This window comes from Nasonia vitripennis, unplaced genomic scaffold, assembly GCF_009193385.2.
Source record: "Nasonia vitripennis strain AsymCx unplaced genomic scaffold, Nvit_psr_1.1 unplaced0237, whole genome shotgun sequence".
In the NCBI taxonomy this organism is placed as follows: domain Eukaryota; kingdom Metazoa; phylum Arthropoda; class Insecta; order Hymenoptera; family Pteromalidae; genus Nasonia; species Nasonia vitripennis.
In genome coordinates, this window is record NW_022280016.1 from 9902 (window position 1) to 154080 (window position 144179).

At 37.6% G+C, this 144179-nt stretch overlaps 5 protein-coding genes, 1 long non-coding RNA gene and 1 pseudogene across 12 annotated transcripts; 3 read left to right on the top strand and 4 right to left on the bottom strand.

Moving 5' to 3' along the window:
- Positions 1-15077: 15077 nt before the first annotated feature.
- LOC116418330 lies at positions 15078-16708 on the top strand (annotated as a pseudogene).
- Positions 16709-18925: 2217 nt separating this feature from the next.
- Positions 18926-19756, bottom strand: LOC116418329. Its single transcript, XR_004228353.2, has 3 exons — positions 19646-19756; positions 19471-19551; positions 18926-19134 (listed from the first exon to the last, which is right to left on the bottom strand). It is a non-coding gene; the product is annotated as an uncharacterized LOC116418329 (long non-coding RNA).
- A 3670-nt stretch (positions 19757-23426) lies between these two features.
- Positions 23427-31837, bottom strand: LOC116418326. Its single transcript, XM_031933397.2, has 3 exons — positions 31144-31837; positions 30783-30939; positions 23427-25860 (listed from the first exon to the last, which is right to left on the bottom strand). Exon 3 carries the CDS (start codon positions 25856-25858, stop codon positions 24704-24706), a length of 1155 nt encoding a protein of 384 aa, XP_031789257.1. The 5' UTR covers positions 25859-25860; positions 30783-30939; positions 31144-31837; the 3' UTR covers positions 23427-24703.
- Positions 31838-34163: 2326 nt separating this feature from the next.
- LOC116418328 lies at positions 34164-36016 on the bottom strand. 2 transcript variants are annotated; one of them, XM_031933403.1, is made up of 6 exons: positions 35420-36016; positions 35282-35338; positions 35041-35205; positions 34826-34955; positions 34522-34754; positions 34164-34451 (listed from the first exon to the last, which is right to left on the bottom strand). In XM_031933403.1, exons 3-6 carry the CDS (start codon positions 35070-35072, stop codon positions 34397-34399), a joined length of 450 nt encoding a protein of 149 aa, XP_031789263.1. In that variant the 5' UTR covers positions 35073-35205; positions 35282-35338; positions 35420-36016; the 3' UTR covers positions 34164-34396. The 2 variants fall into 2 exon arrangements, 1 of the variants encoding a protein (XP_031789263.1); XR_004345328.1 differs by lacking the exons at positions 34164-34451; positions 34522-34754 and having other exon boundaries at positions 34773-34971.
- A 22-nt stretch (positions 36017-36038) lies between these two features.
- Positions 36039-111177, top strand: LOC100114640 (syntaxin-18). 6 transcript variants are annotated; one of them, XM_031933401.2, is made up of 3 exons: positions 36043-36391; positions 75863-76098; positions 110025-111177. In XM_031933401.2, exon 3 carries the CDS (start codon positions 110070-110072, stop codon positions 111018-111020), a length of 951 nt encoding a protein of 316 aa, XP_031789261.1. In that variant the 5' UTR covers positions 36043-36391; positions 75863-76098; positions 110025-110069; the 3' UTR covers positions 111021-111177. The 6 variants fall into 6 exon arrangements, with proteins under 6 accessions (XP_031789262.1, XP_031789261.1, XP_032458137.1 ...); XM_032602246.1 differs by having other exon boundaries at positions 36064-36539; XM_031933399.2 differs by lacking the exon at positions 36043-36391 and adding an exon at positions 36519-36773.
- Positions 69852-75346, top strand: LOC103316041. The gene is made up of 4 exons (XM_008207546.4): positions 69852-74154; positions 74286-74693; positions 74862-74915; positions 75026-75346. The coding sequence occupies exons 2-4, from the start codon at positions 74531-74533 to the stop codon at positions 75253-75255; spliced, it is 447 nt and encodes a 148-aa protein (XP_008205768.1). The 5' UTR covers positions 69852-74154; positions 74286-74530; the 3' UTR covers positions 75256-75346.
- A 15499-nt stretch (positions 111178-126676) lies between the features above and the next one.
- LOC116418332 lies at positions 126677-127605 on the bottom strand. The gene is made up of 3 exons (XM_031933405.1): positions 127423-127605; positions 127049-127340; positions 126677-126824 (listed from the first exon to the last, which is right to left on the bottom strand). Exons 1-3 carry the CDS (start codon positions 127436-127438, stop codon positions 126677-126679), a joined length of 456 nt encoding a protein of 151 aa, XP_031789265.1. The 5' UTR covers positions 127439-127605.
- Positions 127606-144179: the final 16574 nt, after the last annotated feature.

Sequence of the window (144179 nt, forward strand, 5' to 3'; positions counted from 1 at the left end):
TTATCAAAATTCAAGTATTGGAGCAGCAAAAATCACTCTTTCTCGCCTCCCTTCGCTTTGCCGACGTAAAAGCTACTACCTGACACGCTTCTCTAAAAATCTTGGCGCGCGGGGTATTTGGTTATTAAAATTCAAGTACAAGAGCGTCAATATTCACTCTTTCTCGCCTCCCTTCGCTTGGCTGACGTATAAGCTTGTAGCTGACACACTTCTCTGAAATTCGTGGTGCGTTGGGTAACTGGTTTGAAAAATTAACATGTTGGAAAGGGAAAAATCGCTCTCTCTCTCTCCCTCTCTCTCTCTCTCTCTCTCTCTCTCTCTCTCTCTCTCACTCTCTCTCCCTCTCTTGCTTCCCTCTGCTTTGCCGACCTAAAAGCTACTAGCTGACACGCTTCTATAAAAATCTCGACGCGGGGGGAATTTACTTATCAAAATTCAAGTACAAGAGCGTCAAAAATCACTCTTTCTCGCCTCCTTTCGCTTTGGCGACGTAAGAACTTGTAGCTGACACACTTCACTAAAAATCTCTGATCGCGGGGTATTTGGTTATCAAAATTCAAGTACAAGAGCGTCAAAAATCACTCATTCTCGCCTCCCTTCGCTTTGCTGACGTATAAGCTTGTAGCTGACACGCTTCTCTGAAATTCGTGATGCGTTGGGTAGCTGGTTTGAAAAATTGACCTGTTGGAAAGGCAAAAATCGCTCTCTCTCTCTCTCTCTTTCTCTCTCTCTCTCTCTCTCTCTCTCTCTCTCTCTCTCTCTCTCTTGCTTCCCTCTGCTTTGCCGACCTAAAAGCTACGAGCTGACGCGCTTCTCTAAAAATATCGACGCGTGGGGTATTTGGTTGTCAAAATTCAAGTATTGGAGCAGTAAAAATCACTCCCTCTCTCTTGCTTCCCACTGATTTGCCGACCTAAAAGCTACTAGCTGACACGCTTCGCTAAAAATCTCGGCGCGCGGGGTATTTGGTTATCAAAATTCAAGTACAAGAGCGTCAAAAATCACTCTTCCTCGCCTCTCCTCGCTTTGCCGACGTATGAACTTGTAGCTGACACACATCTCTAAAAATCTCGGCTCGCGGGGTATTTGGTTATCAAAATTCAAGTATTGGAGCAGGAAAAATCACTCATTCTCGCCTCCCTTCGCTTTGCTGACGTATACGCTTGTAGCTGACACGGTTCTCTAAAAATTCGCGGCGCGTATAGTATCTGGTTATAAAAATTCAAGTATTGGAGCAGTAAAAATCCCTCTTTCTCTTGCTTCCCTCTGCTTTGCCGACCTAAAAGCTACTAGCTGACACGCTTCTCTAAAAATCTCGACGCGGGGGTATTTGCTTATCAAAATTCAGGTACACGAGCGTCAAAATTCACTCTTTCTCGCCTCCTTTCGCTTTGGCGACGTATGAACTTGTAGCTGAAACACTTCTCTAAAAATCTCCGATCGCGGGGTATTTGGTTATCAAAATTCAAGTATTGGAGCAGGAAAAATCACTCACTCTCACCTCCCTTCGCTTTGCTGACGTATATGCTTGTAGCTGACACACTTCTCTGAAATTCGTGGTGCGTTGGGTAGCTGGTTTGAAAAATTGACATGTTGGAAAGGCAAAAATCGCTCTCTCTCTCTCTCTCTCTCTCTCTCTCTCTCTCTCTCTCTCTCTCTCTCTCGCTCTCTATCTCGTGTTTCCCTCTGCTTTGCCGAGCTAAAAGCTACTAGCTGACACACTTCTCTAAAAATCTCGGCTCGCGGGGTATTTGGTTATCAAAATTCAAGTATTGGAGCAGGAAAAATCACTCATTCTCGCCTCCCTTCGCTTTGCTGACATATAAGCTTGTAGCTGACACGCTTCTCTGAAATTCGTGGTGCGTTGGGTAGCTGGTTTGAAAAATTGACACGTTGGAGAGGCAAAAATCGCTCTCTCTCTCGCTCTCTCTCTCTCTCTCTCTCTCTCTCTCTCTCTCTCTCTCTCTCTCTCTCTCACTCTCACTCTCTGTCTCTTGCTTCCCTCTGCTTTGCCGACCTAAAAGCTACTAGCTGACACGCTTCTCTAAAAATATCGGGGCGTGGGGTATTTGTTTGTCAAAATTCAAGTATTGGAGCTTTAAAAATCACTCTCTCTCTTGCTTCCCTCTGCTTTGCCGACCTAAAAGCTACTAGCTGACACACTTCTCTAAAAATCTCGGCTCGCGGGATATTTGGTTATCAAAATTCAAGTATTGGAGCAGGAAAAATCACTCACTCTCGCCTCCCTTTGCTTTGCTGACGTATACGCTTGTAGCTGACACGGTTCTCTAAAAATTCGCGGCGCGTATAGTATCTGGTTATAAAAATTCAAGTATTGGAGCAGGAAAAATCACTCATTCTCGCCTCCCTTCGCTTTGCTGACATATAAGCTTGTAGCTGACACGCTTCTCTGAAATTCGTGGTGCGTTGGGTAGCTGGTTTGAAAAATTGACACGTTGGAGAGGCAAAAATCGCTCTCTCTCTCTCGCTCTCTCTCTCTCTCTCTCTCTCTCTCTCTCTCTCTCTCTCTCTCACTCTCTGTCTCTTGCTTCCCTCTGCTTTGCCGACCTAAAAGCTACTAGCTGACACGCTTCTCTAAAAATCTCGACGAGCGGGGTATTTGGTTATCAAAATTCAAGTACAAGAGCGTCAAAAATCACTCTTCCGCGCCTCCATTCGCTTTGCCGACGTAAAAGCTACTAGCTGACACTCTTCTCTAAAAATATCGGGGCGTGGGGTATTTGTTTGTCAAAATTCAAGTATTGGAGCTTTAAAAATCACTCTCTCTCTTGCTTCCCTCTGCTTTGCCGACCTAAAAGCTACTAGCTGACACGCTTCTCTAAAAATCTCGGCGCGCGGGTTATTGGGTTATTAAAATTTAAGTACAAGAGCGTCAAAAATCACTCATTCTCGCCTCCCTTCGCTTTGCTGACGTATAAGCTTGTAGCTGACACGCTTCTCTGAAATTCGTGATGCGTTGGGTAGCTGGTTTGAAAAATTGACATGTTGGAAAGGCAAAAATCGCTCTCTCTCTCTCTCTCTCTCTCTCTCTCTCTCTCTCTCTCTCGCTCTCTATCTCGTGTTTCCCTCTGCTTTGCCGACCTAAAAGCTACTAGCTGACACACTTCTCTAAAAATCTCGGCTCGCGGGGTATTTGGTTATCAAAATTCAAGTATTGGAGCAGGAAAAATCACTCACTCTCGCCTCCCTTTGCTTTGCTGACGTATACGCTTGTAGCTGACACGGTTCTCTAAAAATTCGCGGCGCGTATAGTATCTGGTTATAAAAATTCAAGTATTGGAGCAGGAAAAATCACTCATTCTCGCCTCCCTTCGCTTTGCTGACATATAAGCTTGTAGCTGACACGCTTCTCTGAAATTCATGGTGCGTTGGGTAGCTGGTTTGAAAAATTGACACGTTGGAGAGGCAAAAATCGCTCTCTCTCTCTCGCTCTCTCTCTCTCTCTCTCTCTCTCTCTCTCTCTCACTCTCTCTCTCTCTCTCACTCTCTGTCTCTTGCTTCCCTCTGCTTTGCCGACCTAAAAGCTACTAGCTGACACGCTTCTCTAAAAATCTCGACGAGCGGGGTATTTGGTTATCAAAATTCAAGTATTGGAGCAGGAAAAATCACTCACTCTCGCCTCCCTTCGCTTTGCTGACGTGTATGCTTGTAGCTGACACGCTTCTCTGAAAATTCGCGGCGCGTATAGTATCTGGTTATATAAATTCAAGTATTGGAGCAGGAAAAATCACTCATTCTCGCCTCCCTTCGCTTTGCTGACGTATAAGCTTGTAGCTGACACGCTTCTCTGAAATTCGTGGTGCGTTGGGTAGCTGGTTTGAAAAATTGACATGTTGGAAAGGCAAAAATCGCTCTCTCTCTCTCGCTCTCTCTCTCTCTCTCTCTCTCTCTCTCTCTCTCTCTCGCTCCCTCTCTTGCTTCCCTCGGCTTTGCCGACCTAAAAGCTACTAGCTGACACGCTTCTCTAAAAATCTCGACGCGGGGGGTATTTGCTTATCAAAATTCAGGTACACGAGCGTCAAAATTCACTCTTTCTCGCCTCCTTTCGCTTTGGCGACGTATGAACTTGTAGCTGAAACACTTCTCTAAAAATCGCCGATCGCGGGGTATTTGGTTATCAAAATTCAAGTATTGGAGCAGGAAAAATCACTCACTCTCGCCTCCCTTCGCTTTGCTGACGTATATGCTTGTAGCTGACACACTTCTCTGAAATTCGTTTGTGCGTTGGGTAGCTGGTTTGAAAAATTGACATGTTGGAAAGGCAAAAATCGCTCTCTCTCTCTCTCTCTCTCTCTCTCTCTCTCTCTCTCTCTCTCTCTCTCTCTCTCTCTCTCTCTCTCGCTCTCTATCTCGTGTTTCCCTCTGCTTTGCCGAGCTAAAAGCTACTAGCTGACACACTTCTCTAAAAATCTCGGCTCGCGGTGTATTTGGTTATCAAAATTCAAGTATTGGAGCAGGAAAAATCACTCACTCTCGCCTCCCTTTGCTTTGCTGACGTATATGCTCGTAGCTGACACGCTTCTCTGAAAATTCGCGGCGCGTATAGTATCTGGTTATATAAATTCAAGTATTGGAGCAGGAATAATCACTCATTCTCGCCTCCCTTCGCTTTGCTGACGTATAAGCTTGTAGCTGACACGCTTCTCTGAAATTCGTGGTGCGTTGGGTAGCTGGTTTGAAAAATTGACATGTTGGAAAGGCAAAAATCGCTCTCTCTCTCTCTCTCTCTCTCTCTCTCTCTCTCTCTCTCTCTCTCTCTCTCGCTCCCTCTCTTGCTTCCCTCTGCATTGCCGACCTAAAAGCTACTAGCTGACACGCTTCTCTAAAAATCTCGACGCGGGGGGTATTTGCTTATCAAAATTCAGGTACACGAGCGTCAAAATTCACTCTTTCTCGCCTCCTTTCGCTTTGGCGACGTATGAACTTGTAGCTGACACACTTCTCTAAAAATCTCCGATCGCGGGGTATTTGGTTATTAAAATTCAAGTACAAGAGCGTCAATATTCACTCTTTCTCGCCTCCCTTCGCTTGGCTGACGTATAAGCTTGTAGCTGACACGCTTCTCTGAAATTCGTGGTGCGTTGGGTAGCTGGTTTGAAAAATTGACATGTTGGAAAGGCAAAAATCGCTCTCACTCTCTCTTACTCTCTCTCTCTCTCTCTCTCTCTCTCTCTCTCTCTCTCTCTCTCTCTTGCTTCCCTCTGCTTTGCCGACCTAAAAGCTACAAGCTGACGCGCTTCTCTAAAAATCTCGGCTCGCGGGGTATTAGGTTATCAAAATTCAAGTTTTGGAGCAGGAAAAATCACTCATTCTCGCCTCCCTTCGCTTTGGCGACGTATGAACTTGTAGCTGACACACTTCTCTAAAAATCTCCGATCGCGGGGTATTTGGTTATCAAAATTCAAGTATTGGAGCAGCAAAAATCACTCTTTCTCGCCTCCCTTCGCTTTGCCGACGTAAAAGCTACTACCTGACACGCTTCTCTAAAAATCTTGGCGCGCGGGGTATTTGTTTATTAAAATTCAAGTACAAGAGCGTCAATATTCACTCTTTCTCGCCTCCCTTCGCTTGGCTGACGTATAAGCTTGTAGCTGACACACTTCTCTGAAATTCGTGGTGCGTTGGGTAGCTGGTTTGAAAAATTGACATGTTGGAAAGGCAAAAATCGCTCTCTCTCTCTCTCTCTCTCTCTCTCTCTCTCTCTCTCTCTCTCTCTCTCTCTCCCTCTCTTGCTTCCCTCTGCTTTGCCGACCTAAAAGCTACTAGCTGACACGCTTCTATAAAAATCTCGACGCGGGGGGAATTTGCTTATCAAAATTCAAGTACAAGAGCGTCAAAAATCACTCTTTCTCGCCTCCTTTCGTTTTGGCGACGTAAGAACTTGTAGCTGACACACTTCACTAAAAATCTCTGATCGCGGGGTATTTGGTTATCAAAATTCAAGTACAAGAGCGTCAAAAATCATTCTTCCGCGCCTCCCTTCGCTTTCCCGACGTATGAACTTGTAGCTGACACACATCTCTAAAAATCTCGGCTCGCGGGGTATTTGGTTATCAAAATTCAAGTATTGGAGCAGGAAAAATCACTCATTCTCGCCTCCCTTCGCTTTGCCGACGTAAAAGCTACTAGCTGACACGCTTCTCTAAAAATATCGGGGCGTGGGGTATTTGTTTGTCAAAATTCAAGTATTGGAGCAGTAAAAATCACTCTCTCTCTTGCTTCCCTCTGCTTTGCCGACCTAAAAGCTACAAGCTGACGCGCTTCTCTAAAAATATCGACGCGTGGGGTATTTGGTTGTCAAAATTCAAGTATTGGAGCAGTAAAAATCACTCTCTCTCTCTTGCTTCCCACTGCTTTGCCGACCTAAAAGCTACTAGCTGACACGCTTCTCTAAAAATCTCGGCGCGTGGGGTATTTGGTTATCAAAATTCAAGTACAAGAGCGTCAAAAATCACTCTTCCTCGCCTCCCTTCGCTTTGCCGACGTATGAACTTGTAGCTGACACACATCTCTAAAAATCTCGGCTCGCGGGGTATTTGGTTATCAAAATTCAAGTATTGGAGCAGGAAAAATCACTCATTCTCGCCTCCCTTCGCTTTGCTGACGTATACGCTTGTAGCTGACACGGTTCTCTAAAAATTCGCGGCGCGTATAGTATCTGGTTATAAAAATTCAAGTATTGGAGCAGTAAAAATCCCTCTTTCTCTTGCTTCCCTCTGCTTTGCCGTCCTAAAAGCTACTAGCTGACACGCTTCTCTAAAAACTCGACGCGCGGGGTATTTGGTTATCAAAATTCAAGTACAAGAGCGTCAAAAATCACTCTTACTCGCCTCCCTTCGCTTTGCCGACGTATGAACTTGTAGTTGACACACATCTCTAAAAATCTCGGCTCGCGGGGTATTTTTTTATCAAAATTCAAGTATTGGAGCAGGAAAAATCACTCATTCTCGCCTACCTTCGCTTTGCTGACGTATAAGCTTGCAGCTGACACGCTTCTCTGAAATTCATGGTGCGTATAGTATCTGGTTATAAAAATTCAAGTATTGGAGCAGGAAAATTCACTCATTCTCGCCTCCCTTCGCTTTGCTGACGTATAAGCTTGTAGCTGACACGCTTCTCTGAAATTCGTGGTGCGTTGGGTAGCTGGTTTGAAAAATTGACATGTTGGAAAGGCAAAAATCGCTCTCTCTCACTCTCTCTCTCTCTCTCTCTCTCTCTCTATCTCTCTTGCATCCCTCTGCTTTGCCGGCGTAAAAGCTACTCGCTGACACGTTTCTCTAAAAATCTCGGCGCGTGGGGTATTTGGTTATCAAAATTCAAGTATTGGAGCAGCATAAATCACTCTTTCTCGCCTCCCTTCGCTTTGCCGACGTATCAGCTTGTAGCTGACACACTTCTCTAAAATTCGTGGCGTGTTGGGTATTTGGTTATAAAAACTGACGTCTTGGAATGGCAAAAATCGCTCTCTCTCTCTCTCTCTCTCTCTCTCTCTCTCTCTCTCTCTCTCTCTCTCTCTCTCTCTCTCTCTCTCTCTCTCTCTCTCTCTCTTGCCTCCCTCTGCTTTGCCGACGTAAAAGCTGCTAGCTGATACGCATCTTTCAAATTTGCAGCGCGTAAAGTATCTGGTTAGAAAATTTCAATTATAGGAGCAGGAAAAATCACTCATTCTCGCCTCCCTTCGCTTTGCTGACGTATACACTTGTAGCTGACACGTTTCTCTAAAAATTCGCGGCGCGTATAGTATCTGGTTATAAAAATTCAAGTATTGGAGCGTCAAAAATCACTCTTTCACGACTCCCTTCGCTTTGTTGACGTATAAGCTTGTAGCTGACGCACTTCTCTAAAATTCGTGGCGTGTTGGGTATTTGGTTATCAAAATTTAAGTATTGGAGCAGAAAAAATCACTCTCTCTCTCTCTCTTGCTTCCCTCTGCTTTGCCGACCTAAAAGCTATTAGCTGACACGCTTCTCTAAAAATCTCGGCGCGCGGGGTATTTGGTTATCAAAATTCAAGTATTGGAGCAGGAAAAATCACTCATTCTCGCCTCCCTTCGCTTTGCTGACGTATACACTTGTAGCTGACACGTTTCTCTAATAATTCGCGGCGCGTATAGTATCTGGTTATAAAAATTCAAGTATTGGAGCGTCAAAAATCACTATCTCTCTCTACTCCTTTCGATGTGCTGACGTAAATGCTACTAGCTGACACGTTTCTCTAAAATGCGCGGCGCGTATAGTATCTGGTTATCAAAATTCATGTATTGGAGAGTCAAATATCACTATATCTCTCTACTCCTTTCGATGTGCTGACGTAAAAGCTACTAGCTGACACGCTTCTCTAAAATTCGCGGCGCCTATAGTATCTGGTTATAAAAATTCAAGTATTGGAGCGTCAAAATCACCCTTTCTCGCCTCCCTTCGCTTTGCCGACGTATAAACTTGTAGCTGACACGCTTCTCTAAAATTCGTGGTGCGTTGGTTAGCTGGTTTGAAAAATTGACGTGTTGGAAAGGCAAAAATCGCTCTCTCTCTCTCTCTCTCTCTCTCTCTCTCTCTCTCTCTCTCTCTCTCTCTCTCTCTGTTGCCTCCCTCTGCTTTGCCGACGTAAAAGCTGCTAGCTGATACGCATCTTTCAAATTTTCAGCGCGTATGGTATCTGGTTATAAAAATTCAAGTACAATAGCGTCAAAAATCACTCTTTCTTGCCTCCTTTCGCTTTGCCGACGTATGAACTTGTAGCTGACACACTTCTCTAAAAATCTCGGCACGCGGGGGATTTGGTTATCAAAATTCAAGTATTGGAGCAGCAAAAATCACTCTTTCTCGCCTCCCTTCGCTTTGCTGACGTATACACTTGTAGCTGACACGTTTCTCTAAAAATTCGCGGCGCGTATAGTATCTGGTTATAAAAATTCAAGTACTGGAGCGTCAAAAATCACTATCTCTCTCTACTCCTTTCGATGTGCTGACGTAAAAGCTACTAGCTGACACGTTTCTCTAAAATGCGCGGCGCTTATAGTATCTGGTTATAAAAATTCATGTATTGGAGAGTCAAATATCACTATCTCTCTCTACTCCTTTCGATGTGCTGACGTAAAAGTTACTAGCTGACACGCTTCTCTAAAATTCGCGGCGCCTATAGTATCTGGTTATAAAAATTCAAGTATTGGAGCTTCAAAATCACCCTTTCTCGCCTCCCTTCGCTTTGCTGACGTATAAGCTTGTAGCTGACACACATCTCTAAAAATCTCGGCTCGCGGTGTATTTGGTTATCAAAATTCAAGTATTGGAGCAGCAAAAATCACTCTTTCTCGCCTCCCTTCGCTTTGCTGACGTATACACTTGTAGCTGACACGTTTCTCTAAAAATTCGCGGCGCGTATAGTATCTGGTTATAAAAATTCAAGTATTGGAGCGTCAAAAATCACTCTTTCACGACTCCCTTCGCTTTGTTGACGTATAAGCTTGTAGCTGACGCACTTCTCTAAAATTCGTGGCGTGTTGGGTATTTGGTTATCAAAATTTAAGTATTGGAGCAGAAAAAATCACTCTCTCTCTCTTGCTTCCCTCTGCTTTGCCGGCCTAAAAGCTATTAGCTGACACGCTTCTCTAAAAATCTCGGCGCGCGGGGTATTTGGTTATCAAAATTCAAGTATTGGAGCAGCAAAAATCACTCTTTCTCGCCTCCCTTCGCTTTGCCGACGTATAAACTTGGAGCTGACACACTTCTCTAAAATTCGTGGCGTGTTGGGTATTTGGTTATAAAAATTGACGTCTTGGAAAGGCAAATCTCTCTCTCTCTCTCTCTCTCTCTCTCTCTCTCTCTCTCTCTCTCTCTCTCTCGCCTCCCTTCGCTTTGCCGACGTATGAACTTGTAGCTGACACGCTTCTCAATGAAAAGAGCATTAAGGGTTGGGCTAATCCAATGGAAGAAATAAATAGAGAAACATGGCTTGTTAAGTTCGATGAAAATGATGAAGTTTTGTTCTCTGAAACGGAGGGAGAAAAACAGCGAAAAGGTCGCCCAAAAAAAGTAAAAGAAGTCGAATGTCCATCAGAGTCACAGGTACTTGGATCCGAATTAAACTTGCTGGAAATCGATGAACTGAATGCGTTCATAGCAACTGTGGAGAATGATCCGAATTCCTACAGAGAAGCCACGAGTATGAAAAACAAGCTTGAATGGCAAAAGGCTATTAGGATCGAATTAGACTCAATGGAGAAGAACAAAGTCTGGACACTTGTCGACAGACCTGTGATTCAAGGAGGAAAAAGACCTAACATAATTGACTCAAGATGGGTTCTAAAAACAAAAGTTGGATTGAATAATGACAACACGTACAAAGCTCGACTTGTTATAAGGGGTTTCAAAGATAAAAACCATTATAAATTAATGGAAACATATGCACCTGTTTCTCGGCTATCTCTGATTAGATCAGTGAAATATATATGGAAATACCTGAGGGTATTGACGCTTCACCTGAAATCAGACGAAATAAAGTCTGTAAAATTCATCGTGCTTTGTACGGTTTGAAAATAAGTCCGAAATGATGGTATGAAAAATTTACAGAAGTTGTAATAAAACTAGGACTAGTCTCATGATTCAGAGCCCTGTCTCTTTACTTGGCGCAACAATGAAAAATATCTGATAATGTTGCTGTATGTTGATGATATACTGATAGCCAGTAATGACACACAAAAGCTGGATGAAATTACGTCAAAACTTAAGTTGGAGTTCGAAATGTCTGATATGGGAGAGCCCAAGTGTTTCCTTGGCATTAAAATAAGTCGGGACAAGCGAAATAAAACGATGACTCTGACTCTACAAAATTACATTGATAAAATGCTGAAACGTTTTGGATATAGTGAAATGCATCCTCAATGAACGCCAATGGTGAAAAACCAAGTGTCAAACCGAGAAAGGCGAGAAAGAGAGGAAAGCGAAGATCAGCTCGAAAATACTCTGAACAAAACGAACGGTCCTTATAGAGAGATAGTAGGTTCTCTCTTGTATCTTGCTAACACTGTACGTCCCGACATAGCATATGCGGTGAATGTGTTAAGCAGACACTAAATCAATCCAACTGATGAGGAGTGGAAAATGGTGAAATGAGTTTGCAGATACTTGAAACACACCAGAAGTCTAGGTCTTAAGTTTGAAGGAAAGCTTACAAGGTTTTTCAGATGCCAGTTTTGCTGACTGCAAAGGCTCGATTACAACGAGTGGTTTTGTAATCAAGCTCTGTGGTGACACAGTAGCGTGGAAAACCCATAGACAGAAATTCGCAGCTTTATCGACCTGTCAAGCTGAGTATATAGCAATGAGCGAAGCTAGTCAGGAGATGGTATCTCTACAAAACTCGTTAAACTTGATTCTGAGAAACTCCTTCTTGCCCATGACTCTTTGGTCCGATAATAAAGCTGCTGAGGCTAGTACTCAAGTAAGCAGTACAAGCAAACTCAGACATATGACTGTAGTTAGAGAACACTTTGTTCGAGAGTGCGTAGCCAGAAATCTAATCAAAGTCAGTTGGATCGCATCAAAAGATCAAATAGCAGATATATTCACAAAGGCTTTACCTTTTGAATTACATGCTAAACTAACTAAATTGCTTTATTTTATAAGTTCAAAAAAGATTTAAAAAATATGTCTTTGTCTATAGCTATATTGATGGCATATTAGAAAATAACATCACGTATGAAGAATTGTCCATCAAAACGCCGTGTTTGTTATTCGAAAAAGAAAATGCCTTGTTTATTGTAACCAGGCACGTTTTTTAATAAAAAGTATTTGAACTAAAAACTATTTTCTACCTATCATTCATCATCCAATAATCATCCAATAATTATCCCATAATCGTTTAATCAAAATAAAGAGAGAAAAACACAAAGTTTTCCTCCCGTTCGAACACTCGACGCACCGATTTTCCGAACGTCGCACGGGAAAACACGTGCGGCGCAGGGTCCGGCACGCTGCATGCCGCGCCATGCGGGGAAGTGGGGAGAGGTCTGCGGAATACAGCGCTCTTGACGCTGTCGACAGCGTCACGGAGCCTGCGGACTACTTTCCGTGTACTGAAGATATGGTAGCTACGGAGCGAGCAACTGCACTTTGTGCTACATGCGAGTTACCAGCAAAAACTCTTTATATTTTATGCAGATCATTTATTAGGCTACACATTTAGGTATATAATTTTTAGTATAGCAGCAGTAGTTTTTTAAGTCAGTAAATAAAATATTTGTGTTTATTATTTTAGATTAGAGCATGTTTTATACAACTTAGCCCAAAGTTTTTATCATCAAGAATATCGAATAGTAAAGAGTCATAGAGAACAATTAAACAAAACTGCCCATCGATACTTATTTGCAAGACATCAATTCAAAATGGCTTTTCTGAAGATTGAAGCAATATATTGTAAACCAAATTTAATGTCAAAACTATGTTCAATTAATTATAAACTATATGCTGGACAAAATTTTAGCATGAGCAAAATTTCAAGTTATTTTAAAATAAAATACGTATGATTCGTCTTTCAGTTTGAAGCTATTAATCGCTTACTTATACAATGAAGAACATAATCATACAATCATTGCCTATGCTATTTAACTAATTATAATAATAAAATTTTCATTTGGAAATGTGCGTTATTTTTTATTCTCCTTTCCTTTTTTGAGACAGTGATAGACCTTTTTTTTTAAATCAGAAACTAATGTATTATAATATATTCTCTTACAAAATTTTATAATTTTATTTGAAAAAAGAATTTTACAATTCATTACCATACAATTCAAATTTAAACATTTTTATAGGTTAAATTTTGAGCAGGTATGTTCCTTCGTTTCAACTACAGTCTGCTACAGTGGATTGGCAGCACTGCCCAAAACGTTATGTTCTACGTAAACCCTAACGTATACGCTCAATTCTGGACGCAGCCTTAACCATCCCTGCCCGACCTGATGTACAAACTAGTCCCAAGGGTTTGAAAAAATTCAATCGTCAATATCTGGCCTTAAAACTTACGTACAGCAAGCGACACGGTGTCAAAATCACCCTTTTAACGTGTACTTTTTGATCTCACAGGCCGAAAATATTAATTTTTAGACACACTGGCGTGTTCACTCTTTTCCTGACTTTTAGAAATTAAAGAAAATATTCGAGAATTTTTCATTCACTGGCCCTGCACGCATAACCGCTGCTTACAGAAAAGTCCGACGCTCCAAATGTTGGTTTTGGTGAGATATGACATATATATGTTACCGGATGAGCGTAGGTTCGCTGTACTCAAAAGTTATAAAAAAGTTATAGTATTGCCCCACGTTCAAGTTCGCCCCCCTCTCCCCTATATATGTTGAAAAAATGTATGCTCCTATTTATTTTTAATGCCTGCAGTCAGATAATACGTATGTTCGATTAATTGATACATTTAATTCAATTGAAAAAGACTGCTTGAATTAAATAATAACTAAAAATAAATAGTTTTTAAATACTTGAAAAAAAATCCTTGGTGAACTTGAACCTGCATCCGTAGATTAGCAGTCTATCATCTAGGCAACTGAGCTACGAACACGTTGTACGGCAACTGATCAAAAGTAGCATATTTTCTTACACATAAAGCCACTAGTTATTTCTATCTACTTTTGTCAGAGCTTCAACAATAATAATCAAAACAGAGATTACTCGAAGCTGGAGTTCGAACACTCGAAAGGAACATTTTTTTACACATGAACAACGTTTTTATGACATGATATAAAAAAGTATAAATTATGCACAATTTATCTTTCATTGATTTATTTTATGTAGGTATGTTTAATTAAAGGCATAGGAAATTCATTTTGCAAGTGTTTAAATTACGAATAATTTTAATTTTTTGTTAAACAAAGAAAGTAATTATACCAAATCCCATGCCATACAATAACTCAACAACTGTTAAACAAACAAATTATATCCAAACTAAAACCTTGACTCTCCACGATAAACATATGCTACTTCGAAAATTATATACTTCAATGTCGTTGTAGCCTATGGCTTAGAGTCACTGCGTGGTAATCCTTTTGACCGGGGTTCAAGTCCACTCGACGTTTTTTTTTCACGTGTTCATAACTTTTTTTTAAGTGACAATGAAACGCACATAAATGTGCCAATTATTATAAAATGTAAGAATCAACATTTTTTATTTTTAAAAAACAGTTAATAATATTATGATATATATGGAATAATTTTTTATAACCATATTTTGAGGTAAGTAAATTATATTTCTACTTTTTAGTATATAACAATAAAGTTTATTACACAACAATAAATTACAAATTCTTGCGCTGCTTTTTGGTAGGTATAAAGCTTTTTACTTCACTTTTTTTCGTTTTTTTATCTGCACCAAATCACTGTTTTGGATTGCTATATTTTCGTTATTGTTTGGTGCATATGACAGCTTCGATAATTTTCTTTTTTCTCTCGTCGTTTCCTTCTCAATGCAATCATTCTTGTTGGCCTGCTTTGTAATGAACAGGGATGGCAACCGGAAGTGCAGAAAGTTGCACCGAATGGCTAGCTTCAGACCACGGCGCGTAGAAAATAAATTTCTATAGTCCGTAGCGCGAGAGTCGCTCTTCTGCAGTGCGTTCTGTTAGGCGCATGTAAACAGCTGTGCATAAATCCTCGCAGTGTACGCGTACTTGATGCTCAAACCCCTTCTCGTGCTGCTAATAGTTGTAATAGTGTAGTGTTGTAAAATGTGCGAACAAAAGCAGGGATTCCAGCAGTTGTGGGTGTACGGGAGATGCTGCTGTTTTGTGAATTGCCAAGTTGTAATATGTGTGCTGCAGCAGTCGAGCTCATTGCTTCAGATGTTCTGGCCCATCGCTGTACTTATTCTCTTGTATAGAAGCTATTGCACACTTGAACAAAACTGGCGAGTGAACAATCTGCCTTTCACACAGAGCTCCAAAATCAAGATGTTAGGTGAGGATGGATTTAATATTTGCAACGGTTGAGGTGATGACTGAGAAGAGTTTATCGATTATGTTGTGACTGCCAAAGTTTCATTAGACGTGCAACCTGATGCCATCCCTGGTGTCACAGAGACTTCATGCGAGACCAGAATCCAGAAAAAAACAACGTTGGATTAGTCATTCATCAGTAAAGCGTATGTATAATACATGTATAGCTGGATATTTTTCTACTTTGACATAAATTTTGCTTGTTTAATATGAAATATTTATTGCAGTCATGTATGCACCTACCCTATCTGACTCTGTTGAAAAAATTTGGTCTGGAAATCCAATTATTATACGCATAAAATGGTTCACCACTGCCTTGAATCGCTCATTAATGAGATGGGGCATGTGTTGTTCAAAATTCTGGTCACTGTGGTACAATGCAGGAATGGTCTCAACAATTCTACTGTTTCCAATATCGATAGTAGTCATTTTAAAGTGACACTTAACATTATTGGCTGTACAATTCAGCATCGCCAAATGAAAAGAAAGAACAAGTATTGGAACTTATGGTAAATTTAATTGTATTTTTATTACCATTCTATTATTAGTGTTTGAAAGTTATAAAAATAATTTAATCGTCACCAGGTTCCAGGAGTTGACATTCCTTACAATGAGATGGGATACTACGTGCTCTCATTAATATTATGCAGTGCTGTGCATGAGATAGGACGTACTATGGCAGCAGTTAGAGAAGATGTACGCTGATTTTTCTTGACAAATGCTGGTGTCTTCATCAAAGATATCTCACTGGTAAGTTGTAATACACTTTAGATCTTCTTGTTATAAACCAGTAATTGCATACTTGAAAATGTATTTCAGTAATCTCCTCTATTAGGACCTTCTGGACTTTTAACAGGAGATGTAGTACACAGAATTCATTACTGTTACGTAAAGAATTCAACAAATTGGAGAACGTGTATTCTGCAAGCAACTCAGGCTACTGTGTAACGGATAAGATGGTGCAGGTATTTTCTTAACTAAGCAAGCTGATCCTTAAAATTAATCGATGCAGATTTTAATAAAGTTTAATTTTTAGGAATTAGGTAAATCTTTTCTGGCTCCTGACAAAAACAATGGAGTCCATAACTGCTGTGATCAGCACAATGTAGAAAAGGGATATTTATGTTTTGAGCATTTAGAAGGGTTTGACATTCAGGCTCTCAAAGCTGCCATGCACTTTTCCCTTCCTACTCGAGCAATTGTACAAAACTTCCATAATTTGTGTCAAAACAATGACTTGTATGTTAAGACCTGTGTTGGACAACAAAGGTAACTTTTTAGTTTGAAAATTTATAAATTTCTTTATTATTATTTTGACTGATAAATATCTCATTTACAGATTGTACAAATTTTCCAAAGGCCTTCATTTTACTCTGCAACTGAGACTCCCTTAAGAAGCAAGATACAGCATCAGAGTGCACGCTCAATGATTACTTTGGCCATAACAACCACATTTACATTGCTCCTTGGGTTTAATTTGATAAATATGTACCTGTATAAAATATAGACTATGTGACTTATTATACATTTATTGTGATGTATAAGCTAGGGCAACTATATAAAAATGTACAGATATTTACTGCTGATGAATTTATAAATATAAAAACAGGAAAATAAATATAAGAGGATATACATACACATAACAAATATTGTGACTCTTAATTACACTTTATTACGTTGATGAAAAAGAATATTAATATGCATAATTAACTTTGTATAATTTTACCTATGTTTATGTATGTATGCTTTATTTATTTATTTATTTTTTTTTTTGCAAAAATTGAAATGATATAAGTATAGATGTAATGGAATTAAAAAAAATGCGGAAGCTTGTCGACCCAAGAAAAATTTGTAGCCATGTTGCTGTGTAGGTCAATAAATTTTATGACTCGACGAAAACAGGCATAATACATACGCTTATACAAATAATATAATTGGTTCGACATGTGCACAAAAAACGAATGGAAAAATCTAGTTTCGCAAAGAGAGAGAGAGAGAGAGAGTGAGAGAGAGAGAGAGAGAGAGAGAAAGTAGCCACTAGAGGCAAAGTACTTATTCATCCGCTGCTCAAATTTTTTGAAATTGTTAATTAATAAAGAAATAAGTTTGAGCTTTAATAGGTTATACTGAACCAAGCATCAATTCCAGCAGAAAGCACCCAAAATTGCAATAAATCGTGAAAAATGAAACTTAATGAAGCAAACTGTGAGGCTTAAACTAAATAAATAGTTTTAATGGCTTTAGTTATTTGATATTAATAGAGTAAATAATACAGTTTTAAGATATAGTGCGTGCGCCACATTACAAATACCTAGTATGTTAATGTACGCATCGCAATTTTTAAAAACTTTCTATCAAGAAGCGCGACAGCGCCGCACTGACGAGTAAAATTACGAAGTATACGACGCGATGACGGCGCGAGTCACGTCCCTATTATACTTTGATAGTGGGATTTCTAACTCCAAAAATTCTCGAAATATGTTCCTACGAAGTTTTAGCGAAACTGAAAATTTTACTATTACAAAGAAACAATGATTTTTGGTTATACAGGGTGTACAGGGTGAGAGAAAAAAAATTGATCCTTAATATCTTTTAAAATAATCGGTTTCATAAGCTGCAAAAAGAACTTAGCCGAGGTAGTCAAAAGATATATTTTTGTAACACATGCACGATTTTCGCGTCTTTTTGACCTAAAATTAGGGATTAAAGTAGTCGTTTTCCGACCGGCGGGCGAAAAAATGCAGCAGCGGGCGTAAAAGTATTTTTACGCCCGCTACTCAATTCATTGGCAAATCTTCTAAAAATGCGAATATCAGTACATGCGTTACAAAAAATATGGTGTGCACCAAGGGCTAAGCGGGCTTTTCGGCCTCGTGTGGTTGCAGTACTCGTCTGCGGCTCGTAAACGCCCTCGCCTTCGGCTCGGGCTAACTCGCCTTGATTCGTACTGCAAACTCCACACTCGGCCTAAAAAAGCCCACTTTACGCCCTTGGTACACAATATACTATTCTTCCCAAAATTTCCACTTAAAGCCCTTTTACTCCCGTACGACATAGAAAGCCCTTTTTTTTAGTTTTCAATATCTAGCTCAAAAACTAGTCTTCAAAATGGCTTAAAATTTTTAAAGCAAATGTATATTACTTTTTTTTTACTGTCACATTGTAACATTTGACAATTCAGTCTTGGAGATACAAACGTTAAAAAGAACACCTTACTCATCATAACAATTGAACGGAACGGTCAATATGGAAAATCTTGCGGGAAAAAGTAGGCAATTTTATGCTCTTTCAGGAAGACTACTGCAGATTTTATAGTACCAATTATAACATTTCAAATAAAGCAAAACTATGTTTTCAAAAATCTAAAAATGGCCAAAATATGACCATAAAATAGGTATAATATTATGGTAACTAAATCCAAAATTTGTACTTAAGTTTTGCCTTTTTACTCGTTATTGAGTCACGTAGAAAAACGTCTATTTTTAGTTTTTTATGTTTTTCTCAGGATCTGCTACATGAAATGACTTAAAATTAAATAGGTGTATAGTCCGAATAATTTTCAATGATCGTGTTTTTTTTCTAAAGGTTCTACACTTAGTTTTCGAGTTAAAACGGTTTCAAAAAATTGCGCTTTATGGTGTGTAATAAAAGAACGACGGACGATAATATAAATTTTCCGCGGTAAAAAGATAGGTTATTTTATTCTCTTTTAGGTACATATTAAGCAATTTACTTTTATCAACTTCCAATAACTTTATTAGAAAAAACTGAAATCCCAAAACTAAAAAAACACTATAAAAAAACGCGTCCACAAAATGTTAAAACGAACTAGTAAAAACAAAGAAAATGAGACTTGGGGAGAAAATCTGTAAAATAGTTATAAATTCGGCTATAGTAAAAACGCAGGAATGTGATTTTTTAATTTTCATTTATTCCAACCAAATTGTGAAGTTGGTGGATTATATAAAGAAAAGCTCGTTCGATTTTCTTCACCGCATCTTCGATTGTATGATAAAAGCGAAGGGTTAAATTCATCCTTTTCTCGAACTCTTCCTGCTTCTTCATTATAGCATCGAGCTTTTCCATAATCTCCAAATGATGAGTGCAAGTGCCAGCAACTGTACAAAAGTATATGAATTCATTAATTTATAATAATGAAAAATAATAATGTAACCCTGATAGAAATCTTACCATCGGTTGGGAAATTAATTGAAAATTTTTATATTTATAACGTTTGCGTTTATTTAATTGTTAATCACAAAAAAACTAAAAATGGAAGCATGTGTATGTACAACTGAACAAATAATCAGAGGTTTTAATAATTTTTAATATAATTTAATCGTTCATTTCGAGTACAATACAATAATTTGATTCACACATTCACCAACAAAAATGGTGAAATTTATACCAGGGAGACAGCACATATTCAGTAAATATTAATATTGTCTATCTACCTGTAGCAGAATGTTTGTTGATATTGCTGCTGTCATCCCCATCCTTCTTTTTCTCACTTTCATCCTCGATTTCATCCGGAACTACAAGCAAGAATATCCATGTTATTTATAATTGCAAAAATATAGTATATGGGGAATTAATACAGGAGATATGGATTATTTAAAAAAAAAACACCTTTTTTGCTTTTGCTGGCGAACAGTACGGTCAATCTAGAAGGCCAACGGGGGAAAGTAGGTGATTCTATTCTCTTTCAAATGCGTTACAGCTAAATTGTTTGTAACAATGAGATAATATACAAAAACGCTAATATTATAGTTTTGAAAAATTAAAAAAAAATGGTCTCAAAACAAAAATATTACGGTACACACACGCACGCACAAAGCTTATTATTTTAGTAAGATAAATACTTCCAGTGAAAAAGTGTTTTTATGAAAAATGAAGTGAGAATATACTTAACTGAAGAGAATGAATAAATGTAATAAAAACACTGTAATAGTCTATATTTTGTATCGTATATAGAGTATTTTTAGCAGGGTGAGGCTTATTTTGTTCTTTACAAAAATTTAAGGCGGGTTACCGTGGTAATTTGAGTGATAGCACGAAAAATACGCATTTTAAACAAAAATTAATTTCGTTTACACATAATTAGTAATTATACAGTACTAAAATCATCAAAATAATCAAAATAACTGTTTAGGTTATCATCGCTATATCTACTGCAAACATGAGTTTTTCAGAAGACATCTTTGCATCAGAAGGTATACATTTCTGAAATATTTATCTTTATTTTTTTATTAGTACAAATAAAAAATACTTCTCGATGATTTGCAGATACTTTTGAACCGAGAAATGATTACAAATCACAAGATTTCTTAGAATCTCAAGACATGTTCGGTAATGAAATTTACTAAGTTAGTGTAATATATGGGGAATTGTACGAAAAAAATACACTTCTTTGATCCCAAAAATCGGTGAAAAAAATTGTTGGGGCACGCGGCCAAATCACTTATTTTCTAATTGTACATGTTTAGAACAATGCAAAACCACGTTCCAACACTCAAAAAGTGCCTTGTGACACTGTTTTCTCCGACCTTCAAAATCACCCAAAAGTAGCCATTGTTCAGTGGCACGTACTTAATTTCTGAAGGCGCGAATAGAAAATGTATGTCGGTAGGATAAAAGTACGGAGAAAGAGCTTTAATTAAAAAAAATCGTTGAAAATGCTTGATTTGGTCAAAAGTTACATAGAATTGAAAATATGGAAAAAAAATGGAAATTTTCAAGATTTTTCGGAGTGAAGAAATTCGTACGTTTTTTCGCGATTTTTCCATATTTTCAATTCTATGTAACTTTTTCAACGAATTTTTTTTTAATTAAAGCTCTTTTCCTGTACTTTTATCCTATAAGGCTTTTTCACTTCGGTATTCTGACCGTCAATTCCATCCTAAGGCTGAAGGTCAAAAGTTTTTTTTTATAAAAAATGCTCTAATAAAAAAGTAACAATAATTCGACGGGTTTTGAAGTGGCTATCTGACGCAGCAGTACATAAGGTATTTCATTAAATTTTAATCACCATTTTCCTGTGTCTAAAACCGAGATGATATGAAAAGCAAAATGTTTGAAATGTGATTTTTTTACGTTATTATTATTTATTACTTTTTGCATCAAGATTTATGTTAAACAACCCAATATCATAGAGTAGTCCATGGCTTATTGTAATACATTTTTATTTTTTACTGTCAACTTCTAATTATTGCAGCACGACTCAAAAGAATCTTTGGAGTTTTGGAGGCGCGTTTAAGGTTACAAGTTTGACAGCTCAACATTTTTAACTATAAAGGAGGTTCACATGCACCTTTCTACATTTTCTTGTCACTGGGTATGCACAATTTTAATAAAAATTACAAGAAATTACATTTAAAATGTTGAGCTGTGAACTTTTAACCTCAAAAACGCCTCCAAAACTCAAAATTTTTTTTAAGTTGACAGTAAAAAATAAAAATGTATTACAATAAGTTATGGACTACTCTATGCTATTACGCTATTAAACATAAAGAATCTTGATGCAGAAAGTAATAACAAATAATAACGTAAAAACAAAATAAGCCTCACCCTGCTAAAAATACTCTATATACGATACAAAATATAGACTATTGCAGTGTTTTTAGTACATTTTTTATCCATTCTCTTCAGTTAACTATATTCTCACTTCATTTTTCATAAAAACACTTTTTCACTGGAAGTATTTATCTTACTAAAATAATAAGCTTTGCGCGCGCGCGTGTGTGTGTGTGTGTGTGTATCGTAACATTTTTGTTTTGAGACCATTTTTTTTTAATTGTTCAAAACTATAATATTAGCTTTTTTGTATATTATCTCATTGTTACAAACAATTTAGCTGTAACGCATTTGAAAGAGAATAGAATCAATCACCTACTTCCCCCCCTTTGAGTTATGGATGCATCTTTTTTCAGATGCGGCGACCACGCACTCTTAGAAGATTAATTTTTAATAGTATATTGTGTACCAAGGGCGTAAAGTGGGCTTTTTTAGGCCGAGTGTGGATTTTGCAGTACGAGTCAAGGCGAGTTAGCCCGAGCCGAAGGCGAGGGCATTTACGAGCCGCAGACGAGTACTGCAACACACACGAGGCCAAAAAGCCCACTTAGCCCTTGGTGCACACCATATTTTAAGCGAGGCTGACGTAACTAGTTTTTGACATAGAATGCATCAAAATCAACTTTTATTTTAAATTAAATATAATTAATTTATGACTCGACGAAAACAGGCATAATACATACGCTTATACAAATAATATAATTGGTTCGACATGTGCACAAAAAACGAATGGAAAAATCTAGTTTCGCAAAGAGAGAGAGAGAGAGAGTGAGAGAGAGAGAGAGAGAGAGAGAAAGTAGCCACTAGAGGCAAAGTACTTATTCATCCGCTGCTCAAATTTTTTGAAATTGTTAATTAATAAAGAAATAAGTTTGAGCTTTAATAGGTTATACTGAACCAAGCATCAATTCCGTGTGTGGATTTTGCAGTACGAGTCAAGGCGAGTTAGCCCGAGCCGAAGGCGAGGGCATTTACGAGCCGCAGACGAGTACTGCAACACACACGAGGCCAAAAAGCCCACTTAGCCCTTGGTGCACACCATATTTTAAGCGAGGCTGACGTAACTAGTTTTTGACATAGAATGCATCAAAATCAACTTTTATTTTAAATTAAAAAAATAATAATTTAGCGGGCAAAAAGACTTTTTAGCGGGCAATAAAGGTCTTTATTGCCCGCATATTCGATAAGCGGGCAATAAAGGTTTTTATTGCCCGCTAAAATAACTTTTTTGCCCGCCTATCAAAAAAGAGTCACTTTAGTCCCGTTAAATAGGTACGAAAAAAGCGAAAATCGTTCGTGTGTTACAAAACCAATTTTACATTGAAGCTTTGCTTCTTGATTAGCTGTATGTAGTACAAAAAATATGGTTTAGATGGGGTGTTCTTCAAGTTGCCAAGATAGAGCGTTCTCGAAGCAGCAGCCGAGATAGGGCGTTCTTGAAGCCGCCGCCGAGATACGGTTTTATTTCAGTCACCCGTCGATATTATATAAAATAATTAAGTAATTTCTACATTTATAGAGGTACCCGCGTTAGCTATACTACGGAAATACTTATGTCATCCATACTCGGGAAAATGAAAAAACAAATTTCTCGCTCGAATTTCGCGTATAATCATTGCTAAAAGTTCTACCACGTCCCAATCGATTCGGGAAGATATACATAGGGAAGAAAGGTGTGAGCCTTCCCTGCTAAAAATGACCAATAAAAATAGGAAATTGTGATCCGGAATTACAGAATTAAAACCGATTTTTTCGATTTAAATGATTATCAAACTTAATCGGTTTTAATTGTATTGAATTTATAATTTTTAATCAAATAACAGCTTAAACCAACTAGGTTTGTTGCCCAACAATTATGAGAATAAAAAGGCTTGATTCGTATAACATTTTTGGAAATGGTGGATTGTTTCATGTTTTTTGTTCAAACCTCCGTGTTTTACGAGATATCGATAAATTAATTTTTTTTTTAATTTCATTTCATGCAACTTTTAGATAAACTATAATTGAACTCTCGAATAGTGCAAAAGTTGAGATCTCGACTGTATGTGGGAAGAGGACTTCTAGGCTGGGCTAGAGACTGGACACTCTTCTCTTGAAAATCACTTTATTCTCTCCTCTCTCTCTCTCTCTCTCCAGCTCGACCGACTCGTGCCGTGGTCTGCGGAACACTACTGTCGTCGGCGCTCGCTCGCAGCATGGCTGCTCTCTCTCTCTCTCTCTCTCTCTCTCTCTCTCTCTCTCTGCAGTTGGGAGGTGCTGCCACCTAACGTGGGGCACCTACAGTACTCCCCCCGAAAAGGAAAAAAAAACTGAAAAGTATTTTTATTATTTTGATCGATGAAATTATGACGGAGAGAGATTGCAACATTTTTTTGTGATTGCGAAGTGTCAGTAGCTGGAGAGCGTTTACAGAAGTTATGATTAAAACTAAAGATATTAGAATCTGAGATTACAATATAACGATTGTGTAAATTCTAATGGTAACAACTCGCGGTATGAACTTATTAATATGAACTTAAAGTTTTTACAAAGTCTTTAGTAAAGAGACAGTATTGTCTAACGCTCGTAGACTAACGCCGTGTGTAGCGAGATCTTGGCGAACGTGCGTCGGAACATTGATTCGACAGTTAACAAACTTAAAATCTATTTGTTCGCAGGCGTGAATCGCTCTAGCTAAGTTAGCTAGGTTGATTACTCGAGTTCTTTTCTTTCCCCACGTATTGTTTATGAATACTTCAAAGGTTTGTTTAGGACCAGCACTAATGAGTGCATTTACAATATGGTGGTTGTAATTCATCCGGATCGATCGTAATTGAGGTAAATTTGAAAGAAGTAACGGATAATTGAAGTCCAATCATAATAAGTTCAACTCAACTAGGTTTGGCGCATTGTCTATGATGTCTGTAACAAAATCTTTGAAATAGTCGTTGTTTTCGAGATTAAGTGTCCTGAGAGCATTCGTACGCAAGAATACTACTCGAGGAATGATCTCAGTACGGAATACTTTACAAGCTGAATAATTGAAGTTAAATGCTTCAGTGACATTGGACGGAGAGAAAATTGACATAATAAGATCGACTGTGTGTCTCTTTCTACCTTGAGAATCTGAGAAATTTAATTCTGCAAGGTGTGTATTGACAGACGTTCGATAGGCACTTCTTGGCAGTTGTTAAACGATAGAGAACGCAGAGAACTGCATTTTTCTCTGGTTAAAAACTTAAGCGATAAATTTTTGTTATTTACAAAGCTCAGCGATTCCAAGTTGGCCACTGTTAGAAATTCGTCGCACCCACCTATAGTGCTGCCCAACGTGAGTTTGTTTATTGCAAAACTGTCCGAGAGTAAATCGAAAGTTTTCTTAGAGACAGTGACAGCTGATAGGTCCATTTCGCGCAGACGAAGATACTTGTCGGGAATGGGCCTGTGGCTGACGCAGCGCCATAACAATTTGTTAATAAACGGAATTTCTATTATATTGACTGAAGTATTGAATGAAATACTAGTGAATTTGAAGTTATTGACATCCTCAAGCATTCTATTCAGACCATTGGGGTGAGAGTACCGATCGTAACAAGAGTCGAATGGAAGTGCTGTGCCATGGAATTGGGGGTCATCATGGCAAGCTGTGTAAAGATTTAGGAAATTATTGTAAGTAAGATAGTGAGCTAAGCGTTTGATCACATCTCCACATTGTAAAATGTCTACAAGAAGAGTAGGTAGAAGCGTTAATTTGTTCAATGCGGGCTGAGTGCTCGGTAAAGGTTCTTGCTGAGTGAATTGATCGGGTCTCGTTTTGATGTATGAGACTCTGCCTCTAGGATCTGTGAAAGTCAGTTCTTTTTTACAAGATTTGATCTGAATAGCGCATGAGGATGACAGCAACTTGCAAGAAATGACCGCGACGGAGCCCTTTCTTGTATTCTTAAGACTATCTATGGAAAAATCGGTGCACCCTTGTGCTGACAAGCATTCGTAGAGCTTTTTCCTAGTAACGCGATACAGGATGTCACGCAGGAAAAGTCGCAATACAGGTTTGTTGTTAACGAACAATTGAGGAACTTGAGCATCTTGGATGACCGGAAAGTTTGACGAACTCGCGTATCTGGTGGTGAGTGCTTGTGTTTCGCGATGTTCGAGGGCTTGCTGAAGGAAGACTTCGAATTGCTCGAGGTCTAAATCAACTCGAAAGCAATCCGCACGCAGCTGCTCATCGGAAGAGGCATTTCTGTATGCCTGCAGCTGTGTTCGAGCTTCTCTGACCTTGTCCATGACTAGACGTTTAAATAATGATTATTAGATAAATTAAATAAGTAAAGAGCGTGAGAGGACTTAGTCGCTACACCCCAGCGCAAATGAGCTTGACTAACGTGAGAAAATTTCTCGTAACGTGTTAACAATGTATACTAAATCTAATTTGTTCTTTGGTTGAGTTTCTGAAACGAACGTTCTGACTTGAGGTTTACGAGCGAAAGAGATTCGTTTCTTAGAAGTCTCGTTTTGTAACAGAATCGAGTCCGAATGCCTATTCCTTTTTAAAATGTTCGGCACGAACTTCGTACGTTTGGGTGTATGAGGTTGTGGGGAAGGAATAGGGTGATCCACCGGATCAGTGGTGAGGGGTGCTGGACGTGTGTCGTCTGCTGGTTGAACGCGGTTAATATCCGTCGGTGAAGGAATCCTGATCGGTTCAGGAGTGGTATTTTCCTTAGTGCCGCAGGATGAACGCGGGCTTCACCCGTTCAATGTTGACTGTTTTGACAGTGCCATCCTTATCTATGTTAAAGGTGTGGTTCGCTAGATTGCGCGAAATTATTTTGTGAGGGCCAGTATAGGGCCGCGTCAATGCAGGTTTAATAGGTTTTTCCTGTAACCAGACGTGTACAGGTATCTAAACCTTGATGTGTGAATGGCTTGGTAGCTGTCTTGTGATTAACTGGAACTGGTCTCAGTTGTCTCATGTAATCGCGAAATTCGTTGTAGAAGACACGAACGTTCGGCTCTTCGTTGGTGAAGGGAGAGAAATCACCGGGAATTCTCATTGACTTGCCGAAAACTAAATCAGCTGGACTAGCATCGGTGTCTAAACGGATGCGCGTGCGTAGTCCAAGCATGACTGTGGGCACTAAACGAACCCAGTTTTGGTTGCCTCCGTGGCACATGAGAGCTGACTTGATGTCTCGGTGGAGACGCTCGACCATGCCGTTGGAAGCAGGATGATATGACGAGGTTCTGATCCTGTTGATCCCTAGGATCGATAATAATTCTGAAAACAATTTGGATTCGAACTGGGCACCCTGATCTGTAGTGATCGTCGTGGGTGAACCGTAACGACAGATTCAGTTGTCATGAAAAGCACGAGCTACCGTAGCCGCAGTGGTATCTGTAATTGGTATTGCCTCTGGCCATCTCGTGTAGTGATCGATGATGGTGAGGAGATGCGTGTAGCCGTTGCTGTGGGTGAAGGGGCCTACGAGATCCAAATGGGCGTGATCGAATCTAGCATCTGGAGCAATGAAATGCCTGGGCAAAAACTTATTGTGTTTGGTCACTTTAGATTGCTGACATGCTGTGCACGCTTTGCACCAAGAGGCGATGTCGCGACTCATGTTCGGCCACACATACTGCTGGTGGATGAGTCGGGTTGTGACTTTGACTCCAGGATGCGAGGGTGAGTGAAAGTTGTTAAAAACTCCCTTTCCCAATTTCTTGGGAAGGTATGGACGAATGACGTCCTCGTAGATGTCGCAGTAAAATGCTGCGTGCGCGGATCCCCACGTAAGTTTACGCAGCTTTAAGGGGTGGTCCGGCCTTTGCAGAATTTCTTTTAGCTCTTCGTCCTTTCCCTGTTCCTCGCTGAGTTGTTTGGCGTCGAACAGTGTTGGCAGCTTGAAAGCGTTGATGTTAGCGAGGACTTCCCTGACTTGTGGATCAGCTAAGAGTTCAGGATCGCTCCAGTTGAAAAATGCAGGAGATGTGAAAGCGTTGATTCTTGACAGTGCGTCAGCAACGTCATTCTCCTCCCCTGGGAGATAAAGAATCTCCGTGTTATACTGGGCGATATATGACAATCTGCGAGAGCGAATTGCTGGCATTTTGTCGTGGCTCTGCTGAAGAGCGTAGATCAAAGGCTTGTGATCCGTATAAATTTTAAATTCTGCTCCTTCAAGGTAGGGATGGAAGTAACGAATTGCTTCATAAATTGACGTTAGTTCCCTGTCATAAGTCGCGTATTTCATTTGCGCAGGAGAGAACTTCTGCGAGAAGAATGCCAAGGGTTGCCAGGCATCATCCGAGCGTTGCTAGAGGGCCGCTCCCATTGCGGTATCGGAAGCATCTGTGATGAGGCGCAGTTCAGCGTTTTCACTGGGAAAAGCTGTGAAAGCTAAGTTGATGAGATCCTCTTTGCATTTGCGGAAAGCATCCTCAGCTTCCGGAGTCCAGGGAACTGGGCGTTTGTCTTTCTTCTTGGTACCTTTCAAGAATTCATTAAGAGGGCGTTGTGTCTCGGCAGCGTGCGCGAGCAAACGCCTATAGCTGTTCACAAGACCTAAGAATCTTCTTAATTCTTCGATGGTCCGTGGTAATGGAAATTCTTGAATCGCCTTAACTTTCTCTGGGTTAGGTTTGAAACCGTTAGGCGTGATGAGGTGACCCAGGAAAACGAGTTCTGAAACCCCGAGACTGCATTTCTCCAGGTTTACCTGCAGCTCGTACTCGTTGAGGCGATTGAGCACTATATCTAAGTGCTTCTGGTGCTCTTCTTCAGACGTGGAAGCGATAAGAATGTCGTCTAAGTAGACGAAGACAAAGTCTAGGTCTCCCAACGCCGAGTGAATATAACGCTGGAAGGTTTGTGAGGCATTTCGAAGGCCAAAAGTCATAACTAGGAATTCATAAGTCCAAAAGGTGTAATTATTGCCGTCTTGGGCACATCTTCTGGTGCTACCGGGATTTGATGGTAGGCTTGGCGTAGGTCTAAAATCATGCTGCAAAATCTTCTTGCCGTGGCAGAAGGTCATGCAATCATGCATGTGCGGAATCGGATAACGATCCGGGACTGTGATTAGATTTAATTTGCGAAAGTCGCCGCAAGGACGCCATTGGTTGTTTTTCTTCAGCGCCATGTGAAGTGGACTGGCCCATGCACTATTGGAAGGCCGGCAGATGCCCAGCTCGCACCATTTCCGAAATTCCTTCTTCGCTGCCTTGAGCTTCGCTGGTGCGAGAGGACGGGCTCGCTGCGAGACTGGCTGGCCCTTGGTGACAATGTGGTGAAAAACTCCCCTTTTCTTGACCGTTCTGAACTGGTCAGGGCCAAAGTCTGCTGTTCAGGATTGATTGTCTTCTGAAGTGCAGCTAATAGTTGTTCGAACTTGTCGACCGGGTAGGTGGCAGGCTGGTTATTGTCCTTCAAAGCACTGATGTTGTGTGACTGTTGAAGGATGTCGAAGGTCATATCTGCGCTTTTGACAAGTTCTGCTTCTTCTTTGTAGTTCCAAACCATTAGTCGTATTTGTGCTGGAAGACGGCTTTTCCAGAGTGAAATTACTGTATCTCTGGGCACTCGGTCCTGCGCTAGGCTGAGCAGTTCAGCGAGGAAGTCTGATGGTCGCTTACAACCAATTTCCAGATCTTTGAAAAGCCTGTCTAATTGTTGCTCCGGAGTCTCAGCATATTTATCCGTGAGAATTTTTTTTAGTTCCTCATATTTGCAGCCTCTAACAAGAGTGTTCATCTTGTACTGGAGCTCGTGATGAATGTCTTGACTCAAGCGTGTGCCGACGAAGTTGAATTTGGCTTCGTCGTCATGGACGTTGTGAGTCAAGAACAGATCTTCCAATTGCTTGAACCATCCTTGAGGATCGTGTTTGTGGAAGTTCCAGAATTGTAGATGCTTGGTGCTTGGTGCAGTTGGAAGGCAGTGTGGCTGTCCAAGCATGGAGTTTCCTTGAAACTGATTTCGTTGTTGGAAGTCTGCTCCTGAATTGCTACGTGAAGCAAAAGGCAGGTCAGGCTGAAAGGTGTGACCAGTTGAGGGAATGTTGCCGAAGACGTTGGGCGTCCAGCTGGAAAAACTATAGCAGGTAGTGCTAGCAGTTGTTGTCGTTGCCAGTGACGAGCTTGCGAAGGTCAAGGTCGTTGTCATTACAGCCTTGTTTTCAATGACGTGATCCGTGGGTTGCTTCTGCGACCACGAGGTGAAGCATTCCTCCATGTACCTTTTAAATTCATCCATTTTGCTGTCAATCTTCTGGTCGATCGATTCCAGGATTTGGTCGGCATTAGGCGCTCGTTGCTGGCCGTCTGAGGGCCTGTTTTTGTTGGTGGCACCAGTGTAGTTGGTAATGGTGCTAGTGGTGCTTGAGGGCCAGAAGTACGAAGTTGAAGTTGGAAAATTTGATCGCTGGCTCACTCCCCTGAAGTCAAAGCCTCCTGCTATGGTGCCAGGTGGCTGGCGAAAGCCATCTTGAAAGGCGTTTGCCGTACCGTTAGGTTGCAGGCCAAAGCCGGTTGCCATATTCGTTACCTCTACGTAGTCAAAAATCATGTTTGACGAAGTGCTCGGTAATGAACCCGAATTAACGTGGGTGGTGAGCGATGGAGAGATACTTGGTTGGCTGTCGCTCATGGTGGCATCTTGAGTGCTCTCGTTGCTGGTACTTGTATTCGTTGTCTTGACTGGAGAGTGGAATAACGACATTTTCCCGGGTCTTCTGAGTGACCTTGAATTACGCGAAATTGGAAGGAAAGTCTTGGGGACTAGCTTGCCCGACCTTAATTGTAAGCTAGACTTGTTATCGCTCATAAACGGTGGGGTGCAACGACCAGCCTAACTCTATGTTGAAACAAGCCGTACAAAATTATTAATAGACTAAAGTGTACTCGCAGGTACATACATTAGCAAGGCAAAGACTTGTTCAACCGCCAACTAAATTAACTTATTGCTAGGTGCAAATGCAAAGGCTAACGCTACGCTGCATTGCCAAACGACGTGGCTCTCGGAAACGACATGTTGTCCCTCCTGCGTGAACCAACGTCCGGGAGGAGGAAGCAGCAGCGTCTGTTTGCGAGGGAGCCTGTTGCTTGAATTTATTTATTATCGTCGTTTGTTTATTTGATAAAAGAGGAAAATGATTGAAATCACAAAGTTCCTAGATAGGAAACGTAAAATTATGGAATTAAAGTTTGTAACCTGTATATGCCGCGGCGCTGAGTTGACCTTGCGGCGTGTGTAAGAGGACTCTCTCAACTAGAGATGATTGTTGTTCCTTCTGCGTGAACCAACGTCTGGGAGAAGGAAGCAACGTGTCTGCACGTGAGAGGCCTGACGTGCCCTAAGCCTTATGAAGCTAAAAAAAGATCACACACTTGTGTTAATTACGCATTCTAAAAAAAAAAATATATAGATTTACTGAATCTATTCGTTGACGCAACGTATGCGTGACACTTCGACGAACTGTTGCGATTCGCACACACAGTTCTCGGAATCAGAGCCGCTTCGTAACCAAGATGGCGGCTTTGCGATGAAATTTCGCTCGCGCGCACTAAATTACCTGAGTGTGAAATTTTCGCACGTCTCGCCACACACGACGCTACAATTCCGCCACTACTGCTGCCGATGAGGAGGAGTTGGTTGGGTGGACAAAAGGCGCCGGTGTCGATGGTTTCACGCAATCCTTTGTTGTAGAGCGCCAAAGGTCACGGCCTTGACGATGAGAAGGCGCCGGTGACGGTGGCTTCGCGCAGAAGATTTAGTCCATCGGCGAGGCCTTCCACGTTGTGCAACGTATAGTTGCGGGGAGACTATACGCGCCGGCGTGCCTGCGCGCGTATAGCTCAAAATGGCGGCGCGTCGCTAGGACTTGTTGCTGCCGCCCTCGACACGAAAAGACGTGTGTCGAGGAGATCGACTTGGTTGTCGATAGTACTCCGCGTGTGCACCGGCGTGCCAGCGTGCACACGGGAGTGTACGATGTGCGTGAAGAATGATGCAATCGCAAAATGTCTTTGTCCGCGACGTGCGAGACAAAGACTCCGCGGCTGGAGAGACTTGCCGAGATGGGCGTTTCTTCTTCTCGTCGGCGCTCGTTGACTCGTCGTCGAGAAGCCTGCATCGGGGTCACCAATGTGGGAAGAGGACGTCTAGGCTGGGCTAGAGACTGGACACTCTTCTCTTGAAAATCACTTTATTCTCTCCTCTCTCTCTCCAGCTCGACCGACTTGTGCCGTGGTCTGCGGAACACTACTGGCGTCGGCGCTCGCTCGCAGCATGGCTGCTCTCTCTCTCTCTCTCTCTCTCTCTCTCTGCAGTCGGGAGGTGCTGCCACCTAACGTGGGGCACCTACATGTATATGCGCAAACACTTCCGTAGGCGCGAAAGCATATTCGTAGAAAACTTTGCAAGTAACTAGCAACTGTAAAGGCGCTACGCCCGTTCTATGTTTTCTCCGTTCCGTTCATCATTTTCATTTGTTTGTTCATCAAACGGGAAAAAAGGGGTTTTCTTTGTCCAACGTTTACGAGAGTAAAAAGACTAAAATTCATCTACAATTTCGGCAATTTTTTTTTTTGTTGAAAACAGACAGTTAGATAAGGAATAGATTGATTACCATGTCTTTTTTAGAATAAAAAAATTAGAATAGAATGAGCCACAAATGTTACGAATTGTAAGGAATTTTAAATTGCTTCTTCCTAGAGGAAGCTTTGTAATAGTAAAATTTTCAGTTTCGCTAAAACCATGCACATACACACGCTGAAATGCAAGCACGCCTTACAGAAGAAACGCGGCGAGAGGAGGGGAGGGGCTCGCAGGGGAAAATCACCGATTTGTTTTTCCCGATCGCGCAGTTCCGAGAAATGAGCATGTCGACTGTTTGGAAAGGACAACAAATGCAGCAGCTTGAAAAAAGAGGCCATAGCTTGGGCTCTATTGGGGTTTCGGAATTATTTCATCCGACATTATTTCTGCCGGTAGAAATCACTTTTGTCTGTTTATGAGACAACTACAACACAATTTTGATGCTAAGTAACGACGATATCGCGCTATTATACGTGCTATGAACCGAAGCATGTTCAAAAGACAGCACATCAGAAGTACTCAGCGAATATTTATTACACATATCTAAATATATATACATATATATATGTATGTATGTATAATTTGAAATGAATTGCTTACTTTTCACGCAGTCCATCTTCAACAGCTCGAGCAAATGTATCCTCCAAATCCTTCAGCTTACGATGTGACAGCACGTACAAACGTATGCTGCAAGTCCTGACTGCAGTCCGGATGTGATGTATCTGCGCTTACGATCCACCAGCTCGTATAGAAACGTATCCTCCAAGTCCTTACTCCTGATCTATACTTAGCTTATCTCACAAAATACAAGTTTTTTGCAATGTACTAGCGGCGAAGCCCAAATGACAACTGAGCTGTCTGAGATACAATGCACCGAGTTTGTTAGCGATCGCGATTCGCGTTTCCTGATTGGCCAATCAGTACCCAGCATTAGTGAAAAAAATGATAGTGGGTAATTAGCAGTGGTTTCAAATTTCAAAAACACTATCGAAGTTGAAAAAAGCAGTCACAATGAAATACTCAAATTTATTTGTAAATATCACCAAATTATACGATTGTATAATTCATGTAAAATCAATATTATAGAAAAGATAAATTTGGCTAAATGAATATTATTTTAGTCAATGACTCTAATGCTTCCTAATAATCGCTGCGAGAAAAAAGAATTTAGGTCGAACACAGTAAAAAGAATTTTATTTGTGTGTGCTCATAGTGTACAAAGATAAGGACGGACTACAATGAGAAAAAATTATAAATTATAAAATTAATTATAAAGGAGTGTACAATACTCGAGGACACATGCATAGCACATGGATTTCTACCTTTTTATTTTTATTCTCCGGGGCAACTAGGCGCACGGGACTGTGAAAGTTAAACCAAGGATAATTACCGGTTAAGCCCAGAAATTCGGTTGGGAGTGAGACGGTTTTCTAGAATGGTATGCAATTAAGGCTAATTGTTTGGAGTTGTATACATTAGATTCATATATGCTATTTTGTTCGCGAACTTATGCCTCTTCAATCTTATAAGAAATGGTCGATGTTTATTTCAATAAACAATAGTATTGTACGGAATATTATACGAAACACTCTTGTAAACAATACAAAAAGGATTTTACATTAAAGAAATAATCATACATCGGTCATTTTTCTCACATTCATCGGTATACATATGTATAGGTCAAAATAACAATTAACCGTAACAATTATCCTCTACACTACAATATCTACTGTACATTTGAACAAGAACGTGTTGTATACTAGGATATAAAAGTATAATTTTGTTGTTCGAATCAGCATTTTTTTTAATTCCATTACATCTATACTTATATCATTTCAATTTTTGCAAAAAAAAAATAAATAAATAAATAAATAAAGCATACATACATAAACATAGGTAAAATTATACAAAGTTAATTATGCATATTAATATTCTTTTTCATCAACGTAATAAAGTGTAATTAAGAGTCACAATATTTGTTATGTGTATGTATATCCTCTTATATTTATTTTCCTGTTTTTATTTTTATAAATTCATCAGCAGTAAATATCTGTACATTTTTATATAGTTGCCCTAGCTTATACGTCACAATAAATGTATAATAAGTCACATAGTCTACATTTTATGCAGGTACATATTTATCAAATTAAACCCAAGGAGCAATGTAAATGTGGTTGTTATGGCCAAAGTAATCATTGAGCGTGCACTCTGATGCTGTATCTTGCTTCTTAAGGGAGTCTCACTTGCAGAGTAAAATGAAAGCCTTTGGAAAATTTGTACAATCTGTAAATGAGATATTTATCAGTCAAAATAATAATAAAGAAATTTATAAATTTTCAAACTAAAAAGTTACCTTTGTTGTCCAACACAGGTCTTAACATACAAGTCATTGTTTTGACACAAATTATGGAAGCTTTGTACAATTGCTCGAGTAGGAAGGGAAAAGTGCATGGCAGCTTTGAGAGCCTGAATGTCAAACCCTTCTAAATGCTCAAAACATAAATATCCCTTTTCTACATTGTGCTGATCACAGCAGTTATGGACTCCATTGTTTTTGTCAGGAGCCAGAAAAGATTTACCTAATTCCTAAAAATTAAACTTTATTAAAATCTGCATCGATTAATTTTAAGGATCAGCTTGCTTAGTTAAGAAAATACCTGCACCATCTTATCCGTTACACAGTAGCCTGAGTTGCTTGCAGAATACACGTTCTCCAATTTGTTGAATTCTTTACGTAACAGTAATGAATTCTGTGTACTACATCTCCTGTTAAAAGTCCAGAAGGTCCTAATAGAGGAGATTACTGAAATACATTTTCAAGTATGCAATTACTGGTTTATAACAAGAAGATCTAAAGTGTATTACAACTTACCAGTGAGATATCTTTGATGAAGACACCAGCATTTGTCAAGAAAAATCAGCGTACATCTTCTCTAACTGCTGCCATAGCACGTCCTATCTCATGCACAGCACTGCATAATATTAATGAGAGCACGTAGTATCCCATCTCATTGTAAGGAATGTCAACTCCTGGAACCTGGTGACGATTAAATTATTTTTATAACTTTCAAACACTAATAATAGAATGGTAATAAAAATACAATTAAATTTACCATAAGTTCCAATACTTGTTCTTTCAACAGAGTCAGATAGGGTAGGTGCATACATGACTGCAATAAATATTTCATATTAAACAAGCAAAATTTATGTCAAAGTAGAAAAATATCCAGCTATACATGTATTATACATACGCTTTACTGATGAATGACTAATCCAACGTTGTTTTTTTCTGGATTCTGGTCTCGCAATGAAACTTTGGCAGTCACAACATAATCGATAAACTCTTCTCAGTCATCACCTCAACCGTTGCAAATACTAAATGCATCCTAACCTAACATCTTGATTTTGGAGCTCTGTGTGAAAGGCAGACTGTTCACTCACCAGTTTTGTTCAAGTGTGCAGTAGCTTCTGTACAAGAGAATAAGTACTGCGATGGTCCAGAACATCTGAAGCAATGAGCTCGACTGCTGCAGCACACATTTTACAACTTGGCAATTCACAAACCAGCAGCATCTCCCGTACACCCACAACTGCTGGAATCCCTGCTTTTGTTCGAACATTTTACAACACTACACTATTCCAACTATTAGCAGCACGAGAAGGGGTTTGAGCAACAAGTACGCGTACACTGCGAGGATTTATGCACGGCTGTTTACATGCGCCTAGCAGAACGCACTGCAGAAGAGCGACTCTCGCGCTACGGACTATAGAAATTTATTTTTTACGCGCCGTGGTCTGAAGTTAGCCATTCGGTGCAACTTTCTGCACTTCCGGTTGCCATCCCTGGAGTTGGGTCTCCTTCTACTACTCCCTGCTCTCTACTAATCTCTGTCACATCGCAGCTGACTGCTGAATGCTAATGTTTTTTATTATCTGATTTGATCTGATCTGAATCTGATTCAGATTTCAATTTAAAATTTCACAACAGAATTAAGCTACAAGTACCTATAAGAGCTACAAGTACCTATAAGTTGGGTCTCCTTCTATTACTCCCTGCTCTCTACTAATCTCTGTCACATCGCAGCTGACTGCTGAATGCTAATGTTTTTTATTATCTGATCTGATCTGATCTGAATCTGATTCAGATTTCAATTTAAAATTTCACAACAGAATTAAGCTACAAGTACCTATAAGACGAATTTGTTTATTACAAAACTTTTAAGGTATTATGAGTATAATTTTTTATATTTTGCAAATAAAGTGTATTCCCACGGTCAATATCGCGTACGCTATAAAACTTTCCGCGTACGCTACAGCGCTTTTCACGTGTGCTAAAAAACCTATCGCGTATTTACGCAGCATAACTTCTAAGTATGTTACCTTGTTTACTTATTAAATTTCTGAGTTTCTGCAAAGAAAATTGTATACTGCATGTAGCTGGATTTGTTAACTGTGTAATAAAAGCAAGTTCAGAGTTTTCCAAAGGCAGTACTTATTAAAATTAGTTTGGTTAGTTAAATCGTTTATAGAAATATATGAACGTTTTAGCACGGTATTTTAGATTGCATTATTTTGGAAACTTGATGATACCTATGCAGATATCAGGTACAAACTTAAAGATGATTTTATGTAGATAACTCTAATAAAAGAAAGATATTAATGTCTGCCCATAGAAAATTTGCAATTTTTATTTCGTTTCTCTAGAAAATCCTCTAAAAATCAATTTTTACTGTCATTCTTATATATTTTTCTTGTAACGGTGCATCATTTTATTTTAATATCATTGATAGATTATTACAAACTGTTAAGATTATACACCCTATTTTCTTATGCATTGATCGTATAATATTTAAATATAAAGTTAGTTGCGATGGCAAAAACAAAAGATAAAATTCGTGAGCTCAACAAAATAAATATATGTTTAAAAAATGTATTAATTTGTGTATTAAAAATATTTGTGTTTCATTAATGAAGCACTACTGCTTTATAAGATATCCTTATAAAATATATTTTAATGTAAAGCATAATTCTTTGTAAACATGTTGTGGAGATATTCGCTCTGTGCATAGAGGTATTTTATGCGTATTCTACATTAATTGGTGGCCGCCCTTGGAACTAAACAGTTGCAAAAATGTGTAGCTTATATGGGAAAATAACAAAAAATATTTCTTATAAAATCCCTAGGTGTTTAAAATGCTTGTAAATTTTTGTATACATCAAGGGCACTGATATTTTTCTTTCAAAAAAGTTTGCGCCGGTTTAAAGCAATACCAATTTCTCACCAAATTATTTTGTATAACTCTCCATATAAGCCAATATATTTTAGCAAACCAACAGTTCTCAGTTTTGCTGCCAAAAGTGGCACTGATAGTAAATTGTACACAGAGCGAATAGGAGCTAAAGCTTCCCAAACCTGCCATAAGATATTTCATGTTTCAAATTTCAGAAAAAAAACTGAAAGTCTTTCTAAACTTTTTTTATAGATAGAATGTTTCATTAAACTTCATAGAATGGCACTGTGCTGTTTATATTGATGGAAACTTAAATAACAAAAACTTTATTGGTAAAATTAAAAGATACTACTTAGTTATAAGGTTAGCGCTAAGATCACGTAGTAAATACCCATTTGTATTTCAAAACTTGTCACAGAATCAATTGACTAGACCAATTAAATAAACCAATTGACAATTTCTTTTGGTGGAGTGATTCTTTAATATAACATTATTGTGCTCTAGTATTGGTTTTTCATTATGTGCTTTATTTAAAAAATTGTGTAAACTAGAAAAACAGTGGTAATCAGCATAAATTTTCGCAAATCCACATAAACACTGCAAATGTTACAACCATGTAGAAATAGGTAAAATATCTTCTCTATAAAAAAAAGTCTTGATCGGATGTTGTGAAGCCAAGATAGACGTTATGTGACTAGCTCATGTAGTGCACATGCGTTTATGTCAAAAAGTCAAAACATCTTCGAGGTTAGGGCATGCAACACACGCTATTCAAAATCTAGTAGGTTGCAATAAAAACATATGGTTACCCTGGTAGCAGCGTTCCCAAGAAAGTACCTGGAAACTACCGAGATTTTTCAAATCTAGCAGGTTTCCAGAGTAGAATCTAGATGAAAACCCTGATAAATCAGACATGATTTCTGGAAGAAATCTTGGTAGAATTTTTTCTCCACTATAATTTGTTCATATAACCTTACTTTTCACACCAATGATCCTGCTCTTCATTGACATTGTTTGAAAATATTCATAAATTGATGAATATATATACCCTATAAATTCATCTACAATGTCTTTTTAAGGGGAAATATGATTTTTAAGGTGCACATTAATAGTGAAAACCTAACCCTACACATGCATGCTCTCATACATGACAATATGTACATCATTGTGTACTGACTGACTTTGTATTATTCAAGTACAATTACTGTGTCAAAAGTGTCATCGATGCACTCAAAATCACCAATGATGAGGTTTGCACAGATATTTCAATATCATCAGTATACGAGCCAGTTACTCTCAACCACCAATTCTCTCATAATCATGGTAAATCCATGATATTAAAGGTGGATGTCTGTTCTTTTGCATTCAGACTTGTTCAATTATTTAGAAACAGTCTGCCATATCAGTTTTTACTTAACAGTCTTGGTTCAGCCTAGCACCCTGAACCCTATGGCTTTGGCGGCAAAAATACAGGTGAGTCTATACATGAAAGTTGAATTCATAACAGCTAGAATGAATTCAACTTAATATACTATTTCAACATGCCAATACAAATAAAGTTGCTAAATTTCAGCTCTCTAAGTATGATAGTTTTCAAATGAGAGCCAAAATAAAACTGTGAATATAGATACACCTGATGAAATAATGTGTGTCTGGCTACTAGACAGTTTCACTCTAAACTTGTTAACCCGCAATTTTATTTGTAAACGATTTCTAGTTTATTTATCCATGCGCACACTTTCTGGAACAATTACTAAGCACACTATTTACGCTCTTCAACTTCAATTTACACAATGTTTCAGGTTGCGTTTACTACAGGGGTTAAGTTAGTGTAGTCCGCATAACTTTATTGTGTATATAGGTATAATATATATCGTCGGTCCCTACGAAGAGTAATACGGTTCAGATTTGCTACAAAGACTAGTACGGTTCAGATTTGCCGCAAAGACTAGTACATTTCAGAAAATTTCAAAATTTAAAAAATTTTTATTGAAAACTTTAATTAGAAGAAAAAATTTAATATTAGATCTCATAACAACATTTTAAATTTCGAAATTTTTTGGCAACTTTAAAAATATTGCACTTCTATTAGTTTTGACCAAAATAACTATTTGTTTATCTCCAAAACAATTAGATTTTTTCATGTGAGAAAGATCTAAAATGTACTAGTCTTCGCGGCAAATCTGAACCGTACTAGTCTTCGTAGCAAATCTGAACCGTATTACTCTTCGTAAGGACTGACGATATGATGATGGCCTCAAAATGCAGTTTCTAATTTCTGAAAGTGTAACAAGGAACAAAAGTATTATAAATACTAAAAATAAAAAAAGATAAGAAAATAATTAGTGATAAAAATAGCTTTAAAAAAGCAATAGTTATTTTTAATGCTCTACCGAATGACTTGAAAAATATGCTCAAATGAAAAAAATTAAGTGTGTGTGCACGCCCGGCTGAAAATAATCATATGAGAGCTCATATGAGCCATCATATAAGCGATCATATGAGCCATCATATGAGCAATCATATGAGCGATCATATGAGATTTTTGACCGGAGCTCTCATATGATATATCTCGATTTTTCATAAACATAAATAACCACATTACTTACTTTACCGCGCATTCTGACTTTTATTAGATTCTTTTTTATTACCACAGTTTTGTAAGATACTTCTAGAATTTAATTTTAAATAAATATTATATTGAAAAAAACTTAGACTCGAGGAGAGTTGAACCCGGAACCTTAAGATTACGAAGCAAGCGTCCTAACCGCTCAGCCATCATCATCTTTGATATCTTTAGATTCTAATCGTCATTATAATTTACATATCCTTGCGTGTTTTATTTATTATTACTCGAATAAAATTTTGTTTATTTCATTATAAAATAAACTAATTGTAATTATAATAGAGTATAATAATAAGAAAAACATACAAGGACGTATAAATCATAATAATGATTAGAATCTAAAGATATCAAAGATGATGATGGCTGAGCGGTTAGGACGCTTGCTTCGTAATCTTAAGGTTCCGGGTTCAACTCTCCTCGAGTCTAAGTTTTTTTCAATATAATATTTATTTAAAATTAAATTCTAGAAGTATCTTACAAAGCTGTGGTAATAAAAAAGAATCTAATAAAAGTCAGAATGCGCGGTAAAGTAAGTAATGTGGTTATTTATGTTTATGAAAAATCGCGATATATCATATGAGAGCTCATATGAGAGCTCATATGAGAATCCGGTCGAAAATCTCATATGATTATTTTGCTGACATTAAAATAATCGATATTTTAGTACATACGTAGGTAAATTATATATTTGTTAGTTTACGTATAAAAAAAAAACAGTTCGTTATTCCTGTTTATAAAGAAATGAAAAAATCCTAAGTACATTCGCCGTTGTGCTGACATGTCAGTATAAAATTTCAATGTTTGTCTGCATAAGTACGACCGGTACTTATGGTGACATATTTTTAATACAACCGTACTTATGCGGACAGATTTTAAACACAACTGTACTTTTGCTGATGTTACGACGTAACCTATTCTGTAACGTTACAGAATAGGTTAGCGTACGCGCTGAATATATGAGTTTTAATGAAGAACGCATGCGCGCTCTTTTCTAGGCCCAAAACATCATCACAGTGGTAACCTTGAACTACGCCGTAGTTCTGGTCACCCTGTGCTAGCCTGCTTCACGACGGCATGCTCACGCGCAGGCAGGCAGTCTGTTAAAATCAGTCAATACACGCGGGCGGTCCTCCCTCGCTCTCAGATTTGAATACTCCAAATTTTGACTGCATTTGGTTGCAGAAAATCAACTACGCCTTCCGGGCTTATATAAACACCTTTGTCGCAATACGATTAAATCACGCCCATCGGGCTATCCGATTTGATTTGATTCAAATCTATAAATTGCGCCCAACGGGCTATAACAACTAAGTGCGGACAAAGTTTGTGTGTGTGAAACGTTATCGTTCGATTAACTAATTATCTCTGTGAACTTAATCTAGTACTGTGCAATCGATAAATCTGGTTTTTTATGCTGAAAGGCTTTTTCCCATAATTTTGTGTTTTCTTGAATTTAAACCTTTAAATCCATATGAAACCAAAATCATTAAATATAACTAAATTACTTAACCGCCTAAGGTTTGGTAGTTACACAATTATTCAGTTGACATCTTTTGAACACAACTGAACTTATGCTAACATATTTTGATACAACTGTACTTATGCTGACATATTTTTTATACAACTGTACTTACTATAGTGTCATACTTTAAATATAACTGTACTAATACTGACATACTTTCAATATAACTGTACTCATACGAAGACAATTAGAAATCGATTAAAACTGATGCTGGCAAATTCTAAAGTAACTTAATTGTACTTATATTGACACTATATTTAATAACGTGATTTTTTTTTGTAAAATCATGCTTGTTGCTTTGATCTACTTATGTTAATATGATGATTGGACTTAGAACACTGTATTTGATTATCATGCTATAATCATCCTATAGTATATTGTGCAACTAGGAAGGGAAATTGGCTTTTTCTAGCGAGGATGATGTCTATGGCGCTCTCGACTTCCATTCGTGCTCAAGACATCATCCTTGTCTGAAAAAGCTACCCCTCCCTTGTTGCATATCGTACTTTTTTTGATAAGGGCATGAATAGACCTTTTTTTCATGCATGGAAAAGGAATAGGAAATTGAGGACTTTTTTATGCATATCGTAAAGTTGTATACATTTTATTTTTTTATTCCCGGTGCAGCGGAAGGTAAAATTTTTACCTTGCGCTGCTGAGAAAAATTCAATTTTCTATTCATTTTTCAGGCAAGAAAAATGGTATTTATAATGCATGTATTAGAAAAAAGAATTAACTGTTCACGTGGTCACCTTGCAATAAAAAGATCGATTTTTGGTTGTTATATAGGTATTGATGCAAGAAAGTTGATTTATAAATTAAAAGTAAAACTATGAAAAAAGGAAATATTTTAATTAAACGTTTGATACTGACGATTACAATAGATATGTACAAAAAAATTCAGAAACAATGTTTCTTCGCACATATAAAAAAAAATGTTGCTTATGATAAAATTCTAAGGAAAAAACCTATATTTCTGAAAAAATTTATAAAGCATAATTTAACTTGTTGCAATAGTGATTCTACGCCCCTTGTTTTGCATGGAAAGCGTAAACTAAGGAAAAGCGACTTGCGTCTTACGCGCCTTGTAGAAGGGCTTGATAAGAGGTCGTTCTGCGCGGTGTGCCGGCATCCAAGCGCACTAGAAGGCATGAGTTGCTGGATTGCTGTAGTTGAGGCTGCTAGTTATCGATAATGGCTGCCGAGCAGCCTGTGGAAATTAGGCTGCATAGTGCTCGCTACCGGGCTCTTTAGTAGCTGTGAAATGGCCTTTGCAGTAATAACTAATAGGACCAAGGGTTCACGAGGATAGCTGTAAAAATGCCTAGTCAAAAATGTTCTGAGACGAGCTGTTGCTGACTGACCAAGATTAACCAAGCTCGGGGTGAAAATAAGCTCCTCCCTAACGAAAATAAAAATTGCGCGATTATTCGCGTGATTAATTGTGAGAATAATCGCGTTAATTTATCGAACTTTTTTCGCCGCGATTAGTCGCACGATCCCTTCTGCGGACCTGTCTCAAGGACGGACGGACCGAATCGCGGCTGAACGGAGTGCTAATGACCTGGAAAAGTATCTGCAGCGCATCTGCGAGGCCTCGATGCCACGGAAACGATACAGACAGGACAGAAGGCAGACCTACTGGTGGACGCAGGAAATCGCCGAAATCAGAAAAGAATGCCTCCGACTCCGCAGACTTGCGGGAAGGGAACGGGACTCGGACGAAAGAGGGGCTATCTCGCGGGAATACAAGCTCGCGAGACGGCTACTCAGACAGACGATCAACAGCACGAAACGACGGTGTTGGAGACGACTGGAAGACGAAGTAGAGTCAGACCCCTGGGGGGAAGGCTACAAGATAGTGACTCGCAAACTTGGCGCCTGGACCCCCCCCCCCCCCTTGAGACGAAGGACGCGGACACAATGGAGAGGATTGTCCACGATCTCTTTCCTACCCATCAGGACAGAACGGACGATACGGACATGGACACCGCAGTGGAATGTCCACTTTTCACGGTGACGGAGCTTGAGAGTGCTGCAGCCAAACTGAAGTCTCGAAAAGCCCCGGGACCTGACGGCGTGCCTGGAGAACTGCTGCAGATCATCGTAATTGAACAGCCCGATGCGCTGTTGAGGCTCTACTTATGAGCGTCACCCACTCGATCATGCTCTACGGAGCAGAGGTATGGGCGGATACGTTGCAGGTAAAGAAACGGGCAAAGGCTATGACGAGCGTTCAACGAACCGGGGCACTAAGAATCACGTGCGCGTACCGGACCGTATCTGAAAACGCGATCTTCGTGATAGCGGGCGTAATTCCGATAGATCTCCTCGCGCGTGAGCGGAAACGCTTTTACGTACGGCGTTCGAACGCTGGGAGGGCAGACGCTGCGACAGAAGAACGATGGAAGAATGGCAGACGAGGACGATGGAAGAATGGCAGACGAGATGGACGACAAACGGACAAGGTCGGTGGACGCACAGATTGATACCGGAGATCGACCTTGGAAAGACAGGAATCACGGCGAGGTGGACTTCTACCTTACCCAACTACTGTCGGGACACGGGTACTTTCGAAAGAACCTATACGGAATGAACAGAGTGACCACACCGGAATGTACGTACTGCGGACATGCTTGGGACGACGCGGAGCACACATTTTTCGGGTGCAGCCGCTGGATCGAGCAGCGACAGAGACTTGAGACATTACTAGGCACGACGATCACGCCAGACAACGTAACGAAACTGATGATAACCAGCGAAGACGCGTGGAGAAGCATTGCGTCATACGTTGGTAGTATCTTGCGAGGTAAGAAAGAGGATGGATGTTTGGATAATTACAAGGGAACACCAGTCAGTCCGTTACAAGGATTTACAGGCTCCTACCAAAAAAAAAAAACAAAATCGCGCTATTCAACCAAAATAAATTTTTTAATAAAATAAAATTGTTTAAAATGCAAAATCATTAAGCGGGGTAGCCATTTAGGTTTTACCATCTGGATAGTAACACCTATACTGGCCACTCCGCTAACTAATTTTACATTTTAAACAAATTTATTTTATTTAAAAATTTGTTTTGGATGAATCGCGCGATTTGTCATGCGATTCATTGTGTGATTAATCACGCAAGTAAACGATTCAAAATCGCCTGAAACGCATAAAAAACACGTTTTTAACATAATTTTTTCCCGTAATTTTTTATGTTTATCACCTGATAATTAGATGATTATTATTAGCATTTTATCTCGTATAAACGCATATTTGTAACTATCAGCTTAAATAAAAATATTAAACTGATATCAGCTGTTTATCAGCTAAAAATCATCTGTTTTTTTCAGTAGGGACTTTTCTAACTGTTAACTCTTTGAGATCATTAGAGAGTAGATTAAATATTTTCACAGCCATGCAGTAGCTGCTTTTCTTACTTATAGTTTTATTAATTTTTGGCAATGATATGCTCTTATTCCTAGTAGTTTTCGTATTTTTACTATAAATATCTCTTAGTTTCTCGTAGTGATTTGTTATTGCTTTAATTTGGAATAATTGCCTAACTGTTAGTAGGGAATTTTGTGTTTCAAAATAATTTCTGTTGATAATTTTTAATAACTTCTTTTATACTTGTATCGAGTACATACAATTATTATATGCCCGACCCCAGGCAATTATTCCATAATTGACTAGGCCCTGGAAGAATGCATGGTAAAACATCATCAAGGTTTTTCTATCCATTATACTTTTAATTTTTGCAAAGACAAAAATTAAATATCCTGTTTTTTTTTACAATGGAGTCAATGTGTATTTTCCATTTCAAGTTATAATCAAAATGTAACCCTAAATATTTATGGCTTTCAACCCTATTTATAAAGTTGCCACCAATTTTAATATTTATATCCTCTGGAACACTATCACAGTAGTTGCCATAGGTTATATATACAGTTTTATTTACATTTAACGATAGTTTATTTAACGTCAGCCATTTGGCAACCTTGTTAAGATAAATATTCATCTTGTTCTGTGCTGCAAACCACGAGTCATCACTCGAGATCATGACTGTGTCGTCTGCATAAGACATTATAGAGTCTTTTAGCATATCTTTCAGTAGGTCATTTACATATAGGATAAAAAATAAAAGACCTAAAATGGTTCCTTGCGGAACACCTATGAAAATATCTTTGTATTCACTTTTGAAGTTATTAATCTTAACGCATTGTATCCTACCTGATAGATAGCTAGTTAAGAGTTTTAAGGCATATCCTCTTACTCCATATCTTTTCAACTTATCCAATAATATTCTGTGATCAACAGTATCAAAAGTTTTGGCTAGATCTAAAAATGTCGTTATAATTGGTTTAATTTTTTCTAGGCTCTTGTATATAATATCTGCAAGACAAGCAAGTGCATCTGTTGCTCCTCTGCCTCGATGAAACCAAATGGTCTTTCTGGTATTATATTATGCTTCATTATAAAATTGAAAAGTCTGTTAGCTATATTCGAAATCAGTGATATTGGGCGATAGTTTTCAATACATATACTATCTCCAGACTTGTGAAATGGTACTATATCAGCTCGTTTTAGCGCATTCGGTCAAATCGATTGCTGTATACTTAGGTTAAAAATATGTTCCAAGGGCTTTGCCAGGAACTTAGCAATGCCCCAAATAATAAACGCCAGGAGGCGCACGGTAAGCTGGTCGAGTTATTTTGGAGCTCCTCTTTTTCATCTAATTGCTCGCGTTCTCGGCTCCCAAAAAGAAAAATAAGTGAATAAACGATTTCTGTATTTTCTGTGCTCCAACTGAGTGTATAATTATCAGTTGTGCTGTGGTGATCGCGCTCATATCAGCTGATCTCTTCTTCGCCTCCGTGAGCCTCGTGTCGTTCTTCGCTGTTGCCGTTCCGGAGTCATCTTCGGCGTCTCGTGACTGCACCTCGGAGTCTCGACCGGAGCTCGAACGTGCCCTCCTGCACCTGTACATCGGCTGGCTCGGCCGCTCTGAGTGGTCCGCCATCTTGGGGTCTCTCTCTCTCTCTCTATCTATCTCTCTCTCTCTCTCTCTCGGGTACTACTCGGACTTATTTACAGGCCCCCGAAAATTCCGATGCAAAAGGACTCAGACTTTTTTGATGTATTGCGGGACTTATGCGGCGAATTTAGTCATAAGATCATAATGGGTGATCTGAACTCAGATTTACTATCTGACTCGGACGACGCTGCTACTATCAAACGTCTGTCCAGATCATCCGGCATGGCCCTACATATCATACCTCATCGTCTCACACGTGGATTGACCTTATCATGACCGACGAAAACGACACGATCTTGGACTCTAAGAATGAGTAGCTGCCTAGTTTCGGCAAGTATTGTGTCATAGATGTCTCGCTAGACATCTATGCTCCCACTTCCGCGAGTGACACTTTCTCTTACCGGGATTACAAGTGCATAGACACAACTAGTCTTGTCGATCTCTTGTCTTGTCGTGACTGGACAGCCATGAATTCCATCGAAATCGATCTGGAGGGCGCTTTATGCGTTCTTAATAATAATATAAAATTAGCAATTGATGAATTAGCGCCTTTGAAAACAGTTTGCCCACGTAGGAAATATGCTCCTTGGTCTGGACCAGAGCTGAGGCTCCTCATCGATAAACGCAATGCTACACTCAGGCGCTATGAGCGCACGGGGAGAGCGGAGCTTTTCGATGAGGTCCATCGACTCACCAACGAGGTCGACATGCGTTCTGCTCAAGAGCGTGAGTCCTTCCTTCGCCAACAATTATCGGACGCCCTTGATGAAAATAGAAATATCTGGTAGATAATGCGTCATCTCGGCCTCCTGCCTGGGCGTAAGGAGGAGGAGTTTTTTGGTTTTACGCCGGGGGAGCTGAACGAGCACTTCGCGGGAGTATCGGTGTCACCCCTCGAAAATATAGACAATGCAACGGGCACTATTTTACTTGCAAGCGAGGAGGGCTTTACTTTTAGCCCTGTTAGTATGAGCGACGTCGTCCTTGCTATATCACATTTTTCCTCGCAAGCGAGGGGTGTCGATGGTATTCCATGCGGGGTGGTCGTCAAGGCCCTCCCAATTATTGGCGAATTTATTCTTAACCCCAAGAATTTATTCTTAATTCCAAGTATCTGGAAGCAGGCACAGTTAATCGCGCTAAGAAAGACCAGCGCTCCTTCGAATGTTAAGGACTTTCGTCCAATTGCATTGCTCTGCTTTCTTTCAAAGGTACTCGAGAAGATCGCGCACACCCAGATCACGGAGTATCTCAATAAAAATCATATAATCGACCCCTTCCAGGCCGGTTTCCGAAAATACCACAGTAAACAAACAGCGTTATTAAAACTGACCGACGACGTACGCAATGCTATTGACAAAAAGAAGGTGACGCTTATGCTGCTGCAGGCCTTTGACACCATCTCACCTACCAAATTACTATCTAAGCTGAGACAGCTGAGGTTCTCTAGGACGGCTCTCCTGTGGATTAAATCATATTTACAGGGGCGATCTCAGATGGTAATTTCGAATAAAAACGGAACTTCAGAGTGGCTTGAAACCAATCTGGGAGTTCCACAGGGTTCTGTCCTGGGACCCCTGCTGTTTAGCCTCTATGTCAACGGCAACACAATTAAACATCATTTTACGCGGATGACCTCTAGATCTATCTACACACCAACAAAGATAATTTCGTGGACGGCGTGGCTCGACTGGCAGAAGCGGCACGGCTGGTTTCTGGCTGGGCGGAGAGCTCCGGTCTGGTGCATCTTGCATGGAGCGATGAGGCCTCTCGCATCTTGAGGAACCGCAAGTTGCTGCCCAGCCCTGTGGATGTCACGGCCGATCGCACTACTCAGCAAAGATAGCTCTATAGGAAGCTCAAGGCACAGGCTGTTGCGCACAACACATCTCACCCTGAAGATCTCAAGAAAGTAATCTACATCAAGGGAACCCCCTCTTTGGTTGAGGTTAAGAGAGCCTCCAGCCACCAGAACAACAACAATCGCACCCAGCAGGCCCCAAAAAACGCTTTATTATCAGAATGCTCACTCAATGTACGGCAATGTACTGATTTGTAATAATGGCGATAGGCGGAGCGTTTCGAATTATCGTCTGATTTCGACGATTAGCTGTATTCCCAAGATTCTTGATGGGTACCTTGCATCCGAAATGTCTAACTCACTCCTTGCGAAATTGGCTCAGCAGCAGCACGGCTTTACCAACGGCCGATCTACTCTTACGAACCTCTTAGTTTTTAATGATTTTGTCTCTGAGTCTCTATGTAGCCGTGTACAAACCGATGCAATTTATACAGACATGTCCAAAGCGTTCGACTCGGTCAACCACAAACGACTTACATCGAAACTGTGGAATTTCGGATTGCGTGGCAAACTCTTCGATCTTTTATGCTCTTCTCTAACTGACCGTTCGCAGGCGGTCAGGGTCAATGGAGTTGTATCACGGCCCGAGCGTGTTACATCTGGCGTTCCTCAGGGGTCTCACCTGGGACCGCTTCTTTTCTGTATGTATATTGATGACCTTGTACCGAAAATCGAATCTGCGCAGGTCCTAATGTACGCTGACGATGTAAAAAAATGTATGCGTGTAACCTCAGCTGAAGACGCTCTCAGACTCCAGAGAGACCTAGATTCTCTCTGCGTGGTCGATTGACAACGATCTATCTCTCAATGTCAGTAAGTTCTCGGTTATCTCGTTCTGTAAAAGTAGACCCCCGTTGTCTTTCGACTACCGCATTGACGGCGTCGAACTGCCTAGAGTGGAATTGATTAAAGACCTGGGTGTGATCTTTGACTCTGCATTGACATTTTTCCAGCTGGTCGATGCCGTGGTCTCCAGGTCCCTCCGTACGCTTGGTTTTATTAAGCGATCCACCGTTGGCTTCTCGGATCCCTCTGCAATACTTCACCTATTTAAATCTTTGGTCCAACCTCACTTGTTATATTGTCCTCGAATTTAACGTCCCCATTGCCATTATCTAATCAACATACTTGAATCCGTACGTCACTCTTTTCTTAGATACATGTCTTATAAGCTTGGTAAACCTTTACATAAATTCTGTCATATTTATTCAGTAATTGCAGAGGAGTGTGACATCCCAGCGGTGGACTCAACCCTTTATCTATTTGACTGTGTTATGACGTACAGGATTGTTCATGGTTTCACTGACTGTGAGTACCTAAGCAGTCTGTTTGTTAGTAGGACGGCCGCGTATCAGATCAGAAATTTTAGAGACCTAAATGAAAGCACCTTTACCTCGAACCTGGGCTTTTTCAGCTACATAAACCGCATAAATCGTCAGTGGAATTCACTTCCCCGAAGCGTTCAATGTAAAGAATCGGTTTGTTGTATACTAAGTGCGTTGTATCATAGTCCATGTCTCACCATCCGGGAGGTGATTTTGACACCTTGACATCGTCTACTGGAAGTGAAAATTTTCCTTTGGTACATCTGTTGTATACTGGGTGCGTTGTATCATAGACCATGTTTCGTTATTCGGAAGGTGATTTTGACACCTGGACATCGTCTACTGGAAGTAAAAATATTCTTTTAGTATATTTGTTGTATATTGAGTGCGTTATATCATAGACCATGTTTGGTTATCCGGGAAGTGATTTTGACACCTGGACATCGTTTAGTGAAAGTGAAAATTGTATTTTTTATTTCGTCTATGTGTGTGTGTGTGCGTATGCGTATGTTGCGTGTGCGTGTGTGTTGTGTGTGTGGTTGTGTGTCTGTGTGTATGTAATGATGTAGACCGAGAAAAAAATTTGATTTCAATCCGAGTTTATTAGCTTATTAATAATACACTGTACGTTTAACAGAGTTGAAACTGTCATTCTTTCGATATAACAATAAGTAAATAAATATAATTACCTAAATATTTACTAAACTAAATATAACTGTTAATCTATTAAAATATAATTAGAGTTAAATATAAATTTAATAGTTGTAATAATCAAGTATAATAAATCATATCAAATATGCAATAGTTTAAAGTTAAGAGTAGTAAATAATTAAAATAAATAAGAAATAAGATTCTGGAATATACAAAATATGCATAAAATGTTAATACTATAATACATAATAATCTCAATGTCAGAATATATTGAAAAATTCGATAGCATATCGAAAGAAGCCCACATTAATATTATTGACAATATATGCGTATATTAAGGAAGAAAATTATAAGTTTTGTACGCTTACCTATTTAATATTGTTTTAATAGTAAGGATAAATAATTTATGGTCAATACAATTATTATAAAAAAGTAAATGTTAAAGATAATATAATTTAGTAAAGTTTATTCAATTAATGAATCTGTTAAAATGCTTAACCATTCTACCATTAAAGGCACATATTTGTATCAAAATTAAATTGTAATTATTTTGGTTAATGATATTTTGATTTATTAATTTTTATAATATATTATCTATTGTAGATGTTATATTAGCGCTACCATTGTTATATTTTAATTTATTAATTATTCAAATTATTTAAAATTATTTATTTATTAAAGAAACTTATTATTTATTGTCGAATAAATGTGATGTACCTGGTAAAAAGAGGTCTTGTAGAGCTACTATTCTAAGAGTAGGAAATTATCTAACATATTTTGAAATGAAAATTTTACTAAATTTGTAGTAAATTTACAGTTTTTTAGTAGTTTATTTACGAATTATACATCTTAGTTCTCATTAATAAATTCAAAATTCAAAATTTATATTATACACATGGTTTTATTTTAAATTTTTATATACATATTCTATACCATGAATTTGTAAATATAATGAAAAGAGCGCTACTAAATTTGAGATTTAGAAGCAGGTTTTATATTAATTTAAAATGTAGTTTTGTACTGTAAATTTAATAATATTCAAATAACTTTATTATTTAATTTATTAAATATATAAATTATAATGCACAAGCTCTACCGACGGCAATGAAATTGGTTGCTGCTATTTTTTTTTTTTTTGGTGCTTACTATATAAAATTTGTATAATCAAATACTTATATTTTGTTATTTAATTAATTTATTATATAAACATGATAATATACAAGCGCTACTAATAACAATGAAATTGGTATATGCTATTTACATTTCTTTGGTGCTTATTGTTTAATTGTTAGGCACAACATAACAATATTAAAATTTTTAATGTATAGAAAAATAAAATTGATCTAATATTTCGTCGTTAATTTTTAAAACATTAATATTAGTCGGTGCTAATATTACTTTTTGATATAATGTTTTATCATTGGGATCAATCTTACTTCCGAAAATTTCATGTATTGAATTTCCTTTAGATAACATATCATTGGATATTAAAGTTACGTGGTTTTGTTTTTCACATTTAAGTGTGCAATTTTGTTTGCCTACGTTTAATAACTAAGATTTAAACGATTGATCATTATTTGAGACTCTAATATTAATTATTAATTTCATAATTTTAAATTTATTCCATATTGAACTTTTTTTTACGCATGATTCTAAAATTTGAGCATGACTTCCACGTCGTACAACAGGTAATATTTGACGAAAATCTCCTGATAATACAACTACTATTCCTCCAAATAGTTTTACTGAATTATGCAAATCTTTAAATAATTGATAAATATCATCAAACGCATATTTTACTACTTTTATTGTTTTTAGAAATTTTCCATAATTTGAATTAGGACTTACATTACTTGTTGATAATTCTGCTTTAATGGTAATTTAACTGTTTTACCTCCATGTAACAAATTTGCGGCTATACCAGTCCAAGCTACAGATATAACTGAAATTTGATGATAATTAAGATATGAAAATAATATATTGTGTAAATAACTTTTTTTCTGATCCTCCGGGACCATCCACAAAAATTAATTTTTAATTTTTTTCATCAGAATGTATTGCTTTTATTACCTCGTTAAAAATATCATGTTGTTTCTTATTAAATGAGTGAATAATGTTCGAATCATATGAAGGTGCTAATGGAGTAGTTTCGCAATCATTAAAGTAATTGAAATTTTGAATAGTTTCGTCAATTAAAGGTAAATCATAATCACGTAACGTTATTCCATGTGAAATTAAAATATTATTAATTTTCGTTAAACAAGTTTTTCTTTTTCTGCAATTTCATCATTTAATTTAGGATCATAAAAATAAGTTTTATATTTATTGTATAGTCCTTTAGCATTGCAAGGATGATGAAATATTAAAATAAAAGAATATAACTGAATTAATGCATTGGGGAATCGATAATTTATAGCTTCCTGTAAACATTTATCCCATTTATTATCCGCTGATATTAAATGTAAAGCTAATGCTGCTTCATAAAATGAAGAATATACGATACTTCTACAGTTCGTATATTCTCAAATGATGTGGCACCTTTTACATGTAATAACAACATACGTAAGTAAAATAATTCACGTTTTTTAGGATCAACAAAATACATACGACTCAATATGGGTTTATATATTCGTTTTCGTGGAGTCCAAATTTTTAATTTTTTATCAAACACGTAATGATTGGGAATTTAAATAATCTCGTGCTAAAGAATTAATTTTCTTCAATTCAAACCAAGCTGTTAATGTAGTATTCATATTACGATCTATTAATTCTGTTTCAGATCCTTGTTCAAAATATACAAATTGTTCATTTTCTAAATGGACTGCTAATCGATTGTTATGCCACTCGGGCATAAAAACTAAAAATTCAAGAATCAAAAACTAACGTCATTCAACTTCATTTTATATAAAATTCGCGCTTTTTCGTTTTTGCCCCACTCTTTTCGGCGATGCTTCAGGCCACAGCCGAGCAGCCAGCATCAGAAGCGCCACCAGTCATCGGCGGCATCGAGAAGAAATACGGCGAAACGGCGCACTCGCGATATAATTGTAGATACAGCGTTCGCTTACGTGCGACGCACAGTGGGAGAAAATGGACAAAATTCGAGCCACGGGTCATTTTTAATCGTAAAGCCATGATTATTTTTTTAAACTCTAAAAAAGCATCAAGTTTAAGCTACAGGTGCGGAAATTATTGTATCACCTTCCCCTAAACCCATGCGTCCCCTAGAAGCCACCCCTACCAAACCACAAGCAGTCTAACTCATCTATCCCAGGGAACAGCGAGTTAAATCGCTTTATTTTTTCTTAAAAGAATTAAGCCACACACCATAAGGTGAGTGGTTAGGTGGTTAGCTAAAATCATTAATTACATTCACTCTTTCTTGACTTGTCGTCAGAATTACGATACAGGGCAGTAAATGTTTACAACTTTTCTATGATAATATAAATCAAATATTTGCACCAGACCGAGAAGAGTCGTGACCGTTTCACGATAAATTACGTGGGATGGATCTTATAATTTAAGGGGACACAACACCTTTAAACCCTGAAAAAAAGAACTCTGAGAAAAATGTATAAATTTTAAGTAAATTATTTGAAATTTTTTATAGATATATTCAGCATAAATACCTTTAATTTTATCATGCTAAAACCTTCATTATTCCTGCTGGCCCATTGTGGCACTTGGTGCAAAAATTTGTGAACTTTTTCACTGTCCGTAGGATTCCAAGTGAATGAATGGTTCTTTTGGGCTCAAACTCAAGGAGGATACTTTGTACACTTGTAGTTTTGGTATGAATGCAGGGATTTTGATTTAAATGTTTAGAAAATGTTTTATACACAAAAATCCCTGCATTCATACCAAAACTACAAGTGTACAAAGTATCCTCCTTGAGTTTGAGCCCAAAAGAACCATTATTTCACTTGGAATCCTACGGACAGTGAGCTGAAATCATTAAACATTTAGAGAAAATCAACTTTAAAGTTTATGAAAATCGTTGAAAGTGTATCTTGAATTAGTGCTTACCAAATCCTTTGGGACCAAGTTTTCTATGTTCCACGCACATAGACCTTGACTCTCAGCAATTATGAGGTATATTCACCGATACCTTTGGGTTCTATACGGCTTTTCTTACCTGCAACCAAAAAAGGCATTTTATGAATTTTTATAAAAATGTGATAAAAAGGTTATTTTATCCTTGATAATAATAACACTTTATACTTATCTTTTCTTTTGGTCACTGTGTAGAATCTTCAAGTTAAAACTGCAGAGAATTACCAGTCTAACCTCCAAATGTTTGATCCGGGTACTCCAGTCTCTATGGCGGCTTTTTCTCCTATCACTGCAGTCTTCATAGAGTCCTTGGCAACTTTCTCACGTACTTCACTAAATTATTTGTTGATTGTATCATATGCAGACTGAGCTATGGGTTTCAAGCAGTCCATCAACTTACAAAATGTTGATAGACCAGCGTGTCTAAGTCCAAGAGCACGAAACGTAACCACTGCTCTTCTGTTGTTCTCCCAAGCATGGTTCTAGACGCCAACTTTTCTGCATGACTTGATAGCTGCCAGCTGACCACACTCAATGCACACTACTTCAATCTTGAATCCTAATCCTTGAGCTTCACATTCGCCAAGTTTAACTTGACCATGCAAATCAAAAGTTCCTCGAGAGCAGGAAATAGAATGTTGATATCAATCAATGTATTCCTGACCACAGAGGTTCCTTCCGCTGATGGAGTTTGTATCTTTCTTGCTGAACTTGAAGGTCTTGTCCTGTTGGCAGGCTCATCTTCGCATGTTGTTCCTAGAAATCTTCTTGGCCTCTTCTTGCCTCTTCCTTGAGAGTACTTCTTGTCAGAATGGGTACTCGCAAACCTTCCCTTGGCATCTCGATTATCACACATATTTTTAAAATCACTACACTTCACACTTTTTTACATAACTTCACTGCTCTACTTTTATACTAACACTTCACTTTTTTTTCTTTTTAGAGTTATAAGCTATAACCCCAAAAACACTACAAACACTACTTAGATTAATTTAAAAACACTTTTAAGAAATATCAGCTTTTTTAATGTATTAAGACATCAGCTGTGTTTACTCAGTGTAAAACACACCCCAGGACTATAACAACTATGAAATATTTACTGTCTCCTAGCAGAACAGTAGAACGGTCGCTCTGTCCTTCTCAGACACATTGACTCTAACCTGCCCACAGGTGGCGCGCGGGCGCGCGATATTTGAATTCAAATAAATGTCCCTACGTATCCATCGGAGCTTTATATAAAAAGCAAAACTAGACATTTATCTCGAAAATAACGCAAAAAAATCTTATTAATACGCACTAATTTATTTACTAAAATATGTATGCGGAGCATAGTATACGTATATACTACGGTAAAAAATAGTATTTCCAACATTTACAATAAAAATTTTATTCATATTAAATTTATAAAACTTAAAATTAAAATTATTAGTCGTATGAGACAAAAAATGAAAAATACGCAATTTTACGAAAAACGATAAAAATAAACATTAGTATTTTGCTTGTAACTTTGCGGGGAAATTTTTTTTTTTGATGAACGGGTTCCAGGAGTGTGTTCTACGGAACATTTTTTGTAAAAATAAGCAATAAAAAAAATTGATTTTTTCGAAGTTTAAAGGTGTTGTGTCCCCTTAAATTCTAATAATTTATTCATTGCTTCGGTTGGACATATGTACCCTGTAGCTAAATATTGTTCTATTTCATCGTAATTTAAAACATTAGTGATCTCATTTGAATTATTAGATGTAATATTAGACTCATTATTTAAATCATTCTCTTTTCTAAAACCTACTAAAGCGGAATCGGCACCTTTATATAAATATTTAAACAAATATTAATTGATTTTACAGTGCTGCATATATCAACATAATATGACAATTGAATGTTAGCAATAAATAAGGATTATATGGGACTACAAATTATTAACAGTACGATTCGATTACGTCGACGATATATTGGGTATCCATTTTCTACATTGTAATTAGTAGATGAAGCAAATGGTTTAGGAAACTTTTTAGTACATATAAATTTTGATTTATCCATACATGGTGAATTTTTATTCTGAATTTCACATGGTCCATGTATCATATGTTGTTTAAAAAGACCATACATAATAGGATAATCAATTTCATCTTGTTTTCCAGCGCTAATAATATTGTCAAGTCGATCAGAACTATGAAATTTATCTTTAAAATCTAAATATAGTAGTGCATGCATATGAGGTAATCCACGCTTTTGAAATTCAATTACATAGATGTAACTAATAATTTTACCAAACAAATTTTTTTTTGTAATTCATTCCTAATGCAGCTACTTTAAGATGAAAAACTCGAGCTACTAAATCAGGTCTATCAAAAAACTTAAGGGCCATAGCCAGGAACAATATCTAGTTTAGCCTCAAAAGTGGCAAAAGCATTATTATAATTTCGTATTAATCGCATAAATTGTTTATTTTCTTGTGATTCGCGATTAGTCCACTGCAACAAACAAAATCGGATATTGAAATTTATTTTTTATTATAACTTTTCCTTTATGACAACAATTGCTACATTTTTTATCAACTGGTAATTCTAATAAAAAGTGTTTAGCACTACAAAATTCACATTCTTGATACATTTTGCCTAAGTAATTTAAAGTATATGTTTTGTCATCATATTCAGAATTAGCAATAAATCCTATTTTATCATTATTTAATTAACGTGTGTTTTATTATATTCGTTGAGATTAATCATGATTCATAATGAGGAAGATTTATTTTGATGAGTAAATAAGGAATCAACGTCTATGCTTTAGAACAAAGTAAATTTTCTACTTTCTAAAAACTTGACAAATCTCTTAAATATTGTAAAACATATACCAAGGGGTCAAGAATAAATTATAAAATCTACATCTAGCGTCAGTATAAAAATAATGACATTTGAAAAAACATTTTAAATTCAATGATAACAAAACTCCACAAACTTATGAAATTCTTCATGCAATTATTATAAAATATGTACTAAGGAGTTATATAAAATATATAAATTTGAATGTAGTAATAATAAGGAATTTGTTCGAAAATTAGTTTGATATGCGGAGCGAGAGCGAGAAGGTTCGAGAAGCTTGTCAGCTTAATTTCAAATTCGACTGTTTTCGCGAGCTCGTACGGCACCAATGAGGTTGCCATGGCAACGCGCGCTCGCTCCGCTCCTACTCTGTCTCTCTCTCCGCCTGTTTCGCGTGCGGTCTTCTGCTGCTTTCGCTGATTTGTGTTGTTCAGTTTTCGTATTGCCGAAGCGCTGTGAGGACTCGCCTCACAGTGTCGACCGTTAAACAATATCGTTTGTTAACGCGTCAGTACTTTAATACTGTAGCCTTCATTTCTTTTCCGTAGTTTAAACACTTGTAAATATACTCTATCTTTCAATAAATGTCAAAGCCCTTTTCTTACGGCATATTAATTCAAATGAACGGTTGAGAGTGTTTTTGTTTATTGCCAACTAGTCCTTCGAGATCCACAAGTCTCTAACATTAGTTCGAGAGACTATAAATAGAATTAATGTTATTTTCAGAAAGAAATTTTACATTTAGCGTTATCACTTAGTTTGATTGATTATGTATATTTTAAACTCTTTGGAATATATTTTATAATGTTGTAAATTTTCAAAGTGTGGAAGATATACATTTTTTTTATAAATATGATTCTAAAGAATAATCAATAAAATTTTATTCTAAGTATTAAAAAAAATGATTAAATTATTACCAGATAAAATCTAAGTTATTAAGCGTAAAGCACGCTGATCTAATTCTAGTATAATAAATAAGAGATTAGAATTAGTGAGTATTAAAAATAAAATTTTATCAATATATAAAGTTAATAATAATTCATTGGAACTTATATCTTAAAACATATATTCAATCAATATTAAGTAATTATATTTATTTTGTTTAACAATCTAAAAAAGTGAAAAATCTATTAATTTTTTTAGTTTCAAATATAAAATATATCATTTTAATTAAAAATAATTATATTTATAATAATGTAAAACAATAAATAATATTTCAAAACACGATATATTTAAAATAAAATATAAATATACTTATATTTATTCAACAGTTACAACATTAACACATTATAATAAAATGATAAATATTATTATTATTATAATAACGTACTCAATTTACCCAGCCATATGCTACCACGCACCCCACGAAGCATGACTTATAATAATACATAATTATAATTTTGATTTTTCTACATTTTTGCCGCTAAGTTAAATTGATTATCCAATCACTAATTATTATGAAAATAAAGACGCTAAAATTTTAGTAAACAAATAGAAAAATATGATGTCTCATTATTATCTAGTAAGCAACATAAAATTTTTATATCATCAAAAAAGTTATCCGTGCATATAGTTATTTATCACTGGCGAGAACATTGACGTGATTTTGTTATGTATTAAAATTTTATAGTTTTCTACGTCAATTCGTCACTGTCGATGTGACATTCGTTTAAAAACGAGGTGAAAAAATTCATGCTGCAAATCACTTAAACCAATTAATTAGTGCAGGAATACCTGATGAAAATGAAAATGAAAAATAGATTATTTGCTGTTGTACGACAATTTATAATACATTAATGATACTATGGATGTACTTATTTTAAAAGGAATTGGAAATTTTTCTAATTCTAAAAGTCAAATAAATGATAACCATCCTCAGTGAAAATGAAAAATATGCCAATCTGTGCCAAAACTGCCAGAGCTGTCCCAAAACTGTGCCAAACTGTGCCAAAACATGAACCTTTTGGACATTTAACACACTTATGGCACAGTTTGGCACAGTTTTGGCATAGCTGTGGCACAGTTTTGGCCCAGTTTGACATAATCAGTTGTACTACAATTATTTACTTAATTTTCGTGAATTATGGCACAATTTGGCATGATATTGGTACAGTTTTCCTCGATATTAGGCCAGTTTGGCACGATATTGGCATAGTTTGGCATGACATAGGTACAGTTTGGCACAGTTTAGCATAATTTTGGCACAGTTCGGCACAGTTTGGTACAAATCAACACATTTAAGTATTCGGTATAAAATTTTGTTTAAATAAAATTATTGGAAAATAAAAATTTTGGAGCTCATAACTAGAGTTTTGGTGTTATCATCCGGATGGTAACACCTATTGAGGCCCTCCTTATGTGAATTTTATGAATTTTAAGTATTCAAAATAACTTCCCTGGTGAAAAAAAAATTCTGTGCCAAACTATGCCAAAACTGTACCAAACTGTGCCAGTATTGTGTTAATCTGTGCCAATATTGAGTCATTCTGTACCGAACTGTGTCGGACACTGATATAAAATTTGCACAAATTTTATTAATTTTTAGTATGACAAACTTTGCCAATATTGTGCCAAACTGTGCCAATATTGTGCCAAACTGTGCCAATATTGTGCCAATATTGTGCCAATATTGTGCCAAACTGTGCCGATATTGTGCTAAACTGTGCCAATATTGTGCCAAACTGTGCCAATATTGTGCCAAACTGTGCCATAAGTGTGTCAAATGTCCAAAATGTTTATGTTTTGTCACAATTTTGACATATATTGGCACAGTTTTGGCACGGTTTTGGCACAGTTTGGTACGGAATTTTTTTCCACTTAAATTCAACACCATTTTGAAATTTTACTCGATTTTTGATATCAAATCTGCAATTAATTTTCATTTGTCTAATATTCAACCTATTGATAGACCTAAAGAATATATTTAAATACTTTTTTCTGATTCAAGTACAAACAGATACTGTATTTGTTTGTGGTACGAAGACAATGTAATACGAATTTTTGATAGCATTGACAAAAAATGTCTAGATGATGATCATAAAATTTGTATTGATAGGCTGTTTCCAAATAAAGATAATTTACACATATCTTTTGAACAAGTGCAGTATCAGACTAATTATTATGATTGCGGTGTTATTGCTATAGCATTTGCAGTCGCTATTGTATTTAATATTTGCCCATGCAATGTTCAATTTAATATTTGTAAAATGCGAGAGCATTTGATTAGAATGTATGATACATTAAATTTATCTTTTTTTCAAATATCAAAAGATTATAAAAATAAAATTTATTTTAAAACAATTGCTCAAATTTCAATTATAAGAAACGTTACTCACGCAATCAAATTTGCTGAATTTAAATTATAGTTTGATATAATTAATATTATATTATTAATTATAAACAGCAATCATTAACTCTTTTAGAAGCCACCACAAAAAAAAGGAAATGCTAAAAATCAATCAAAAAATAATATAGATAATACAATAATAAGTTTAGCTAAAAAAAGAACTAGTAATTGTAATCATCAGTTTAAAAGAATCATACTGATGATTTTGATAACAATGACATTGTATATTTATCAAATCATGTTACGGGAGAATTTGGATAATTCTCCCTCAAAAATATTATTTATTCTAACGAGTTTGGTGGGGACGGACAACTATACAGTTATCGAGCAAATGCGTAAATGGTCAAGTCATATGATTTGCTCCCACGATCGACTCTCTTATTCTCTCCTTTAATTTTGTTATTTGCGTGGTCCTGTTTATAATTTACTTTAATTTCTTACCTTATTCTTTCTTCTTAATATTCTGCTTCAAGGAATCCGATTTCTCAAAATGATTTATTTAATAATTCCAGGGGATTGGACAAAATGAATTATTTAAGTATGTTGAAACCAAATTTGCTTGTATTTACTTGTTCTGTATTAGTAATTGATCACGATTGAATGGCCGTAAATTTCTGTTAATTGGTTCTAAATTATAATTCCCATTTTCGAAATAATCTGTTCTACAAAAATGTAAGCTCTAAAAAAAATCTTTCTAATGGTCCGCCGGCTTCGTTGCCCGATCACGGAGTGAGAGAGCAGCGTGGTTCGAGAGCGCTCGGAAGAGGTTCCGGACCTCCCACGCCGTCGCCAGCCTACTTCACCTTAGCCGCGTTACAGTGTCGACGCTTGTTGCACTCATTAGACCTTACGGGGCCTGGCAAATAGTTGCGCGCCGAAACTGCAACGTAGCTCCGCACGTGCGCCTTTAGCCGTTGTCGGGGAAGTTGCTTAGGTTAGCGAGATTCTTAGCCACTTGATACTTTTGTGGCCTTGAGTCTCGCTGTACCTTTATATGTGTAGAACTTTCTCGATCCTACATTTGAAATTATTATTTCAAATGCAAATCGGGAAAGTTGTCACGTAACAAATCAAAATAGTAAAAAAACTTCATTAAAACGAAAATTTGATTAAAACAGTATAATACCTCATTGATAATAGATCAATAGATGGGATATTATAAAATACACAGATAATAGATCAATAAATAATTGATTTGTTTTTTCATATAGCCCATACTATTCAAATTCAACTGTCACATTAACATTGAAGTGTATTCAACGGTACTGCGTTAAATATTTATCTAAATGTACATTTTTTTAAATTAATTATATTGATGTAATTTTTAGTATTAGATACATTTAGAATTGTGCATAATTTAAAATATTTTGATATTTCAACATTAAAATATGTATGTATGTATGTGTGTGTGTGTATATATATATTTATTTTTTTATTTTTTTATTTCTGTATAAGAAAGGCTTTAAAATTATTTACATTTTACGAATAATACTTTTCAAACGTTGTAAAATTTTTATTAACTATTGTTGATTTCTTTCCAATTCACCCCTTAAGAGCACTTCAGCAAATATTCATCATTCTAGTTAATTTCTGTTCATTTTCGGTATATTTATGCTTATTGTCGGTTATTTTCGGTCACTTTCGGGTCATTTTGTATTTATTCTGATTACTTCCGGTCAACTTCTGGTCTACTTCTGGTTGACTGCCGGTCTACTTTCAGTCTACATCCGGTGAACTTTTGGTTGACCCTAACCCCTAAGGAGAGGTAATTTTGGGGATGAAGTGAACTTATAACCAGAGACTACCAGGCACATTTTAATATAATAGAGGAAGAGGATGACTTGAGATTTGTGAATAGCTTTATGAATGATTTCTGACATGATTTTTCACGTGAAAAATCACACTATGTAGTTACGTAATTTATTACGTAAGAATTCAAGCAATCTATCACGTATCTGTGTGATAAATCACGTGATTTTTCTTGTCAAGGTTGGTAAATAAAATTAAATCTTTTTGGTATTATATTTAATACATCACATCGCATAGATTTAAATAATAAGTATTATGTTTTAATGTTATAATGCAATTACTTTCGATTTTAAAATAAAATTATATTTAAATATTAATATATTATTTTATTATTGTTTTTGTTTCATATTTAATGATCATATATATGTGGAATATATATATTTAAAACTTGAATCAATGTTTAAATAGAACGGCAAGCGGTATAAACTGGTATCCCATATAGTTATAATATAGTTATACATTCGAATATAATAATATGGTCAATGCAGCGATTGTTAATATTCTGCTGTATTGTTAATGTTAATTATTTTGATTGGATAAAATGTAACTGTTAAATTTTATTTCGTTGTTAAATTGATGTGATATACAATATTAGCAATATTCATAATATATGCTACATAAGCATCAGGATAATTATATATATATATATATATATATATATATATATATATATATATATATATATATATATATATATATATATATATATATATATATATTATATATATATATATATATATATATATATATATATATATATATATATATTATATATATATATATATATATATATATATATATATATATATATATATATATATATATATATATATATATATATAAACACCCACGTTGCATGCAACTATCACAGCTGCTCTGTTTTGCTAGGTCTACGCACTGCCCGGTGCGTGCACGGTTGCTCAACTGCGTTAGATAATTATAAATAACGCCCGCGGAGGCGGCGGTAATCGCAGGAAGGAACTGGGATTGGAAGTAAACGAACGAAGTCGATAAAAAACGACAAAAAAGCACATGAAATAATAAGACTAGATTATATTTTACTAGCGTGCAGAAACCTAAATTTACAAAAATCAAAATTGAGTTCGCGAGTCGCCAACAACTTTGCGATTCGCCGCGTCGCCGGAATGTTTGTATTCGTGAACGTGTATATCGCGAGAAGGTCGTGCGCGCCGAATATTCACTCTCATATTCACACAATCACTTTCACTGCGCGTCACACAAACCTATCCTCTCTCGTTCCTTATCACGGTTGACCCTGGACTCGCTTGCTGCAGTCGCACTGCTCGACTGGGTGAACAGGATGTCGCGCTGGAACACACGCACTCAAGCACTCCAATTCTGCTGGACACAGCACAGCACACCGGGTAATCGAACTCGTCGAGCGAAGTCGCGTATTGATCTTTCTAAAGCCAAGCTCTCTCTCTCTCTCTCTCTCTCTCTCTCTCTCTCTCTCTCTCTCTCTCTCTCTCGTGAGTACAGTTGACAGCTCTGCTGATCCATCATTTTTCTGCACTGTTTTTCTGCTGCTTCTTGTCTTCGGGCCCTCTTCTATTGTAGATAGTTGCACGCTCCTTTTTGCAACCTTCACGCCGATACATAATTCGTCGAAGGCTGCAATATTTCTCTGTCATCGTTCAAGCCAGGCTGAATTATTACTATTCACGCCTTTCAACCTTGACTGATGTTGCCGAGATCTGGAGAGAGCTGGAGAAAATTGGAATGTCTACGACCAAGGCCCATTCACCATCTCGTTTTAGCACAGATGAACTCAACAAGCATTTCAGCTCGATCTCCAATGATCCGTTAGCTCCTGCTGTTGAGGATTATCTCCACACCCTGGAAAGTCTTGACCTCCCGGAGCATTTCGAGTTCTGCACCATAACGGAATCGGATGTGTTGGCTGCAGTATCGCACTTCGACACTCAGGCCAGGGGAAGCGACGGAATCCCTCAGGTTGTCATCTCAAAAGCATTGCCAGTTCTCGCTCCCCTACTAAGTCATATTTTCAATCTGTCTTTGAGTGAACCCTGTTTCCCATCTGCCTGGAAATTGTCGCTTGTGCATGCACTCAACAAAGTCAGTTCACCAACAGCCCTGACTGACTACCGTCCGATTTCATTTCTCTGCTTTCTCTCCAAGGCCCTGAAGTGGCTGGTACACAGTCAAGTCTCACAATACCTTGAATCAAGACTCTTACTAGACAACTTTCAAACAGGCTTCCGCACTGGCCACAGCACTCAGTCTGGCCTAATTAAGCTAACTGATGATGTCAGGGTCGGGATAAAAAAAAGAAAGTGACACTTGTCCTCCTCTTTGACTTTAGCAAGGCGTTTGACAGTGTATGTCACGTCTGGCTCCTGAAAAAGCTATCCACCTTCGGCTTCTCTAAGCAGGTCATCCGCTGGTTTGCCTCCTATCTCAGTAGGAGAGAGGAGGCCGTCGTTGGTGACAATAGCGAGCGTTCCTCTCCGCGGCGTCTTAACATCGGCGTCCCGCAGGGCTCCGTCTTAGGTCCCTTGCTGTTCGCATTGTACACCAACGACATCGGTTTCTGCCTTGATTCCGATGTTTCCCATCTTATCTATGCGGATGACTTGCAAATTTACAGTCAATGCTACCTCGAGGAGCTCGATTCTTTATCAAACAAGATGAGTGCTGTGTGTAAGTGTGTAAGCGTGCTCACTCGCTAATGTACAGGCTCTACTTTTTCAGAAAGAGTACCAATCTCAGGTTGCGCAAGCATCTTGTGCAAGCACTCCTATTTCCGATCATCGACTACTGTTCTCTTGTATACTGTGACCTGACGCAGGAACTCTACTTAAAACTACAGAGGCTCGTGAACACAGGAATTTGAGAGATGAGCGCATCTCCCCGTACAGGCGGGAGCTGCAGTGGCTAACCACTGCCGGACGCAGGAAGTACTTCACAGCTTGTTTCTTACGTAAAATGTTTAACTCGGTCGTACCATCATACGTACTGGCCTTTTTTCGCGACGGAGACGCTGAGAAACTCGTGCCATATCAGCACTTCATACCTATGGAATAACCTGTCATCACACATCAGAAACACTCCATCCACCGTCACTTTCAAAAAACTTGCTAAGGATCACTTTTTTCAACTCGAAAACACATAACTCGTACACAGTCCACGTACACACACACCTACTTTTTCGCTCATTCCACTTTCACTATCGCCTCACTCTCTCACTACACATACTTTAAACATGCCTCAATCTATTATGTATTGTTTTTTTCTTTTCTCACTTGTAACACTGTAAACTTATAATCGTACAATATAATGTACGCAAAATAAAACTAATCTAATGTAATCTAATCTAATCTCTCTCTCTCTCTCTCTCTCTCTCTCTCTCTCTCTCTCTCTCTCTCTCTCTCTCTCTCTCTCTCTCTCTCTCTCTCTCTCTCTCTCGTATTGCCAAATTCCCACGTGTTTTCCTTCGCGCGCGCGATTCTACGCTGTTTCGTCGCGGCACAGTGGTACTCATACCGCTACGAGTTGCCCTCGATGCTTAACTCGTTACACCCCCCCCCCCCCCCCTAGAATCGATCTATCGAACAGATGGCGATGCTATTCCAATACGTTCGCGGCGAACAGTACCGTTGTGCATTGCGTCCGCGACAAGGAGTCTGGGGATGCTGGGGTAGTAAGAAAAACAAACTGTTACGATGGAGATCGAGAAAGGGCTTTATTTCGCCCTATGTAATCTCACATTTGGGCATCTGTTGCTGTAAGATACATTGGGGTGACCGCAGACATAGCACGCTTTCTGGGACATCCTCTCCGACGTCCCAGAGGTTGACGGGCGCGCTGCGCTCTTCTCGCGTAGACGCCTCTTCGTCTAATTCCATTCCTAAGAAACGTCTCAGATGTTTCAGGTTTTTCAGCGCTGTATACGCTACAATCGGCGCTTTGGATCTTCTCTGGATCTGGCCGAAAACCATCGCTATTAACCAGCACGCCGAGGTACTTTACTTCTTTTCGACAGAAGACACTCTTGTTCTGGTTGCTCGTCAATTCAGCCGCGTTCACTCGCTTGAGCACTATCTCTAAGAACTCCAGATGCTCTTCAAACGTCTCTGTCGCGATGATTATATCGCGATGAGGAGTACGCGTACGGCTGGAGTTCTGGGCTGATCAGTTCGTCGATCATTCGCTGGAAGGTCGCTCCAGCGTAGGCTAAACCAAACGGCATACGCGTGAATTAGAATAAGCCGAGCCCAAGAACTGTAAAGGCCATGAGAGGTCTCGCCTTCGGCTTCAACGGTATTTGATGGTACGCGCTGCTAAGGTCCAACGTCGATATGTACTTCGCTTTCTGCAGTTTACGAAGGATATCATCCATGTTAGGTAATGGATATGCGTCAGCCTTTGATAGCGCATTAACTTCCCGGAAGTCGACACAAAAACGATATTGCCCATTCGCTTTGCGCAATATCACTACCGGGCTTGAGCAAGCACTGTCAGAGGGTTCGATAATTCCCGCAGCAAGCAACTCCCGTACTTGTTGATACATCTCCCTCTATTTTTGACGACACGGCTTAATACTTCTGTTTTATCGGCCTGGCTGATCCAACTTCTATACCGTGCTCAATTAACTGCGCCCGTCCCATCGTACGGTTAGATTTAGGCAGAATGCTGTTCAGCATTCTGCGAATCTGCGTGTGCTCGTCGTCACTGACGTACGCGAGTCCAACCGCGGCAATATCTATCGCCCCTGCTGTAGCTATCATAGTCTTATATTTAAGTATCGATAAAGCAGAAGATGATAATGGCGAAAACTTAGATGTTATATTACCTAGAGAATTCTTTGACTCCTAATGGACTTCCTCTGCATAAATTAAAATTGAAAATTGGATCCATTGTAATTTTAATAAGAAATTTAAAAATTAATGAAGGTCTTTGTAATAGAACACGATTAACAGTTAAACAATTTTCAAAGTATTTGATCCAAGCAGAAATTTTAAAAGGAAAGAATATTGAAAAATTAGATTTGATACCAAGAATAACTTTATCACCATCTAAAGAAGGACTACCATTTAATATGCGTCAAACACGATTTTCTTTTAGATTTGGTTTCGCATTGACAAATGAACCGCAAGGTTAGTCATATAATAAAGTTGGCGTCTATCTATCATCACCAGTTTTTAGTCATGGTCAGTTATATGTGGCTCTATCTAGAGTAAAAGATAGACCACATTTAAAGTTGCTATAAATAAACAATGCCAAAGTAGAACAATCGAATATTAAAGATTCAAAAATTTACACTAAGAATACTGTATACAAGGAAATATTAAAAACAGTACAATATTATAACAGCTGCACTATTTTCTAAATACACCAGTGGATATATGTAATATTTTGTAAATTTTGTGCTGTAAATGTGAGAATCGTCAGCAACGTTTTTTAAATGCAGCGCTGTAAATGTGAAAATCGGATGCAGTATTTTTTAAATACAGCGCTGGAAATATGAAAATCTACTGTAGCATTAAACTAATGCAGCACTAGAATATGACTCGCAAAATTAACCTTATCAGCACGTTCTCGTCGTGAAAGTCGGGCAGCACATTATGCTGGTTATCGTGGTAAATATTTATTTATTTCAATTTTAACTAGCTAAAAACTTACTCGCTAACGCTCGCTCGTAATATTTAAACACTGATTCAAGTTTTAAATATATAATCCACAAATTTATAATAATAGAAATATGAAACAAAAACAATGATAAAATAATATACCATTATTAAAATATAATTTTATTATAAAATCAGAAGTAATCACATCATAACAATAAAGCATAATTCTTATTATTTAAATTTAAATTAAATTCGAAGAATTTATTGTTATTGAGTAATATTATGTAGTTATTGAAAAAATATATTTATTTTGATGCGATGTGATGTATTAAACATAATACCGAAGTGATTAGATTTTATTAACGACGGACAAAACACAGAGGAAAAGGACTAAATTTGTCGTCAAGACACAACTACATCACTATAGACGATAAATGGGAAATTGCGAAATGTTCGGCATGGTGACGGTCATAATTTTTTAGACGTTCCGGATAGAATTTAGAAACACAAATTTTATTACATAACCTACAAATGCGTAAAACTGTTGGTGCTCAGTAGGCGACAAAATTTAAAATCATTTTGGAAATATAAAAATTTAAGTTAATAACATCGAAGTCTTTAATTTAAGTTCAATATAATAATAACATAATTTTAAATTTATAAGTTAAAAAATATTAAATGAAAAAGTATATTAATGTAGTAATATAAGTTATGTTTCGTGGGGCGTGTGGTAGCATAGCAGCCGGCAGGGCAAATTGCGTACGTTATTATACTAATAATAATCCTCTATTATATTAAAGTAGTACTACCCAAAAGTTATTGACCGTTCAGAATTTGATAAAATTTGGTATGCTGTTAGATATTGATAAGATAAACACAGTTAAAATTTGGTGAAGGTTTGGAACCTGTGACAAAAGTTATAAACATTTCAATTTACGAAAATCTGCAGTTTTTGAGTAATTGCTTGATTTCGAAAATCTGATCGTTCAGAATTCACCCAAACTTTGCAAATTAGTAGAGAAACATGTAACGGATAAGTTGATACCTCAAAAATCTAAACTTGGAACGTGTAAGAGTTGAAATAAACAAAAGAAATTATAATTTTGTTGTTCTGTAGCAGGGCGCGTGTTACTTACGCACGCGATGTGGCAACGTCGCATGGAAGGTTATGTTAGGCGCTTCATTCAAAATCTTACGTATTCGTTGTACAAGGGGAGCAGGAATTTTTCTTTGTTATAAGTGTAATATAAAGGCAAACGTAAATTAATTATCAATTTACTAAAAAATATAAATAAATACGAACATCAATGTGATAACAAAATTTGTTTAGACACACTTAATTGCTAATAAATACTGATGATTTCAATAACATTTTTAACCCTACATAATAGATTTTTGCAAAAAGTCGAACAATTTTTGTGTAACTTTTTTATTTATTGTCACTTGAGGACATTTTCTTCATTCTTCCCTAATACATTTTTTAATCCTTCATACTTATTTTTTTTATACTCCTCGACAATCATTTCTTAAGTAATATTTGCTACTGCCATTTTTTTCCTAATGCCCGCTGAAGTACAGTCTTTTAAATTTCTTAAATTTTTTAAAGCATTTGGCAATTGTTTTGCTAAGTTAATTTTACTTCGTGCCTCAGACCAAGTAATATATTTTTCTTTCAAGATCTCATTAGATATATTCAATTTCTGCAAAATCTGGTCCAACATTTTTATATCGGCGATTGAGTCATGCGCATTTGAACTATCAATTTGTAAATTTATAGCTAAGCTTTCCAATTTGTTGTCTCCTTTTTTTTTTTTTTGTTTTACCCGTGACTTTTCTTATTATAACTAACGTATCGCAAAAGCGTTCAATAATACATTCGAAATGTTTAGTCATATATACATTTTCAATGGCTCCCATTATTCTAGGGTAGTCAAAACTACAGTTATGCGCTGTCAATATGCATTTACGTTTAAAAAAACTAAGGAATTTAAAAAAGCCTACTATTGCTTCTAATAAGGAAACTGCAATCACTCTTTTTCCATGCAATTCCAATAGACCATCAACTAATCGTAAGCCGTGTACCAAACTTGTTTCCAAATCGAAGATGACAAACGCTGGTTCTAAATTATTATTAATATTTGGAATTTGAATCTCTTAAAGGTCCAAGTAATCCGATATTACTTTCGTAGATACATCCTTCATTACCTTCATTTTTCTTCTTCAATTCAGTTTTATGTTTTTAATAACAAACCACGGCGTAATTTCGTCGATGGAAATGTGGATTTTTCATACTTTTTCTGGCTACAGGAATCAACCCTTTAGCAGTATTTTGTTTTATTTTTATTGGGAGATAATTGCAGTTGAGCTGCTACGTCTGCGACATATTTTTCGCCTTCATTTTTTTTTTACTGATTGCGCAAGCTACTCTAACGCTAGCAGAAGAGGACGCACCATATTGCCGTATTTTCGGCGCCTTACTTACTATAATTGAATGTATGCTTTCGTTCGGATTACTCGATGCCCCAGGTACGAAATTGTCAGTCTTACTTAATAAATAGTTGAATATAATTTATAACGCTTCAAAAAGTTGCTCGTCTTAAAAACCGTCTCCGATAACAGAATGCTTATAAGTGTCTGGGCTTTTACGGTAATTGCACCATGTACCGCAATTATTATGTATATTAAAACAATTATAAGGTATATTTTGTATTGCTTTGACCATTGCAATGCTATTGCCTTCATTCTGTGATATGCAATAGTTAAAATTTTTTTTCAAATAATTTAAAGAATTGCTAGTGAGTTCTTTGAATTTTTTTTATATCTTGTACAGCTCGTTGGCCACTCCTTTACTAGTGTGATTCTTATCGGCTTGTTTTACCGCTTCATGATTACTAACACTTCTTACTGCAGCAATCGAACAGCTGTCGTTATCGCCTATCATGACCCCTACTTCTAAGTTACAAGCATTTAAAATAAGATTTTCATTCGTTAAAAGAACTGCAGCTTTAGGCTCCATCGCCTTAGCACTTCCTACAAAATTAAATCTGCAGTCGTGGCTCTCGATTGAATGTCCAACATCACACATTTTGCATTTGCGATTTAATACAACATATGCTATTACTTTTTTACTGAAATAGCCTATAAGCGCGCCAGTTCCTGACAAGCTGTCATAGCTTCTACCAGTATCTCGGGTAAACCACCCCAAATCGAAAGAACAAGCTATGCGTACAGACATACTAACAGATATATTCCCATTCTGAACATTCAATTCACGCGCATCCGGAAAAATGAAATCGGTGTGTAAATGAGAAGGTCTGAAAAAGGAAAAAAAGGTAATCAATGAACTCTCCTAATTTTTTACAATTGATTCTGTAAATTCAGTATAATTGAAGTTTATTAAAATATATGATTGAAACAATTTGAAAAAAAATCACATTTCATAATTTCATCAGTACAAAATAAATAGAAAATAAGAAAAAGTCATATATTCATTATACATATACATATTTCAGTAGTTCATAAAATGAAATATGCATAATGGGCATATAAATCTCAAAATATGCTAATTGATTAAAAATTTTACATAAAATCATAGTTTAGTCCAAAAAGGGTGTACGCAGTCTTAGATTTTCTGTTTCGAATAAAATATTACATGAGATTATTCATCGATGAATGATTTAATATGTAGCATGAATTGAGTGAAAATTTTCATTGATGAATGTTTTCATGCAAAACACAAACTATTTCATCGATGAATGATTTCATGCAAAACACAAAATATTTCATCGATGATAAATTTGTTGATGTGATGGAATTCTAACTCACAGCAATTTTTTCATCTGACGTCTATTCTGTATTGTGAGCTGTCTCTCTTTTTTCGCTGCAGCCATACAGCTTTCTTCTGAATACTGCTCCACAAGTTTACCTACTTCGTTCTCATACCTTTTGAAGTTTAGTTTTGGAACTTTTTAGACGTCAAAATCTTATTCAAGTGGGTATTACCCATACCTCCATTCAAAACACCTGAAAATATAAAAACGCATTATTAATTATTTGAAATTGAAATCATTATAGTATTTGTACTCATAAAAAACCACATACCTAACACAACTGCTGTTGTTAACATTATAATTAAACCGTCCATTTGGAGCTTTATGCTTTTCGTCGGTGCTAATACCTGTATTTACATGGTATTGTTGACACATTATATAGAAGATTGAAGCTAGTCCAAACTGTTTCTCCGATGTTATATCCAACAAATACAATCTGGCCTTACATTTGTGACAAAACAATTTAACAAATGTCCTGACATGAATAAGACGACAGCCCTCGGCAGGAAAGTCTGTAGAAACGTTGGCAGAGTAAACAGCAACATCGGTGCTAGCTGAGCTTACTGTTTTGTCCATGCTGATGCAATTGTCATCTGTATCCAATTGTGTACTGTCAAAGTGAGAATCAGGGTGTTCGATATTTTCAGAATTAGATTCTTTAGAAGACACAGACCCAGTCAAGTTGTTCATTTTTAGGTTAAAACTTTGAAAGCGCCCACCAACTGACTTAGCTACTCGCTAAGGCTACTTGCTGCACCCGTTTCTTGTAGACTTTTTTCGATACTTTCTTGTTCTTCGCCATGCATGTTTGTGCTTCATTTTGCAAATTCAGTGCAATATTTGTGGTTATACACAGACTAATAAACAGGGAGAACCATACGACAGCTGTATATCTATATACATATCTTCCTCTCTCTTGCACGATGCGACGTTGCCAAATCAAAATACTGCCGAAGTCAAATGCGACTTAGCACTCCTTTGACTACGGCCGTATGGGTAGTACTACCTTAAAATGTGTCTGGTAGTCTCCGGCTATAAGTTCACTTCATCCCGAAAACTACCCCTCCTAAGGGGTTAAGGTAAACCGGAAGTTGACCGGAAGAATACCAGATGTCGACCGGCAGTGAACCGGAAGTGAACCGAAAGTGAACTGGAAGTAATCGGAAAAAATACAAAATTACCTAGAAGTGACCGAAAATAACTGGCAATAAACCGGAAATACACCGAAAATAAACGGGAAGTGGCCAGAATGATGTATATTTGCTTAAGTACTCCTAAGGAGTAAATCGGAAATTAATCAAGTAATAATTGACAAAAATTCTGAAAAGTTTGAAAAGTATTATTCATAAACTGTAAATAATGTTGAAGCCTTTTTTAAACATAAATATATACATATATACATATTTTAGTGTTGAAATATCAAAATATTTGAAATTATGTACAATTCTAATTGTATCCAATACTAAAAATCACATCAATATAAATCATTTTCAAAAATGTTCATTTAAATAAATATTTAACGCAGTATACAGTTGAACACATTTCAACATTAATGTAACAGTTAAATTTGAATAATTAGTATAAGCTATATGAAAAAACAAATATCTTATCTATTGATCTATTATACAATATTATATTGGTTAATCAAATTTTTATTTTAGCTTTTCTTTTGCTATTTTGATTTGATAAATATACAATGTCATTGTTATCCACATCCATCGGTATGGTTTTTTCAAAATGATGAATAAAATTATTAGTTGTAATAATTGTATCAGTTACTTTTTCTTTGTGTCTTCTAAAAGAGTTAATTAATGATACGAAAACGTAAGCGCATACTGGCAAAATCAAAGGGTGACCAAAACTCACTTGTTGACATTGGTCAAATGTGTGGAGGCGTATTTTTTGTTTTTAGAATATGGGAGGAAAAAATTTTACTGACTCACCTAGGATTGGCTAAAAGCACTGCAAGGGATGTGTTTTTGAGGATTCAGGAGGAAAGTTTTCCTCCAATCATATGATTTTAACAAAAAGTTAAGGAAAGGGAGAGCCGTGCTTTTCTAAATAAATACCACGGGTGTTACTGCAGAGCGTCAGTTCAAGAATATTCTCCGATTTTTCTTAACCCAGTGAAAATTAGTAACAGACAGGATGGCTCTTCCAAGGCAAAGTGGTCTGCGTAATATGCGGGAGCGCATAAGGACGCTGATATCTAACGCACCAACTCTAATGATGATGTTGGACCACGCAGCATGGGCGCTAGACGCCATAGACTCATGTAAGTTGATTTTTTTTTTTAATTAAATATTGAGATATTGTATATAATTGTTATATGATTCTTTTTTTTTTTTTATGCAGTCTTATTTATCGTGTCATATTTTTATAGTCTTATTTTATTCTTTTTGGCAGTGCCACCGATACCTCCAATGGCTGCGATGCAAAATTTGTATCCTACAGGCAGTCCTAACCATCCCGTTTCAAGTGCAAGTCCGAGAAGGGGCTCTCGCTCACGTTCGAGTTCAAGCTCGAATTCAAGCTCATCGAGCTCGAGTTCAAACTCGAGTTCAAGTGTAAAGTCGAAGAAACGAGGATCGAGTAGCACGTTTTGGCCGGAAAAATCGTTGGTCCGTGCGAGTTTGCCTTAACTAGAGCAAATGAGCATCGGCAAGAGCAACAGCAACAGTAACAGTAACAGCAACAGCAACAGTAACGACAGTGGCAGAAAAAGGAAAGCGGAGGATAAAGCAGAAGGTCAAATAAAAAAGCCTTGTGATGAGATGAAAAAATCAGAAAAGCCTTTAACACATTCTAATACGGGTGAGTGATAAATATATTTTTAAATATAAATTTTACGTGTCATTTCACATCCGCACAGCAGACGAAAAAAAATTATACTTTCCGACCGCTTAAGCACATGAAATAGTATATGCATGATTTTTTTAGTTTTGTAAAAAAAAATTTATTGTTATTTCTTTTTGGTTACAGAAGTCAAGAAAGACGTTAGAGTTCCTCTTTCGGTTTCCTCGCTGTTCAACGCAGGTTATAAATAATAATTAATATATAATTATAAATAAATATTTTTTTTAATCATTTTTTTTTGTAATATTAAAATCATAAAATTAACTATGTTTATATTTATTTTGTTTCAGATGTAAAAGCACCTCTTCATGATAATAAGGATCATGCCCATTCGTCAAAGCGAGGCTTGCTGAGGCTGGATCGCAGCAAGGGGAAGGAAAATGCACCTGCTCCACCGAAGGCAGCAGCAACGGCATCTCGAGGGAAAGTAGCACCGTCATCATTGCACAAAACAGAGGCAGGTCCATCCCAACCCAAAATCCCGCCACGCATAATAGAGGACATCACGTTCCTCGATTAGCAATTTATAATAATATAAAAATAATATTAGAATGTAATTAATAAATAAAAGCTTTTTATTTAACTAATGCAATAAAAAAATATATATATTACTTTCATGTTTTAAATTACTACTATCTGATTCATCTTCGTTGTATCTCGTTACAAAGTAATCCAGTAACCAAGTCCATATATGCAATTAATAAATAAAAGTATCTATATTATTATCTCTAAAAAAAATTACTATTATTTAATTCAGCTTGGTAGAAAAAAAAATAAAAAATGCAATTAATGAATAAAAAATATCTTATAAAAATATATTATTTTCTCTAAAAAAAAAAAAATGACTATTATTTTACTTCATCCAGAACAAAAAAATATAAGTAAGATCTAATGGAATGGACAAGTATTCGATCCGACACTCCCGAGATCTTTAGGTGCACATGCTACCGCCCCTTTTTCGTAACTCGCTTTCCGGCCTCGATTACTGGCGTGGTGAGGGATGATGTATTTCGTTACAAAGTCCGTATTGTAATAAATAGTAGGAAAAAAATAAAGTACACATAAGTTTTTTAAAAAATATATTTTTTTATTCTTATTAAAAAAAAAAAATTTATTTCCAATACAAGCAAGAGCATATATTCGGTCTCTTAACATTACTGCTATCTACTTCATCTTGGCCAAACGAATCATGTAAGTAATCTAGCAGCCAAGTCCGTATTCCAACGACGTTATAAATGGCGCACATGGGTTTTCTACGAATGCAGAGGTCGTGATTGAAGCAGAAGTATTGGATTTGACTCTGTATTTCTTCAAGTGGTGGACATCCATAGTCTCCCACATTTGATATTGATCTGCAAATAATGTAAGAAAACCGTTTATACTTTTTGATGCTTTTTGATACTTTTTGATGCTTTTAGATACTTTTTGATACTTTTTAATACTTTTTGATCTTTTTGATACTTTTTAATACTTTTTGATCTTTTTTTGATACTTTTTGATACTTTTTGATCTTTTTTTGATACTTTTTTGATACTTTTTGATACTTTTTGATACTTTTTGATACTTTTTTTGATACTTTTTGATACTTTTTTTGATACTTTTTGATACTTTTTGATACTATTTTTATACTTTTTGATACTTTTTGATACTTTTTAATACTTTTTTGATACTTTTTGATATTTTTTTGATACTTTTTGATAAAAGAAAACATAAGTTTAACTTACATGTTTGGTAAAATATTTCTCATCCATTGGGCTTTCTGCTCTCCCTTAAGAAATATTTTCTCAACTCCTTGCGTACAGATTTTTAAAATATTATTGAGACGGTGATATGGAATATCTCCAGAACTCCACGCTATTCCATGATATGTCTTCTCTAGCCATCCAGTCATTCATTTTTCTTCCTCAGTTAATTCTTTCCAGGCCATCGGAGGTTTGAATAGATAAGCAGTCGGTAAAGCAGATTTTTTCAGATTGAGAAAACTAATTTCTTTAAAAATAAAAGTGTCCTCAGCTATTCTTTGAAATCCTTGTATGTCGCAAATGTAAACTTTTTCTTCTTGGCATTGCAAAACAGTATTTTTAAACATTAAATCGTATTCACATGTTCTAGACATCTTGCAGCTCTGTAGCTAGTCCAAGTAAGAAGTGATCTCGGAAAAGTTCACACTGCCTTATTTATAATACGAAACTCCGCCTCGTACTCGTGGCTAGACTGAAATAGAGATTTTCGGTCGGATGAAAATCAATCGTTTTCATCTAGGATTGGATGATTCCATAAAAGCACAGCTCTCATTGGTTGGGCTGAAATGATGATGTTTGGTTGGATAAAAATCATCCCTTCTCCTAGAAAATCTTCCCCCTCTTCATATCAATCAACTTTCCATTTCACCATTGGTCAGACATTGAAATTTTCCACCTCTCTTACGCTGATTTTTCCTTTATAAGAGGGAATTTTTTCTTAGTCAAGCACACTTTATAAATCGTAGTCATCGAAATTCAGTCTTAACTTCAGTGACAGTGATATTTTAGACAAAAAGTAAAATGTCTTCAATCAGTATTTTTGAACGACTTGTAGATCTTCTTCGTGAGGCATTACTATCTATACATGAAATGCAAAATGAGGATATTAATTATTGGCTAGAAGTGTGCAATTCTACAATCAAAGAATTGAATGAAAAGATCATCAAATCCAATCTTACGAGAGGAGAGAAGCAAAAGTTCCAAACTTGTATGACACATCTGTCATGCATTCAAGTTGATTTCGAACATCATCTTCATCAGGGAGGTGGTCTACAATCCGAGGAAACTGATGCTAGAGTTGAGTGGCGAGATGTACAGTCGGCTTTTAAAAACCGAATACGGACTGGTGTAGTAGTGAACTTAAAACATGTGGACGTTTTAAGTTTTTTGGATGATGCACAACTGCTATTCAAAGATAAGGCAAGAGCATGTCTAAAAGAGTATAATGCTTTAAAAGTTAATTCTGATTTCATCGCAGAATTTTCAGTGCAAAAAAATGGAGAAGAAACAACAGATATAAAATATTTTACGACTGAAAGTACTGCTGCATACTTATCAACAGACTTACAAGAATGGTTCAAAAATAGCATAAAAGAGTCTATTCTCACACAATTAGAAGAATTTCAGGAAAAGGACTCTGGCTGGACTCTCAAGAGTATCATAAGTTTGTGCATAAATATGAAAAAATATTCTCCAATCAAGGGCACTACTTATATTCCTCTTCCAAAGTTTATAGAGAAGAAAAAAGCATGTCTAAATGTTCGCAACAATGACAATCAGTGTTTTAAGTATGCTATACTTTCAGCATTATATCCTAGTGAAACAAATGCTAATAGAGTTAATCAATATCGATTGCACGAGAATGTGTTGAACTTTGATGATATAGAATTTCCAGTAAAACTAAAAAGTATACCGAAATTTGAAAAACTCAACAATATTTCAGTAAACGTATATATGCTTAGAAAGTATGGAGCAAAGTTTGAAGTATCGCCTTGTCACATTTCGTCTGAAAAGAAGGAAAAACATGTAAATCTACTTCTTATTCAAGATTTTTACATAGACGAGCGTGAAGAAAATAATTGTGCTGATGACGGAATCATGACTAAATACCACTATGTTTTGATCAAAAGCATCTCCCGTCTTCTGAGTTCTCAACTGTCTAAAACTCATGTAAAATCTTATCACTGTGAAAGATGTTTACAAATATTTTATAGTGAAAAAAGATTGGAAATTCATGAAAATGATTATAAACATTGGAATAATTGTCGAATTAATCTACCTGACTCTAAGAATAACATTCTCAAATTCGAAGATTACAATAAGAATGAAAAAGTTCCTTTTGTTATCTATGCTGATTTTGAATGTTTATTAAAACCTACTGAGAATGAGAATGCTTTTCAACTTCATGAAGCATACAGCATAGGATACTATATGAAATGTAGCTTTGATGACAGATTATCTGGCTACAAATCATATAAAAAAAATATTGGAGATGGAGGGTCGCCTGCAGAATGGTTTGTTCAAGAATTGAAATTGATAGGAGAGAAGATTAATCTTCTGTACAGGAATCCAAAACCTATGAAACTTACAGATTTAGAAGAATTATCTTTCCGAAGGAGTACAGTCTGTCATATATGTCAAAAAGCAATTCGTACCGAAGAACTCGCAGTCCGAGATCATTGTCATCTTACAGGACGGTATGTTATCACGTTGTTTATATATTTTAATCAAGAAAATTAATTTCTTTTGGCGATTCTAAGAAAGTCTTCTTTTCTCTTCAGTTTCAGAGGTGCAGCTCATAACACCGACACACAAAATAAAAAAAGTTGTCTGCGCGAGAAATCAGACCTATCTATCTTTATGTTTTTCGGGTCGCTGAATTCGAATATAAGGTCAGTTAGGCCCCATCACGTCAGGATCAAGGTCAGTTGGAGGTCAAATTAAGAAGAAAAGGTTTAAAAAAATTAAAATGCCATATATTTATGTTTTTTTGGTCGCTGAATCCAAATCCGGAATCAGTTTGGCCCCATCTCGTCAGGTTCAAGGTCAGTTCAAGGACAAACTGAGAAGAAATGATTAAAAGAAATAAAAATGCCATACATTTATGTTTTTTCGATAGCTGAATCTGAATCGGGGGTCAGTTTTACCAGATCACGTCAGGTTCAAGGTCAGTTCGAGGTCAAATTGGGAAGTATCGGTTAAAAAAATTAAAATGCCATATATTCATGTTTTTTTGGTTGCTGAATCCAAATCCGGAATCAGTTAGGAAAATTTGTGGTGATATTAAAATTGCAACCATGATCTTAGGACAACAATCAGGTTTTACTAAAAATCCCTGCTTCTTGTGTTTATGGGATAGTAGAGACAGGGTAAATCACTACGTTAAGAAAGTATGGCCAACTAGAACACATTTTGAACCAGGATCGAGGAACATTATACGTACGCCATTGATTGAACCATCAAACTATCTGCTACCACCACTTCATATCACACTTGGCCTCATGAAGCAGTTCGTCAAAGCTCTGGATAAAAATGGAGATTGTTTCCAGTATTTGGGAGAAAAGTTTCCCGCAATAAGTGAAGCTCAATTAAAAGAAGGTATTTTTGATGGTCCTCAAATTCGTACTCTATTTGAAGACGAAACATTTATCACAAAAATAAACGACACAGAAAAAGATGCATGGCAAAGTTTTAAAACTGTTCGTGAGAACTTTTTAGGAAATAAAAAGAGTGAGAACTATCAGGAACTAGTTGAACAAATGTTGGAGAATTTCAAAAATTTGGGTTGCTTGATGAGTTATAAAATGCATTTCTTAGATTCCCATCTTGATTACTTCCCTCTTAATCTAGGAGATGTCAGTGAAGAACAGGGAGAACGATTTCATCAAGATATAAGTGTAATGGAGAATCGATACCAAGGAAGATGGAATGTCAACATGATGGCAGATTTTTGCTGGACACTGAAGAGAGACATTAAAACAAATAACAAAAAGAGAAAAAGAAACCCATTGCATAGGTCATTTGAAGTAAAAAGAGTTCTTTACAAGAGAAAAAAGGAGTAAAGAAAGACATCGAGAGTTACTAAGCTAGTGGAAAAAAAGCAAAATAAGAAAAAAATATAAACGAAAGCAACTTTTCTCTGTACACAAGGTAGATATTATGTGATTAAATAAGATTTTTTACAATTTTTCGGTATCTTTTTCCATTTTTGGAAAGTTTTGATATGGCATTTTTATTTCTTTTAACCATTTCTTCTCAGTTTGACCTTGAACTGACCTTGATCCTGACGAGATGGGGCCAAACTGATTCCGGATTTGTATTCAGCGACCAAATAAACATAAATATATGGCATTTTAATTTTTTTTAACCGTTACTTCCCAATTTAACCTCGAACTGACCTTGATCCTGACAACTTTTTTTATTTTGTGTGCCGGTGTAATTCATGTAATTTGAATTATAAGGATTCAAGATTTATTCCGGTGGTTTTTCATAACCTCAATTATGACACACACTTTATTTTAAAAGAGATAGCCACTTCTACATTAATGAAAGATCGAGTCACTCTACTACCACATGATAAAGAGAAATATATTTCTTTCACAAAATACGTAGATGGGAGCGACATTAACTTTAGATTCATAGATTCTTGGCGTTTTCTCCCATCATCTTTAGAGAAACCTGCATCATACCTAGAAAATGTACCGATAGCAACGAAGGATTCAATTAGATGGATTCACAGATGAGAAGATTGGTCTTCTTCGACGGAAAGGCGTATTTCCATATGATTTCGTGGATGGATTAGATAAGCTAGAATCGACAAAACTGCCAGAAACGAACGAGTTTTACAATAAACTAACTGACTCTCATATTGCTGAAGAAGATTACAAGCATGCTATTCAAGTCTGGGATAAGTTTAATACAAGAACGCTAGGAGAGTACTCTGATCTATATTTGAAAACTGACGTTCTACTATTAGCTGATGTCTTTGAAAGTTTTCGAGAAACATCTCTCAAAGCATATGATTTGTGTCCTGCTCACTTTTACACGACCCCTGGGCTGACATTTTCAGCAGCTCTTAAAATGACTAAGGTAGAATTGGAGCTTCTTACGGATATTGACATGCTAATGTTTATTGAAGCAGGCATTCGGGGAGGAATAAGCCAGTGTTCTAATCGGTATGCTAAAGCCAACAATCCGTACATAGGTTCTTCATACGATGAGAAAGAGAAAACAAAGACACTCTTATATTATGATATTAATAAACTTTATGGCTGGGCAATGGTGCAGCATTTACCGGTTGGAAAATTTAAATGGATTAAATATGAGACAAATCCATATTTTTTCAATGCAGCACCAGATTCTGATACGGGTTACTTTGCTGAAGTGGATTTGGAATATCCTGAAGAGATACATGATGAATCAAGATTTCCCTTTTTGTACAGAACACCGTGCACCACCAGACTCAAAGCAGAAGAAACTTCTCACTACTCTGGATGACAAAACAAGGTATGTCATTCATTATCGAGCACTTAAACAGGCGTTAGATAATGGACTCCGATTGAAAAAGGTGCACAGGATTCTGAGTTTTGAGCAGAAGGCCTGGCTCAAACCATATGTTGAACTTAATACAGAGAAGAGAAAGCAGGCCAAAAATAAGTTCGAAAAACTCTTCTATAAATTATTAATCAACGCTGTCTATGGTCGAACGAGAGCGGTCTCGTGTAGACGTACGTTTAGTAAATAAATTCACGGGAAGATATGGAGCAGAAGCACGCATAGCTCTTCCGAATTTTCATAGTTGCGCTATCTTTGATGAAAATTTGGTAGCCATTCAGCTGAAAAGGACAAGTATCACAATCAAGAAACCAATCTATGTCGGTCTTTGTATCCTTGATTTGTCTAAGACATTAGTTTACGATTTCCACTACTCATACATGAAACAGCGAGTAGGAGAAAAATGTCAACTTCTCTATACGGATACTGATAGCTTAATATACGAAGTTGAAGATATTGATATGTACAAAATTATGAAAGAAGACATCCACAGGTTTGATACTTCTGATTATGATGAAAATAATCAGTTTGGAATTCCACGAGTTAATAAAAAAGTTCTTGGATTGATGAAAGACGAATGCTATGGCAAGATGATGATTGAATTCATAGGTTTACGAAGTAAAATGTATAGTATTTTAGTTGATGGAGGCGAGACAATAAAAAAAGCCAAAGGTATAAAATCCAGCGTTGTGAAGAAATCAATTACTTTTGAGGATTATCGAAGATGCCTAGAGGATCTTGTTATTATAAAACGCGAGCAGTGCAACATTCGTTCAAAATTGCACATAGTGCATACTGAAAAATAGAATAAAATAGCCTTAAGTCCTCACGATAATAAAAGATACTTATTACCCCATAGTACAGACACTTTGCCTTGGGGTCATTATAGAATTATTGAGGAACAGATGGCGCAAGCAGCATTTCAAGTAGAGGGGGAAGCAGAACAAGATAAAAGAGAGGTGGAGATGGAAGCAGATAAGGGGTATTAAATATCCAATGACAGTGGAGGTGTGAAAATTGAGAGGGGGAATGAAGAAACCAATGAAAATAGTGAAGCACGAGTGGGGATGACACTTTATGGCAATGAAGGTGAACAAATCAGGATCGAATATGATGTGATGGGGGAGTTAATGCATGACTGGGATCCATCATTGGATGCTATATATTCTGAACGGGAACGGAGAAGGGATATATTACAAGAGGCTATGGAAGGGGCAGAAATTGTGGTGGGGAATGGGCTATATCAACAGACGCAGCACGACGGAGAGCACATTCGAGCAATCGAAGCAAACGAGAACAACCAACCTTGTGAAAAGATACCAAGACTCACCTAACCCTATAATAAGTAAGTTCTATTTCTTAGTTCTCCCTCAATTCTTAGCAATGAGATATTTTTCACTAACATACATTCTTACTTTCACTTTTTCAGAATGGATCTATCTGCACTCAATAAGATTGCTGAGCAAGAGTTCTTGCCAAGGAAAAAGGCGACAGACTTGGAAAAAAATCAACAGTACATGGTGACAGCACTGAAACAAGTCAAGACAAGATTCGGTATGAAGATTGTTGCCGAACTTGATAGCAGCTTTCAAGTCTTCTTGCCAGAGAAGATTTCATTGGCAATTATAAAAGATGAAGCGTTCTTTAACTCACTCTGCGGCACTGCAAACAATCTCCGTTTATTTTTAAAATATCAGGGTGGAAGTTCTTTCAAGTTTGAAAGTAGCACTCAATAAATAGTATACAAAATTGTTTGTTTACAAAAGAATATATTTTTTTCAGTAACTTGTACATAATAATACACAAATAAATTTATTTAAATATACATAATACTTTTTATTTAGTACAACCTAATTCCTTATCCATATACATAGATATTACAGTTATATTAAAGAATTTCATTTTTATTTATCCAACTATTATGCTCGTCACTAAATCCTAACCATTTAACAAATACGCGTTTACCACTTTTCTTCAAAACTTTTTCTACAAGATAAATTTCAGGAAACAATGTTTTGTGAATTTCCGTTTCATAAAAGCCACCGGAGACTGGTTTATCATAATAATCTTGGAGGTGGTAAGTTATCGGATTTGTTTTTATAACTCGCGTTATTGTGAAAATTTCAGTAGACCAGTTTGGTGTATAACCTTTTTCAAAAACATTCTTGATCTTACTTATTCGTACTTTATCTCCTACTTTGAATTTCGGTTTTTTCGCTAGTGACTTTTCATTAGGAAAACGTCTCTTGACCTCTCTCTCATTTGCCTGGTTAACATTTTTAGGCTCGATTCCTGTTGTCCGATGTTTTCTCGAATTGTATGCTTTGAGCAAGTTAGGCAGAATATTCAACCATTTGTAGCTTCCTTGTTTGCTGAATTCTATCCACATTGCATTTTTTAATGTTCTATTGAATCTTTCACATATGCTTGCATGAAGATTACTATGTGAAGAGTATAGGTTTATCTTGTGCTTTTTCATGAGATTTTGGAAATTTGCATTGTAAAATTCTTTTCCTTGGTCAGTTTGTAGATTCTTCGGTACTCGTCCTTGTTTCAATATTGACTTCATAGCTGCAGTGACATCATTACCACTCTTTGACTTGACTGGGACGGCCCATGCATACTTTGAAAATATATCTATAACAGTGAGTAAGTAATGAAAACCTTTGTTCTCTTTGGAGTAAGGTATCATTTCAACAAGATCAGCTTGCCAAGTCTCATCTATACCACGTATGTCATATTTTCTTCTCTTGTAGCGGCGACGTGCTGGCTTATGCAGCTCTTCAGCTACTCTTTGACGTTCCATCTTTATCGTCTATAGCGGATGAAAATCCCCTGGAAATTCTTCTATACGATCTTTTAATTGTCTATTCACTTCTTTAATGATATAATCAACACCATAGTAATTACGCTGAGTTGTTTTGTAAAGATATTTCAGTTTTGCAGCCACTTCCACTTGATGTTTTTCAACTTGCTGCTTATATTCTTCTAGAACTTCACTTATTCCAGCAAATTTAGAAGCTATATAATTTATTTCAGTTTGTAGGATAACTTTCAGTGAATTCAAGGTGATTGCATCGTTTGGATCCCGTGGGGCTCCTAGATTGCAAAGCCGCTTATTTTCTAAATCAAAATCACCGTCTGATGTAAAATTGAAACCAATGCCTGGAGGACCGCGACTCACTTGCGAGCCCTCAAGTTTTCTTCCAAACACATCGAGACTCATGGTGCTACTGATCCAAATGAGAAGGTTGAGTGTCAATATATATGTCCAGCTTCATGTAATTCTTCAATAATGGATTGGATTTCATTGATGTGATTGTTATTTCCAGCAGATCGTTCGGCAATCAATAATCGGAGTCGCTCGATAAGCTCGTTCGGATCATCCCAGTAGACGAGATCAATGGAAGAATTTTTCTTAGCTATTTTATATTTAGGTATGAGTCCTTCTCCGATGCTGCTGTTTTTCTTTTTACATGGAGTGCTACGGAACATTGGTGCTAAGACATTCTTATATTTATTACTCCTCGAACTTCGTATGGATTCATTTTTGCTATGTTTTCTCCGATGAGCATTTGTTGCTTCCAGGATCATGCGATAATTTTCACGATCTGCTGAACTCAAAAGAAGTTCATCCGGATATTTTTTAAATAGCAACTCCATTAGTCCACTACTTTTAGGATAACTTTCACCGTTGAGTATGACATATTTATCATCAAATTTAATTTCTGAATCACCAATCATATACCCTCCATCAACTTTCCGCACTCCGTATATATTATCAATTGTTTTGCGGCTTTTATCTAGCAATGCCAAGAAGTCTTGAGATGATTCATTTTGTTTTCCACTCGCAGATTTGAATGTAGAATTGATCATTGTGTCACCCATCGACTCAAAATCATCATCATCATCATCATCATCATCATCATCATCATCGTCATCGTTGAATAAACTTGAATTATTATTATTATTATTATTTAGATCGTTTAGCATACTTGATCGATCAAATTTTCTTCGTTTTCTCATTTTTTTACTCTTGCGTGTATCCAAAATGGGATGTTGCAAGCTTTCACTTTTCAGGTCAACAAGTTTCTCAAGTGGTGTGACGACTGGTTTCAGAGTATCACCAATGACTTTTTCAAAATCATATTTCTCCTGTTTTAATAGAGTGTATTTTCTTTTAATAGCCTCACGAGCTCGCAAGAGCTCGCTGAGAATATTCTGCTCTTTCTTGAAGTCTGACATGCTGACGATATGATGTCTACAACTGTACTGTAAGTTTTACACTCATAATTCCTTTTTTATTGCAAAACAGTCAAATACTTTTCTGTATCTACCCTCATTCATCACTCTATCTTTGTCAATAACAATGAATCCATACTTATCATTCTTCCAACATTCAGAACATAAATTTCGAAATTCATTGAAAGTTAAATCGGTATTTACGTGATCTTCATAGATATGTTTCAGATTCACATCGTCTTGACGATAAATCACTAACAAATTAACATTATCTCTAATGAGATGTTTCCCTATATGAGCATACGATTGACATAGAAAGAAACTGTCTACAATTTTATGTCTCCCCATGCAGAAAAATGCTCTGACGTTATCCTGCTTCTCACATGCCACATCGTCAAATATCATAATTGAATTTGGAAGGGCTTCATCTGGAGATACTACAGATTCATGCTCACTGAACAGAAGATATGATACACCTTCAATCGGCTCCAAGACATTCTTGAGAAATTGATACTTTGGCTGATTCAAGGATTTTGAGTATACATACAAATTCTCGAACCTAAGACCATTAGGATGTGTAATTAAAGCCAATAAATTATTTGTTTTTCCACACTTTGATGGCCCGCAGAATACTGCTCGTATACTATCTGGTAGTAATTCACCATGTCGCTTCTTTCTCTTCTCTTTTCCAAAATCGAAATTCGCGACGGGGAGTTTGACCTTCTGCTCAGTAAAATCCATGTTCACGTAACAGAGTCAGATTCAACATTGAGCTCTTGAAATATAAACGCTTGTTTTATACCTTGATTGTCAGTTGTAAATCAACACTCGAAGAGAGATGATCATTCACAAATCACAGAAAGGGCCGAAAGGCAATGGACTGCTTGATAAAGTTATCAATAACTTACCTGTTGAGCTGCATCTTCCTGGATATCAATACTGCGGTCCTGGAACCAAATTGAAAAAGCGAATGAAAAGAGGAGATCCTGGAATTAATCCGCTTGATCAGGCATGTAAAGAACATGACATAGCATACTCTGATAAAAACGGAGATCGTAAAGCGGCTGACAAGAAGCTTGCTGATAAAGCTTCACATCGTGTCAGAGCCAAGGATGCTAGTCTTGCTGAAAAAGCATTTGCTTTGGCTGTTAATAGTGCTATGAAATTAAAAGGAAAAACTGTAATGGGACTGAAATTTAATAAGTTAGTGACTGCGACTAAAAAATCAATGACCTCAAGTAAATCTTCTCGCAAGGTTATTCAATCAGCCTTGAAGGGTGCACGTCAAACTGTTAAGAGTGTAGGCGGAAAGAAAAAAGTTATCATTCCACGAGTTCTACCGCTTCCATCAAAAATTGGTGGAATTTTTCCTTTTCTCATTCCACTGTTCGCAGGACTGAGTGCGACCGGTGCTCTAGCAGGAGGTGCTGCTGGAATAACTAAAGCTGTTAATGATGCTAAAGCCGCGCAAAAAAATCATGAAGAAAGTAAGAGACATAATAAGACCATGGAAGCTATTGCTTTGGGCAAAGGACTCCATCTTAAGCCCTATAAAACAGGGATGGGATTATTTATGTCACCTCACATCGATCGTGGTAATCAAGTGAATAGAAAAAAAAAAACTTCGATTTAACTTTGCCAAATCGTCCACTGACTGACTACGATCTAAATAAATATGCTCGTATGATGAAAATCTCAGATTTCCGAGGTGTTTTCATGAGAAATAATCTGCCTCCCAATGGTCCATGGTATAATGAATCTGCAGTGGTTAACTTGGATGACTATCAAAATAGAGGTACTCACTGGGTTTGTTATCGCAAGCAAGGTTCTGAAGTGCTTTATTTTGATAGTTTTGGTGATCTCAATCCTCCCAAGGATCTCATGATGTATTTTAACGTGAAAGAAGTGAAATACAATTACAAAAGATATCAAAATTTTGACTCATTTATATGTGGCCATCTTTGTCTCTACTTCTTAGCTGGGAGACTATAAAAGAGGTGCTCGCAGACGAATGGATTCATTATCATCCGATCAGTCATGGAAGATAGCTTCACTCTGAGTCTCTCAGCAAACTCATCTGTCTTAGAAGCACAATATTTTCCTTCGATTGAACTACCACAGCATAAGAATTTTGTCTTGGGATTAGTTGAACTTTTAACATTCAACTCTATTCCCAATGTCGACTTTTCAAATAATAAACTTCATTTGAGCAAAAAAGATATTATTACAATCCCTACTGGCAGTTATGAGATTGATGCTATCAATCAATTTTTACAAGAAACTTTGAAATCCAAAGGAATTGAATTTTCTTTGAAAGCTAACAACAATACTCTCAGAAGTGAAATTCTCTGCAGTCGTCTGATAGATCTCAGACCTCACGATTCAATAGGCCGTCTCCTTGGCTTTGCTCCTCGCATTCTCAAAGAGAACATTCAACACAGCTCTGATTTACCTGTGAAAATATTGAGAATCAATGCACTCAGTGTTGAGTGCAATATTACTGCAGGTGCTTATATCAATAATAAAAAAGTTCATGCAATCCATGAGTTCTTTCCCAGAGTGCCTCCAGGATACAAAATCTTAGAAGTTCCGTCTCATGTTATATATCTACCACTCAGTGTCAAGTGCATAGATCATCTACAAATTCAAATTGTAGATCAGGATGGAAATTTAGTGAATTTTCGAGGAGAGGAAATTACTATTAGACTTCACATCAAATCAGTATAATGGGCATCGTTTACAATTCTGGAACATATATAAGTCAGCCACCATGTCAACGAGTCATCAGTCGACCGAAGAAACTCAAACCGTTAACACGGAAGAGCATTCAGTTTCTGAAAAGCCTAGGACTAAACGTTCGTGGAAAAAATTCACGTGTATAATTCTTTGCTGCTTCCAGAAAAATGGACGAAATTCTAAGCATTCGATCAGGTGTCGTATTCGATGAGTCTATTGCTCATTACGAGGTACACGCCCATCAACCATACTCATCATTAAGCTTCGATAATAGTGATGAAATTCGTATTTCTATCCAACATCAAGATCTATGTCTCCTGCCATCACGTAGTTCTATCCATGTATGTGGAAAAAAAGAAATGCAAATGCGAGTAGATTTGATCATTGTGAGATAAGTAATGTGAAACTTTTCTTAAATTCACAATATTATCCATACAACAATATGAATCTCGACATATATAACAATCAGTATGCGATTCTCTATGATATGTATGCTAATTTTCAAAAATCATACTATGGAAGAGATCCACAGCTTATCTTAAGAACCATAGGGGTTTAAACACTGCGCAATGAATTTAGCCAAAATTCATAAAATATCTACTTTTTCTTAAAATCTCTAGTGCAATAAGGCCTTTTTACGTCCGTAATCGTAGCACAAAGAAAACTCTTTTTGTTCAGTTTTCGATTTATTATTGAAAAAATAAGTAGTCAAACCACTTGAAATTTTAATGGAATATAGTTTGGCACGTGACCCATCGACATGATTTTTTTGGTGAGGTTATGATGTCTAGTTTCAAAGATATGAATTTAAAAAAAAATCACCTTTTTCGTTTTATCTGCCGAACAAAATGGTCCATCCCGAGGACCAAACAAGAAAAAGTATTTAATTTTATTCTCATTCTAATGCATTTTAGCTGAATTGTTTGTAACGATGGGATGATTGAAAAAAACGCGAAATAGAGTTTTTCAAAAAATAAAATATAACTGATTTTCATAAATTTAGAATCCAAAAATAGATATGCATGTCAAATTTTATTGATATTGACGGAGTAGTTCTAGAAATATTACGGTATACATACACACACATTTATACGGACATTTTCTAAAAAAACTTGATTTGAACTTCTAACACACTAAAAGGTATTTTCTAGCAGTTTTGACGAAACTCAAAATTTTCCTCTTACAAAGCTTCCTATAAGAGGAAGCAAAAGAGTCAATCAAAAAATACAAAAAATAGTGGTAGGTGGGAGTAAGAGAACACCGCATGATACCTAGCTAAAGACTAGTGGAGAGATTTTCAAAAAATCCTATCTAAAGGAAACTACAGTACCTTTTGACCTAAACCCCCTTCCCCTCCCCATGAAGCTTAATGTAGCATTTTGCCATACCCCTCTTCCCTAAAATCGGCTACGTATTTTATGGATACTCCCTGACGTGGAGACTTTCGTGGTAGCGCCCCGATGGCAAGTATAAGTTTTTATACACTGTGCCGTCGGGGAGCAGCGCGACCCTATTATACTTTGAATTTGCTATTTAACCTAAATGCGTTTTATTATCTCCAATTATTTCTCGTCTGATATGTCTTAAATGCTTATGTTTGAGTAATGTATCTTAAAGATTTTAATAAGATTTCCTAATGATCATAATATTTTGCTTTAAAAAGGCTATAGCCGGGTTACTATGGTGAAATGGCCCCCTTGGAAAATGTATATATGTTATATACCATTCGATGGGGGATAAAAAAAACTCCCATAGCCAAATTTTTAGCTCTCTGCCTAGTGCGCATGCGCAGTAACGTCGATAAACGTGTTTTTTTGATTTTATTTTTTTTCTGAAGTCCCTATAGGATAAAAATTTTTTTAAAAATTCACATTGGTGTATTTTTATGTCATGAATAACTGCAATTTTTTTGGGATTACATAACCTCAAATATCGGATCTAAAAAAATTATTAAAGTTTTCAATCGATATTTTGACCCCCTTGTTTTTGAGGTGCAACTTTTTAAGTAGACTTTTTTTGTGTACTTTTTCCCGTTCTTTACGATGGCACTAACGTTTTTTCCTTAAAAATGGTGGCACAACTCGATTTGAGCCAAAAACTGATTTTTTTGCCATTTTTTCACGTTTTTAGCTGGTTATGTTACAATTTAGTTACTAAAGTGACTCCTTTTGAGTAGTTTTGCATATCTTCCCATGAAAACATAATCAAATGAAATATTTTGTTCGCTCCGAGCCGTATTTTTTATATTATCTTACGTTTTCAATGATGGTCTTATCAGAATTTGAGGTAATAAAGGGTTTCTCTCTATATATAAAAAGAATATCGCCGCTGTCAGTGTCTGCTTTTCTCTTTAACATAAAAATGCCCTCATTTGAGTGATTTAACGCCGAAAAAGGCCATTTTTGGTACCATGTAACCCAAAACTAACCTAAAAATGTCATAATGCAAGGGTTTTCACGCAAAAAAGCCTGTTTTTAGCTAAACATAGCCTTGAAATCGATCGTTTGAGGGTACTTTTGGCGTCTTGTGGTCTTAAAAAGGCCATATTTGGCTTATCTGCCTCTACTTAATTGATTATTCAAAATCTATTGACAGTAATAATTATCAGGTAAAAAGGAATTGAAGTTAAGTATGTTCAATTCGTACAAAGTATAATTTATTATCTTCATAGGCTATTTAAAATAAATTATGGAACGTATACAAGTAGCTTTTTAAAAATAACGAATGTTCACAATAGAAAAAATGATTCACTCATCATTGTCACTATCTTCATCAATACACACTTCAATTTGATCATTAAGAAACATTTTAGACAGAATTTCAGCTGGTCGTATGATTTTTGATAAATATCTTCCATGTGAAAGATAATAGATTATGGCAGCAATATGCGCACAACATCCTATAGTACGGTTACCGTTAGCACAATCACAACAGTGTCTTAAGATGCTAGAATAACCAATACCATTTGGTTTATACTCAACGAAACATTTGTATTGTTTTCTGTTAATATGCCTGGATTGAACTTCAAGTTTGAGAATATTGTTAGTCTCTTTTGAATATCCAATCTTCAAATTATTATCTGCGTCAAGCATTTCCGCTAAGTAAGATATTGTCTGTTTAAGCTGATATGTTCCTGTAAACAGAATTTTCAAATCTTTTCCGACGACTCCATCTTTTGTCTGCTACTAAAACTGCTAATGTATTTTCAACATTTTTTCTAGATTGCATAGCACTAAATATTTCATCTTGCATGTCTTCATCAGAATCTAGGCGTTTGCCAAACAAGTTATTTAAGTAGCAAGAAATTTTACAATAAGATCCAGTATTTTTCACCATTTTATTATCAAGTTTGTGATCTAATAACCTATATTTTTTCTTTTGAACTCCGTGCACTGCTTCAACAACCCATCGCAGTTTTGTCGTGAATCTTGTTTCATTTGATTCTTGCGTAGAAAGTTGAGATTTTGAACCTTTGAGTGCAGGCATCAAAACAATATAACCCATATTTTCTAATTTTTGTTTAATGTCCCTGAAACCTCTATCCAGTATAAAAATGTCCCCTTGGCGAAGAAGTTTCTGTAAAATATTCTGCTTCTCTTCCAATATTTCAATCAGTATTGTAGCATCATTTTTATTTGCAAGATATGGACCTAACTGGTCAACAACATAACCATTAGTAGTACATATAGTAAATGGTTTAGTCAGAGGAACTTTTTTTTGGCCTGAATAAGATTTTCTTTGGTACTCGTTATTAGAGCTTTTTTCATGCCTTATATAAGTACCATCAGCAATCAAAATAAGTTGTTTACCAGGATGTAATTTCTTTGCCATATTAGAAGTTTGATTTTCAATCAATTCATTTCTGTCTACATTTTCTAATCCAAAGTGTTTTGGTAGTAAATCTTTTTCGAAAGATAATAATACTGATTGCCAAAAACGAGATACTTGTTGTTCGCTTTCAATGTCAAATATTGTAGAGATGAGCGAGTTAGAATTCCCAGAGCGCATTTTGAATAAAAATACGACAATGGCTTGTGTCGCTGTCCTTACACAGGAATTCTTTAGAGAAGTGAGTTGATCTTTAAGATAATTAATATTTTCCCACGTTAATCCCGTAAAAACTTTCAATTTTTTTTCAGGCATGGAAAATTCAGCTACTGTATCTAATAAAGTTTCGTCTGCTTTCATTGATAATTGACTCAAAAATTGTAGTAATTCATCAATATATACCGTACTTGTAGTGGAAAAAATATTAATTTTATTTAGTTCATCTTCGTAAAATCTTTTTTTAATTAAATGTGTGCAACAGCATCTATTGCCATGTGGAATAAAAACATTCATTTTACTATAAACTTGAATTCGGGCCTCTAAAGGAACTAATATATTATTAGTCTGTTTTTGGTACCCACAAACAAAGCAATATTTATGTGTCGCAATCGTCCTTTGAATAAGTAATTCCGTGGTTGCTCGTACTTTTTGTTCCTTTATTGTGTATACAGATGATTGTGTACTTTCCTGAGATGATGAAGTGACAGTTAGCTGAGAAAATGATTCAGAAACATTTGAATCTTGAGACGAAGCAGTTGCTGGAACATTAACCTTTTTAGGTTTAGAGCTTGATATGTATTTGGCTAATCGCTTTCTACATGAATCACAAATTACATCATGGATGTAAATATCTTTATTTGATAATTGTTTAGCATATTCGATTTCAACTTCAGATTCGATTTCCTTTTCTCGACCAATTGATTTTCTAATATAAATATTACACATGGCACATCTTCGATCATCGCGTTTCCTGATGTTATCTGACTCTTCATTACTATTAGATGCCATATTTATTTAACCATTAGACAAGAAGATCACTTCTGAAATAATAAAATATAAATATTTTACAATACATTTAAAAATGCTGTTAGTTAGTTTTTAAAAATCTAAAAAAATTGTTTGCCTTTTTTTAAATTAAAAACTAGAATGAATAATAAATATTACAAAAATATTATAATCTAAGTTCTTGTATAATCCAGTTTTCTCAGTAGCTTTACATGAAAAGTAAAAAAATAATATTGCCTAGTAAAAGTGAAATAAGTTGTATTTCATTTATAAGTTTTTTAAGCAAATAATTTTTTTTTGTCATAAAAACTGTATTGAAGTGCTTGCATCTAGTGATTTTATAAAATCAACAAACCTATGAATTTATTATATTCAATTTGTTTTTTTGTAAAAATATGTTCTTGTATCTAGACATGAATAATAGTGTATTTTAAAATAAATAAATAATGTTGTTTTTAATGATGTTTCATATACGTATGTGTTTAAAGCATAGGTTAGCTTGTGTTTACTTTATTCATTTTACATTTTTTTAACTTAAAAGTCAATTGACAATTAATAAGTTCGCATCCTATTAGTTCTATTTTTCATTTTTATTATTTCTCATGTATTGTTTTTATGTAAAACCAAATATTTTTTCTCATCTCATAATAATTAACTATAGTAAAAATCACATCATATATAGTCATATGCAGATATTTATGTGCATTTTTTATTAATTTGACAGTATTTTATACATAAACAAATTAATTATTGTTCAAGACTTTCTATATTTTATCAATTTAATCATACTTGTATAATTAATATACCGCATTACATCAAAACATGCAACTCATCAATCGTCAAATCCGTTTCTAGCAAAAGTTTATTGTCATATTTTATTCAAATGTTTTTCCTTCTTAATTTTATTTAGTTAATAGTTTCAACAACTTTATGTTTAACTAATTTCTCATTTTACTTTATGTGATTAGCCTAAATTGGTTAAGTTAAATAGATAAAGACTCGTTCCCCTTACATGCATTGTACGTATATCTATATCTATAGGATTGAAAATTCATTTTTATTAATTACTTTTTTGTTAGCTTATTGATTTAAAATCTGATTGCTATTTTTGTTTTAGGATAAGATCGGATCTTTATGCGAGTACTAAAACAGTTTATAATTTAATGTTGGTTTAAACTTTTGATTTTATGCAAGAATTTAATAACGTACACAACATGTTTTTCTTATTTAGCGTATAAAAAGGTCTAATAATTATCTGTTATTATTATTACATTATTATATTATTATATTATATTATTATATTATTATATCATATTATTATATTATTATATCATATTATTATATTACTATATTATCTGTCATTATTTTTGATACAATTACTCTTAATACTACAGAATTTATAATAAAAATTTTATTTTTCTACCCATTAATAAGTCTTACTCTGCATATACCGGTAAAATACAAGTGTATTTATTATAAATACATGGGAGATTTTTTATTTATCAGTAGGTTGGTTACAGTATTTTTTTCAAAACTCAAAGTGTCGGCATAAAAATAACATTTTAGATATTAATAATAGGTTTTGATTTTAAAGAAGTTATTTAACAAAATATTAATTTATTGTGTAATATGTATTAGAAATACATATAACCCTAATATCAAAGCATATAATCTGTGATGTCAAAACTTTTGAAAAACTTTGTTAAATCTTCATTTTTTTAAAAGATATGTAAAATATATAGTACTCACTTTAAATATACAAGATTGTTAGTTTTGAAGTAAACAGCAGAAAGATTTAAAGTAGCCGCGTCAGCCTTCGGTTCCAACTAACTCCAATGTATTTGAAAATAAATACTTAACTACTTTATTATTTTTTCTAGTATTGCTATCAATTATCAGTCAAAAGCCGAAATAGTAAAAAGAAAAATCGAAACAATTTTTATTTGCTAGATTTTAATTTACTTTAAAAGTTATAAACTTATACTAACAGCGTTTTCACCATTCACTTGTATTAGTATATTATGGAGAAAGTACAATTGAGTCCGTCGTCCCGTACCGACCTCGGGACATACCGTCTGAAATAAGCTGTTTTTACGGGATTGGCTAATTCTGTACCGTCGATTGGGTTATCGAACAGAATTAGCCAATAATATAAAAGTGACTTATTTCAGACGGTATGTCCCGGGGTCGGTACGAGACGGGACGGGACGTATTGTACTTTCTCCCTTATATAGACAATTGTAAGAAAAAAAAAATTAGTTTTGAAAAAAACAATGTTGGCCATTGGTTTGCGCATCGTTTAATTAATTAAGAAATCAAAATACTTTATTTGTTTATGCTCCTGATAATTCTTAATTTTATGATTGACCATTCACTACGCAGATCGTCTGCATTGCAGCCGCCGCGTCAACCGCGCGGCCAAGCATAACCTTTTATTATAAATAAAAATAAACAATAAACAAAAAAGTGCGACAGAGACAATACTTTCGACCAATCACAGAACGTTTAAAAAGAACATAACATTAGCCATCAGTTTTATAATAAGGTGATATCACAATTCTGATAAGACCATCATTGAAAACGTAAGATAATATAAAAAATACGGCTTGGAGCGAACAAAATATTTCATTTGATTATGTTTTCATGGGAAGATATGCAAAACTACTCAAAAGGAGTCACTTTAGTAACTAAATTGTAACATAACCAGCTAAAAACGTGAAAAAATGGCAAAAAAATCAGTTTTTGGCTCAAATCGAGTTGTGCCACCATTTTTAAGGAAAAAACGTTAGTGCCATCGTAAAGAACGGGAAAAAGTACACAAAAAAAGTCTACTTAAAAAGTTGCACCTCAAAAACAAGGGGGTCAAAATATCGATTGAAAACTTTAATAATTTTTTTAGATCCGATATTTGAGGTTATGTAATCCCAAAAAAATTGCAGTTATTCATGACATAAAAATACACCAATGTGAATTTTTAAAAAAATTTTTATCCTATAGGGACTTCAGAAAAAAATAAAATCAAAAAAACACGTTTATCGACGTTACTGCGCATGCGCACTAGGCAGAGAGCTAAAAATTTGGCTATGGGAGTTTTTTTTTATCCCCCATCGAATGGTATATAACATATATACATTTTCCAAGGGGGCCATTTCACCATAGTAACCCGGCTATAGCCTTTCTCTTTTATGGTGCGCACAAACTCTCGCGAATCGTCTATTGTGCGTGATCATGCTTTTGTCAAAGAACCTTCGCGCTACCGCTAGTGTACCTCTCGACAAAATTAATGTGTCTAATACTTAGGCGCCGAACCCCTGCCAAGACTCGACGTAAGCACTCGCGGGGATCATCACAAACACGACCATGAATCCAGAGAGTAAACAACAGTGTGCTCTACATCAGCGAACATCTTGTGACCCTTGGTTCATATCGGTGGTCTAGAAACTGGGCACCGGCCAATCGCTTCAGGACATACAGGACTGCCACAACAGAGAAGAGCGAGATCGACACCGCGATCCACGGAAAATCTATGAGCTCGTCTTCAACTTCACAAGCTCTTACCGCTCAAGCTTGACGATGACCCCGTCCCCTGCAATGCCGACCTCCACATCTATGGTTGTTCGACTTGTACTACAGCCTCCTCAACGCCAACTATATGCTCTCTCCAAGACCTTATACCTATGTTTCTTCGGAATGAGTCGACAATGAACGTCAAGGTCTTCTTTCTTCTTCCGTTACAGCGGTTTCGGTCAGCCCTCAGATATTAGTGCAGTAGGGTTCGCCACAATTGGCGCCACAATAATAACGATTAGAATGTTTCATCGATAAACTATAAGACGACAACACGGCAAGTGTGCATTAGAATAATATTATTGAAAATTGTAATCTTTCTTTTAATAACCACTAGTCAGCTGATCTTATCTCACCTGCTGAACTTTAATGCTTGATGCTTGACATATATAAAATTGATTTCACTGCATTCCTTAGCGTATATTTACGCCCTGGTAGAAATGCTTACCAACAGTAAACTGTTGGACAAAGTGTCAGTTTTAGCAGGTTCGTTGGCCAACCATAATCAACTGTTGGGTTATTTTCTGCCAGGGTAGAGACAAAACTTTTATTTGCCAACATTTTACCTTGTAAAAGGTGTTCTTCATTTTGCATACTTTTAAATTTTGAGTAAAAATTAATAAATCATCACCCAATATAATTGTCAATAACAATCAACATTTCATAAAATATTTTGTTTCTATGGCTAATTATATATATATATATATATATATGTGTGTGTGTGTGGGACGTTTCACGTCAACCGGACCATCAGTGCACCCAAAATTTGGGTTAACCTAACAAGACGTTTGAGGTCTCAAAATGATCGTCTGGTCAAGGGCTTTTGAAAAAGTTCTGGCCTTTTCAAAAATTCAATGTGGCGCATAAAATATGGAGCCTGAAATCCACGTTTTCATAGCACATTCAACACAAACAATAGTAAAAATGTTCTAATTTGTGAAATATCCCACCAAAAAGCATGTACAACTCATGATAGGACATATTATTGACAATGCTGACGGAATTCCAAAATCAAAAATGGCGCAATCAAAATGGTGGACATTATACCTCTACCAAACCCATTTTACCGCAACAAATGATTTTTGATCAGTTTAAAGTATCGATATGGGGGTTTTCAGGGTCACTGAATCTTATTTTAACCTCGACATTTCAAAATTCGAAATGGTGGATCCAAAATGGCGGACATTATACCACCACCAAACCAATTTTACCGCAACAAATTATTTTAGATCACTTTAAAGTATCGATATGAGGGTTTTTGGGGCCACTGCACCTTATTTTAACCTCGAAAGTTCAAAATTCAATATGGCCAATATAAACTGGCGGATATTTGTCATAACCCACCCGCAGGCTCTCTCGCGAAAAGCCCCTGCTAACGCGCAACCCACCGAACATACCACGCACGTTGCAGCGCTTATCACCGCGCCGCGCCGCTAAGCGGCTGCGCATTACCCACAAGTGAAGTAGCGTAGCGGAGGGCACATAAGGAGGCCGGGTCCAGCGCTGTACCTCGCCCCTCTTCAGCCTAATGCAGCAAGTACACGGCTCGTGTCCAATGACAACTTGTGCAACGACTTCAGCAAATAAAACTGTTTTGTGGCAACGGAATTTATTGCTTTCAAGTGATTTATTTCATCCCTCTTTTTTACCTACACCCCCAACCCCTTCCCACGTTTAGCAACCCATAGAAAGGAATATTATCTTCAAGGAATGCTTTCTTCATCGGCGACTTTTTCAGGATAGTTGGTGAGCAAGTCCATCAGCGGCTTTATTCATAGGCGACTTTTTCTCCAACAGTCCTTTTTAGGATAGTTAATAGGTACATTAATAGATACATTGGCGACTTCTTCTTCAACATCCTTTTTAAGGCAGTTGTTGAGTAAGTCTTACTTTATCGGCAACTCCTTGTTCAACTGTACTAGCCGTAATTTTGTTATTTCTAACACTGTTTTTGTTTTGGTTGTGCTTTCTCATATCCTACAACAATGTCTTCTCCTGCGAAAAAATATCGTATCGATAGATGCGTTAATCCATTTGATATTAATACAGGACACAGCAAATCTCTTAGGAAGATCTCCAAAGAATTTCAAGATGTCTATCCTGATTATCCAACATCTTCACTGATTTGTGATACATGTAGAAAATCCTTTTACAAACTACATGATTTGTCATCTCCAAACGTCAGTATGAGTGTTGATTTTGAATCAGAGACTGACTCACCTTCGGTTTCAAACACGGATGCACCTATGCAAGATAATCTTACAGATATTTTAACTGGACTTAAAAACAAATTCCAATCCCTGCCGGAGAATGATTCATTACGTGTCAGTATTCTTACTATTTTGCCCGAACACTGGGCAATACGTAAAATTATGAACCAATTCTGGTGTGTCTCACAGAATGGCTCGTAAAACAAAACAGTTAAGAGAATCAGATGGAGTTTTGGCTTCTCCTGTTGCAAAACGTGGAAAAACATTACCTGCAGAAACTACTCAGAAAGTTGAAGATTTTTACGAAAATGATCTTAACAGCAGAATTATGCCAAATAAAAAAGATACCGTCAGTATTTATTTATATGGTGAAAAAATAAAAGTGCAGAAAAGATTATTACTTACTGATATTAAGAACCTTCATAATCAATTTAAAGAACAGTTTCCTGAACATCCGATTGGGCTTACCAAGTTTGCGGAACTGAGACTAAAATGTTGTGTCTGCAGGATCCTCTGGTACACACAATGTATGTGTATGTACGATACACTAAAATTTCAAGGCGATGATTGACGCAGTAAATGTAGAAAAAATCTCAAACAATATTTTGAAGAATTATAAAGATTGTTTGAATTTCGTTCTATGTGAGGATCCCAAACCAAGTTGTTATTTGAATGAATGCAAATTTTGTCCTGACATTTAAAAGTTTTCTAATTACGTTGAGAACATTATGGATGAGCACAATATTGATCAAGTTATCTTCAGCACGTGGCAATCAACCGATAGATACACTTTGATAAAACAATGCCTAATATCGCAAGAATTTATTGAAACTTTATGTTCTAGCCTAGAAAAGTTGATACCTCATCACTTCATCGCTAAGGAACAATCAAAGTTTATTTCTGGGAAGAAAAATAATCTTTTAGATGAAGAGGTTCTTGCTCAATTGGATTTTGCTGAGAACTATGCTTTTACAGCCCAAGATGCTGCACAGGCATTTCATTTTAATAATGATCAAAGTACGATTTTTCCTGCTGTTTATTATAAATCTGATGGCAAGCTAAAGCATTTCAGTACAGTATCTATGTCCGACTGTACTACTCATGATGCCACTGCAGTATACAGAATGCAGCAAACGCTTATACCTGAAATTCGCAAGGTTTGTCCCACAGTAAAAAAGGTAATATATGCTACTGATGGTGCTAAACAGCATTTTAAAAATCGTTATCAAATGAGTAGTTTAATGAGTCGTAAGAGAGATTTTGGCGTTGATGCTGAATGGCACTGTTTTGCAACATCACACGGAAAAGGTAGTTGCGATGGAGTGGGAGCGATAGTAAAGAGAGAAGCTACAAGAGCGAGCTTACAAGCTGCAAAAAATAAAGCAATTCTAGATGTTTAAGCTCTTTATTCATGGGCTAATGGGCGATCATTCAATATAAAATTTTTCTTATACACCAAAAAAGATCACGAACAAACTCGTCAATTCCTAACAAAGAGATTTAAAAACTGTCCACCTGTCACAAACATACAAATGGGGCATGGATTTATCCCAGAAAATAATGAAACGTTGAAAGTCATGCATTACTCAAATGCCAATGAACCTAGGAACAGAGTAATTTATGATATCGGCGAAAGCCATTTATCTCCAGCAAAAACTCCATGAACGAGGAGCCAGAATTGATAAGAGTGCACAAAATGTCATTAAAGACTGATTAATTTGGCTAAATTATATATTTTTTTCATCCACGCAGGCATATACATATACACAGAACAATAGAAAAATGTAAGTGCAAAAACCGCAGACAGATAATTCTAAATCTAATAGACCGGAAAAATATAAGATTCATGTGCACAAATACTGATTCCGATAATACATTTATAACCATTTACCTCACAAACCCCCATATCGATACTTTAAATTGATCTAAAATCATTTGTTGCGGTAAAATTGGTTTATTGGCGGTATAATATCCGCCATTTTGGATCCACCATTTTAAATTTTGAAATTTCGAGGTCAAGCTAAGATTCAATGACCCCGTAAACCCCCATATCGATACTTTAAACTGATATAAAATCATTTGTTACGGTAAAATTGGTTTGGTGGTGGTATAATGCCCGCCATTTTGATTCCGCCATTTTTGATTTTGGAATTCCGTCAGCATTGTCAATAATATGTCCTATCATGAGTTGTACATGCTTTTTGGTGGGATATTTCACAAATTAGAACATATTTACTATTGTTTTTATGTGCTATGAAAGCGTGGCTTTCAGGCTCCATATTTTATGCGCCACATTGGATTTTTGAAAAGGCCAGAACTTTTTCAAAAGCCCTTGACCAGACGATCATTTTGAGACCTCAAACGTCTTGTTAGGTTAACCCAAATTTTGGGTGCACTGATGGTCCGGTTGACGTGAAACGTCCCATATATATATATATATATATATATATATATATATATATATATATATATATATATATATATTCAAATCTTCTAAGCAATAGCAATAAATTCTTCGAAAATGATCAAACTCTTATAGTTTTATTATTTTAAGTATTGTTTGGCAACAGTTTTATTGCCACGTTTATCATTATATAAACGATATTGTCAATTGACAATAACGGTAAATACAAACGGCTTTTGGAATCGTATCCTTGCAATTACCAATACAGAGTAAAATTTTTGATTGTGGTCCGCTGACTTATTGAACTAGTCATTTTTTGTCTTGTTATTTCCCGTGGGGGGGGGGGGGTAGGTTTTTGATTTTGGTTATTTTGTTTATTTTTTGCGTTCTGATTATTTTGAGTGCTGGCTCGGTTTCAGTTCGTATTATTATTATCGTAATCGGCGTGTATTTCTAAAAATTTATTTACTATTTTTATTTTGTGATCGGTTACCGTCCGACGTATGTCTCGGTCGAAATGCTCCGCAATCCTTTTAATGAGTTCATTTTCTTCTAGATTTAAGTCTAGCTCGCGGGATAGACCGAACATACATGTGGCGTAGCTGACATGACTTCGCTGCCGATTATTCTAGTTACGTTCCCTGAAGCGCGTCAAACACGTCTCAAAGCTATCTACGTCTGCTTTAAGCAGATGCCACCAGTTGTATGCGTTGCCTTCTAATACTTAAAAAATCATGTATTTTAATTCGTAGTCTTCTGGCTTGACCATTGTAATGTAATTTTCTAATTTTGATAAGAATTTCGTAGTTCTTTCGTTCTTCAGAACTTTGAATTTTTATTCGTGTATAAAAACCTTGTATTTCAAGTTTTGTCACGAAAGCAGCGGCAGCTCTCTCCCCCCACCACGCACTCTTCGCCGCGCATGTTAGCATGCTCGCACAGCTCTGCTCTTCCCTTACATATCAGCCACACTTATTTACACACGCTGCAAGCGGCTATCGGGTTTTCTCGGATTTCAAAAGCGCGGTGTTTAGAAAATGTTTTATACCCAAAAAGGTGGCATAATAAGCAAAAAAAAAAAGAAAAGATTCGATATTTTTATCGCCAAACCACTTCTAAGCATTCAAATTAAAATCCCTGCATTCCAAAAGTATAGGTGTACAAAGTATCCTCCTGGAATTTAAGCCCAAAAGAACGATTTGTACACTTAGAATCCTACAGGCAGTGAAAAAATTCACAAAACATTGCACTGAGTGCCACAATGGGCCAGCAGAGATAATTAAGGTTTTGGCACTGTAAAATTAAAGATATTTATACTAAATATTACTAAAAAAAATTTCAAATGATTTACTATAATTTTTTAATTTTTACTCATAATTCTTTGTTTCAGGATTTAAAAGTGTTGTGTCCCCTTAAATTAATACAAAAATTTAGTTCTAAGAAATACTTGTGATTGCTCCAGTCGCCAAGATTTATACAACAGTATTGGCAGCAGATCACAACACTCAGACACATACAGACATACTCAGACACACACACACGCACACACACACACATACTCACAGACAGAACTCCGCTACGCCGGTCCCAAGCCCGGGGCCCCACCACACAAGAGGCGGGGAAAGAGGAGGGGGAGGAGTAGCAACCTCGTTAAAATAACCAAGGCTCATCTGGCCCGGATGATAGCACCTTGTTAAAGGGCTCTTTCCTAGGATACAGGATAGGGGAAGAAACCTCGAATATAAACCAATCATGAACAGTGAGTTAATTATAACACTGCCCCAAGCGGTTCAAGCTTTACAGCCCACTCCAGACGTCGGTTCCTATCGGGTGAAAGCCCCGATGGCCGACGCAGGCTCCATGGATGTTGGAGGGAGCCAATTAACTCAAACAGGACAGGAGGTTATAGAGGTGGGTCACTCGGACTTCAAAGGAAGATTAGCCTTAAGTGACGCATCAGGATGTGATGGAGTTATAAACAGGGGAATGCACGAGGTATGGTCTAAAACTTAGGACATCGTGCGGAAGAAGAGTTGATGGACAAGATGGATGCTGTAGTAGGTCCAGCCAAAAACATTTACAAGAGTGTTAAGGATGACATGAGGAAGGTCATGTCTTTCTTGAAACGGCTCATCAGCGTAAGAGAAGCGTCGAGCAAGACCAAGTCTAGCTTTGGACTGATGATGTAAAATAGCTCACGGACATCGCTGACCTCAGAAGAAAAACGGGAGGTAGAAACGCCAAGGAAGAGAAAGGAACGGTCTCCTACACAGAACGAGACCAATAAGAAAAAAAAATAAGAGGACAAGACGCCAGAGCATGGCCAGAGTGCGCCACTAACGATGACTTCCAGCACTACTCAGTGCCCACCGCCTACAACAGGGATATTACCACCCTGGCAGAGGGTGGAAACAAGAAAGAAAAAGAAGGAAAAGGAAAAAGAAGACGATAAGATTAACAATGGTGTTGTAGATCAGAAAGGTATTAGAAAATCTAAGCCGCCAAGGGCAAGACCAACCCGACCGGAGGCTCTAATCATAAAAGCTATCGACGGGAAGTCTTACGCTGATATCTTGCGAAAGATGAAAGCAGGCCCAAAACCGAAGATGCTAAGGGATAGCGTAAATAGGATACGCAAAACGGCGGTTGGTGACCTACTTTGGAACTCGAACGCAAATCGCAAAGGGAAGGCAACGGAACTTCGACAAGCGGTGAAAGAAGTGCTAGAAGAGGGTGTCACCGTAAGAACCCTACAAGTTGTAGAGGTCTTTAAAGTAAAGGATCTTGATGTTCTAACCACTAAGGAGGACATCGTGGAAGCGCTACGGAGGGAGTTTCAAGATAGCGGCTTAAATGCAGTGGAGGAAACGGCAGTAAAGTCTGTGCGCAAGGTATATGGCGATACGCAGACGGCGGTCATTCAAATACCATCAAAAATGGCTCAGCAGATGATCGCAAAGCAGAAAATCAGGATAGGCTGGGTAGTATGCAGAATACGAGAGATAAAGCAGAATGCACGTCTATTTCGCTGCTATAAATGTCTAGGATTTGGACATATCGGCAAAAACTGCACAGTAACACAGAATCGAAGTAACCACTGTTACAAGTGTGGAGTCGAAGGACATAATGCAAGTGATTGTAAAAACAAACCGAGCTGCGTTCTCTGCCAAGAAAGAGGAGCAACAGAGAAAAGTGAGCATGCTGCTGGTAGCTACACATGCCCAGTATACCGAGCGGCAGTAGAGAAGTTGAAGAAACGAAGATAATGAAGATAGTGCAGTTGAACTTAAATCACTGCGAGACAGCACAGGATGTACTTAACCAGTACGTTGATGAGACGGAGGTCGACGTAGCTATTATATGTGAACCATACAGGGCTTTGGACGAGACATCGTGGGAAACAGACGACACTGGCAGAGCAGCGATCTGGGCATGTAGGAACGTAGCATTCCAGGAAAAAATGTTGACCAGCGAGGAAGAATTTGTTCGTGCAAAGATAGCAGGAATACACGTATACAGCTGCTATGCTTCGCCTAACGCACCGATCGAACAGTTCGAGCGGCAGTTAGATCGACTCGTGCAGGATATTGCGGGAAGAAAGCCAGTAATTATCGCAGGCGATTTTAACGCATGGGCCGTAGAGTGGGACAGTCAAAGGACTAACCAAAGAGGTGCCTGAAGAATCTGCTCTCCTGGACTTGGTGTTAGTCAATCAGGGTAGCACTAACACCTTTGGAAGAGGAGACGCAGGATCTATTGTAGACCTGGCCTTTGTTAGTAGTTGCCTTATTGGCTCAATTGACAAGTGGACCATGAGTGAACACTACACAAATAGTGATCACCAGGCCATAATAATGGAGGTAAAAAAATCAGAGCAGAGACCCAGCGCGAGTACAAGGACCAACAGAGTCGGTTGGAAAATTGCAACTCTCGGGAACGACGAACAGCAAGGCGGAACAGGTGATGGGTAATATCACACGAGCCTGTGATGCGGCTATGCCGAGAAGAGTGCCCAATTGTAGACGACCAGTATATTGGTGGGACGAAGAGGTTGAGAGTGCGCGCAGCGAGTGTCACCGGACCAGAAGAAGAGAATAACGGGCAAGAAAGAAATACTATATAACCGGAAGAGTCTAGGAAATAGTAGATGCCCGCGGACAAGAAATGAAGGACGCTAAGAGGAAGCTTAAGAAGACAATCCGCGAAAACAAGCGACGGTGCCTTAAAGAACTACAGGATGTGGTCGAACAGGACTCTTGGGGTCGACCTTACAAAATAGTAATGAAGAAGATTAAAAGAAGCTACGTACCCCCTCCAAAATGCCCGGAACTATTACACCGGGTAGTGACCACACTGTTCCCCAGGCAACTGAAAGAGCTAAATGTCATTGAAAGAGGTGCGAATGAAGAGGCTGTTCCACCGATCACCATTGAGGAATTGTTAGCCGCCTGAAGAAGGGTAGGAAACAACAATGCCCCAGGGCCAGATGGTATTCCCAATATTGCATTAAAGCATGCCATCCATGTTCATCCAGAGGTCTTCGTAGACTTGTACAATGCATGTCTAGAAGTGGGAACATTCCCCACAAACTGGAAGAAACAGCATCTCGTGCTTCTGCCAAAAGGAAAGAAGCCACCCCAGAATTCCTCATCATACAGACCGCTCTGCATGTTGGACACCCCGGGTTAGATCCTGGAACGCATAATCTGCGTCAGAATGGATCATTTTATATAAGGAAAAGGTGGATTAGCGGAACACTAATATGGCCTTAGGAAGAATCGTTCAACCCTGGACGCAGTTAGTCTAGTGATCGACACTGCGCAAACAGCGATAGAGGGGAAAAGATGAAAGGGAGGAAAAAAGAAGTACTGCGCCATAGTTACATTGGATGTCAAAAATGCTTTCAATTCGGCCAAATGGAGTGAAATACACGAAGCACTCCGGAAGCAGGATGTGCCCTTATATATAAGAAGAATGATGTCCGACTATTTGAAGGACAGAATCGTAGTATATGACACGGAGGATGGTACCAAGACCTATAAAGTTACAGGAAGCGTACCCCAAGGGTCAGTACTTGGCCCACCGACGTGGAACATCATGTACGATGGGGTACTAAGAATACAATTACCTGAAGGAGCAACAGTCGTGGGATTCGCTGACGACATAGCAGTAGTGGTAGTAGCGAAACATAAAGAAGAGGTGACAGAAATAGCGGAAGAGACAACCTGTATAATACACGAATGTCTAACGGAGACTGGTCTAGAACTAGCCAGCCACAAAACGGAAGTTATTCTTATCTCTAGTAGGAAGAAGATCGAGGAAATTAATCTGACGGTAGATGGACATGAGATAGCTTCTCAACCAATCATCAAGTACTTGTGCATCACCATCGATGCAAGACTAACTTTCAAACAACATCTGGAAATAGTCAGCGATAAAGCAGCAAAAGTCGGCGCTACTCTATCACGATTTATGCCAAATCTGGAAGGCCCAACTCAGAAGCAAAGGTTACTCTTAGCCAGTGTAACCACATCAATTATGCTATATGGAGCCCCAATATGTGCAGATGCGATGCGGGTGAAATCGTATGCCCGAATGCTAACCACTGTATACAGACGACGTGCACTAAGAGTGGCGTCCGCTTACCGTATAGTATCGGACAATGTGGTGTGCATTATTGCTGGTATGCCGCCGATTGACCTATTAGCTATGGAAAGTAAGGAAGTATTCTAAACTAAAAGAAGAACAAGTAAAAAAACTCAGAAGGAGATCTGGGATGCAGCAAGAAAGAATGACAAAGGGCGATAGACATATCGTCTTATACCAAAAATAGAGGTGTAACGGTTTAACTTTCCCCAAGAGACTGGACAGTCAATCGGTTCCAGGACCAGGATAGGGGAAAGGAGCAAAAAAGAGTCTGTTTTTATATTCTCAACAATAACAAAATATATTTCTTAGTTAAACAATAGCATTTGGAATCAGTTGTTAAATCCCGGCTATAACAGAAAGCAATTATGCGTCTTGTTAAAAATACTTTGTCTTTACAAGTAGAATTGTTTAAACTAACGCGGTTAACAATTTACATGAACATATATGCGATTTCGTTGCATGAATGATTCGGTGTTCGCGGCTGCGGTGGCGGTATGACGGGTTGGTGGCGGATATTGAGGTTAGGAATTCATTCGGTACGGTGGAGTCGTGTGCGCACGGCTACGCCGATCCGAATGTGTCGTATAACAACGATCTCGACCGCTCTATGTGCGCACAGTAACGGCCGGGATAGCGTCACGGAGTTTTGAGGTTATCCTCGTCTCGTTCTTCTCTTTATCCTGTGTGCACACAGAGATAAAGCGAGTCGTGAGTTGTCGGCGTAAGGCTGGCTTTGGAGGTTAGGAATTAACCTTTGTTTCACCAGGACGTGAGTGCACGACCGGGCGAATCGCTGGCGGAACTATTGTTACTCCCTTAACCCTGTGGGCTCACGGTGGCAGAGGGAGGCAGCAATGTGTCAGAATGTAGGTTATGATTTTACGGTGGCACCGGATGTCGCCCACGTGTGCTCACGTAGACGAGGCTCGGTGTCGTTCGGGGGTTCCGGGTTGCGTCGTGTGCTCACGATGGCAATTCGGAGTTTCGGGTTCGTCTACCAAATCGTCACGTGGGCTCACGAGACGATTTCGTCGGCGTAGGTCTATCTCTCGCTGTTCCTTATAGTAACGTGTGCGCACGATACTACCTGGAGTGGAGCTCGAGTAGAACTGCCCGTTGCGCCGCACGATCCGCCTTATAAAGGCGCGCGACGCGGATGTGTATAGGTGCGTTCACGGCGCACCGCTTGGCGCGTCTATTGCGGCCGCCTTCACACGTATTTACATGTGCGAGACTCGTGTCTCGTCACAGAGGATTGGACTGGAAGAGAACATGGGGAGGTCTACTACTAGCTCACACCTTTTTTAACCGGGCACGTATGCTTTCGGGCTTATCTGCACCGATTTAAATTAGACGACAGTCCGAACTGCTCAGCTTGTTTGGACGCTAACGAAGATGCGGAGCATGTTCTCTGTGACTGTTCGCGATGCCAAATGGAGCGGGAAGAACTCGAGTGTTATCTCCAGACCAGAGTGACACCTGAGTCAATGATGACAACTATGTTGACGTCGGAGGATGGTTGGGACGCAGTAAACAACTACGTAAGGACTATCCTCAAGAAGGTTAGAAATGACGAAGAGAAAAGAATGCAAAGACAAGGCGAAACAGCGGAATAATTATGTCGCTAGACGAAGGTCACTGAGCCGTGTCGGGGTTGTGGCTGTTCCAGAGGATAGCCCACGTCCGGACGATGCCGCACGAAGCAGATGACCGGACGATGCAGAAAGAAGAAGAGGTGATGACGCCCACATCAATTAGAAAAGGGCCAATTCCAATAAAAGCCATTCACCCCCCGCGAAGCACTACTCGACGGTTGTACCACGGGGAACAAGGGCACAGAAGATGGAGCTAGTTGCGTCTTTACCGAGGGTCGATAAAGGCAAAGAAGGCGTTCCTTGGTACGGTTGGGTGTTTTTCATCTGGCCGTAAAAAGGATGGGTTTAGTCGGTGTGAATCCGACACACGGCTGACATTGCGGATGGGGCTGTTTCGACGACCCCATAAACAAAGTCACGCTATGGTCTTTCTAAGATTTTCCATAACACCTCTTCTCGGAGAGAAAAAAAAATAATACACACACACGTATACACTCTTTGAGTATTTTCTAAATTGCAGTCTTATAATTAATTGTAATCTATTTACAGACCGTAAAAATTTATTCCTTAAAATAATTGAATAATTCCCTTACATATCAGCCACACTTATTTACACACCCTGCATGCGGTTATCGGGTTTTCTCGGATTTCGAAAGCGCGGTGTTTAGAAAATGTTTTATACCCGAAAAGGTGGCATAAAAATTCGGTATTTTTATCGCCAAACCACTTCTAAGGATTCAAATTAAAATCCCTACATTCACCCACTCACACACACACATGCACGCGCGCGTATACACTCTTTGAGTGTTTTCTTGATTGCATTCTTATAATTAATTACAATCTATTTACAGATCGTAAAAATTTATCCTTCAAAATAATTAAATAAAAATAGTTTGGAAGCATATTATTCTCCAATTATATACTTGTTCAAATATGATATTCAAAATATCTAATCCCGTATGTTTGTTTGTTTGCAGGAATTGTCAACATTAAATAAATAAGATAATATCAATGGTTCAAGAATGGATATAAGTTTACAATTTAAAGCATGTGTAAAAGAGCTTACTTTACATAATGAAGCCACTTACAATTCAAAAAAGGAAACATTAAAACTTAAAAAAACAAATCAAGGTGAATTTTATATTAAGGCTCAAAAAATTATTTTTCAAATAGAACAATTATATGGTTTATTAATTCAAAACCGGCAAGCATACAACTTTAATTTATGCAATTATTTAGAGAACAAATGTCCCGTAAATAACATAAATCAAGATGAAATTGATGTAATTGCAATACGTACAATCAGTATTTGTAATCAACTTATAAGTGAATTGAGAATAGATATAAGACTCCCAGATATTTCACAACATCATCAAGAACATCGAAATGTAGTAATATTTTTAATTGAAGAATATTTAAAAGGAGTAAGTAGAATTTATTCTGAACAAAAAGCAATACGGGAAAAAAATTTCATCAAACATAAAAAATTGTCTAAGTTACATTCAGCTGTAAGTAAAAGAGTGGCTATATCTGATAAAATTAAGTTTACTGCTACTCAAAAAAAAAATAACGATTTAGATTCTTTGAAAGTTCAAGAAATGAATGGAGATATTAATGTAATATCATGTACTGCAGAGATTTTGTTATCCCCAGAAGATATTCAAATGTTTGAATCTGAAAATGAACAACTATACAATGAATTAACGACATTGTCAGAAGAAGTAAAACAAATCGAAACTAAAGTTGTTCATATCACAGAGTTGCAAGAATTCTTTACACAACGAGTTTTGGAACAGAATAAAAATTTAGAACAAGTATTTACTACGGTTGTTGGATCTACAGAGAATGTCAAAGAAGCTAATGAATATATTCGCAAGGCCATTCAAAGGAATGCAGGTTTAAGGGTGTGGATTCTTTTTTTTTTACTAGTAATGTCATTCACCCTTATATTTCTAGATTGGTATAATCCATAATACATAGGTAAATTAAGCTTAACACCTAGAAAAAGAAAAAAGAAGAAAAACTATGAATTATTATTGTTCATGAAAGTTGTATTATTTGTTGTTTTATTTCGCTGAACAACGTTATTTAATAAATAAAATGTGTAATCATTGATTCATAAAGTATAAATTATATATTTCTTTCTTAATTTTTGCGTATTTTGTTTGCTTGCTCTGTAAATTATTTTTTTTTTTTTATTTTTTGGAATCTTAGATTTGTTTAATATTGTATTAATTTGTAAACTAACTAAAAACGCTCGATTTGCCTGCGTATTGCACACTTGATTAACTTAATAGTCGTACCATGGCACCATGGAGAATGTAAACAAAACCTTGACCGCCTACCCGAGCCAGTGCAGGTCAAAGTTGTAATTCTTTACTCTTCATGGTGCCATTTGTACTTTGGAGAAAGCTCCCCCACTCTCCCTTTCCATCCAAAGTGCCTCTGACGTTTCGAGACACTTTAGAGAGAGCTCCTTCCCTTACCTCTCTCTTTCTATCTAAAGTGCCTCTGATTTTTTGAGACACTTTGGAGAGAACCCCTCCTCCTTCTCTGTCTATCCAAAGTGCCTCTGACTTTTCGAGACACTTTGAAGAGCGACGGAGCAACTTTTTTAGAGTGTTGGCGTCTCGACAGCTAGCTAACGACTGACGTGGGGGATCACCGTCAGCCCTGCTTACACGCGCGCGCCAATAATATGCTCCAACGGTCAGCAGGTGACTGGCGAGAATTGGCCAACGCCGAAACTTTTACAACATACACATACACGCACACACGCTCCAGTGTCAACACTTTTACGCATACACGCACAGTTATATGTATATTTATATATACTAAGGGGGTATCCCCCTGCTCGCTTTGCTCGCCAACCCCCACGTTCGTTGCAAGTTGGTGTGCCAGTGGTGTCTTCGAGGAGAATGCGTATCTTTTTTTATAATTAAAACAGTTTTATCGCCGCTAGTTCAGAAATTCGAAAAGTGAAGCAAAGGTTGTAAAGAAAAGCAAGTTACGATATAAAACTTTCAGTTTGTATTTTGCAAATAAATAAGTTACTATAAATTTTAATTTGTAAACGACAATATATAATGTATTACACTGGCCATAGATACAAAAAACTTTATAAAATTTTGATTATTATCTGAATATTAATCTTAGAACGAGTGAAAGAACTCAGAGTGAGTTCAGACAAAGGGAAAGGGTTGAGTGAGTGAAGGGTTCTTTTTAATTAACACACACGATTTCGCGGTACACAAAAAGCACTTGCTTTGGCGTAAAAACCCTCACGGTTTAGAGGGAAAAGCCTCAGCAAGTGTAAGCTTTATTGAAAATAAGGAAAGGGAAACTATACAAATAAAATAAAGAGAACAGTGACTCTAAAAGAGAAAAAACTCATGTGAAAGAACGCACGCAAACGCAAAGACGCGAGGTACCTTTTCCGCACGCAGAGAGAGCTCTCTTACCGCAAAGACGAACGCAAAAACTGCCGCTGAAGAGAGCGTTGAGCAGGCCTCGTCGTAGTCCGCCGCTGCTTGCGTTCTGGTCCTGGAGGTCTGGAAGCCGGGCCTGGGGAGCGAAAGGATGGTCCGCCGTCTCGGGGAGCCAGACGCTTGGCACGAGGGCAACAAGGGGTGTTGCCGCTGTTCGCTCGCCCCGAAGGAGTCACGTACAACACGTGGACACCTTCGCCAACAAACCTTAAGACTATCGCCTTGAGGCACACTCGCACAAATACACACACGCGAACGACGCGATCGCGAATTTTCCGCTAAACACTACAAACACGGCGCAGAACGAGGTGAACAGTGATAGCTCTGAGAAGAACAAGTCACTGGCTCACCGTACAAAGAAAATAAAATCGAAAAGCGTAAGGAAGCCAAACGTGCGAAGCGCTAGGCAGTCCGAACAGGAATCCGCGCGCGCGGGCCCTTCGCGCGCTCTCAACGTCGCAACGGAGAGCGCGCAGCGGCGCGAAATTCAAAAAGCCTAAATTTACACCTACACTACTTGAACGAATAAAACGAACTGAACATCATCAACGATTACATTTGGTAATCGTTTTTTAATTTTTACTCTATATTTCTAATTTTGCAGAACCTTTTCCATAATGTTATTAGGAATTTGTTCTAATTCATCAAAATTGTTAGAGTGTATTATTAATTTTCTTGTTTAATTCTATCTTGTCATGTGATTTTTTGATTTGTTGTTCTTGCGATTTTAATATTGATTAATCCATTAAAAACCAGGCAAAATCTGGCAGAGATATCGAGAAACGAACTGCGCCATCCTTTGCATAACCAAAAAAAGGTACCCGTGTTTTTTCTTTTGACGATTACAATTGTTTATGAAAAATTATTTAAACAAATTATCAAAAATTTCGGAATTTTGCAAAACTGAATGCGGATATCGATTCTACGGGCAAAAACACGACAAAAACCTATTAATTAAACGTTTTTTTGTCAGAGATCAATTTGTTAGTGTAAAATACCTATAAACAATCGCACTCTGGGAAGGGGGCATTGACCATGCCAAATACCATGCAAAACCTGGCAAAGATATCGAGAAACGAACTGCGCCATCCTCTGCATAACCAAAAATAAAAGTACCCGTGTTTTTTCTTTTCATGCGAAAAATGACATGCACGGGTGTTGAAGGATAAGGAGATCGGGTAATAACTCAATAAAACACTGCTCGTAGGGGACTCGAAGTACTATTTTTCCCTCCAACTTCTTTCTCTCCTACATTACTTTTCCCCTAGTTCTTTTTCCTGTCCCGGGGAACCTTCGCCAGGATCTTCTTGTGCTAAGCCCGCTACGGGCACTGGTGGGACCTTTTCACACTTGGGTGGCCACACACGAAGCACCTCGGCTCTTCTTCGCGCTTCTTGCGAAGATATTCCGCCCGCTGCTGCTCTTTGACGCATACTCCTCCTCGTGTCGCGCCCTGACAAGACGAGCTTGCGCTCGTCGAACCATTAGTTGTTCGCGGCGCCCGCCCTCTAGGAGCTCGCGCGCCTTGCGCAACTCGTCGAGGCATGCCTGCGCCTTCCTTTCTTTCTCGGCGATGGCTCGGTGACGGTCTGCGCGCCGTCGCCGGGCTCCAGCGACCAACTTTTGCTCCTTGCGTCGGTTCTCGATGCGAGTCGTCCATGTCGCGGCCTCCGGATCGAGCTCATCCCCAGCTTCCCCAAAGTACTGGTCGAATCGACCAAAAAGGTCGACCTTCCAGTCCTCCGTCCCGTTGACTGTGTCGCGGAGCTGCCGCAACTTATCCGTAGGTCGCTCCAGCGCTGTCGATGGCCCTCCTCTTCTTGGGCGCTGTCGACCATTGCAACTGATGGCGCGGGCGAAGGAGTCGACCCTCCCCATGCACCTTTTTCGCCCAGTAGGTCAGCGACCTGTAAACCGGGCGGCTCCTCGGCCGTCTCCTGGGGCTTGTCTTTGGCCGCGTTTCCGGCTAAGGCTACCGCGGGTACCTCGACGACCGTGACGATCGTCTCGTCGAGCTCCGAGTCGAGCTCGGTTTCCGCGCAGCGCATCTCAGTGGTCAGGCGGATCAAGTCCCTGAAAGCCCGCTGCACGGTCTCCGACTCGGTCGTCGGCCACAGCAGCTTGGTTGCCGCGGCGAAGCGCTGCATGCGGCGAAGCGCCAGTCTTGCGGCGCGGGTCTTCTTCTGCCATTTACAGTTGACGCGGCGATACTATTCGGAAAAGGAGAAAGAAAGGACATGGTTATGATGATGGACATGATCGTGATTAAGTATTGTGAAATACGCTCGGCGCGACGCGACGCCCCGCTCGCTTCGTCCGCGGTGACAACGCCGCCGGTTCGGGCTGCTTCGCTTTACTCGCTTTGGTGGAACCCTTCGGTCGTCCAGGTTTGTGCTTTCCTACCTGCGAATTTTTCGTCGGCGCGCTTGCCGTTACAACTTTTCGGGGACGCCCGCGTGGACGACGAGAGGGTCTTGGTATCGCTTCGTTCGCGTTTTCGACGCTCTTTTCCGCCGCCACATATTCGCCTGGCCGCCGCTCGCGCTCGCGATCCCCTCCCGTCGCTGCGTCCGTCGGCTCAAGGTCGGGCTTGAGATCGCTCGCCTCTGGCGGGTCGCTCAACGCCTTCGCTTCGCTGTCTCCAAGCGGTCGAGCATCCTCGCTGCCTTCTTCTTCGGCTTCTACGTCATAGAAGATCTTCATCTATTCGGCTGGGACCAGCTTTTCGACTTTCCCCTCCTTGTCGGTCAGCTCGAACGTATTCGAGCTGACTTACGCCGTAATAGTATACGGTCCTACATAGGGAAAGGCCAACTTTGTTGTGATACCTTTCACCGCGGACGACAGCACATGTCTCCTTTTAGTGACGATATCGCCGACCTAGAAAGTCGGCGCTCGCCGACGGGCGTCGAACAGTTTTGCCTGGCGATCTTGCGCCGGTAGTTTGATGAGGCGGTCCTATCACGCGCCCACAGCCTCTTGCTGTGCGGCTTCCTGGTCCTCCTTCCCTCTCAGAGACGCTGGCATTTTCGGCTGCCTGTCGAAATTCATCATCGTGGGTGTAGTTGCCGTCGATTCGTGCACTGCGGTGTTAAACGAGAATGTAATCTCATTGAGGTACTCGTCCCACGCTCTATGATTACCTTGAGCGAATGTGGCTATTTCCCTTTTCACGGTGCGATTCACCCGCTCTACTGGATTCGCCTGCAGATGGTACGGTGGCGAATACGAGTGGTGTATTCCCTGCGCCACCAGGTACTCGTTGATCACTTTATTCTTGAATTCGGTGCCATTATCTGAGTGGAATACATCAGGCGCACCGAACCTCAAAATTACTCTTTCATTGAGAGCAGCAAGTATCGCTTTGCCGTTGGCTTTGCGAAGTGGCACACACTCGATCCTTCGAGTAAATAAGTCTTGAAAAACGAGGTGTACTCATGGCCTTTTTCTGACTTTGGCAAGGGTCCCATCACGTCTCCGGCTACCCATTGCCAAAGCCTTTGCACCACACGTTTTCCCATAAACCCTGGTGGCGCGCGCTGTTCTACCTTACCCAGCTGGCAGAGCTGGCAGCGTTGTACGTACTTCGCTACATTTCGGTACACTCTCGGCCAGAAGTATTTCTCGATTACTCTTCTGTGCGTTTTTTCGCGGCTGAAGTGACCTGCCGTCGGCTGATCGTGGCATTCCTGCAATACTTGCCATCATTTCTCAGTTGGTACGACGAGCTTCCATGCGTCGTCGTCTCCCATTGCTCCCGCAATCTCCGGGTCTGACCTGTACTTGTACATCCGCCCCCAGTTTCGACTTGTTTCCATACAGTTTTGACGTCGTTGGATCCAACACGGCCTTAGAAGCCAGCATAAAATTTACGCCAACTATGCAATCCGTCGGAAGATCCGGTACTATTGCGACACGGACTTCTTTCTTAAGACTGCCGACTTCAAAGGGTAGCCAGACGTAACCTACGATCTTCGTGTAGCTGCCGTCAACGATCTTAGCGCCGCGGCCTTGTTTGTTATTTTTATTAATAATATAAGTGCAGTGGACGTCAGAAAGTTCACACAATGTAAAAAAATACAAATTATCACTATTAACAATTCTTGTGCAGTGGAAAATTGTAGGAGCAGAGAAAACAAGAATTGAAATCTTAGTTTTCATCGTTTCTCTGTGTAAACAAGCAGAAGTAGTATTTGGCAATCCCGCAAAAAAAATCTGCGATTAATGCACAGAAAATTGCTTTAAACATTACCAACGGAGAATAATTAATAAATGCCCTCGTAGAAAATTAAGGCTAATATTCAACTCTACACTCAACACTCACACTGACATGTATATTTTTTATGTTGGTTTGGATATTAAAAACATCAGGTGAAATCTGTGTGTTCAAGATTATCAATGATGAAGCGTAAATGTGATGATCGTGATAGATATTACCAACTCAGTGTTCGAGCCAGTCGCAGGAAGTATCTATTAGTATAATACCTTTTATGCATTGTATTCATGCAAAATGTTTAATTTGTAGTGTAAATGCTTTTACGCTCTCACTTCTCCTTTTACCTCCGGGCAATCTCTCTTGAAGTGCCCGGTCTTTTTGAACCTGTAGCAGATTGTCTCGCCTTTAGGTTTTCCTGTTTGTCTGCTCCTGTGCTGGTTTTCGCGCTTATGGTCTTTTTCTTTCTTCTTGCGTGTGTCATCTGCTCGAATCTTCTTTTCAAACTTCTCGAGTCTTTCATCTGGCATTTTCGCGAATAATTCTGCCATTTGCGCATTGCTGTCGTTTGCGTTTGGCATCTCGACGGCTGCCATCTTTGCAGCTGCGGTGGTAGGTTGTTTCCGCTTTGTCGGCGAGACATACGCCAGTGACGCCAGTAGAGTTTGTTCTGGCGGTGGCGGCGCGCGGTATTCTTGTCCGCTCGCCAGTACGGTTTCTGCCTCTTCGGCTATTTCCCGAAAACTATTCCAGTCGTACCAGTCCATTCTGGGGGTCAACCTTTGTATTTCTGGCTTTAAATTATTGTGCAGTAAATCTAACTGCTTCTCTAGGCTCGGTTGGGGCTTCATCTCCTTCATCATGCCTCCGAGGTTCGTGCGCACCTTGATACCTCTTCTCTGCGTCTGAAGCCAGGCGCTGCTGGAAGCGCCTGTTCGGGTCGTACCATCTTGTTGCCTCCGCGTGGAACTCTTCCCAATTTCTCCAGTCTTCTTTATTGTTTTCGTACCACTCTGCAGCTACCCCCGTCAATACGAACTGTAACGCTACCATTCTTTCCGCTTCCGTCATCTGTGCTAGGGCCATGTTTGACTCGAGCCTATTTAAAAACCTGTCGATTCTGTCGATCATAGTCCCGGCAAATTTTAATTCTCATTTCCGGACTATCGTAGCGATGTCTCGAGCATGCGACCATGCTGACTGGTTTCCTGGTGTGGCGGTGCCGTTGTTCATTGACTATCGCCACTCTCCAGTTTCGACTTAAAGACCGGCTTCTCGCGCCGGTTGGCCGTGCGCTCGACGGGTGAGCATCCGCGCCCGTCGCAGCTATCTCGCCTGCGTTTCTGTCTTCACATCTTCGGGTAGTTGGTGTTTCGGCAACCGTTACGTTGCCGAATTTGACTCTTGCTGGTGTCTGCCCCGTCCCACTATCTATGCGAGTGCTGGAGGCTCGCGCCTCCATGCGCTCGTCTCTGATTTAGCCTACTTGGTTTTGTAGTTCTCTTATCGTCTGGTGGATCTTCTCGAGGTAGTCGGCCAATCCCGGTGGCAGCTTGTATACTGTGCCGTCCGGTGCAATAAGGATGTCGCTTGTCAGTTCTGGCTCGCTAGCAGCCGCCTGTTCTTCTTGGAGCGTGCCTCTATTTTCTGTCAGTTGTGCTGTTGCATTTAACGACCTGTGTAGCCGTAATGCCACTACCTCATCCCCCAGTATGCCTGCAAGCGGGTGCGTGCCGACATACTCGTTTCCAGCTTGCCCCCCCCCCCCCCCCCCAAATGACTCGATGAAGGTCTGGTGCGCCTCCATGCGTTCTTCTTTTACTTTGCCTAGGTTCGGTTCTAAGGAGGCTTCTCTAAATCGGCTGGCTCATACTCCCGCATCAGGCATTTTTGTAGGCGCACCCTGTCCTCGTAGCTTCCGTCTTGTTTTAGACGTAGGCTCAACAAAGCATTCTTCATCTCGTTGTCGGTGAGATTCAGTACCCATCCTCCCACTTGTTCTTCTTTCTCGTCGCACAATGTCTGGTTTCTTCTTTGACGCACGCAGATTTCCAATTTGCGCCCTGCAGGATCGAGCGCGTGAATTCGCTTCTCGCAAGCCCTATCTAATTTTCCGCTTTCGTTGGTGTCTCCGGTCGAAAAATGCAAAAATAATAAAAAACAAAACAAAAAGGAACCAAAAAAGAACACAGCCGAAAATAAAATAATAATCGTGCAATAAAAAAAAAAAGAAAATAATGTTTTAAATTTATTTTATCAACTCAGAAAAAAACACACGACCGATTCGTATCGATCGTCCGACCAGGGACACTGCCACTCCTGTCTCAATTTTACAGTGTTTTTACAGTGTTAGCTAAAATTAGGAAACGCGAAAATCAGTCTTAACTCACGCTCGCTTGATCCTGCGTCATCGTGAGTGCGAGTGTCTCGTTCGCTCGGCAGGCAGATTCAAAATTTTCCTCTAAGATCGCTGCTCCGAGCAGCGAGTTTGACCTCTAACCCTTGGATAAATACATGCGTTCCTCTATACTGCCTCTCTGCCGGCGGTTCGAGCCTGACTCGCGTGTACGACCTCTCAGCTATGTCGTTCTACCGCGCTGGCTCCCAATAGCCGCGCAACGAGAACAAATTCTTTGTTTTCGTCCGAAAATCGGAATAGCCTGACACTGGGCTTAACGCTATCACCACTTCGCCGAGAGAGTCTAACTCGCGAGTCTACCACACTCGCATTCGCTGTACACTCCTGCTGAGCCAACGCTTGCTCCGGCTGCGCCTGATGTAAACAAACGCTCAAACGAATTCAAATTTCCGCGACGCAATTTTTCCGTCCGCGAGGCGAGCCGAGATTTTCTTCTCGTGAACTCGACTTTATTTAATCCCGCACCGGCCTACTCCTATTCTCTCGCTCGTTGCCTGCAACGTTGAGGCGCCAGTTTGTAACGGGGCAACTGGGCTCGTGCACGGCGGCCGCGAAGTCGCCGCCGTGTCACCGAGCGGTTTATAACTATGATAATCGATACGCCATGGCTTTCCCTCGATGATGCTGGAGTCGTCGACGGACGTTAGCCGTCGGTGCAATGACGACTGCATACGATAGCGTTCGGTGACACGAACCTCGGCTTCGGCGTCTTTAGTTTGCGTCGGTAATAATTCGGTAGGAGTCAATAGACTTACGGGGCTTATCGCACTGCTCGTAGAATCACGAGCTCCGGTGTGCGAAGTCGACGGCGGTCGTTCGACGGCTGGTGGCCAGAAGGGGTTCCTTCTAGCCAGGCTGCACGGCTCCCTGGTGAGCTGGATGCTGGTGCTGCGAGATCTCGCGTCCGCGTGATCGCTAAGGATGATCTTGGCCTCGTAGTGTCTCGTGCTCTCGCCTCGACGATGCTTCTGCCCGGGTGTATTGTCTCGGTTTCGCGCACGTGTCTGGACGATTCGCTATCCCGATTCTATCTGACTTCGCGCGCGCCTCTTCGCATGACTTGGCAACACCGCGCCCGGCTATTGAGCCATTATCGCGAGACGAAACGAGCGCGTGCGATACGAATTCGCGGCCGCTCGTTACACCATACAATTACCGATAGGCAGATTAAGAGGAATGAGAGGGGCTTAAAGCCCCTTAATCTGGTGGTTAGTAATTAGCTTGGTGAAAATTACGAATAACAACCAGACAATTATTAAATAGCAAAACATTTAGCTGTATTATGTATATATGTTAGGATGTCCCTTATTTACCAAACTGAAAATTTGGATCCTGACGCCACTTGAAAACCTAGTTTATATCCAAAACTTGGAAAAAACTTTTTTTGGATAATATAAATGATTTTAACCCGTCCCGCCATGTATCGTAAGTTTAAGCAATCGCTAAAAACGGTTTTAAGCTGTAACTCGAAATCTAAGCATTTTACGAAAAAAAATTTTAATATAAAAGTAGTAGATCTTCAGAAAATACAACTTTTTTCTATTGACACCTAAACATGAAAATGCTTTTAACTTGAGTGAGCAGCCAAAAAGCGTTTTTTTAGCTGATTTCTTAAGGGGATGTCGCCCCAAAAGTTTCGCGAATCCGCCACGGGGTATTTTGTATTTCCAAACTTCTAGAAAAACAGAAAGTCCGATCGAATTTTTCTTTCGGTAGAACGATTCACTAAACACTACGGTGCTACTGACTCCGTTTTTCATTTGCAAGCTTTATTTCAAAAGTTTTCTGTGAAATTAGATTTTAAGGTTGGCATTGCAATCGCATGAGTACGACGAAGTATGCGTAAACATCTGTTCGTATTTCCAAGATTTTAGAAAAACAAAAAGTCCGATCGAAATTTTCTTCCGGTAGAACGATTCATTAAACCTAACACTACGGCGCTACGGACTCGGTTTTCCATTTGCAAACTTTATTCAAAAAGTTTTATGTAATAGAAAAACAGTATTTTTGTGACGACTTTCCCTTAAGCAAAACATCAATTATTTACTGTAAAAATTAATTGTTATGCATTTTACATGAAAACGCTGCATGTAAAAGTTGTAAATATTGTGAAAACACAACTTCTTACCGTGGCGAATATAGTTTTTAAATGCTTTTATGCAAGACATAGTCCTAAAAAAGATGTTTGATACAAATAATTTAATAACAGCAAATTTCAGCACGAAATACAGAATTGTCATAAATGAACGTATAAAAGAATGGAACAAAGTGCGAGCGTCAGACAGTCGAGCGAACGCTAATCGCTTCTATCCGTCGTTGGAAAATCAAGAAATTTGCTAAATCGATAAAAAATTTGACACCACTACCACCCAGGCACTTTAGATTTTTCCCAACCCATCAACACAATTTTTATAACATTCTTAGTGTTTGAATAGCTGTGACGTTTAAAGTTAGCTAAAGCTTTTGGTCCGCTTTGCCCCGTATGCCGCTTTGCTCCGGTCTCCTCTAACTGTTTGTCCAATCTCACTAAAAAAATTCTGAACTACTAATGAACTTTTATTTTCCCGACTTGTTCTCTACCGTTCCCTATGTCCTCGTCGCGAATACCGCCGCCTCCGCGGGCGTTACAACAAGCGGTTGCAACGCAAAACTGAGAAGCTTGCTCCGCACAGGAGAGTGCGGAAAGGTAGCACACGTGCGAACACGACGTTCGTGAAGTAGCTCTACACTGAGCGACTTTTGGAGCACCCCATACTCCTGCATAGGGAACTCTGAACTGGTGTAGCACGGGCTACTCTTGCCGTCGGAGCATGGCATACTCCGATCGGAGTATGCCATGCTCCGAATCAGTGTCCCAGAAGCGCCACGAGTCGGTGTAACCCACGAACCTTACCTCAAGAGCATGTGTGATACTGTTGAAGCGTTCGATAAGCATGTCGATTCTCGGGCGGCTGATGCACGTGGAGAAATTTGTTGGAGTTTACTTTAAATGTTTTATAGTCATTAGTGTATATGAACCAGATATTCAATTTGGAAAAATAATTAAAATTGAAAAACTTTCATTGACTGATCAAAGTAGAGATCAAATTGAATCACTGGTACAATTCACTGTTCTTATTTACGAAGAGGTTTACTTCGATGACCACTTTATGGTCTACGTCATTGCTAGTACCGAAAAAATTGTAACGCTTAAATATAGTAACATACCGAGTATGCCAACTGTCGCTGCCTTAAAAAAAGGAAAATATTATTGGATTATACCACGTTATGTATTATAATTATAATATTTTGTATATTCAACTTTTATAAGCAAAATAAATATTTTTATACAGTATTTATTTATATCGTAATTTTATCGAGTTTTGACTAATTATGTTAATAATTCCCGTAAATCTCTAGTAGACGACGTTCATATACCGTCCACCCTGGGCACCAGGTACCTCGGAGACCGTTGCCGTCGCGATATTTGTGTTCAGCGACCCCAAAAACCCCCGAGTAACGAGTTTCGACTCACTGTGTTACGATTTCCCGTAAAACTCTCGTAGACGACGTTCATATTCTCTACCCTGGGCGTCAGGTACCTCAAAGGCCGTTGCCGTGGCTATATTTGTGTTCAGCGACCTCCAAAACCCCCGAGTAACGAGTTTCGACTCACTGTGTTATAATTTTCCGTAAAACTATAGGAGACGACGTTCATATATCGTCCACCCTGGGCACCAGGTACCTCGGAGACCGTTTCCGTCGCGATATTCGTGTTCAGCTACCCCAAAAACCCCCGAGAAGCAAAACTGGACTCATTTCCATCAATATTTACCGAGTTGTCAATTTTTTATTTAGTGTCTCTTACAAATGCATTATTAAAATGCATATTGTTCTGCATACTGTTGCAATAATGCATTTTCAAAAAAGTAATTAATCACACTAGGGCACAAAATTTGTAGACGCTCTCACGAATCGAATGCAAAAGACCGCATTGAGATCCGTCTTACTACTCAAAAAATCAATAGTCCATTGCTTTATTTCTTCGACTACTTTGTTACAACATTCGAACATTGTTTAAAAAAGTAAGTAAAAAAATAAACTATATAATTATAGTAATACAATAAAACATGTAATGCTAATGATCACTATCATCCTAAAAAGTACGCGCTGTAGTGATGTACGCGCGCTTCCGCATTATCTTCCAAGTTTGCTCCGACAATCGGAGTACCCCATACTCCGATCACTCAGAGCATGCAGTGCTCGCGTTATACGAGTAGGGGAAGTTCCGTTTCGGGACACCGCATGCGCTGGACCCATGGCGCTTCGGGCGCTCCTACACAAGTGTATGAGACGCGCGGAAAGTCGCTCAGTGTAGCGACGAGCTGCGTTGCAACGCGGCTAAATCACGGACGTTGAGAGAGTTCTCCGTCGCACCGAGAGATTGTGATCCAGTTGAATATCACCGAGTTTTCCCCCGAAAGCGAACCCCGTTACAATGGCGCCCATCAACGGGTGGATTCGATGAGAAACGCGCGGTAAAACAGTAAGATTTCTTTAGCGTCGCTATAGCGTGTACATAGTACACAACCGCGGTAGATCGCATAGATACGAGAAGGCCGCGGCGAGCGACGTAAACAAGCGTGACTCTGTGTTTACGTCGCAGTCGAGCTGTGCGAGCTCGACGGCGTATTCTATACTCGAACCGAAAATATATTATACGCGCGCGGAGGATAGGCTCTAGCTGACACTATCACACAAAATTAAAGTTAACGAATCGGAGTGGCGGCAGTTGGAGCTGACACCAGTTTGTCAAGTGCTCTCCGATTCCGATTTTTTTTTTGTTTTTTGACGGATGAATTTGTTCGATGCGCTTTAGTTGGGATAAGTTGCGTTGATTTTTCGGTAAAATTCCAATATACGTAGCGAACTGCGAATTAGTTCGAAATTGTTTTTTTTTTGTCGTGCGAATTTTTTTTTAATGGCAGTATCGTACCAGTGAGCGACTAAGTACGCATAAAAACCGTGCGAAGAAACTGAGCGTACAACAGTGAACGCGAGATCAATCTAGACATTCAGGAATCGAACGCGAGACCAGGAATCGAACGTGAGTCCAGGATTCGAACTTGCGTCCAAAGACTCAAAAATCAAGATTTTGATAGAAGAGCGCACAGCTGCGAAGTCGAGCGTGTGTGTGTGAGTAAGACGCGACAACCGCGATACAACACGCGCAAGAATCGTACTCGTGTACGGATTCGACCACGACTAACGGGGAATTTTGCGACTTTTGCGTCGAATAAATTATTATTTTTTCGGGTTTGCGCGAAAGTAAATTAAATGAGTGTGTATATGCCTGTAGCACTAAAGTGCAGAGTGTTTGAGCACTAAAGTGCAGAGGTTGCGCGCGTCAAGAGTAAGACGAGCTTCTCTGACGTTTTTCTCACGTTAATTCGGTTTGTGATTTGTTTGTCGGAATTAATGGAAATTTGCGTTACTTTCGCGTGAGAAAATCTTGTTTTTTTAACTGAATTTCGGGATTCAGTTACGCTACATCGGCACGTCAACGAGTGTATTTGTGCGAGTAGACAGGCTGTAATTTCGTAGCTTACGTCGTAGCAACGAAAATACAACCTAGGAGCTATCTCTAGTGTGTGTATAAGTGTGACGGTTTGCGAGCTGCCACGACGTTGTTAGCGATATCGCGTTCAAGATACACAACGATACAAAGCACGCACAAGCATCCTCCACCATCAAAATCGAAGATGATACTAGATCTAGAAAAAGTCAGCGAGCCATGGTGCTTATGCCTGAACAGCGATGAGCTCAGAATAGCGCTGGAGTCGCTAGAGTTGCGTCAGAACGGCGGGCGTATAAGTCAAGCTGCAAGACTACAGAGATGGTTATTAGGCGAGTACGCACCAGCAGACTTTGTGCCATCCTCTAGTATGTCAGCAGAGGAAGCGCGCACCAAGCAAGAAGGGTTGCGCGTGGCGTTCATCGAGCGTACGTCCGAAGAGGCCTTAGGACGCTCAAAGTGCTCAGTGTTAGGAGCCAATGATGACGCCGGCGAGGCACATCCAATAGTGCAGTTGCACCGTGCGATGCAGGCGAACTGCTCAGTGGAAACGCGTACCGATCTCAGCACACCGCAGTCTAGGGTAGAGACTGAAGTCGACAAATTGGTGCTGAGACTTTCAAGAGAGGATGTAAATCGCGTCCTGGAAATGCTGATGTTGAAGACCTCAGACGACCATAAGAGCAAGATACGGCGTCTAAAGGCACGGCTAGTAGGCGACAATATCGAGGAAGATTTCGTCACCGCTGAAGAGCTTGGCAGAGACGTCATTCAAGACGAGAAAGACGTAAGGCTGCTCACGTTTGTAGAAATCGCGTTGCCGAGTGTCTACAAAACAGTCGCGGCACGAATCGCGTAGGATAGCGGATTCGACGGTGCCGACGAAGAGTGCGCACAAACTGTTGAAGAAAGCGGCCGAGAACTGCGAGCCAGTTACGTCGAGGATAGACAGCGTTTGGGGCAGGAAGGACTCATCATCCGATGGTCGATAAGAAGAAAAGACCAAGTGAAAACGCTGTCATAACCTCAACGACGAGCGAGACGTCACCAACGCTGGACAGCGAAATATCTCTCAATGAAGAGCTCAGTTCGGACACAGAGTCACAGAGGACTTCGGAGCTTTGTTCGTCATGCAACGAGTTGCGTGAGGGAGACTCTAAGACCCTCACGTACACGCGACTTCTAGAGGAAATGAGGAGAATGCGTCACCAGTTGCGAGAGTTAGAAGAGAAGGTGAAACGTCTCGAGAAGCCAGAGGCGAGTCAGACGAGAAGACCACTCGCCGACGCACAGTGTTCCCAAACGCCGAAAAAGTGATCAAAAGTCTTGGTTCACTCGAAATTACGGTCAAAATGACTCTATAAGAGCTCATTTTGTTCATTGTGTAATAGGGTACCAAAAAAAGTGTATTGTAGCCAATGTATAATATTGACGAATATAGCACAATTTCCCTTATATCGGATATATATATATCACTGTTTCCAAACCTAATATCTTCACAAAAAATGTAGATATCGATCTGTTTTTTTTCTTAATTCAACCGTAGGTCATACCAATTGAGGAAAAATTATTGGAAATGCAAGCATCCCCTATTGAGGGGGTGAAATTAGGGGGTTGGAGGATGAAAACATGGAAAATCGCCGAAAAAATGCTTCAAGGGTTTTCGTGGATGTTGAAGACGATTATGGCAATGACTTTATGAACAGCCCCAACTTTGTTTATGGTTTTCCGTTACCATCCCTTACTATAAGCGTGAGAGTGAGGATCAAGAGAGTGAAAATATGAAAAATGGATTATATATTTTTTGATCATGTACTGTTATATATATTATATATTATATTATATACATTATACAAAATTATTTACAGAAAAAAAAAATATATATATATATGTACATATTTACACCGAAATTAAAAGTTTAGTTTTATTCAGTGTCTGAATAGTCTGTGTTGTCGTCATCTGCTGACTCTGTATAATCTAATAACAGATTTTTCATCTCCTGAGTCATTGAGCTTTTTTTTGTTTTCTTCGATGTCTAATATCGAAAGATAAGGATCGGAATGTACAAATAAGCGACAAAACATATCTGTGTTTGTTGTAACCCTGAAATAATAGTAATGGATATAAAATTATCTGATTTGAACAAAGTTGCAAAATTTTTTTTTATTTGAAATCTTTATGTAGGTAATTTAATAAAATAAGCTCTTTTTTTACATAAAAATTATCTTAAAAAATTCTTTTTTTTTCGAGCAATAAAACTAATATATTACTTAAGTTACACAAACAAGTTATCGGAAATATATAAAAAAATGAATCTCTTAACGCACCGAGAAACTTTTCTTGAGAATCTATCTCTGAATCTTTTAATCATTTTATGATTACTTTCTTGAGCTTCTTCAATAAGCATCCCAATAGGTAAAATTAATTCTTTCATAATGACGTGGCCATGTATTAAAATGACATGCATTGATGTAGGCATTTTATACCAGTTGTAGAGCTCTACGTATTTGAATGCCGTCTCTTTGCAATAAGCACCAAATGCTGCATTATTTACTAAGCAATTTGATGAAATAACTGCCAAAATAACTTTAAATCTGTATAACAAGTGTTCATTGAATCCTACAAATCATTATTTATTTTATTATAATTAATCAGGGATTACAATTAAATTTTGGTAGAAATAAAATTATAAAAATTGTACCAGTTATTCGAGCCATAACGTCAATATTATTAAAAAATTTTCTAGCAGTATTGCCATTATTGGTATTACCAGATCCCTGAGTTGGCGCATCTACCAATATACTTAATTCACTTTTAAGTTGATCTTGAATCTCTTTTTTCTTTTGATTTGTTACTGCTTCAAAAACTTTTGGAACCTTATGGAAATATAATAAAGAAGAGCACAGAGAAAAAAAATGAAATACTACATCTAAACATTTAACGATTGGTGTATCTATCTATCTAACTTTCTATCTTTATTACTCACTCTCTATACTGGAACGTCCAATGCCAGACGATAAGAAATATGAAGGACTAGTTCCATGAACCGAATGTTTGCATGTAAGATTGAAAATCCATATTTAAGAGAGTCTGATTTTATATTTCTTTCAATCATATTATCAATATCGTTGAATTTTCCTATAGTGGCATCACATACAAAACATCTTTGACTCGATGAATTGTTAAGAGCATTGCAAACCTAAGAGTTAAATAATTTTATGAAGGAACAACAAAATGAATTATCTATAAAGAGGTCTTTGATTTTTCCTTTATAAAAAAAGCCTGCAGAAAATCGTAGACAATCTTTACAGGAATAACTGCGATACCCCGCACACGATCCGCGGCCTTAATTAAAATCAAATCAATATAATATAATTCATAAATTCTAAAGTCACTCGACTATTTTTCAGAAACACAAGAATGCTTCGCTGCCCTGCTCTGGCACGTAAACAACACCGCAGAGTCGCCAGCAGCGGCGGGAGGAGCATAACAAAGATTACACCGACACACAAAATAAAAAAAGATGTCTGTACAAAAAATCAGACCCATGTATCCTTATGTTTTTCGAGTCGCTGAATTCGAATCCGGTGTCACTTTGGCCCCATCACGTCAGGGTCAAGGTCAGTTGGAGGTCAAATTAAGAAGTAACGGTTCAAAAAAATTGAAATGCCATATATTTATGTTTTTTTAGTCGCTAAATCCGAATCCGGGGTCAGTTTGACCCGATCACGTCAGGATCAAGGTCAGTTCGAGGTCAAATTGAGAATAAACGGTTAAAAACTGAAAATACCATATATTTATGTTTTTTTGGTCGCTGAATCCGAATCCGGGGTCAGTCTGGCCCCATCACGTTAGGGTCAAGGCCAGTTCAAGGTCAAACAGAGAAGAAACAGTTTAAACCGATAAAAATGTTATATAAAACTTTCCAAAAATGGAAAAAGATACCAAAAATTGTAAAAAGTCTTATTCAAGAGATTTGATCACTTAATATCTTCCTTGTGTACAGAGCAAAGTTGCTTTCGTTTATATTTTTTTCTTATTTTTTTCCACTAGTTTAGTAACTGTCGATGTCATTCTTTACTCCTTTTTTCTCTTGTAACGAACTCTTTTTTCTTCAAATGACCTATGCAATGGGTTTCTTTTTCTCTTTTTGTTATTTGTTTTAATGTCTCTCTTCAGCGTCCAGCAAAAATCTGCCATCATGTTGACATTCCATCTTCCTTGGTATCGATTCTCCATTACACTTATATCTTGATGAAATCGTTCTCCCTGTTCTTCACTGACGTCTCCTAGATTAAGAGGAAAGTAATCAAGATGGGAATGTAAGAAATGCGTTTTATAACTCATCAAGCAACCCAAATTTTTGAAATTCTCCAATATTTGTGCAACTAGTTCCTGATAGTTATCACTCTTTTTATTTCCTAAAAAGTTCTCACGAACAGTTTTGAAACTTTGCCATGGAGCTTTTTCTATGTCGTTCATTTTTGTAATAAATGTTTCCTCTTCAAATAGAGTACGAATTTGAGGACCATCAAAAATACCTTCTTTTAATTTAGCATCACTTATTGCGGGAAACTTTTCTCCTAAATACTGGAAACAATCGCCATCTTTATCCAGAGCTTTGACGAACTGCTTCATGAGGCCAAGTTTGAACTTCATATCAATATATATAAATACATTTTAAATATGTATATTCATAAATACATTTTGTAGTATTGTAAGTTATAATTACAGATAATCTGACACGGTTAAAATAATGTAAAATTATATTTTGAAACTTTTTAAGGGGACAATTTATATCTTTAATTTTCAAAAATATTTTATTTTACCTTATTTTAATATAGATAATTGCTTGAAATTTTATACCATTTGACCCGACTAATATTTAGTAAATTATTATTTTTGTACAATCAAAAGAAAGTTGAGACCTGGTCTTGTACCTGTGATTTTTAGTTTACTAGACGTGGTGCAGTGCGCTGCGCGCACTGTAGTAGACTATAATTTCATTAACTTATTAAATGGAATATAAATACTTGATTGATATTTTTAATATTTGTTTTCTATTACGGAAATATATCAAACTTTACAATATATGATTCATTTCGCGCTCATATAAATTTCAAAATTGCTGCGGTTTCATCGCCAACTTCCTTTTAAAATTTTAAGGTTATGTCTCGAGAGTAGAACATCTCTAGAATATTATAAATACACAAATAATAATTTGATATGTATTATAGTATTATATTACATTTTTAATATTAGAATCAATTTTAGAAATCAAAAACAAATCAAAAAATTCTAACGATACTTTTGACGCATGCGCACTACATGAGCCAATCATATTGACGCATTCTTGGCTTCACTTCATCCGGTCATGACTTTTTTATATAGGGATTATAGATTGAAGATAATATGACTTGGGATTTATGAACAAGATCTCTATGTATAGGTAAGAAAGAAAAATACTTCAACTATAAAAATAACTAAGTCATATTATCTTAAATTAGTAAATTTTAGACTTGAAGCTAGAGAAATAGAAATCATAGAATCAAATACATAAACAAATTTAATAATTGAACAGCAAAAAATAATAGATTTTTATCATAAAAATATTAAAAAATATGAAAATTCTGATTTAAATATGGAATTAGACGATGATAAAATAAAAACTGGTAATGCAAAACTTTACAATTACGTAACAGTAGATTTAGAAGGACTTAATTTAAATTATATTCATAAGTATAAAAATTACGAAAATTGTAAAGTGGATGAGGAAAAACTTAAACGAAAACAGCGAGATATGAGAAGGATACAGTAAATGAGTAGTGAAGAATTAATAGAGAAACGTAAAGAAGAAGCTTTGCGAAAAAAAATTAGCTTATGAAAATACTTTAAGAAGCGAGTGTTATAAAGGCGTAATGGACTCTTTACATAAAAAACAAGAATCTGAAAATTTGAAAATTGGTCGAATGTTTTTACCATCAAGTTTTATTGGAAGTCTGAAACGCTCCGACTTAGCTCGGTTTGAAATTTATTATTTTTGTGGTCCGGGATGTCGTGGTATTTGAATTTCTTCTTATTATTTGACTTATGCGTTGTTAGTATTTCGTACTTGGCTAACGTATTGTAGCCAAGACTAATATAGCCAGAAGTAAATTTTGTATTTGAATTTTATTTTAAGTTTTTCACTTAAACAGATATATTACTGTTTAGGTTACTCTCCTTATCTAGAATTTTCTTCAGAGACGTAATGCCCTTGAAATATTCTAGAGACAAAAATTTTATAGTATAAACGATTGTTAGTATTTCATCGTTGACTAACGTATTGTAGTCAAGGCTAATATACCTGAAAAGAGAATTATGTTTTCATTCGTTTAAAAAAGATTTTCACTCAAACAGCTGTATTACTATTTAAGCTACTTCTCTTAATCGGAGCTCTCTCCTGAGACGTAATGTCTCTAGAGTGTTCCGTTTGACAAAAGTTTTGTATAGTTGACCTTCAGAGGACGTATTGCCTCTGAAGTCGTACTACACAGATATTAAAATAAAAAAAAAATTAAATTCTATATTTATATGAGAGGCATATAATTTTATTGTTCTCTACGTTTTAATGTTACATTTGAAAATTTAATTTGATTTAAAACCGCAAGTATAAGGAACTGGCCGTATTGCCAGCGCCTCAACTCGCGCACAAAAATATTGCTCTGGCCGAATTCTACTAGAAGAGGGAGCCGTATTGCTCCGTCCCGTTCGAGCTCGGTCGAGCGAATGAAGCTGAGGAGCTGGATGAGGCGCCTTTTATCCTCTGAGGAGCTACTGCGCCGAGCCACTGCCGTGCGCTTCCCCTTCCAGTGGGCCGCCGCTGCTGCTCGCTGATTGGTTTGGCGCTGATCACTTTATTGATATACTCCCTTTTCGGGATTTTTTCGCGTTCGCATTTCTCGCGCGTCGCTCGCGGAGTACATAAGTCCGGACCGTTACAAGTCCCAGATGTTTAAAACAAAATTATATTGATTCCATGACACTTGTTAATCGTTATAGAAAACCTGATTAATTTTTAACATTGACATGTAATCCAAAATGGAAAGAAATTGTAGAAAATTTAGAAGAATACGAAAGTCCAATTGATAGGCCAGATATAGTTGCTAAGGTTTTTCAACAAAAAGTAAAAGAGTTTAAAGAATTAGTTATCAAAGATGGAATCTTTGGAAAAAGTATTGCTCATACTTATGTTATTCAATTTAAAAAACGAGGTCTTCCTCATATGCATATGTTATTATTTTTAGACAAAAATTATAAACTTGACACTCCTGAAAAAGTAGATGACTTAATAAATGCTGAAATTCCTAATGAAAATTTTTATCCAAATCTATATAGCATTGTAAAACAATTTATGATCCATGGTCCTTGTGGAGTACAAAATATTAATTCACCTTGTATGAATCAAAAAATTATATAGAATTGCTGATACTCGATTTGTCGTACCCTACAATCCTTTCTTGTTATTAAAATTCAACTGTCACATTAATGTAGAAGTGTGTTCAACAGTACAGAGTATTAAATATTTGTTTAAATATTGTTACAAAAGTCATGATTGTGCATTCATTGAAATTCATAATGCAGATTTTAATTTTAGAAAAAATTATAATAATGAAAATGAAAACAAACAATGAAAATAATGAATACAAATATGACGAAATTAACCAGTATCTTAATACAAGATATTTATGTCCACCGGAAGCTATACACAGATTATTAGAATATTCTTTACATGATATATTGTATGCTATAAACGTTTGGTTATTCACAATAAAGGTGAACAATAAATAACAATCTTCAAAATATGTTTATTTTGAAGAAGGAAAAGAAGAGAAAATAAAATAATCGAAACTACGTTAACTCCATTTTTTTAATTAAATCAAGTATTTTAATTAAATTCTGAAGCACGAAATTATTTATATTCAGATATACCAATATACTACACATTCGATGAAAAGCTGAAAGTATGGAACAGAAGAAAAAACATTAATAAACCGATTTTAAGCAGAATGTATTTAGTAAATCAAAAAGATCGAAAACGATATTTTATTAGATTAATATTGTTGCATGTTAAAGAACCAACGTCATTTGAAGATTTACGTACTGTTGACGCAGTATTGTATTCTACATTTTTTGAAGCTGCTGTAGCAAAACAACTTGTTACAATAATTTCCTATGGCATTGTGTGAGTTATTTGCATTCATTTGCATTTTTCATAATCTTAGTGTGCGATTTTTATATGAAAAATACAAAGATAATTTTTACCATCCTAAATATGAACAGAATATAGGTGAAAATATGGCACTGAATGCAATTGAAAAAGTTCTACAAGTCAATGGATTTACCTTAAGTGACTTTGATTTGCCTAAAATAACTACGCATATAGATGATTGGAATGATGTAACATCAATTCATCAAAAAAGTATAATGCTGAACGAATTACAAAAAAGGTGGAATCGTTAAATATTATCCAATAAAATATATTTGATACGATTTTACAAAGTTATGAATGTAAACAACATAGATGCATTTTTATTGATGGACCAGGTGGAAGTGGAAAAAGTTATTTACTTAATGTTCTAATAGACTATTTGAAAATGCATGATATAACATTTTTATGTGTTGCTTGGACAGGCATTGCAGAGAATTTGTTAACTAATGGAAAAACTGTACATACGACATTTAAATTACCACTTAATATAACTGACTGTACTACATGTAATGTAAAACCTAACACAAAAGATGGCAGACAATTAAAAGATGTACAAATTATAATATGGGATGAAATATTAATAACATCCAAATTTGCTTTTGAAGCAGTTAATCGTCTATTACAAGATTTATGTGATGTGAAAGAAATTTTTGGAGGTAAAACCGTAGTTGTAACAGGCGATTTTAGGCAAACGTTATCTATCGTTCGTCATGGTAGTAGTATAGAAGTTATTGAGAATTCTGTCAAACATAGTTGTTTATGGCCATATCTTGTTCGAATGACATTAAATGAAAATCTTCGCATGTGTAATAATGATAATAATTTTAAAAAATGGCTATTAAGTGTAGGCGATGGCAAATACTGTAATTCGTACGAAGAAGAAAATGAGTCAATTTAAATTCCGAACGATATAATATACAAAGGAGACATTATTAAAGAAATTTTTGGAAATAAAATAATAATAAACAATAAAAAATTAAATGATAAAGTAAAAATTCTAAATACAATGGAAGGATGCTGTTTTGAATATTTAAGTATAGATATAGCAGAAGATGATTATGGAGAAAACTTAGATGTTATGTTACCTACAGAATTCTTAAACTCATTAACTCCTAATAGACTTCCTCCACATAAGTTACAATAGAAAGTTGGTGCTATTGTAATTTTATTAATAAATTTGAATATTAATGCAGATCTTTGTAATGGTATAAGATTAATTGTAAAGCGATTCTTAAAATATTCAATTCAAGCCGAAATTCTAAGTGGAAAAAATATTAGAAATTTAGTTATTATTCCACGAATAACATTATCACCATTTAAGGAAGAAGTACCTTTTAATATGCGTCGAAAACAATTTCCAATTAGATTAGGCTTTGCAATGACAATCAAAAATCACAAGGACAATTATAGAATCAAGTTGCTGTTTATCTACCATCACCAGTTTTTAGTCACGGTCAATTATACGTCGCTCTATCTAGCGTAAGAATTAGAGAAAATTAAAATTGCCACTACTCAATAATGCTAAAATTAAACATAAAACGAAAATTTATACGAAATATATTGTATATAAAGAAATATTGTAAAGATCGGCTTCAACATTCGTTTGAATGCAGCGCTGGAAATGCGAAAATCGGTTGCAGCATTCGTTTGAATGCAGAGCTGGAAATGTAAAGATTGGCTGCAGCATTCGTGTGAATGCAGCGCTAAAATGACTTTCGAAAAAGTACACGTTACCAGCTCGTCCTTGCCGTGAGAGTTTGGCAACATATCTATTGTTGGCAAACGCTGGAAGAATACTCTTATGTTTATAACTATTTATTTTTTGCTTCTGTTCAGGTCTTCAGAACACGACGGAATAACTTCTAGTTCGATGGAACATGTGCAGAAGATCATTTAAAGGTATTATATATATATATATATATATATATATATATATATATATATATATATATATATATATATATATATATATATATATACACGTCCTTTTTCGGTCACTCCCAGTCATTTCTGATCATTTCCGGTCACTTCCGGTTCACTTCTGGTTATGAACACCTAACCAAAATAAAATGAGCAACCTTAAAACGACCGGAGAAAAATTGATCGTGCTTAATATAATGTAGGATAGCGTACAAATTCAGGTTTAAAGGAGTCTACTTGTTACATACAACGTATGTGCTAAAGTACGTTACTGTTCAGTCGCAGCTTTTACTCTGCCAGAGGAAGGGAGGGGGGGGGGGGTGAGAAAAAGAGAGAGAGATTCTTTATTAGCCGATAAGACAAAAGTATACAAATTAACATAGAATAAACACATACATAAGTTACTTTTTACATAAATTACGAGATTACCGAAATATATGGAGTAAAATATGCACGATAATTATGATATCACAGATAAAGTAAGAATGACTTCGGTTTGCGATAATGCACAAATAAAATATTTACATGTTCGCTCTGGCCATCGCTTACAATTTGCCACTTGGTGGTAGATCTGAAGGACATCGCTTATACGTCTAGATCGAAGAGGTACTTTTGTACAGCCTTCTTAAATGCCGCAAGTGATGGTATGTTGCGTAGCGTGGATGGGAGAGGATTCCAGAAACGGGCACCCTGAATCTGAAAAGCTCTGGCAATCATCTCTGTTTTCATACCGAATGGGATGTTGAATTCGAAAGGCTCACCCCTACGAATTGGTCTGGGCTAGTGCCTGGACGCCTCAGCCAGACAGCTGGGTTTTCTTAATCGCTTGATTTTGTGAATAAGCGAGGCCATAAAATATAGCTTTCGTGAGTCAGCCCGAAGCCAACCCAGTCATCGCCGGTAAGGTGTGATATGCTTTTCCCTCCCAACCCCAAAAATGTACCTCACACACATGTTACTGAGTCTCTGGATTCGTATACGTTGCTCGTCTGTCGCGTTAAGGCATACAACCGCACAATAGTCGAGGTTAGGCTGGTCCAGTATCTCGACCAACCTTCTGCGACTATAGAGGACCCTATTTTATTTTTTGGAGACACAGTCAATATACGGTTTCCAATTTAATTTACTGTCCAGTGTAACACTGAGACTCACAACCTCGCCACTAAACAGGACAAGTACACCGCCTCGCATCTCGTTGCCAGGCAAGCCCATGCTATTGAGATTGTTGACCTTCTTTTTGGAACCAAAATATATCGCTTTAGTCTTGCCTGCATTAAGATGCAAGCCGGAGCGCCCTACCCAATCAGCGACAAACTACGCCTCTTCAGTTAGCCTAGCAATAGCCTTCCCTATTTTATCGATGGTGGAGTGCAAGTAGATCTGGAGATCGTCCGCATAGAAGACATATCTTATGTTGCGTTCGCCGAGCACATCTTGGAAGTCATTAACATAAAGAATAAAGAGCAGAGGTCACAAGGCGAAACCCTGTGAAACGCCTAGATTTGTTTATAGCCAGTCAGAGTTACCGTGACCTTTTGAGAAGACCGCTTGAGTGCGGCCCTCCAGGTTTGATTTGATCCACAGGAGAGCCGATCTTGAGAACCCTAGCTGATGAATTTACATAGCAATCTTGAGAAGGAGAGAAAGTCAGAAGCTTAGCTAAAATCGAATAGCAAAAGCAGTGTCACTTGTTTTTTGTTGATCGTCATTTGTACGTCGTCTGTAAGCTTGAGCAGTGCGCTCTGTGTGCTACGGAAAGATCCCCTTGGCGAAAGAAGCGTCAAAGATGTCAACAATATAGTTACCAATAAATGAAAGAGACTTCACGATCACCTCCCGGGGGATCCGTCAAAGTTAGAGATTGCAATGACTACATCGCTGATATTAGTTTGTTTGAAGGTAAAGCCTTTTTCGTTAGCAGTTAAAATAGTGTCCATTGCATCGTTAATGTTTTCGAGAGGAGAGACGGACATCCCGGCTCTTCCTTACGTCTGGGAAGAAGGCAGAGATTGCGAATCTCTTTCCAGATGTTTTTGTTTTTATTGAGCGCCTCTGTTAGGTGGTCGTGCAAAAAAGTATCGCGATCACGAATTATGCACTCATCAACCTCGTTGCTAAGCCGAAGAAACTCGTCAAGCAATGCCGCGCGCCCAGTTCGCTTGTAGCGTTCATGTGTGGCGTTACGCTGGTCGACGAGCAACCTCAGATCAGGCCCAAATCAGGGAGCATATTTTTTATGCGGACGTACCGTTTGTAAGAGGGTAAGTTGAGCAATGGCGAGATTAAGGTTGTTATTGAGACTATTTAAAGCTTCCTTTAAGTCAAAGTCAGTCGAACTCATAACAGCCTAGCCACGGCGAGACAGCAGTCCCACAGGGGAGTCAGAGCTAATCTTGTTGAAGTCCCTTTAAGAGAAAGCGTGTTTATTTTGCTCTGGCGAGAAAATGTCGATGGTTACATCAATGATCGCGTGCTTGCCGAAGATGAGCAACCACTTCGGCAAGCACGGCAGCAGCGGAGTCGTATAACATGTTATTGTCGTCAGTCAGCATTATGTTGATCCATTTGTGTGAGCTTAAGTTGTGATGCGTAGGGCCGTGTTGGACTACCCGAAGGGATAGCGCCTTAGTCAAACGTATAATCGCGCTAGCGTCATCAGACGCCAACGTCAGATCTGCATTGAGATCTCCCATAATTACTTTATGGCTGTTCTCTGTTGTAAGATCTCTTACAATACTAAACAGGTCGATACCAGTTTGCATAAGCACCTTAGAAGGCCAGTAGATCATGCCTATGATGATTCGGCAACGATGCCACCGAACGACACCGCGTGCGCGAAGCAACAAGTCTGTCTCGCACTGCCAGAGAGTTTGTAAAATCGCACCGAGCGAAACCTCCTTTGACTTTAACGCGCGAATGCAACGGCTCAGGTACTAGCTACACCCGGCCCTCCGACGACGCACACAGAGAGACGACTGACCCAAGCGAACAGCATTCGTATCAACGTCGTCCGATTAATCCAGGGCTCCGACTGACCCGAGGAAGGATATCGTATGACCCCGCAACCGAGCGCATGATTCAACTCACCGAACTGTAAATGTCAATCCCTCTCGCTTAGCGTGTCCGGACGCTTTACTCCTTTCTCTTTATCCCTTGTTCGACCCGTACTCGAATAGACAGTAAATAAACTGTAATTCTTTTTTTACTTCGGCCGAGCGGCAAGAACGTCCGAGCGAGCGAGCGAGCGAAATTTGTTTTCATTCTCGCGCTGCGCATATAGTGATCGTATTTGTATCGCCCGTTTAGGTAGGAAAATTTTCGACTATGAGTGCAAGTGAGATGAACACTCAGGAACAAACTTAATCTTAATTTGAGAATTTGTGCGAGACTTTAGTTTAGTGCAAAATGTTTTGAATGCTAGAATTACATGTACACATTAAATATTCAACATGGCGGAAGGAAGTAAGCCTCCCGACAAGAAGGATACTAATTTCATGTGTTATAAATATAAAATAGTAACAACTGTAATGTGCATAATATGCGATAATGCATATCACCTTAGCTGTCTCGCCCAGAAATCAGATAGCTATAAATTCATTAGAGATAATTTGATAATATGACCTGAGCATAGCGAAAGGAACATAACCTTGAAAATTGATGAGGAAACTCTAAGCAAATCAGCGAAAATACTAATAATACAAATGAAACTGAAGGAATCTAATATAATTAGACAAAAGTTATTAGCTGAAGCTACGGACAAGTATATGGAAGAGCATAACAGTGAATCTTAAGAAGATAGTACAAATTACAATAAGAAAATAAAAAAAAAGTGATTATTAGTTGCTTAAATAAGAATAGTGTTAAACTAACAGAATCTATATTGAAGGAACAGTTGAATGATGCATGCTGCATCAAAAAGAATTAACTACTTAACCACAAAATAAAAATTGTTAGAATAGATAATTACACGAATATGGATATGAAAGATATTGAAAAATATGTAAACACGAGAAATTTTAGCAGCTTTGTAAACAAGTAACAAGGGCTAAGTACTGCATCTATATAAAAACAAACAAAACAACATGAGTACTGTATTAATGGAAGTTCCAGCTGATTTGTACAAACACATCAGAGATAACAATAACAAAATCTTCATAGAATATCAGCATTGCTAGATGTACGACTTGTAAGTTTAACCCGTCCAATAAATGTGGTCGATTTGGCCACAGCATCAAAAAGCGCACAGATGACAATAGGTTTCTCAAATGCACAAAAAAGTACAAAACTAGTGATTGTGAGGAAAATACAGCTAAGTGCTTAAACTGTGACTATAGCAATAGAACATATAAGATAAAGCTTGACACTAATCAATTTGCATATGATTCTAACCTACGTGGCATCATGAAGAATAAAATAGAAAAACTTATCGACTCTACGGATTACCCAGTGAGACCCAACTTACCATCACCTGATACCACCTACATGAGGAAAAATTCTGAAAATACACAGCATCAGCAGATAGATATACAACAACAGGAATAGCAAGCTACCCCAACTCAACAAAAACGAGAAGTCATGCGAGATCAAAGGACACTCACGAGTCAACAGCAAGCATTGCTGAAACAACAACAATTGCAGCAGCATGAAAAGCAGAATAGAAGCGCAAAGTTTACAAAGCAGGTAAAAATGGATACTTTTGATTTTTTAGATAAGATTTAAAAGAATTCAATACTAACAAAAAATGCGCTAATGTTAATCAATTTAATAAATTTAATTGCAATAAGAAAGATACAATCATGCATATTAATGTAAGAAGCATAAGTGCAAATTTCGATGAAGTAAAATTACTTGTTGATACTTTAACTGTTAAGCCAGCTGTCGTTATTTGTACGGAAACTTTTGAGCAGGTAAACGACAATAGATATGAATTAATAGGGTTCTATTACGAATATAAATGTTACTATAATGATAGCAGGATTAACAGAAATGATGGTGTAATGGTTTTCGTGAACAAAAATTTAGTACAAAATACTGAAATAATTGAATTAGGCAAGATAATATCCTTATCAATGCTAGTATAAGATTTAATAATGAAAGAAACCTTGAGGTTTCAACTGTGTACAGGTCACATGGGATACCAAAGACTGAATTTATACTTGATATAAACAAGTTTCAAAACAGCTAGAAAAATGTGAAAATTAAACTAGTAAAAGGTGATTCTAATATTGATTAACTTGAATATAATAATCTAAATCAAGAATTTTTATGCAATTTTTGTGAGAAAGTATATCCTTGGTTTCGTTGGTATTACTAAGCCCGCTGTTGGTATTGTTAAAGGTTCCTGTATCGACTATATCTTTATAAAAACTAACAATTTAACTACTGCTACTTTTAAAATTTAACTCTCTATAACAGACCACTATTTTTATTGCTATAAACAAGATGAAAAAAATAAATTATTCAACCAACAATAATAAGCTATAAAAAATTAATAAACACTGCAATGAAAAGAAACTGGAATGAAATTTTGTCGATGGAGAATCCAAATCTAGCAACTGATAAATTCCTGGGCGAGATTAAACTATGTATAGAAATATGTCACGTCAGCCTACTATGATCTAAACTGGCCGGTCAATACTCACGCGAATACCACGCTCGACCAAAGGAGTATCTCACCACGGTAAATGGAACTGTTCCACGGCAGGCATAACGGAGACCAACAAACCAGCAACAGTCGGCAACGCAGAGCACGACAAAACAGCCAAGCCACTGACACGCGCGACGGCAGATGAAAGGGCGTTGATCCTGAATAAACCAGGTCAAACAGGGGGAGACACCCCAGATCTACCAAACAATAAGGAAGCTATAAATCTCAGTCGAACGACCCAAATAAGCGGAAATCGATACGACAATGAAGGGAATTACAATAAAGAAAACTATTACAGCTGGCCAGGCTAGGGGACACGTACTAAGGAACATGACTAATAAAAGGGGAGCCACCCCCGCTGAGACATACACCCTCCTTAAATCCTGATTGGCCAGAACCTTCCCTATGCTTATGCATTACCCTCATCCCTATAAATACCAATAGAGAGCATGGAGGAGCTCTTGTAGTCTGGAGTTCTTACTGGTAGGGCGAAGCTCTGTCCGACTCGCGACTTGAACTATTTTTCTGTAACCGGACTTAGACTCAGAGCCTTCGCCAAGTTTTTGGACTTAGTCATATTTCTACCTCAGACACGAGTTGAACTCAGTCGAGGCCTTATATCTCGTACTAATTATAATCTGACTAATTGAATAAATCACTTCACTCAGTTACTTAATCCTTGCGTACGAATTATTACATTACAAAATTCGCGCCCTTTTGAGACGAGCTACAGCGCCAGAACGAGAGCGAGCTAGCCAGTCGGTAACTACAAGTCCGCTTCGTCAAGGTAAGTCGTTCCTCCTATCATTATTCACTATTTCACGTCAGTGTCGCATCTAACGTTATTGTGTCAGTACATAGTGTCTTAATCTAGCTAATATCAACTCGTACAGAAGTCACTCTGAGTTACGCTACTTGGTGAGCTATCACTATCTCACCATCAATCGAGCTACCGGTCAAATCGCGCCCTTCTTTACCTTTTCCCTAGGCGGTATCGCGTGAGCGGGCTGCGCTAAATAAAAGGTCTCGTCGACTCGAAATTTGTAATTATTTCTATCGTGCGAGTAATCGCTCTGTGCGGCCGCCCGGACGTATCAAATAGCAGCTATCAAAAATAGAAAATATAATCAAACAAGTAGGAAAAATTGGATCACAAAAGCTATAGTTAAATCTTGTGAAAACTAAAGAATTTTTATATAGATTGTGGCAAATGGATGTAAATAATGAAGAACTCAAAATAACATATAAAAAATACAGTACAATCATAGAAAAAGTTATTGAAGACGCGAAAGCAAAATATGATTAACACATTGTACAAGGAAATACAAATGATACCAAGAAGCTGTAGGAATTCATTGATTCAAAAATAAGTAAAAAAAACTAAATATTAATATATACTATCTAAAAAATTGCAAAAGCAATGCCAACATAGAACTTAAGGATCATTTATTGTGCTTTGATTACAGTTACATAAGTTATGGTATTATAGCATGGGGGGAGCATAGAAAAATAATAGATGTTTATTACAAAAAGTATAGACAAAAATTCCGAAAATCATTAATAAGAATAACTTCGTTATACAAAATAATCCTCTTAGTCTAGAGCAGTTGTATATTTTTGAGGCTGTGAAATTGCATTATTAAGATCTCAAAACGCAATACCTCGAATCTTCCAGCGTTACGCGTCATAAAAGTATTATCATTCCAAAAAATAAAAAAACGCATAAGCAATAAAAATTGTTTTGTGTAAGCTAAGACCATATACAACGCACTTCCAAAAAAGTTGAAAGTGCTACAAATAGGTAAAGCCAATCAACAGAAAATTATAGAGTTATATAAAAATCCTCTATTATATTAAAATGTGTCTGGTAGTCTCCGGCTATAAGTTCACTTTATCCCCAAAACTACGCCTCCTTAAGGGTCGAGATAAATCAGACGTTGACCAGAGGGTGACCGAAAATAACCGACAATGAAATATACCGAAAATAAACAGGAAGTGACCAGAATAATGTATATTTGATGAAGTACTCCTAAGGAGTAAATCGGAAATTAATCAATAAATAATTGATAAAAATTTTGAAAAGTTTGAAAAGTATTATTCATAAACTGTAAATAATGTTGAAGCCTTTCTTAAACATGAATATATATACATATACACATATTTTAGTGTTGAAATATCAAAATAATTAAAATTATGTATAATTCTAATTGTATCCAATACTAAAAATCACATTAATATAAATAATTTTCAAAAACGTACATTTAAATAAATATTTAACGCAGTATGCAGTTGAACACACTTCAACATTAATGTGAGTTATGTTATTAAGTGAGTTAAATTTTAATAATTAGTATGGGCTATATGAAAAAACAAATATCTTCTCTATTGATCTATTATCGATAAGGTATTATACAATAATATACTGTTTTAATCAAATTTTTATTTTAGCAGTTTTTTTTTGTTGCTATTTTGATTTGATAAATATCCAATGTAATTGTTATCTACATCCATTGGTATGATTCTTTCAAAATGATGAATACAATTATTAGTTGTAATAATTGTATCAGTTACTTATTTTTGTGTCGGCTTCTAAAAGAGTTAATGAATGATTGCTGTATATAATATCTCAAGTTCCTCAATATTAATTTTATCAAAATTAAATTTAAATTCAGCAAATTTTATTGCGTGAGTAACGTTTTTTATAATTGAAATTTCAGCAATTATTTCAGCATAAATTTTATTTCTATAATCTTTTGATATTAGAAAAACCGCTGCCAATTCATTGACACGTAGCTTCCTCGAAGTAAATTTATAGGTTGTAACGGGGTGAGACTTTTGACGTGAGAGGAGAAAATCACAAAAGGAGACGCCGGGACCGAGAATCGATCCGGTGCTCCCGAGATCTCTAGGCGCGCGTGCTACCGCTTGAGCCAACGCCGCCCTATTTCGTCACTCTCTAACCTGCCTCGATTACCGGCGTGGTGAGGGACGTTGTTCCTCGTTACAAGGTCTAATAAATAAAATATTGTTTTAATATACAGTATAATCTGCCTGTTAATGTATGAGGCGGTTTTTGATACATAATTTAATGTATAAGTTTTGGATGGTTTATTATCCAAAAGTTTGCAGACCCCTCTGTTTTTTATTATAGAATACGAACACTGCCGTCAATTTTTTTCAATATATATATATATATATATATATATATATATATATATATTATTACCAGAAGAAATTTACAAGGTATGTATTTAATACCTGGAAACCTGCAGAGGTAAATAAAATTACCTGTTCGCAGTCTGGTTACAAAGGAAAAGAAAAATATAAACAAAACTTAAAATTACAACTTAAAACTAAGATATATACATTTGGCTTTAGCTTCTAATAACAAATTTGTGTATTGCATACAGAAACAATTTTTTTCTTTTATTATTTTTCTAACAGTTGTATCGTATCCAGTCTTTTATGATTTTCTTTTGAGGGTATTTATTTTTATTTAATACTTTTAGTCGATTAGGAAGCTCATTATATACATTAATTGCTTTCATATAGCTGTTCTTATTGCTGATTCTCTTATTTGTTTTTGGTATAATAATACTTCTATTCCTAGTAACACTATCTGATGCTAAGAATTTTTCTT

Coding starts and splice junctions, on each gene's coding strand:
- LOC116418328 (XM_031933403.1), bottom strand. CDS start 35,072: ATGCTGGTGTCTTCATCAAAGATATCTCACTG. Junction 34,956..35,040: donor TCATCAAAGATATCTCACTG/GTAAGTTGTAAT, acceptor CTCCTCTATTAG/GACCTTCTGGACTTTTAACA. Junction 34,452..34,521: donor ACCTGTGTTGGACAACAAAG/GTAACTTTTTAG, acceptor TCTCATTTACAG/ATTGTACAAATTTTCCAAAG.
- LOC116418326 (XM_031933397.2), bottom strand. CDS start 25,858: ATGGACAAGGTCAGAGAAGCTCGAACACAGCTGCAGGCATACAGAAAT.
- LOC116418332 (XM_031933405.1), bottom strand. Junction 126,825..127,048: donor TTCTCAAGAAAAGTTTCTCG/GTGCGTTAAGAG, acceptor CTATTATTTCAG/GGTTACAACAAACACAGATA.
- LOC100114640 (XM_031933402.2), top strand. CDS start 110,070: ATGGATATAAGTTTACAATTTAAAGCATGTGTAAAAGAGCTTACTTTA.
- LOC103316041 (XM_008207546.4), top strand. CDS start 74,531: ATGAGCATCGGCAAGAGCAACAGCAACAGTAACAGTAACAGCAACAGC. Junction 74,694..74,861: donor TTTAACACATTCTAATACGG/GTGAGTGATAAA, acceptor TTTTGGTTACAG/AAGTCAAGAAAGACGTTAGA. Junction 74,916..75,025: donor TTCCTCGCTGTTCAACGCAG/GTTATAAATAAT, acceptor ATTTTGTTTCAG/ATGTAAAAGCACCTCTTCAT.